This window comes from Rhinolophus hipposideros (assembly GCF_964194185.1).
Source record: "Rhinolophus hipposideros genome assembly, chromosome: 10".
Taxonomy (NCBI): Eukaryota; Metazoa; Chordata; class Mammalia; order Chiroptera; family Rhinolophidae; genus Rhinolophus; species Rhinolophus hipposideros.
The window spans coordinates 11,705,419-11,840,172 of NC_138056.1; the positions used below are offsets into that span (position 1 = coordinate 11,705,419).

The 134,754-nt window shown below is 35.2% G+C and overlaps 11 protein-coding genes across 11 annotated transcripts; 7 read left to right on the forward strand and 4 right to left on the reverse strand.

The window, feature by feature from the left end:
• Positions 1-389: 389 nt before the first annotated feature.
• Positions 390-17,461, forward strand: LOC308503348 (uncharacterized protein; the record flags this gene model as incomplete). Its single annotated transcript, XM_081062670.1, has 3 exons — positions 390-1,330; positions 1,501-1,555; positions 16,478-17,461. The coding sequence occupies 3 exons, from the start codon at positions 390-392 to the stop codon at positions 17,459-17,461; spliced, it is 1,980 nt and encodes a 659-aa protein (XP_080918796.1).
• A 9,038-nt stretch (positions 17,462-26,499) lies between these two features.
• On the reverse strand, positions 26,500-27,441 carry OR5AR1 (olfactory receptor family 5 subfamily AR member 1; the record flags this gene model as incomplete). Its single annotated transcript, XM_081064660.1, has 1 exon — positions 26,500-27,441. One exon carries the CDS (start codon positions 27,439-27,441, stop codon positions 26,500-26,502), a length of 942 nt encoding a protein of 313 aa, XP_080920786.1.
• Positions 27,442-41,088: 13,647 nt separating this feature from the next.
• On the forward strand, positions 41,089-42,042 carry LOC308504304 (olfactory receptor 5AP2; the record flags this gene model as incomplete). The annotated part of the gene is made up of 1 exon (XM_081064653.1): positions 41,089-42,042. One exon carries the CDS (start codon positions 41,089-41,091, stop codon positions 42,040-42,042), a length of 954 nt encoding a protein of 317 aa, XP_080920779.1.
• Positions 42,043-47,335: 5,293 nt separating this feature from the next.
• Positions 47,336-48,283, forward strand: LOC308504306 (olfactory receptor 5M10; the record flags this gene model as incomplete). The annotated part of the gene is made up of 1 exon (XM_081064655.1): positions 47,336-48,283. The coding sequence occupies one exon, from the start codon at positions 47,336-47,338 to the stop codon at positions 48,281-48,283; it is 948 nt and encodes a 315-aa protein (XP_080920781.1).
• An 8,292-nt stretch (positions 48,284-56,575) lies between these two features.
• On the forward strand, positions 56,576-57,514 carry LOC308504314 (olfactory receptor 5M5-like; the record flags this gene model as incomplete). Its single annotated transcript, XM_081064662.1, has 1 exon — positions 56,576-57,514. One exon carries the CDS (start codon positions 56,576-56,578, stop codon positions 57,512-57,514), a length of 939 nt encoding a protein of 312 aa, XP_080920788.1.
• A 6,873-nt stretch (positions 57,515-64,387) lies between these two features.
• LOC308504300 (olfactory receptor 5M11) lies at positions 64,388-65,356 on the forward strand (the record flags this gene model as incomplete). The annotated part of the gene is made up of 1 exon (XM_081064647.1): positions 64,388-65,356. One exon carries the CDS (start codon positions 64,388-64,390, stop codon positions 65,354-65,356), a length of 969 nt encoding a protein of 322 aa, XP_080920773.1.
• Positions 65,357-73,807: 8,451 nt separating this feature from the next.
• On the forward strand, positions 73,808-74,826 carry LOC308503350 (olfactory receptor 5M5-like; the record flags this gene model as incomplete). The annotated part of the gene is given in 2 exon segments (XM_081062673.1): positions 73,808-74,716; positions 74,719-74,826. Coding segments are annotated over 2 exon segments (1,017 nt in total).
• Positions 74,827-94,366: 19,540 nt separating this feature from the next.
• On the forward strand, positions 94,367-95,326 carry LOC308504301 (olfactory receptor 8U3; the record flags this gene model as incomplete). The annotated part of the gene is made up of 1 exon (XM_081064648.1): positions 94,367-95,326. One exon carries the CDS (start codon positions 94,367-94,369, stop codon positions 95,324-95,326), a length of 960 nt encoding a protein of 319 aa, XP_080920774.1.
• Positions 95,327-103,980: 8,654 nt separating this feature from the next.
• LOC308504310 (olfactory receptor 5AL1-like) lies at positions 103,981-104,922 on the reverse strand (the record flags this gene model as incomplete). The annotated part of the gene is made up of 1 exon (XM_081064659.1): positions 103,981-104,922. One exon carries the CDS (start codon positions 104,920-104,922, stop codon positions 103,981-103,983), a length of 942 nt encoding a protein of 313 aa, XP_080920785.1.
• Positions 104,923-110,642: 5,720 nt separating this feature from the next.
• On the reverse strand, positions 110,643-111,602 carry LOC308504302 (olfactory receptor 8U9; the record flags this gene model as incomplete). Its single annotated transcript, XM_081064649.1, has 1 exon — positions 110,643-111,602. The coding sequence occupies one exon, from the start codon at positions 111,600-111,602 to the stop codon at positions 110,643-110,645; it is 960 nt and encodes a 319-aa protein (XP_080920775.1).
• Positions 111,603-119,592: 7,990 nt separating this feature from the next.
• LOC308503351 (olfactory receptor 8U1-like) lies at positions 119,593-120,552 on the reverse strand (the record flags this gene model as incomplete). Its single annotated transcript, XM_081062674.1, has 1 exon — positions 119,593-120,552. The coding sequence occupies one exon, from the start codon at positions 120,550-120,552 to the stop codon at positions 119,593-119,595; it is 960 nt and encodes a 319-aa protein (XP_080918800.1).
• Positions 120,553-134,754: the final 14,202 nt, after the last annotated feature.

The following is a 134,754-nucleotide window of genomic DNA, read 5'->3' on the forward strand; positions in this document are numbered from 1 at the left end:
TATCTCATTGGTTTTTATAGTGTTCCCAGAAAAGGTTTTACTACGTGGGTTTTATTATTCCATCACCCAGTAAAATGATTCATGAAGACAAATTCTCATATATAACTTGAAGGAATTTTAGATAATATAGGTGGACTCCTTTTATGGGAGAGAGTAGCAAATCCAAAGAAATGAAGGGCGAATTGCCCAAGTTTAAGTGAGATTTTTTGCACAACTGTTTAGATATAGTATCTAGAAGTATTATTTTCCAGTTGAACACTTTTTCAATAATTATCTGTTAATGACCCAGTTAGATAATCTGTCATTGGCTTAAAATATTATTTGTCATTGTTAATTATAGGTTATTTTCATAATAAAAATTCTTTCCTATAACAGACTGCAACTGACCAATGGAAGGCAAGAATCAGACGACAGTGACTGAGTTTCTTTTCTTGGGCCTCACAGATCATGTCCATCAGCAGATTATCCTCTTTGTCATGCTTCTCTTCATCTATGTTGTCACACTGGGGGGTAACTTGGGGATGATCACCCTCATATGGATGGACTCCAGACTCCACACACCTATGTACTTTTTCCTTAGCCACTTGTCCTTTGTAGACATTTGTTCCTCTTCTTCCATTGCTCCCAAGATGCTGTGCGATATCTTTGCAGAGAAAAGAGGCATCTCTTTCACCGGTTGTGCTGCACAGATGTGGTTTTTTGGTCTTTTTGTGGCAACGGAATGTTTCCTTCTGGCTTCCATGGCATATGACCGGTATGTGGCCATCTGTAAGCCCTTGTTGTATACACTCATTATGTCCCAGCGGGTCTGTGTGCAGCTGGTGGTAGGGCCTTATGTCATAGCTCTTGTAAGCACCATGACTCATACAATTCTCACATTTGGCTTACCCTTCTGTGGCCCCAATATCATCAATCATTTCTTCTGTGATATTTCACCACTGCTTTCCCTAGCATGTGCAGACACTTGGACCAATAAGTTAGTGCTTTTCATTTTGGCTGGAGCTATAGGAGTACTCAGTGGCCTGATCATCACGACCTCTTATGTTTGTATCCTAGTGGCCATCTTGAAAATCCAGACTGCTGATGGGAGGCAGAAAGCTTTCTCCACTTGTTCTTCTCACCTGGCAGCCATCTGCATTCTGTATGGGACTCTTTTCTTTATCTATGTTCGGCCTGGCTCAGGTTCCTCCCTAGATATCAATAAAGTGATTTCCCTATTTTATACGGTGGTCATCCCCATGCTGAACCCCGTCATCTATAGCTTGAGGAACAAGGAGGTGAAAAATGCATTCAGGAGCAAGTTTGAGACAAAAAAAATTCTGAAACATAGGTAAAATAGCATTGTAATTGTGCCGCCCCAGTGATGCAATGATGCGATTCAATAATGAATGGTGAAAAGAACTAGAAGCTGAGAATTAGAAGCTCTCTTTCATTCCCGAGTCTGCCAGTTACCAGGTCACTTGTATCCTGGAAGTACTGTTTATATTGCTTTTTCTGCAGTCTTCTGCTTTGTGAAATGGTGCAGAATACGAAAGAAATTCCAGATATATTAGAGGTATAAATATCACTTATGCCAGAAGAAAATTCAGGAGAAGTTTAACATATTTTTATATGTGGGAAGACATTTTATTCCAGACCAGAAAAGCAAATGTTATAAGGGTAAGACGAACAGAGTTCATTGATAAAGTTTTCATAAACCTTGTTAAAAGTTGAACAATGGAAAATGAGAGAAAAATTGCAAAACAAGTGATTCACAAGGAGTTACTGTCCCAATAGGAAAGTGTTGAAATACACACATGCACACACACGGGCATATACACACACACATGAAGCAGCAGAGAAATGAAACTTTTTTCATCTATCAGATTAGCAAACATTAAAAAGATTACATGCAAGGCTGGTAAGGTTATCATTTGGATATGGACAGCAATTTTATACATAGCTATTGTAGCTAAGTGTGAATAGCTACATTTTCAGAAAGTAATTTGTAATCTGATGAATTTTCTTAAAATGCACATTACTCTTTGACCTCGCTATCTTACATTTGGAAATCTATGCCATAGAAATATAAACACCAGACACAAATGTTGCAGCATGTTTTGTAGAGGGAATAAAAGAAACAACCTGACTCGCTATCAGTAGGAGAAACATACTTGCTTTCTATGAAATGTTGTGCAGCTAATTATAAAAAGAATAAGTTAGATATTCATGCTTTGGTTTGGAGGAAGCTCTCTGATACAATCATCGATAGAAAAAGTCAAGTCAAAGTTTAATCTGTAGAACTGATCACACTTAGTAAAAAGAAAAGGAAAAAGGTGGGGGTAAAACCTACCTAAAGTGTAAACTATATTAGTACGTACATATGTACATGATCATAGAAAGAAATGTGGAAGGCTACAGGCCACACTGCTAACGTTGGATATAGCATAGGGGTTTGTTCATACTCTTCTAAGTTGTTGGACTTATTTTACAACAAATGTATTTAATTTGGTAATTAAAGTTCACGTTTGAAAAGCTGCAATCTGTGTCAAAACTAACAAATTAATGAATATATCAGTAAATGAATAAATTGAGCTGGATGGGCACAATGTCTTGTCTTAAGGCTACTCTATGTTCTAACATTCTCTGATTTCATGAGGCATTTCTACACATTGGTGAAGGAAATCTTTGTCAAAACCTAAGTAAAAAGGAGGTCTTCTCAGCAAATCTGTGCTGCATTTTTTCCTATCTCCCAGTCTGTAATTTTTATGCATGGTGGTAAGTTTTCTCTTAATTTAAAACTTTGAAATGATAGCAAAATGCTAAGCTAACAATGACACAATGCAAATAAATGACTTGAAAAGTATACTATATATTGTCATAAATATATCTGTATAAAACTATGTTTTATAGTTTTTTGTAGCACAACATTTCATACAAAGAATGTATGTTTCTCCTACTGATACAAATTCAGGTTGTTTACTCTCCCTACAAATGATGTTGCAATTTGTATCTCGTAATTACATTTCTATAGCATAGATTTCTAAATGTAAGATAGTTAGGTCAAAGATTATATACAATTAACATTGTTAATTGTCAGTCTTGTGAAATTTTCCAACACTATTTTACTTGGAATTATTAACACTTTGGCTTAAGTATGACAAAGGGAAATATATTATTTTTACTTTTATCTAGAAAGACTAATAGTTTCTTTCCCAGTCATATTTTGCCTTCAAATGACTCTTCATTATATAACGTGTCTCAAACCACAAGTCACCTTTTAAGATAGTCATTTCCTAGTATGAGACCTGAATACGTTCTATTTTTAAAATTATTTTGTAAATACTTATGATGCAAAATTTATTGAAAGGGGATTAGGAGGAGAACAGCTGGAAGCAAATGATAATTATAGATTTCCTGAATTGTTCCCCTTCTCCAAGTATATGGAAATATATTCAAACCAACTGTCTTCCTCTAGCTCTAGTTATCGCTATTCTAATGTCCTAATGTATTCTTCTTTAGGAGAATTCTTTTCCTACCATATTTATATGGATAACTCTACTTGTTTTTCATATACTGCTTAAGTGTCACTTCTACTCAGAGAATCACACTAATTCTCTAATCTAAGTTATAGCTCCTCTGTGTTTTTCCATTACAGCCTCTTACTCTTTTCCTTCAGTCTTTATAAGTGTAACATGGTGCATGTTAAGATAGATTTTTGTTTTGTTTTTATTAATAAGGAATGTTCCCAGCTGATTTTTTATATGAGACAGTGTTAGAAATTGTCCTGTTCTGTAATATTAATTGCTCTTTTTTTTTTCCGTCTCTAATAGTGAGAAATATTACTTCTCCTTGTGAACTCTCAGCAGTTTCAGAAACTTCAATAGAAAGATGGTGGAGATATTTCAAAAGAGGCCCTTTCTTAGTCCTTATCACATCATTAGTATGATTATATTAGTACATAAACGAACTTGGGACCTGGTTGTGAGGAACAAGCAAAATTTTCATGTACCTATAACATCTGAATTAGGCAATTTACCTAAAATTCTTAGCAACAACATCACTTCAACAGAATTCAAATCTGCCTATCCCAGAATTCTTTATATCAGCTTGTGGCTCCCAAGGGTTGTAGATTCCTCCAGCCTCTCAGGATTTTACAGCTTGGGAAATAACTAACAAGGCAATTAAACAAAATTGTATATTGACAAATTGGGTATTATTTCATGATGCAGAAAACATTTTTGAGACTACTATGTCCAGGTGAAAATGTAATCAGCCATAATTTGCATTCTCCTCTCTTGAGTTGTGTAGAACTAACCTAAGCATATGCATGCTCATGTATTATGTATACTACATTACTCATATGCATATTAAAGCGCATACGTCCAACGATACTAATATTTTTGTTCTATGTTGAATATGTTTCTTTTGTCCTTCCAAATCCATTCGCTACAGTTTTAACCTTCTCTTTGCCCCAGGATGATACCCAGCTGTATTTACTGCATCAGTGGGCTCCTTTGCTCTCTATCTACTTAATGGCTTTAACCAGAGGTTGTCACTGGCAGGGAAGAGAGTGGTCAGAGCGGTTTCCTTCAGGCTCCTTACCTGCAGAAATGCCACCGCTGGCTGCATCCCGGGACCAAGACCATAGATTCTGGCAGGTGACTCTCTTTCAAAGCTCTCCCTCCAAGACTCATAACCTCTCTCTCTTCTTGTACCTTCAAGGGTAAGGGAGGTAATAGGTCTCAGAAGTTATTCATCCTAGAATGTTTACACTATTCCTTGGGAATTCCCTATACCACACACATTGCTTTGTAATAATCCCTTTATTAAACCTTCCCCAAATTCACCAGTTTAAGGGGCCATGAGCTACCTGCCAGGTTCATTACATCATACTGGTCCTAGAAGTACTTCCGGGAGATAATCCTTCAAATAGAATTGGATTGTTTACATATTTGAAGATTAGATGTATAAACCCATCATGGTGGGAAATGAGGCACTGGTAATCTGTGGCACCCAGTGCCATCAAACGTACTTAAATGATCACAGATGGCATCATGGAATGAAGGACAGGAAGAGGGCAAAGCACTAAGAGATTAATTTTCTGCGGCACAGAGTCATATAAATAGAGATTGTAAATAGCATGTGATGAGTTAGCTTCTGCTGAAATTTAAACCTGTGAGTATCCAACTGAAAAAAAAAACAAAAAAAACCCCACGAAGCAGCCAGAAAGCCAGATTGCAGTGCAAAATGGTCAGAGATATGATGGGAGCAATTACCCATATATACCACACACTTTAGATGGTAACCAAGTATTGACAATATCAGGTCAATCTTATTTAATAAGACACAGAAGGGTTTTGTTTAAGACTGCCATTCCTCAGGGATAGATGTATTCAATCACAATTTTCTTTTATATCCTGCATTGAGTTTTGCTGAATCCAAATATATTTATAGCAGATATGTATCTATATATGTATATTTGATATTGATAAACACATAGGCACTGATATTCCTATAGGGTGCTGGGTATCTTCCATTTGATCCTCTAGATTAACTGCCAACCCTTTCCATCCTGCTCTCTACTCCAGGAGACCAACCTGTACGAGTTGTGTCAACTAATTTGGCCAATAGCAGAGGACCTGAATGGAGAAAAAAGCCTAAGTTCAAAATATCTCTTTCTGGAATCTATCCCTGCAGGGTCAGGGAAGGCCACATTTACCCCTAAACCGAGGCCAACGTTTCTGTCTGGGTCCCTTTGTCACACAATCTCCCTCCTTCTTTCTCTGGGTTCTGGAAATGTTCTCCCCCCTTTTCCCTTGAGGCCTAGATGTAGCACCGTGCTGTGTCAAAGGAGTAATCTACCCTCTATGGTTTTCCCGTACTTTGCTCACATCTTTTTAAATAGTCCCTTTATTAAATTCTTCTTAAATTGGCTGGTCTGAGTGGGCCATCTGTTTTCTGACAGCACTCTGACTGATATATTCATAACTATTAGGAGGAGCCCTAGAATCAAAGCTTTGACCTAGGTCTCTGAAATTAGTTTGCTCACATATTTAAAAATGTGCCAATATGTCACTTGCCAGGGAAATGGGACACTGATAAACCATGGTATGTAGTGGCATCGTGATAATTTAAATGATCACCAATAATATCTTAGCATGAAGTGCAGTAAGAGACCAAAGCATTGAAATATCAAAAACTTTGAAATAGCAATAACTTTGGTTATAAAAATCACGAGGTCTTTTGAATTGAAAACTCTGATTATCCTACTGTGAACACGAAAGGGAAGTTGGGAAGCCTCAACTATAGGTTTGAAGAAGTTTCACATCTCCTTTGATCCTTTAGAAAAGGTGTGGTTGAGGTCTGATCCAGGGCCTGATTGTAAGGACTACAGAAAAACAATACCAACTAAATGCCTAACATGGTCAGAGGTTTTATGGTAAGCTAAAAGAATTTATGGAGTGAAGACTTGGGACCATAAAAGAATAGAATAGGAATATTGGGCAAACCATCCTCGTTCGAAGGACTGTCCCTAGCTTCCCCCTCTTGAGGGAATCAGCTTTCCCCTGCACAAAAGTCTTCCAATGACTCCATTTAGGGAGTTGCCTTACGAGCTCCCATAATTCACCTCAGCACCCACCCTCTACAGTGAAAGCTAAGTATCACTAGCCCAGAGGAAGAAATCAAAGACTCGCTCTTAGAGGAAATACACACTAGAAAAGTTTTCAGATCTCACCAGTCTGTATTGGCAGGAATTTGGGAAGCACATATGGGATTGGGTTCTAAAAGTGGTAAACCACTTTTAGGAGAATGAAATGTAAGGATTAATCAAGCCAAATTTATCCACCCAGATGCACCCATGTAGAATTCAGGAACTTGTGTTTCCTTAAGAACCTTAGGAATTTTTACTATAACTAAACATTCAGTGTAATTGATTCTTCTGAACTGTTTGAATACTTATGGAAGACAAAACATTGCAAAACAATGATAACAAAATGTGTTAATATCAATACCATAGACTTAATTACTTTCCTTAGTATGTCTATATGTAGTGTTATAACTTCCTTAGATTATTTATATGCTTATTTGTCATCGTTTTGTGTTTTAGTAATATTATTTGGACCTTTCCTGGAGTTGAGGTAACTTTACAAGATAAAAATGAAAAAAAAAAATCTCAGTCTAGCAGTGATTTCTTATCTGGAAAATAGAACAGTTTTCTTAAAGTAAGTAAAACAGGAGCAAAACGTCAAATGGTTAATTTTTCTTTTTTATAGTTAAACTTTTAATGTTAATATGAGTTTTTATATCCACTATTTTAAATAAAAGTTTGTGTTTCTTTGCCAAACAGTCTCTCCCTCTGAAATTATTTTTTCAATTCTCAGCTTGCATTACATAACCCATTTTATATTAGTGTTATATATACATATTAATTTAATACATGAGACTTGTTCAAGAATAATTTAATATTGTAATAACTTTATTCTAATTAATAAGTGTACTCAATCTTCATCCATCATATCAGAAATTGAGTCTCTGATATTGAGTCTCATAATTAATTTTTCATTTGGGAACTGTGATCTAATTCAGAATATTAGAATTATTCTGTCTCAACTTGCTTATTCTGTATGATAACTGTTACTGACTACTACTAGTAGTAGTGGTCATCAGTGGTTATTATTCCTATCTGATCTTTGTAAACCTAATTTTACTAGAACTACTTGAAAATTATAGTTCTTTACACTTCTTATTTGCTGCTTTTACCAATAGACATGGCATATCTATATTTTTTAAAATTTTTGTATATTTTTATACACTCTATTTACTTAATCATATCACTACCTTTAAAATCGAATCAAAATGAAATAATCTATTGTATTTACCCCTCTTTTATTTTACATTTTATTTTTACTCTTGGCTTTCACTAGTTCAATGTATTACAATTAAAAATATATTATTTTGGTTGTTATCTTGATTTTTTTTTTGATACTCAGAATGTCACAACTTCACCAACATGAGACTCTTTAAGTTGGTTCCTTTTGTCCCTGCCCCCCATCATTTGTAGAGGCATCCACGTTTTCTAGACACAACAGACTATTTCAGGCACATATATTTTCTCACTCAAAAAACACTGACTGAGCTACCCTCTCAGAATTCCTGATTCTTTTAGACAGGCAATAGTACTAGGGATACAAATTTAGGTCCAAAATGTGCACACACAGAATATCACGGGACATAATGGGTTGTCTTATTTTTAGTATGGATAGAGGTGTGGTCTGAGGTGTGTCTCTACACTGTTTCATGAGCTGTAACTAATAGATTGACTGATCAGGGACTTAGAATAAAACAGCAAAATGAGTGACAAGGAAGTCGGGAGAGGTGTACGGATGGATCTCCTGGAAAGGACAATGAAGATATTCATGTTCCATTATACCTGTCCACTAGGGGGCACTGATTACAGAAAGGACATTCAGTGATTAGGTGGACAAACATGCGCATTGAGAATGTTGGTAAGCTCCTTTCCCTGGGAAGCTCTGTACTCGGACAGTGGGCACATTCCAAATTGGCGGCAGCAAGGGGGGAGGCTACGTATGAACGCAACAGAATTGGTTTCGCTTTTATTTTTGCATCTCCTTTTAGCCATCTTCAAGACAATTCTAATCACAGGCACCACCAACTTTTCTGACCTAACTGCTGCCACTGTTCTGTTTTTTGTTTCCTAAAGTCTGCTTCATGACAGCCAAGGCAATTTAAAATCATAAATCAGATCATAATATATTACTGCTTAAAATCCTCAGATATTATAATCAGAATAAAATCGAACCTCCTTACCATGATCTAAAACTGTATTACTTAAAGTATGGTTCAAAAGCTAGCAGATGAACATGTCTGGTATCTTAAAAAAAAAAAAAAAGAAACATATTGGTGACATTGGTTAATGAAGTCACACAGGTTTCAAGTGTACATTTCTATAACACGTCATCTGTATATTACGTTGTTTGTTCACTACCCAGAGCTTGTTACAAGGGAAGACTCTGGCCCTGCCTCAGAACTACTGAATTAGAATCTGCATTTTAACAAGAAACGTATGTGATTCATATGCATATTCAAGTTTGAAAAGCACTCATCTAGAAGATCCTGCAAACTTTGCCCCCTACCTACTTTTTTTTCAAGATTACATAGGTATATATGAGTTGATTTCTGTATATGTGTGTGATAAGGGTCCAATTTCACTCTTTTGCATGTGGATATCCAGTTGTCCCAGCAATATTTATTGAAGAGACTACCTTTCCCCATTGTTTTCTTGGCACAACGGGGAAAATGGCACAATCTTTGTTGAAGATCAGTTGACCATACATTCCTGGGGTTATTTCTGGGTTCTCTATTCTGTTCCATTGGTGTGTATGTCTATTTTTATACCAACATCATACTCTTTTGATTACTGTAGCTTTGCAATATAGTTTGAAATCAGCAAGTTTGATGTCTCCAACTTTGTTCTTGTTCAAGATTACTTTGACTGTTCATGGTTTTTTGTGGTTCTGTATACATTTTATAATTGTTTTTTTTCCTATGTCCGGGAAAAATACCATTGGAATTTTGATAGGGCTTACGTGGAGTTTGTAGCTTGCTTTGAGTAGTATGGGAATTTTAATAATATGTAATATGTCCTTGTGCTGACCATGTCCCTAGACAACATATATATAAATGTGAAAAACCTTTAAGTGCTTTTCATATGACTTATGAACTAGTCAAACCTAGGCAAGTGATCTGTCCTTTTCGGATTTGAGTCCAGTGGAGACTTCTCTGTCTGTAGTAGCTTCCATTACAATCCAGAGTCAGTGAACTCTGAGGAGACAACACCTGGGGGCATCTAATTCTGGAAAACTCCAGCTTTATCAACATAAAGTAGAACTGGACATTCCAAAAAGGTTTAGATAGATGTGATACTTTTTAGATTGTGTTCACACAACAATTCTTAAAATTTGGAATATAGTAGGGAAAAAAGTGGACGTAATAACAAAACTTCTTAAGAGGATGAATATTTGAGGCTTAGCTCAATCCACAAATGTATCTTTTTTTTTTCCCTAGTAAAAATATTGGAAAAATAAGGCTTCAAGGGCTCACCTGGGGAATTTAAAAATATCTTTTCCTGAGTTGATTTAATTGACTCAGGATAAGGCTTGGGCATTGATATTAAAAACAAACAAACAAACAAACAAACAAACAAACTGCAACAACCAACTATAGTGCATTTAAGATTTGAGAATCACCAGATGAAGTGATATTATGATGTGGGGGTATTAGGTGGCTTGTCTGGCTCTGTGTACATTAAAGGGCCTTAATTAATGTTAACCTTTTACTTTCCTCTCTTCCTCTTTTCCTACCTTTCTTCCTTCTTTTATTCTCCTTAGCTCCAAAACAAGGGAACAATGTAGAGGTCTAGATATTTTATGGCTGTTTTAAAGACGAATAAACTGAAGCTCATGAAAGTGAAATGGTATGTTTGAACTCCCAAGACTTTCCTGACCTTACTGTTTTCTTATGAACAGTTTATGTTTGGTTGCTAAGCAATAGTAGATGGTTTCAGAGTTTGCTATGATTAGAGAGAAGAGAACCTAGGGTTCAAACTTGCTATACGGATAATTGAGAGTATAGACGAGAGTCATAACGATCTCTAAAATCTAGTTGATTCTAGGAAATGACTCTATGTATGATCTCTCAAGTCTGCATTTTAGGTTTTGCTGTTCTTATGATGAATACACACCCGTTTTCATGATAACCTGTATTAGGCAATAGAGAAGGATGAAGGCACTCTGGACACGTGGGAGGCATGAAACGTTTAGCCATGATAAAGGTTCAGATGCAGGGTGGAGAAAAAACGGGAACAACCAACAAACACATCCACCAAGAATCCTTCAGAACAAATAATTAAATTGTAATTACTGATCTGGGACATTATCCCGCAAGAATCTAAAATTCAGCCTCAGGTTTTAAAATGAGAATACTCGGATGACTTAGGGATTCCACTGTGTATGCATTCGTGATCTTCATGTTTATTCTATAAAAGGGCTGAGTTGGATTATAACAGTATGTATCTTATTTGTAGTTACCATAGCTAAAGATTTATTTCATCTCCATGGAATTGTATTTTTTTTGTACATGGATATCATGTCTGTTTTGTTTTCTGTTAGTAATTGTTTGCATGAGTATGTGGTGAGGACAGGTATGAAGCACATTATTTCTATATATCACTTATGGCCTTAGGGTATGTTTTGTCTGCTATGTCTATGTTTGCAATTGACTATTGAGATATAAAAAAAATAGTAATAGTAAAATAAAACCATCAATTATTTAACTTAAGAACATTTTGGAATTAGGTAAACTCTAGTATAAATTATGGCTCTGCTAAATACTCTGACTTTGAGAAAGTTGTATAGCCTCTCTGATCATCAATTCTGTCATCTTTAAAATGGATATAAATGTTTTTTGGAGTTATTGTGAGGATGGAATTTATTATCAGCAAAGTACCTAAAAATGCTTGGCATGAAACGGAGAATTATAGTAGGTAGCAATTAATACCTCTTTTTTTTTTTTTTTGGTGATTGTTTTCTTTTCCATAGAAAAAGCTTTTTTTCTGGGGTGGGATAGGGGAGGTGGTTTATTTGTCTCTACTGAAGTTCAAAATTTGTTAACTTTTGTTATGACCTTTTCCATCATGACGTTCTGGATGATGTTGGGGGTGACCTTCTCTTAGAGCATGGCCTTTCAGGAGCCCCTCTTTTCATATTTTCTTCTTTCTCCTCCAGATCCCAAATATTTGTTCAAGAAGATTTGTAAAACTAATTCATATTAAGTGGTAAATTATCACCTGCAGTGCCATTTGTAAGCACTCTAAGCAGTGTTTTTTTATTTTTGTTTTTTAAATGATCATTCATTTTCTAGCATAATTTTCATAACTTGATGATAGACACATTAGAAAAATGTTTATGGGCTTCCTGGTAGGCCTTCTTAAAGTTATCTCTTAACTGGATGGGGAATAAAATTATGATGATATTTTTAATTTTCTTAGTCCTTAAACTTCTTAGTCCTTAAATTAATTTTATAACAATACATTTTGTTAATTGATGAAGCGATAACTAATAAGGAGACATCACAGATTTTGAAAATAGTAAACACACATAGGGTTTGTATGAGTTCGTGCAGTCTCTAAACGTCTCTGTAGTGATATGTCACATACTTTAATATGGTTGTGTTTAATAGTCCTTCTCTTAGAACCCAAGTAAAGTGAGTAAACCTGGAGTTTATGTAATATTGTTAGCTATAACTTATTATTAGCTTGGTGCAAAAGTAATTGTGATTTTTGCAATTGTTTTTAACCTTGTAAATTGTAATTACTTTTGCACCAACCTAATAAGTTCTTACTATGTGTCAGATATTGTGCTAAAACTTCTAGATGCACTTTCTAATGTAATCATCAAGATAATCCTATGAATTAAGTACTAATATAGTTCCCACTTAACATGGGAAAAACATGAGATTTAGTGAAGCTTAGAAACTTACCTACGTGACCCAGCAGAGAAACAGTGGGGTCAGAATTCATATGCAGGTTGTCATGTCCAGAGTTTATGCTTTTACCCCTACACTACAGTCTCTTGCAAAATTATCATTGGAAAATGAGGTACTCCCTACGACCAACAATATTACTGCTATCTGTTAGTTCTATCTACCAAACTTAATAAACAACTTAATCACACATTGGAAAAAATGATGTGTTCAGATATATAAGTGGTTTAAATTAAAGGGTTGACTTTTAAAAATCCAGAATTTATGAAGAAACATCAGCCTTTTTAGTTTGATGTAAAACATATTTTAAATTTCTTTCTGTGACTTGCAGAACAGAAAGATGAGTCATTTATCCATATAAGACATAAAATGTCTAATATGTTCTGTTTATATGATGCCCAAATAACCTGACCTTGAGGAAAGTGTAAGTACCTTCTTGGTACGCATTGTACCTTCTTGGCATCAAGCCACACCAACGGTTTTTCTATTATTTTTTTCTCCAAACTGAATTAGATGATTTTTTGAGCATTAGACCATGTTGTTCAGAAACAAAACAAAACAAAACAAACAAACAAAAAAACCTAATAGGGAGTAAATGAATGTTTGACTATATACTTTAAATAAAGTATAGCTACCATGAGAGTGAATTTATTCTTAATCTGAGCTCAAGACTTAAGAAAAGTAGAAATAGGAAGGATTTATTTGAGTTTCATGAACATTTAATAGTGTTTATTATGTGCTAGGGACAGGAGAAACATAAACAAATACGACAGGATACCTGGAAACCCAGTCAATTGGAGAGAAAGATTAATGCATTTTTTTGACTAATGCATTTTTATTCACACACACACACACACACACACACACACACACACACACACAAAAGTGTATTCTAAGGGTAGAAATCGTTCAGCAAAGGAGACTCTGATTACTCTGTTTGGGTGAACTAGGGAGAGTTTCAGAAATTGAATAGGAGTTTTCCAGGCAGACAAAGTGGAAGGCATTTGGCAAGAGTGGCTTTTGCCTTAGGTGGGAGAATGGCGAGTGTACAGTTAACTAGGAGATGGCTTGCTTGATTGAGATGTCAAGATAGAATCTACAGATAAGTACAAAGTGTCCAGGGCTTTGCAACCCCATATTTAACTTGTGAGTTTGCTTCATACTATAGATGTTATATTTACTTACAAAAGTCCCCGTAGTCCTCTTTTCCTTATGATGAAGATGTAACTGTGAGTTCTGACAGGAGCAGACGTTTTGTATCCTGAAAAACTGACAGTTGAATGTGTTCTAGCTGGTTTTCAGTAGTTGAAGCCATAACGGAACTAAAAATGTTCTTTGAGGCCACTGTGCATTAAGAGGGATTAGGGAACTATCATATTTTATTGAGTCTTCAAAATATAGACAACATGTAGACATTGAAGCAAAATATTTATGTTCCTTTAAGTGAACACAATTCTATGTATACATGCATGCTTATGGGACAAAGACATTATTTTTGGTGTGATTTCGTTACTATTGATATAGATATAAATATATTGTATACATGTGTGTTGTAGATACTTACATACAAGTGTATATTTAGTAATTCCTCGTGATTTGGGACAAATTGTTTACTGTCTGAAAGACTTAGTCTCACTGTCATCTGGGGGAGTGAGGAATGTCAATAATTCCTGTACTGTATACTTTACAAAGATCCTCTAATGAGGATTACCTGGGTCATCATAATAACAAACATGTATTAATACTATATATAAATATGTATGTCTAACTCTGTTTTTGGTGCCGTACATGCATTATCTCATTTACCACGTCCATCAACTCTATGAGGATGTCATTCGTGTCCCTCTCCAACCGATAAGGAAAGTTAGGCACAGGTTGGTGGCGTGAATTATCACGCCAGCAAAGCCTGTCAGCTGGTGAGTGGTGGAGCAAGGCATGTACACAATTGGCGCTCTCCAATGGCAGGTCCCGGCATTTCGCCACCAGTTGTTTGATTTCCTGATTGTGTGTAATCTTGTTGTCAACTGAGAAACTCACTGCAAATGTCATTTGTTATAATCACTCCTAAAAATCACCCAAACATTTCTTGTTTGCAGCAGAACTTTCTAAACGCTGTTTGGAGTGCCTGAGAGGGAACTCTGTAACCTCTCCTGCTCACTCCTTTCCTGCTAACCTGATGAAAACAGGACTGTGACTTAATTTCTCTCTTCTCTTTCCAGGCCTATGCCACCTTTTCCCCTGGACTTCATATTCTGCATAATTTAGTTTACCAGTTCACAGAATCATTTGATTTGAAAAGCCCTGATTTAAATCGAAATATAAGAAAGCCTTCTAAAATGTATCGCATACAAATCAATATTATTTGGAAAAGGATGTTTTGCATAAAGTGATCTTTTTCATGACCTGCAACTCCTTGGTTCTTTTTTTTATTTATTTTTTATTTTTTATTTTTTTTTTTTAACTCCTTGGTTCTTAAACGTCTTCTTGATAAGATTCTTCATTCTTTCAGGAATTCATCTGTTTCCTTCCTCACAACTTTCCACTGGACTATAAGCTCTGCGAGAGCATTGAAAATATCTGTTGTGTTTACCAGCGTATGACAAGCATCTGGTACATATTAGGTTATCAAAAAGATATCTTTGAGAGGAAGAAAGGAAGAAAAAAAACAGAAAAAGAAAGACAGAGGGAGAGAGGGAGAGAGAGACGGGGGCGGGGAGAGGGAGGGGAGGAGAGAGAGAGAGAGAGAGAGAGAGAGAGAGAGAGAGAGAGAGAGAGAGAGAGAGAGAAATGAACGAGTGAGTGGAAGAATGATAGGCAGCTTCTTCCTGTCATTGTAACTGCCTCCCTCCAGGACTTTTCATTATCCCGTATCTCTCTAGATCACTGCTTTTCATCTGCTCCAGACTGGAAGTCAGTTAACCAAACGTACTAACTCTGTGTATAAGCTAAAGAGGGTAAGGAGTGATAAATTAATAGACCTAATAACTTCAACTTGTCTGGATTTAACTTATTAATCAGATTTTTAAATATATAATATGTTAACATTATATAATTTAATACATAACATTAATTAATTTATTACTATAATTTTATTAATATTATTTCTCTGAAATGGTTATTATTAATGAAGTAAATTCCAGATCAATGTAGCATCAGTGTATGTGATTAGGGCTGTTAATATTAGGTGGTACGTATTTGTGGATCACTTTCTATAATGTGTGACCATTGTCTTAATTCTTTATACACATTATTTAATGTAATCCTCAAATCCTCACAGAATTGGTTCTATCATTGTTCTCCTTTTGTACATAATGAAACCACTCAAGACCCCAAGTATGGCAGTGGTGATGATGGGAGAAATGGTGATTAGTGTGCTCCATGACTGGTTTGTGTTGGTGGTGGGCAGTTTTTGTTCTTTAGGGAAGCAGGGTGTCTAAGCACCAGAGGTACATCAGTTGGCATAGTAACAACACAGGCTACTGTTCCTAGATTTACTTATACGTTAGTGGGTAGTACATGAAGCAATGCCCTTCACTGTTTTTTACTTGAGTGGTGCGTTATGCTGTTGTACTGTTAGACATGAACAAAGGCATGGTTGGGTCTTTTAGAAGAAGTAAGGCCAGAGCAAGGCTTTGAAGAATAGAGTTCGGAAAGACTACGAATAAGCAAAAAACAAAACAAAACAAAAAACATGTCCTTAGAGAAAAGAGAAGACTTTCTGCTTAACTGTATACAGTATTTGAATTTGAAATTCTTAATCTTATCAGGAGAATATTCCCTCTAAAAGCAGAAGAAAAGCTTTCCATTTGTAGTACAACTCAGATACTCAAGATACAATCTCAGAACAAGACTTCTTCTCGTTCTTACTTGTACCTTAAATTTTCACTGCTGTGACATATAGGGCATTTGATTGTGTCTTCAGGTGAGTGGATAGCTTGGTGGCCTGAAGTGGAGAGCTAGGTGGCCTGAAAAAATGGATGTGGTAAAAGCAAACTTCACTGTGACTGAATTTGTGTTCCTGGGGCTCTCATCGCAGCCAGAGATGCAGCTCATTCTTTTTATTATGTTCTTGTTCTTCTATTTATTAACAGTGGCTGGGAATATTATTATTATCACTGTTATCCAGATAGAACCTCGCCTTCAAACCCCCATGTACTTTTTTCTCACTAATTTATCCTTTCTGGATATCTGCTACATATCCACCAATGTCCCACAAATGCTGTCCAACCTGGTGGGAAAAAAGAAGACCATCCCATTCTCCAGCTGTGCCACTCAGATGTACTTCTCTCTCTCCTTTGGAATGATTGAATGTGTACTCCTTGGCGTCATGGCTTATGATAGATATGTAGCCATTTGTCATCCTCTTCATTATACTGTCATCATGAGCCGAAGCACCTGCGTCCAACTGGCAGCCATTTCTTGGTCCAGTAGCTTCCTGAATTCCATGGTTATCAATGTCCTCACCTTGAGTTTGCCCTACTGTGGGCCCAATGTCCTGAATCACTTCTTTTGTGAGGTACCTTCCATCCTGAGGTTGGCTTGCACGGACACCTCATTCACAGAGATGGTCGTTTTTATCTTCAGTATCATCATTGTCTTCATTCCTTTTCTTCTCATTGTTGTTTCCTATGCCCGAATCCTTCTATCACTTCTCAGGATACAGTCAGCCTCTGGGAGACACAAGGCCCTGTCCACCTGTGCCTCCCACCTGACAGTAGTGGCCTTATTCTATGGAACTGCCATCTTTATGTACATGAGACCCCAGTCCAAGTCCTCCCGGGCTGGGGGCAAGATAATTGCCGTGTTCTACACTGTGATCACACCCATGTTCAACCCCCTGATCTACAGCCTAAGAAACCAGGATGTGAAAGGAGCTTTAAGGAAAGCAATCGCAAAACAGAGGACAAAATGCTCTTAATGAGACACTAAGGTTAACTGTTCATGTAAGATATCTGACTCCTGAATATGAAGTAAGAGAGTCAAAAGCAGCTTGGGCAGTCAGCATCCTCCCTGCCATTCATAAAAGACATATAAATTCATCTGCAAACTCAAAAGGAAACATGTGTCCCCCAAGGACAAACCACAGCTTTAATGTGTCAGATCAACTCCCTTTGTTGTGTGACTACCATTTCCTCACTCCCTGAAAAACCTTGGTTCCCTAAAATCATAGACTATATGAAACTAATTGCTTGAAATTACGTCAGTAAGAGGAAACATTTTACACCTGCTGGGAGGATCTAAAGCGCTTTGATACAGAGAAGCATTCTTAATTTCCAACTCATATAAAGGGCTTTTGGATGCAACATTTAACATCTGTCTTAATTTTGTAGTCTCTAAGGAAACAGGACTCTGCGACTACTTTGTGATTAGACCTTTATTCAAATATTACTTCATTTAAGTTCCAACTGAACTTTACCCTTCCTTCCAATCCTGGTGTGTGGTATTCCTTTTTACAATGGGTAAATACATCTGATTTTATTTGACTACAGTTTTGTTCCTGGTGGTCTTAGGCTAATTGTGTGAACAGAGGACAATGATCAGAAGCAGAAGATTTGGTCAAATGTTAATTGATGGATTAATTCATTCATTACACATCATTGAATGACTATGTGACGTCATGTTAAATAAAATAAAAAGACTTCTTTTCCTCATATATATAAATATTTGTAATAGACATATATACACTTATACTGACAAATTATGATAAATGCATTAAAAGAAATACTCATCCAAGAGCAGTGACAGGCAGTAATAGGTAGGGTGGTCTCTGAGGAGGCTTCCTACAATGACCAGAAGGAGAGATAGAAGTGAGATTGAGAAGAGCTTTCTAGGTAGAGGGTGGTTGTGAACAAAGACTGGAGATATGAGAGATTGCTCTATTTGAGGGAATTACGGTATCTTTTGAGAAACAGAGCAGCAGGAGGCGTGGCTGGGGAGGGAGGCAGCAGTCAGAATGCCTGGCTGAGCTGGCTGTGGTAAGGAGTAGGGATTTATTCTTAGTAAAATGTGAGTATTGTCTAGAAGGGTGTGATAGGACACCACTTATGTTCACAAAAGGTTTTTCTGGATGCTGTGTGGCATACAGACAGACATGTATATCACAAGTTTGTGGAAATTATTATTTCCTGTTTTGAAGCTTTTCAAGCAGTGGTATCTTGCCAAAGAATTATTTTTTGAATTCAGAGAGTAACAAAATACAATTTAGCATTAATATACTCAATAAGCTTAAATATGGCCTGTGATTAACATGCTGTTAAATTAGAGATTAACTGTTTCTAAAACTGTTTCTCACTTATTTCACAATTTAGAGTAAAATAAAAAGGCTGTAATTCAGCTTTCAGAGATCACCAACAACTACAATGCAACCATTTCTTTTACCTAAATGCAAAGGTCATACATATCAGTAAATGAAGCATCCTTGATGGGATATGTGAAGTACATAGCACTGGTTTACAGTTGGTTTAAAAGTAAAATGTAAAATTACTAACAAAGTAGTTGAATTCATTACACAATAGGATTCTTCGTCTATTTGCCTTCATATATAAATGACTTGATACATCTTATATTTGCTTCAAACATGAGCAAGGATTAGAAACATGTGCTTCTAACCAACTTTCTCCTGAACAATTTATTTGAAGTGAAAGGTAGCATTTAAAATTTCCCCAAAGATTATAAATAAGAAATACAGGCTTAGTTTAGTTGTTTATAAATTAGAAACATAACATTAAATTCGTTTTGAAAATGAAATATGAACTGCATAAAGGTACATACAAATGAAAAGTTTATTTTTTTGGTTCACAAAAATTACTAATCATCTCTACTTCTCAAACTCTACATATGGATGAACTAGTTAAAAATGCTGAAAAAATTGCAAAAACATTCTCATAGGGGCCACACATAGCCCAAACATGGAAAACAAGTGGAAGTGAATATTTGGTTGTCTAACAATGCGTTATTCGGATCAATTGTTTCACCTAATCAATTCGTTTTGACTTGTTTGTTTTGATCAGTAACAGAATTGGGTGAAATAAGAAAAATAATGCCATCCAATAGCTCATGCACTATCCTAGTTCTCACCCTCTTCAAGCAAGTTTTCTTTCTTTCTTTCCTATCTGTACTTCTGTTGGTATAAAAGGAAAACATAACACTTACAGATGTTCAACTGATAATTCTCTATACTATATGTTACAATCATTGCCAGAACAAACAAAAATTAATTTTAAGACTAACACAAATAATGATGAACTCAACCATTATTGATCCTTCACAACAGCAAATGTCCAGTTGAATTATTTCCTCCTTGTGTTTACTTGGGATTATGGCAACACGAAGACAACATAACTAAGAAATATACTACTATTTTGTCTACTTTGAAATAAAATTAAAGCCTAGAGTAAACAAAATAGTTAGAGAATGGATTATTGTTATGAAATACATTTTCCAAGTGTTTGATCAGTATTATTGTGTATTAAAGGAGGCTAGATTTAGAACAAGAATAATAAAATTATAATTCTAAGGTTTTAATTAAATTATGTTAATATGAGGAAGTCATTTCTTTTCTTTGGATCTTATTTCCTTTATTTACAAAATGAGAGAGATATTGATCTATCTATATCTCCCTATTATCTTGCTATCATATCTAGCTATCTCTGTTTTCTCTAGAATGGATTTATTATAAAATTGATATAAACCTGCCAAAATTTCTTCTGAAATGGGTTTATATTTTTACTATTTGGTTTTGTTTGGTTAATTTTAAGGCCAATAATGCAATATTGAAAGGTTTGAATGTCATCACCATTGTTATAGATGATGTAATAACCACTACTGTCATAAATCATGTTACCAGCCTTCTTATTGGGTATCTTTCCCCTTAAGTGAAAAAATTAATTTAGTATCCCAGATAGTAAATATGAGGATTGTAAAATACTGAAAGGGAAGAAAGTTACAGTGAAACTAATTGTTATCACCCTTTTAGCATAATCTGAAAGGTAAACTGCTTCTTTGATCCCATCGCCTATTCTGCCCTTTTCCCTCACTTATGTCATAGTGGCTTCTCTAGCCTGTTTGACCTCCCAAAGACTCCCCTCACCCCAGTCATAGGCAAATGTGAATCTTTTGACAAGTGCTTTACCATAAGACCTTGTTTAAATCCTGACTAGTCAGTCGAATCAAATCACCAGACTGAATGTAGTCATGAACTCAGCCCTTTATAATGTTCACAAACCTCTTCCCAAATTATGATCATGGCCTGTAACTTTCTACAATGCTATACATTTCCCTGTTCTATCCAGCATTGGATTAGGAATCATGAGAAATTAGTTCCAATCCTAATTCTACTACTTACAAACTAAGAGAACATAGGTGTACCATTTAAACTTCTGTAACTCCAGTTTCATCATCTGAAAAAAATGGGGCTAACAATGCTGTCTTATGAATCTCCAGATCTCATACATATTTTCAGTAGGTTTTTGAGATACAAATTGGGACTAGGATTGGGTAGTTCTTCTCTAGGCCAGCAGGCTGTGGTCATTAATTTGTTCAATGAACATTTGTTGCTCAATGATTATGTCCCAGGACTTGAAGATAAAAATGAGCCTACCTTAAAGTCTCATAGTCTCCAGGGAAGCCTTCATGTTTAGGGGTATATGTTTGAACATCACAGCAGAATTGTGTGCCTGGCACTTCTCTAATGCAGAAGAAAGACACCATTACCAAGCCCTGAGTGCCCCAACACACTACTTAGCTTTTTCATATATATTAATACATGAACTAGGGCGTTTTTGAGAGTGAAATGTAGCACTATTAATACTTACTCCAGAACAGTAGGCAAAAACCAAAGTGCCTTGAGCAAGATGGACAACCGTCCATGGTAACATTATCTTGCTTATTCCTCACAGCAATTCCACGTTGTAGGTATTACTAGTAACATTTTACAGAAGCAAAAACCCTGGAAAGTGAGTCCAGGAAGGGTCTATAGAAGAAGAGATGATTGGTTTCCAAAGTAATACAGAAGTATTTTCTGAACGGTTGGTTTGTAGAGTTTGTAGCATATGTACTAGTATAAGCAAAAGAATACAAAGGGGGAAATTTCATAATATAATGGAGTACAATGTGATTTGAATTTCTGGGAGATAGGGTCTCGAAAGAAATGGTTGGGGATAAAACCTAACATGTGGACTTTCAGATGTCACCTGTGGATGCCATCCATAGTGTTGATTTTGTTATGGGATCATAGTTTGTGTCTTAAAACTAGGTCTGGTGAAGGGGCTTGTTCTCCCCCATTAACACTTGATCTAACAGAGTTAAACACACATACACCAACATGGCTGCTTCCAAACCCCTCATGTGCTTGCACATTTTTATGCTGCATGAAGCTCTTTGAAGCGGTTTGGCCAATAAACATTTCTTCCCACTCTTCTTTTCACAAACATTCCTTCCATAATCATTAGAGCTCACTATTTTAATGGGAAAACCCAGATACATCTTTATAGTGTCTATCTTTACGGCATTTACACATCTACTGGTTATGTGTATAACTAATACCCACACACCGAGCCATCAGTAAGTAATAAATTAAAGAATTTTGCTGGGCATAAGAGTGGTATTTTTTTTTTAAACCAGTCTGGTAGAACAGAGAGAGAAGGCTTTTCATTGAGTGGTATTTAAGCTGATCTTTGAAGGAAGAGAAGAGTTTGGATGTTCTGAGATGTGGAGTTGGGTCTGTCCAAGAAGCAGGGAGTGGAAAGGGTAGATAAGTGGGAAGGGCACAGAGAAGGAGACATGCAAGGGCCATTCAACAAATAGTTGTATGGGAGAATCTGTTGTGCAAAGAGAGCAAGGAGGGATGATACCAGAGAGGTGATTTAAGGAAGAGGACCTGGAATGCCAAGCACAGGACTTTGGCAATTTTATAGCTCCTGACTTATGGAGTGGGATAATTATGGAAGGGATAAGGAATCTTAGACATTAATTATTCTAGCTATCTTCTCTAAGGCAGAGATTGAAGGCAGAGACTTCAGCTTAAATTCTTCCCCTGGGAGAGAAGACCAGATGTGACTCTTAATGCAAGAGTTCTATCCAAGCCCATTAAGATAAGCACACCAGGTTAAATCTGCCCAAAGTAGCCAGAATCTACTCAGATTTACCAGCCTGAGGGCTATGGGCTGCACTGGTTTCCCCAAAGGTGGCTCTGCTGATGGATATGTGACAGGATGTCAGGGAGCAAAGAGAAATCTTCTCCAGAACCCACAAATGATTAACCCACTGTTTCCCAAGCACTGAACTCCTCTGTCCTTAAATTAATGTTAGATCTTGAGCTACATTTCAGCCTCACCAGCAAACCCTCCCACTGAGCACCCAGTCAAAATGGCCCATGGATGTGTCCCATGACTCCAGCCTCTTTGCTTCTGTTTGCAATGGCATTCTCTATCTCATTTGCTTCCCACTTTACTTTTTAAGCCATGCTTCAAAAACAATTCAAAGTGCCCCCTCTTTCATAAAGATGCCCTGATCTTCTAAGAGGAAATGCGGTCTTTCTAATGTGAGCTTCCAGAGCACTTTGTTTGCAATTCTCTATTTACATTTATTACTATTTTTTTCTGTGATACAGGGTATTTGCCTTGACCTTATCTTCCCGTGGGTATAAATTCCAGGAAGTCAGGAAATACACACACACACACACACACACACACACACACACACACAATTATCCACTGTATCCTTAACAGAGATGTTTTTACAAACTTACCTGAGGTTATCTAGCTTGAGCATGGAGGAAGCAGAATTGAATCTCAGCTTTACCTCACTCTTATGTCTCCCTTTTAATCATTTCTGTATCAATTTTTGCCTTTCACAGCTCCTGGTACAATGGTTACCAACTCTTCCTTGATTAGAAAAAATACCAGTTCACATGATTTCTGCAGTCTATTTCAGACAACATGATTAACACGTTTATCTTTGTCATGATTTTATTACTGCACCAAAATTTTAATGTATGAAAGATAACAAGACATTTATCGATCTCTTATTTAAGTAAACTAATAGGATAGACAAGATATAAATAATAGTCCCCATTTTATTGATAAAGAGACTGAAGTAGAGATATTAATGTACTTATCTGTAATAATTGGTGGGACTGGACTAAGACTAAGGTGATCAAAGTTTGATCCATTTTTCTCTTGCCATTATAAGTTGATATGTATGCTTCTATCACCAACTACGTGGGAAAAAATAATTTACTCACTTTATTTCATCACGTTGATAGCATAATTATGGATAGTTAAAATATAATGAAGGAAAAATAGAAGCAATTAATATTTATTAAGTATTTTTATGTGGCAGATTCTTTACAAAGATTACAGCATATCCTTTGAAAAATGCCAAAAGGTAAGCATTATTATTCCCATTTAGTAGATGAAGAAATTGAGGCTTACAGAGATCAAATAACTTGCCAAAGACCACATAGCTAGAAAACAGCATAGCCTGGGTGAGGGTTTCCTGCTAAATTGTCCAAATCTGAATGCTTGTCATTAGTCAGAATGGAAAGTATAACCCTTGAATCAGTTTGTAATCTTATTGCTTTGATAAGTTTGTTGATCTGTCTGAGCTCTATTTTGTATTATCTTTCAAATGAGGATAATGCCTAGCTCTAATAATTGTTTTAAGAACTTGATGAGATTTAAAGTGCTTTGTTTATTGACCAGATACAACAATCACTTAAGAGATAAAGCTAGTTTTCATCAAGGTCATTGATTAGTAATGTAAAAATGAGATTCAAAGATCTTCCTGATTCTAAATCAATGCCTCTTTGAATTATATATTTATTATAACATATGCTTGGTTTGTAGTTGTTAAAGAACAAAATTCAACTGGGTAAAGTTGAAGATTTAGTTGGCTCTATTAAGTAATTCATAAATCAGGCAACATCTCATCTAGCAAGTAGTTGGGTGTTCCCAGGGGCTGTACAAAATGGAAGGTTTTTACAGGAAGAAGTGTGGGATAAGGGAGCTAGTAACAAAAGAAAGGAGAAGATTATTTTTAGACCAGAACATCTTCCTTTGGGAGGGAAGGGAATCACAAAGGGTTTTCATCATGTAGATTGCCTCTTCTTTCTATGAGGAATGGAGAGGGCCCATATACCTGGGAGAGGTTAAAACAGCAACCAGGTCAGGTATTAAATCTAGGTTTTGTATCATGGGCTTTAGCACAAGTGATACCATTTTGGACCTGTGATTTTCTTTTTAACAAGGAATACCCTATTTTCTATTTTTCATGCAGCATATAGATTCACACATTGGATTATAAAATAAAGAACTGAAGGCTAAGTCTCTGGAGTGTTTCTGGACTGCCAACTCTACACCTGTCTATTAACCACTGTACTTTCTCCATAATGTAACACCAAGGATGTGTTTTTGAAAATTCATGATATGATTGGGTAATTTTTAAAAAAATTAAAAAAAATTTATTAGTTTCAGGTGTGCACGACAAGGTAATACTTAGACGTTTATCATTTATATCTGATTGGGTAATTTTGAACCATGGCAATTGCAAATCATATGTAATGGCACCCATTGAAAAGCTTGGTAAATACTGGATCTTCTACCCTTAGAACGCTTTGGTGTCTTTCATAATGAATGTGGCTGGTCTACATTTTAGGACAAGCATTGTGTTTCCCTGACCCTTGACTATATTGCATGGAGGAAAGATTGGGGTAGAAAGATTACTGACTGTAAGTACTCAAAGTTGATGGTGTAATGGAGTTTAAGTATTTCCGATAAAAACTTAGTCTTTTATCTTTACCTGCTGTTGATACCTCACATTCTTGTTTCTAAATTAAAATTTTGTAGCTTTGACAACATGCAAAAAGGAGTTATATCACCTGCTATTGTCAGTCATGGATACATCAGGGTTAATGAGAATTCTTTAATAAGGGCCCAGGGATGATGGTGGAGAGCAAGGAGATCCTCAGCACCCAAGGAAAAGTCGAAGGTCTAATTAAGATGAGAAGAGAAGGAGAAAAAAAAAGACAAAGGGAAAATTTTCGAAGGGAGCAGTACAACTAAATTTGTAGACATGATGATCTTGCTAATGTTAGCCTTAGTCCTATCTTTTATAGGGTCCCAAAGTCCTGTGGTTTCCCCGAGGGCTGAAAGGATGTCAATATGTGAAGCGGACAAAACTTAGATTCCCAACCCTTTAAAATCCTAGGTAGAAGAAATCAAAGGGATCTAATGATTATTTGCTAAAACCAACCATTTGCCAGAAGGGAAGACTGAGGATAGAAAAGAAAAGGGTCTTGATTATTGGTGGCAGCAGTTTCAGAGAGAAGATACAGTAACCGGAAGTGCAACAAATTCCCTGCTGGCAAACGTGTGCCTTATATTTGTATGCTCCAACACCTGGCATATACCTGGCACTTACAAGTTTTTGCTGAATATAAGTAAATGGATCCTGGGCTAAGTTAGGTCATTCCTCATGCCAGTCTCCTTCCCGATGTATTTAACTAAGTTTTCTCTGACTTCCTTTCAGCATAGAGAAATATTCAATTTTTAGACCTGTCATTCCTCATGACCCTGAAAAAATATGCTTTAGAATAATTGGCTATTTATTCAATAATTGGCTAACAAGTCCTGTCTCCGTTTATAATCAATATGGAACCCAATTTTAAATTAAAAAACTAATGAATCTTGCTCAGCATGTCTTTCAAAAATATTAATATATAATTTCTTCAGATCATAGAATTAAGGGTTGTAGAAAACTCTCCAGCAATTAAGATTCACTCATCAAATAGATGGTAACTTGAGTAGTGTTTATTGGAAAGTTATTTACCTTTTACATGTCTTTTTTTAAAATTTATTGGGGTGACAATTGTTAGTGAAATTACATAGATTTCAGGTGTACAATTCTGTATTATGTCATTTACTTGTGATAATAGCACAGTTTCATTTTGTTTGTTTGTTATTTTTGAGGGTTTTTTCCAATTAGTTTTTTGAAAGCAGCTTTCACATCTTTGTTCCGTAAACTGTAGATCAAAGGATTCAACATGGGGATGATAATAGTATAGAACACAGAGGCCCATTTGTCTTGGTCCAGGGAGTAGCTGGATGTTGGCCTCAGGTACATAAACATGACTGTGCCGTAGAAGAGTGTGACGCCAGTGAGGTGAGACGCACATGTAGAGAAAGCTTTAAGGCGGCCTTCAGCTGAGCGCATTCTGATGATTGCAACGAGAATGAAGGCGTAGGAGATGAAGATGATGAGGATGGTGCTGAATTCAATGAAGCCACAAAGACTGAAGAGCAAGATTTCACTGATGTGGGTGTCTGAGCAAGAGAGGGCCAACAGTGGTGGGATTTCGCAGAAGAAGTGGTTGATGATATTGGAACCACAATAATTCAGACTGAAGGTGAGGGAAGTGTGAGCAACTAAACTCACCAGACCAGCCAGGTAGGAGCCCAACATGAGAGTCAAGCAGACACTCTTGGACATGAGAGTGCTATAGTGGAGGGGTCGACAGATGGCCACGAAACGGTCATAGGCCATGGCAGCCAGGACATAGCACTCAGCATCCACAAAACCTACGAAGAAAGCAAACTGGGTGGCACAGCTGGAGAAGGAGATAACTTTGTGTTTTGTTAGGAAGTCAGCCAGCATCCTGGGAGCAATGGCGGAGGAGTAGCCCAGGTCGACAAAGGAGAGGTTGCAGAGGAAAAAATACATGGGTGTGTGAAGCTGAGTGTCTGCTATGATCAGGATAATCATCCCAACATTCCCCACTACGTTGACCAGGTAGACCAAGAGGAAGACCGCAAAAAAGATAATCTGCAGCTGAGGGTCCTGAGTGATGCCCATAAAGATAAACTCAGTCACCATTGAGTGGTTTTCTTTATGGTTATCCATCTTTTCAATTTTATGTATGCCTGGATTTGGTTTATTTTTGGGGGTGATCCTTAAAATCCTTCCCAGTAATTAGATTCTGTGACTCATAGGGTAACTCAAATGACTTTGGTGAAGATGATGGTTGTGTGTTCTCTTCAGGTGCCCAGTCAAAACACGAGAAACTGTTAGTGTCTTGGGGATGGCAAATTCTGTTTCGCCAAAGACCTTGGTGCTCTGAGGTCATTTAGCATGTGGTACCAATGCATGACCTGATCTATGCATGTATCCACCTTATTAATTAGTATAAGAGAAGTTTTGAGTGTCCCTTCTTTCTGAAACAAAGCAAATATGAACACATATGAATAAATATTAACTCTCATTGCAGATAGGCATACACACACACACACACACACACACACACAGTACCCATGGATCTCACAGTATAACACATCACATCACACACATATTTTACAGAAAGTGACATGCTTGGAGAAAAGGATGAACAATATTAGAAAAGACAGTGGATAATAATAATTTTTAAACAGCAGGAGTTACTGAGTGCTAACTATACTGAGTGCTTAATACACGTTACATAAGTTCATCCTTACAACAACTCTACAAAGTAGGTACCACTGTTACCTCCATCTTGTATCTGAAAAGAACAAGGCTAGATATTAAGTAACTTCAACAAAGTGAACAGTCAATAAGTAGCAGAGCTGGGTCTCTCTGACTCTCAAGCCCACTTCACTTTATTGTCCTCTTTTTATGTATGACTTGATGGAGTTTAATCTCTTTATTTTTTGTGCCTGCCTTTCTATTTCCTGTCTTGCATATCATGTATGGACACAGAATCAGTCCTTTGGTTTCCCTGATCTTTAGAAGCACCCAGGCATTTGGCATGGGGCATCATGAGGATGAAGACACAGCTGTCTTCGGATAATTCTATTGCATAGCTCAGGTCAAAGTGAAGATTCAAAGATTCCATACTTGGGTGGAATAGAGAAAACATTATCCAACTCTGGGTCACACAGGAACATGCATTTATTATACTACTTATTCTTTAATTGGATGAATATCTGGTCCATTGAAGAATTCTAAAAAGGAGGTGGGCAAAACCAAACCAAACCAAAACAAAACACGAAGTAATTTAGAAATAAGTAGTATCCTCTACCTAACCCTGAAGGCAGAAGTTAGAGTGTATCCACTTTAATTGGTTTACTGTTTAGGAAAGACAAGAAAGCAGATAGTATAATGTGTCTTTCATAGGGGTGTGGACATTCATAATAAGCTACCTTAAATCCTAGGGTGGATGAAGATAGTGCCCCCATCTTTCAATTTCTGCAAAGAATATAATTAACTACAACAAAGAAGGGGCTCTAATAATGAATAATGAATACCATATATCTGCCCAAGAGTTTATAGTTCATAAAGTACTTAAATCTACTCCTAATCAACTCATTCTTAATATGTTGTCAATGTGTGAATCATTTCATATATTAGGTCAGTTAGGAAACAGAATGAAAGGACAAACCTTGGAAAAATTATTTAAAAAATATATTTCTCATAAAGAACTTGTACCCATAATATATAAAGAAATTTAAAATTCAATAATTAAGAAAACAACCCAAGAAGAATGGGCCAAAAATTTCAACAGACACCTCAGCAGAGAAGATACATGAATAGCAAATAAATGTACAAAAAATACTAAAATTATTTGTATTAGGGCCACACAAAGTAAAACCACAAAGAGATTCTGCTACTCATCTATTAGAATGGTTAAAATTCTGAAAGACCGACGATACTAAGTGTTGAGAAGGAAGTGGAGGAACTAGAACTTTCATCACTGCTGGTGGGAATGTAAATGGTACAATCACTTTGGAAAACACTTTGGCAGTGTAAAATTAAAAATACACATATCCACCCCATGATACAAACATTCCAGAAAAACAACCCAAAGACCCATCCATTAATGAAAGGATAAACAAATTATAGTATGTCTATAAAATGAAATAGTACTCCACAATTAAAGGGAACAAACATATGCAACATTGATAGATGAATTTCAAAATAATTAGGCTAAGAGAAAATAGCCTGATAAAAAAAGAGTATACCATATATGATTCCATTTATAAAAAAATCTAGAAAATTCAAACTAATCAATAGTGACAGACAGAGGATCAATGGTTGCCTGTGAAGAGGAGTTTGAGGGGAAGGTTACCAAGGGGCATGAGGAAACTTCCAGGTGATGGATTAGTTTACTATCCTAATTTTGATGGTGGTTTCATGTGTGTATACATATATTAAAACATATGGAATTTTATACTTCAAATAGGTTCAATTTATTGTATGTCAGTTATACCTCAATAAAACCATTAAAAAAGAGCAAATACTTCCCTGTACTCCAGTTCAGCTCACTCTCACTACATGTGAATGCACACGTCATCTCATACATTAGTTAGCAAGGAAACAAAAACTTAGGCTGAGGGGACTTGCCGCCACACCATAAGATAGTTGCAGAATCAGCAATTGAATCTGGGACTGCCCATTTGTTACACAGTGCTGTATTTCTTCTTTCCCCCCACTGCTTCACATGGGAATTTGAAAATAACCCACCGTGAAAAAAAAGAAAAAGAAAAAGATCTACTATAGTCCTTCCATTTTTCACCTTCTTCTTCTACTTCAATAAGAGAAAACAATACCATGTTGAGACTAGAAAAACTAATTTAGTCCAATCTCATCATTTTATAAATCAGTAAACAGACCCAGACATCAAACTGGAAAATGCAGGGGTGATTCCAGGCTGCAGTAGTTAGAGGCATGTGAGACGCTTGGTAAGGACACGTGCTGGGAGGCAGACTGGCGCACAGCTGGGTCTGAGCTGGCCAGTTTCTTTACTCAAATGGAAAGTGTGATTAGAACATTATTCTTTCCTCCCTTATAGTCAAGGCTCTGGTTAAATGAGGAAGTATATGAGAAGGTGTTTCACCAATAACAAAGCACCCTGCCTCTTCTCTCTTATAATGGACAAATCCAAGCCTTGTCATTCACTACTACTGATTTCTAGCACAACTACTGATCTAGAAATCAGTTTTCACTTGTTAAATAAGATTGATACCTACCTTAATAGCTTTCTGCAAAAAATGGGTTATAATATGTGAGTATACATATACATATGTATATACATTGCGGAATTCAGTGACTGTCATGTGCTAAGTTCTTAATGCATTTGGCAATTGTGTGTAAGTGTAGATGATTTCATTCAATTGATGAGTGTGCACTCATAACTCCCAGAAAAACACGTTCAATGCTTATTCCATAGGGGTGATGTATCATAGACTGCCTTAACCTTTAGGGAAGGTGTGATTTAAATTTTACATCGCTTCTATTAAAATGATAAACAGAAATGAGACTACCGAGTTCAAATTCAGGGATCATTAAGAGAAAACCTTTATATATATATTTTTTAGTCACATGTGGCTAAAGTTCAACTGATCTGACACTTGAAAAACTGGCAGAATAGTGAGTAAATAAGCATATTTCACAGTTAATAATAAACTCAAATATTAGAAAGCCCAGCAAAAGTATTGTTTTATAGAAGCAAATACAAACCAAATATATTTTAGATTTCGATGTATCACATTTTTTGCATGTTTAAATGAAGACAATACTGGAATAAGAGTCTGAAATCCTGTTTGTAGTCCTGGTTTTTTCCACTAATAAATTTTTTTGAATTTGATGAATTGTTGTGTTAGATGCAGCTTTCCTAACTGTGAAGTGAATGGGGCGGAGAATGCAAATTCTCTGGAACTTTCCAAATCTAGCAATTTTTTTTGAATTCAGACTTATCATGAGATATCTAAAAACCAAACCCATAGTCTGTGTCTCCTTTTGAAATTTTAAAATGGCATGGACATGGTGCCAAGCAAACCCCGCTTGAAGGAGCACTGGGCGGTGTTATGCTCCATTCCCAACAGGTCACATCTCCTTCTCTTTCTGTCCCATATACTGACCTGTGACTTGACCTGTTTTCTACATGTTGGTGAGAGGTTGAATGTCTCCTGTTCTCTTTCTGCGTTATACTGCACAAATATTCTGAGCAGTATCCAAAGACGGTGAGTCACTCTGATAGTTGTCTCTGAGCTGCTTGCTCATCCCACCTTTGCTCCTGTGTGAGGGAGGTATTTAAGTCTCAGTCACAAATAGTGCCCAGGAGAAATATGATGAAATTCTTTTGGCATTCACAGGGGACTCAAAGATTTGAGGACCTGCTCTCCTCTAAGGAATTTCACTCTCTCTTCCTCAAGCCTTAATAATGAAAGGAAACACAGGGAATTTTTTTTAGATTTATTTAAGTATAGTTGGTAGGCAATCTTATATTGTTATATTAATTTCAGTTGTACAATACAGTGATTTGACATTTTTATACCTTATAATGTGATCACCCCATCAGTTCTAGTAACCCTCTGTCACCATGCTAACTTATCAGAGTATCAGTGACTATAGCATTCCCCTTTCCTTTTCACCTATCACCCTTCCCTTCGGTAGCCATCCCTTTGGTCTCTGTTTCTATGAGTCTGAGTCTATTTTTGTTTTTGTTTGTTTTGTTTTTAGATGTCACATATAAGTGAAACCGTACAATATTTGTCTTTCTCTGCCTGACTTGTTTCACTTAGCATTGTACCTTCTAGGTCCATCCATGTTGTCGCAAATGGCAACATTTCATTCTTACTTACTGCTGCTTAATATTACATTGTATATATGTACTATGTTTTTTTTAGTCCACTCATCTACCAGTGGACACGTAGGTTGCTTCCATATCTTGGTTATTGTAACTAATGCTACAATAAACATAGGAAATTCTTATCAGCCACTCTAGTTGTGTTGATTGAGTCAACCATGAGTGCTGCCTAGACCCCTTTACCAGTCCAAAGCTGCCTATATGGTGAGATTTTTTTTAAATTTATTAATGGGGTGACAATTGTTAATGAAATTACATAATTTCAGGTGTACAATTCTGTATTACATCGTCTATAAATCCCATTGTGTGTTCACCACCCAGAGTCAGTTCTCCTTCCATCACCATATATTTGATCCCCTTTACCCTCATCACCCACCCCCCACCCCCTTACCCTCTGGTAACCACTAAACTATTGTCTGTGTCTATGAGTTTTTGTTTCTCATTTGTTTGTCTTGTTTTTGATTTATATATCACATATCAGTGAAATCATAGGGTTCTCTGCTTTTTCTGTCTGACTTATTTCGCTTAGCATTATACTCTCAAGATCCATCCATGTTGTCACAAATGTTCCTATATCATCTTTTCTTAAAGCTGAATAGTATTCCATTGTGTATATATACCACAACTTCTTTATCCATTCATCTATCGAAGGACATTTTGGTTGTTTCCATGTCTTGGCCGCCGTAAACAAAGCTGCAATGAACATTGGAGCACACTTGTCTTTATATATAAATGATTTCAAATTCTTTGGGTAGATACCCAGGAGAGGGATTGCTGGGTCATATGGTAATTCTATTTGTAATTTTTTTGAGGAACCTCCACACTGCCTTCCATAGTGGCTGCACCAGTCTGCATTCCCAATATGGTGAGATTTTGATGGTACTTTAGAAAGGTCTATTTGCTGATGCCTGAAAGTCCTTTCAAAGAGGATGATACTTTCCAAGTTATGTGGAGTGGCTGTATTTAAATTGTGCATGTGATAGCTAGTTACCTGTGGGACACTCAGTGGCACTTACCCTTTATAAAGCACTCCCACAAGTATTTGGGGCAACATTAAATTTACAAATTAATTTAGCAGAATTTCCACTTTTATGTCAGCAAGTCTTGCTATCAAGGAGCATGCATGTGTTCACACTTATTCAAATCTACTTTTGTCTTTCTGAAGTTTTCCTCATTTTCTTCACAGAGGTTTGGCACGTTTCTCATTTGATTGTGCTTAGATCTATTGTTTGGATTTTATGTTTGGAGCATAAATGGCATTTTCTCTTTCACATAAATTTCTTAACTGGAGATGATTGTTTATATGAGGTTATTAGGTTAATTTTACATTTTGCTAGTTTACTAAATTTTCTCTTTCTCTTCACGGATTTGCCAGATGGTATAAAATCTATTGAAGGCTAGTGACTGGTATGTAAAGTGTCCTCTAGAACTGTGTATCTCTACCCTTTCAGGCTCAAATGACATCTTTTTATAGCAAATAGTTTATATTGCTCCTTCTGTGCTCCTGAAATGGTATTCATACATAATTTAATTTACTACACACATAATTTACGTAGGAGAAATAAAAAATGTATAATAAAATAATACATCTTTCAGTAACTAACTGGCCGGTATAACTACATAATAAAAAAGGCAGATGTTTGCATGTATATTTAAAATCTTCATAAATGTGACAGTTAAAAATGTAGGCTGCTAAAGATTTGTTGTATAGTCACCTCAAACAATTTTGCAACATCCTAGGTCATGACATGCATTTCTGAAATGATGTATAGCTCTGGGTAAACCCCAAGCCAGTTTTTTCTCCTTGAGTTACTTAATAGATGCATTTGTGGCAAATGTGTTACATATAAAATTCATGCAATAATACTCCACATGCATATGTAAAACGTGTTTACATGTGAAATAGAGGTAGAGTCAAGGCTCAGATAATTTGATAAAGTACATCAACTGACAGGAGATGTGGAAATTGCATGGGACATAGACAATTCTTTGTTGTTAGAGATTGTACTGCATCCTGCAGGCTTTTGACATCCTTGCCCCTTACCCACTGGATTCTATGCCATGTGTACCCCCCTCACTGTCACAACCATAAATTTTCATAATATCCCCAGGGGAAAAACACCACCTCCACTGAGAACTTCTCCTTAAAATTCTAGGCATCTGATACTAAATAATTCTTCTCAACTAAGAGGTGAAATAGTTTACTAAGTTAGACAGTTATCTACTCCACTCTTTCTCCCAGCAACCAACACCACTAAGACGACTGTATTCATCAGGGTCCTCCAGAGAAACAGAACCAACAGGAGATGATAGATAGATAGATAGATAGATAGATAGATAGATAGATAGATAGATAGATAGATAGATAGATGTAAGAGGAGTTAGATTATAGGAATTGCTTGGTTTTGAAGGCCAAGAAGTCCCAAGATCTGTCACCTGGAAGCTGAAGAACGAGGAAAACCAGTGGTGTAATTCAGTCCGAGTCCAAAGACCTGAGAATGGGGTAGAAATGGGGGGTAATGGTATAGGTCCTGGTTGGAATCCCGTGGAAAGAAATAAACAGGCACCTCATTTAAAATGGAGTCAGGAGGCTAGAAGAGAGGACTTTCATGTACATATCACTCAGTGCACACTACTGACACCAGCAAGAAAAGACCTGCCTCATATCTCTGACAGAAAGTGATACTGCTTTACGACCTCAGCAGGAGGAAGAAAATATTCTTCTTCACCCAGTAGCAGCTCAGCCAATGGGAGACTGCCATAACTCAGCCAATGAAGTCACTACACTTGAACTTCATTTTCTTCAATGGACTCTTCATTTACAACAGCTCTTCCCAAGTCCATAAAAGAGAATTTCTCTTCTGTGTTTCTCTGGACTCACATGTGGTTTGTCATTAGACCATATGTCCCACAATATAATTCTTTGTTGTCCCCAAATAAACCCATTTTGATGGAGAAATATCTGGCTGTTTATGTGTTTAGGATCAACAATTCACAAGCCTGAGATCCAATGTCCAAAGGCAGGAGAAGATGGATGTCTCAGCTCAAGGACAGAGAGAGTTGACCCTTCCTGTACTTTTGTGTTCTATTCAGGCCCTCAAGGTATTAGATGATGTCCAACCACATTGGTGAGGATGGATCTTCTTTACTCAGTTTACTGATCCAAATGCTAATCTCTTTCACAGACACCCTCACAGACTCACCCAGAATAATGTGTTCTTTAGCTATCTGAGCATCCCTTAGCCCAATCAAATTGATACACAAAATTAACCATTACTACCATACATGTTACTCCTGAGTTAGTCAATCTTGTTCAGAGGATGTCAATTAAGCCATTAGTCATTATTGTACTTTATGTTACCTATATGTAATACAGAAGGATATTTTTTCACAAATTCTGCTACTTTGGGGCTTCACAGTTAGCAACACACATTCGGGAGTAAGAAAATACTGGGTTTGAATCTCAGTTCAAATTTATATTCACTATTTGAGTAAATTACTTCTCAACGCCCCAGTTCACTTATCTGTGATGAAAGTGCTTGATAAAAATCAGAAAATGCATTTGTTTAGGAGGACACTTGACAAATAGTTCATGGTCAGTTAATATTAGTTGCTATTATTACCTGGCCCTAGTCTCTCCTAATTATGATATAGAAGAGTACTGGCTGAACAGGTTCTTATCATAATTCATATTAATAGATAAGTTCCTAAAAAGGGGTGATCACATTTTAGTCAGCCAGTGTTACTTCTATTAGTTGAGCAATAAATGCTTGTTGCTTGGTTATTGAACTTTAGAGTCCCAGGGTTCTCCATAAAAAGTTCATTGTAACCTGTTAATGTTTTATCCTTTATGCTACCAAGTGCACGTCCCTGTATCCAGTGTGAATTATCAGAATGATCCATGGAGATTACATTACAACCTAATTTCTAATGGTCCCCAGTGTCAATAGATATAGCATCCTCTGGTATGTCTTTGAATGACACACAAGCTAGGATTAGAAATGAATTCTTTTCTTATTCTGAAGCTCTTTGAGATGTCTTGTTTCATAGCCTTGGAATGACTAGAACCTATCACCTATCCTGACCATGATGAATTACTTCTTTGCTGCCTAGTGGTCTCATCCTACCACTCTTGTTGTCACCTAGGGTCCTTACATCCTCTGTCCCTTACCGTTTAAGGCCATATGATCTTTTTTCCAATATCCATCTATACTCCAATTACACAAACCTTAATCTCATTTAATTGATCAGTTTGTTCCTATGTAACAACAAACTCACATTTAATTGATGAAGAGTTAGTCCATTATTAAATAAATCGTCACTGTTTGCCAATGTTTCAGACTTTGTGTTGATAGAAGCCTATTGTATTTTCTCTCCAAGGTACCAATTAAAATAAAAGGGGGGGGAGGTTAAGGATTAACCCAAATAATGCAAATCTTGTCTGAATCGCTAGAAATAAAGCAACACATTTTTTAATTAAGTCTTTGTGTCCCCAAATGTTTAGTGCAAATTGCATTGATAACTGAGAGACATGTTAATTAGAGTGTCTTCTCAAAGTGGCATTGATAATATCAATGATGATCAGATATTGATCAATTTGTTTCAGATTCTGTGTCTCCTATATGAAAGACATATTTGGGCAAATAGGAAACCTGGTAAATCTCTAGGCTACATCAGCTGATAACTGTTTCTTACTCTGGACAGTAGGAAATAGTATTAAGGTGGGAGAAATTCTTCATTAAATATCTATCCATACACATTTGATGCTGCAACTCACTTTCATTCATTTATATTATCTATAGAATCACCTTTATGAGGTATGAAAAAGCTAAGGCACAAAGAGATTTAATACAATGGCCAAAATCACACAGTCAGGATTGTAAGCCAAGACAGCCTTTGTGCTTGCTACCCTTCTGTGCCTCCTCCAATCAGCTCCTCACCATGACCCAGGGAGCATAATTTATGTGTACATAATTTATAGAAGACAAGACTGGAGGTAGAGCTCTCCTGCTGTTTTGTGGAGTCTTTCAATGCTCCCAAGGGGACCAGACCACTATTAGACTACTAACTATTTGTAGAAAAACAGTTTAAGAGTGATTAGGAATATGGTGTGAAAATTCATTCTTCACTGGGCCCAAGTATTCCCAGGAGAGAAATATGAAAAGGAGAAAAAAGGAGAGAAATATGAAAGCAACATGTGATTTCCTTGGTTTCAGAGGGGAGAAACAAGTAGATTAAAATGAGGTGACATAAGGGATGCAGTCCCTAGAGACTAAAGAACAAGAAAGCCATACTATTTAAAGTAAGTCAGGCTGCTGACTCCACAGTCTGGTCTGGAGACTCTGCAGTTGGAAATAACTTCAAGCAATTTACAGCTGTTCTACAGTGATAAATTCTGTACTTTGAAATGAATTTTACCCTGATCTAACAAACTGGGATACTTATCTTTAAGGAAAAGTAAAAGAAAGAACGCGGTGTCTGTTGAATGTGGAGTAACTCTCTTATGAGAGGGAAGGTGCAAAGGTTTCACTTTTCCTATTTCTGTTACAGGTGGTGTCTAACATCCATTCCAACTGTGTCTCCTGCTTAACCTGAGAGAACCTGAGTGAGTACCTTCTCTAAGAAGGCTTTATTTTTTTCTCCTGCTTTTCTTTTTTTGGTGAATTTAGGCATTGACCAGGTACAAGCAAAGAGATCAAATAGAAGTCCAGCAATAAAGAAAGGTAAGTAAAAGATATAAATGTTCTGTTCATGTAACTTATTGACCTGAAGTAAAATTCACAATCCTGTTAATTTCTCCAATCACCCATAGACTCAAAGTTCTAAGAGTATTGAGTGGCTGAGAAAGTATGTTCAATAAATGATCTGCTGTTTTTAATATTGCAAAATTTGTAAGTCATTAGGCGTAGATAATATGATTTTAAGACCTTTGTGAATACCAGCAATTCTCAGGAAATGTCACTACTATTTTCACAAACCCTTAGAAATTGAAAATCTAGATCAAGAATCTCTGAACTACAAGGTCAACTGTAAAATCTCATTGGAGAAATGGGAATATTTGCCAGAGTAGAAGGGAGACCAGAGCATGTAATTCACAGCACCAGATGTAAAACAAATGGGATTTTGCTAATAATGTAAATTAATGGATGTAAGTTCTAAGAAGACAATTTTCAGCCACAGTGTATTTTCTCTTCATAAGATATATGGATTTTTCAATGTAGCTCAATGTATTCTAGAGTATTAAGAAAGCTCTGAGAACTACAATATCAACTGCTGTGTGTATTAGTGCTCACATCTATTATTATTATTATTATTATTATTATTATTATAAATAACCTTATATGTAAAGAGAATGAGAGAGTTGCATTAATCTGCATTAGGCTAACTCTGTGACATTGGACAAGAGTCACTAATCTTTTGTATCTCCCATTTCCTATGTGTGAAAAGAGAATTACAATACTACGTATCTTATAGGATTTAAATAAAATAATGCAAGAAAAATATATACACAGTACTTGTCGAGGCCAGGAAATTCTCTGTATAGTTTAGTACCTTTTAGTACTTGTTATTTATACTTATCATTGCCTTTCTTTATGTGTCTAACACACACACACATACACACAAATACAAATGTCTATAGCCTTTTATTGTTTGCACTATTTTTGTTAGAACAATGTGTTGGGGAGACTTTCTGGTTGAGGATGAGAGGAAAAGGTCTATTCCTTCTTTTTCATTCCTTCTGGAGATGCTGTTCTTTGAAGTTCATGCAGCAAGATTATTCCAAGGAAGAGGACTACTCCATACATCTGTCCAGTGAAATGCAGAGAGAGGCAATGTAGTGATGAGGAATACCAAATAATTTGGCTTCAAGAGGCCTATGTTCTAGCCCAGGATTCACCAGTGAGTAGCTGAGAAAGCCCTATCTATCACTGAGGTCACCTAACAAAAGACAATCTTGTTAATACTCTTGAGATAGTACCTGCTTATGTCCCTCACTGATTTGTGGTGAGGCTCAGATAAGATAATGGGTACAATGATACCTTTGAAAGTGTTATAATATGTACATAACTTATTGGTTGGATTATTGAGCCCCCATCCCAACAGAAACTAGGTGGAGCAGAACATGGATAGGCACTTCGTGTATGGCAGTGCCTGTGAGAATGGAACAAGTTCCCGCCCACTCTTTTCCCCAACTGTTCTCAGTAGCTCCTTTATCTCCAGAGATAGCCCAGGTATTGAGTTGCTTTGGGCTCATGTTTTAATTTTAGACAATATCAAATAACTTCCTGCTGCAAGTGATAAAGGATTTCACATTGAACTATGATTGACAGCAGCTAGACTAGTGAAGTTTTATCTGTTGTTCAATAAGATAAGGTCATGGATGGAGTAGGGGATTGAAGTGGAAGTGGAGAATTCCGCAGGCGCTGTTGCCCAAGCTTTTACTTTGAAGACCTAAGATGGACATTTATTTTGAGTTTTCTTTTTTTAACTAATTTTATTAAAGAATTAAACTTTTTCCTGTATTTGCCATAATTTCACCTTGCATGCAATGAATTTTATTTCCATTTGGATGACCTGGTATTAAATTATTCCCCTGATTCAGTATGGTGGCTGGAACATTCCTCATGCTGCTACTGGTGTTTTCTGGTTCTGTTGTGATTATGTGAATCTGAGTGTTAAGTAGGGGTTTTCACTGTGTGGCTTGTTCTATTATTTTCATCTGGGATGTCTACTCATTTTTACAAGGTAATTTACTAAATATTGGTGGGATTATTTAAAATTATCAATATGTAACTGACACTTTTTTTTTTTCTGTAATGCTGGTACTAAGAAATTAGGGTAGAGTTGGAACCATGCTACCTATCTAGGAATGTCCTCTGTTTCTTTCCTTGATCATCACTTTTTTTTTTTTAAGATTTTTTTATTGGGGAAGGGGAACAGGACTTTATTGGGGAACAGTGTGTACTTCCAGGACTTTTTTCCAAGTCAAATTGTTGTCCTTTCAGTCTTAGTTGTGGAGGGCGCAGCTCAGCTCCAGGTCTAGTTGCTGTTGCTAGTTGCAGAGGGCACAGTCCACCATCCCTTGCGGGACTCGAGGAAATGAACCAGCAACCTTGTGGTTGAGAGGACGCACTCCAACCAACTGAGCCATTCGGGAGCTCAGTGGCAGCTCAGCTCAAAGTGCCGTGTTCAATCTTAGTTTCAGGGGGCAGAGCCCATCATCCCTTGTGGGACTTGAGGAGTCGAACCAGCTACCTTGTAGTAAGAGCCCAGTGGCCCATGTGGGAATCGAACCGGCAGCTTTTGGAGTTTGGAGCATGGAGCTCCAACCGCCTGAGCCACCGGGCCGGCCCCGATCATCACTTTTTAAAGTTCCTCACATACCCAGGAGATTCAATTATTTTTTTCTTGATTGGCACTGTTGACTAATTTTACTAATTATTCAATTTTAATGTAAAATTTTACTAACTGTCAATATTTTTTATTTCTTGCATCAGTACTGTGGAGGAATAGTCAGTGCCTTAATTAATTTTGCCACCTTTCTGCAGAAACTGTGTCCAGAGGGCATATTAATATAGAAATTAAGTTATTTATCATAAATAATGAAGAGAGATACTTTTTAAAGACCAGTTCCTGTAATTATCCAATAAATGGTTAATGCCCAAAATAATTTTACTTAATGGATATTAAGTCACTCTTCTCAATTAGTTAGTAGGCAGCACATCTAGAACTCAGACACAGTCTTTTGATGTCTTTTGACTTCTCATCAAGTCGAACACACTTTGTACTACAAGTATGCATTCTTTTTCACTTTGCACTCTTCTGTTAGAATTTGTATGTATATATGTCAGCAAAAGGGTGTTTCTAGCTTTGCCATGTATTCATCTGACTGAATGCCATGTTCCATCTTCTCTCTTATTGCAGCTCAAATGATCAGATATGTGAGAGAGGTCCAAGGCAGGAATCAAACCCAAGTGACAGAATTTATCCTCTTGGGACTCTCAAACAATTCAGATCTACAAGTTGTCCTCTTTGGATTGTTTTTGTTAATCTATTTGGCAACCATGGTGGGTAATTTGGGGATGATTGTGTTAATTAAGATCAATTCCCATCTCCACACACCCATGTACTACTTTCTCAGCAGCCTCTCCTTTGTTGATGCTGCTTACTCTTCTTCTGTTACTCTTAAGATGCTGGTAAACCTTGTGGCTGAGAATAAGGCCATTTCTTTTAATGGATGTGCTGCTCAATTCTACTTCTTTGGCTCCTTCCTGGGGACTGAATGTTTCCTGTTGGCCATGATGGCATATGACCGCTATGCAGCCATTTGGAACCCTCTGCTATACCCAGTTCTCATGTCTGGGAGAACTTGTGTCTTGCTAGTAGCTACCTCATTCCTAGCAGGCTTTGGGAATGCAGCCATACACACAGGAATGACTTTCAGATTGTCCTTTTGTGGCTCTAATAGGATCAACCATTTCTACTGTGACACCCCACCCCTGCTCAAACTCTCGTGCTCTGACACTCACATCAATGGCATCGTGATCATGGCTTTCTCTAGTTTTGCTGTCATCAGCTGTGTTATGATTGTCCTCATTTCGTACCTGTGTATCCTCATTGCCATCCTGAGAATGCCCTCATTAGAGGGCAGGCACAAAGCCTTCTCTACTTGTGCCTCCCACCTCATGGCTGTCACCATATTCTTTGGAACAATTCTCTTTATGTACTTGCGCCCTACATCTAGCTACTCAATGGAGCAAGACAAGATTGTCTCTGTATTTTATGCAGTCGTGATCCCTATGCTAAATCCCCTCATCTACAGTTTGAAAAATAAGGATGTAAAAGAAGCCCTAAAGAAGATCTTCCAGAAACATATTCTGTAAAGCCATGTTACACATCATCTGTTATGTAGAAGAAAATATGTTTCCATATTAATTCTGTGATTGCTTAAGCTCTTTTTCTGTGTTAAAGTAGATTGTTGAAAATAAGGTATACTTCTTAATCTCCTGGTGTCTTAAATTTGTACTCATGGGCCTATATGATGAATCAACACAGTGGTGGGTGGGGGGTGGGCCGTATCTGGTAAAATATCAAAAGACTTGGAGTTGACTGACCAGTTTCAATATTTACCTTTTCTTAATTTCAGTTTTATTATATATAAACGTTATGAAAATTATGAAAACACTCAGGTATTTGTACCTCTATAATGATCTGTTTTAGATTTGAGTCACTGGGAGGGGGATGATTTGGGCCTGGCAATTCCTTTCAGCAGGGGCAATTCCAGGGGTGGAACTTAGCTGTGAAGTGTCAAGTGTCAATACACTTGGAAACGGAAAAATAAATACTGCAACCCTCAAAGGTAAATCTTCATAATTCCTGAAAATAGAGTGTCCTGTTTGATCTTTGAATGTGTCAGTAGCTTAAGTTTAAAGAACTAGGGCAAATTAGACATCCTTTCCCTAATGCCTTAGCAAATAACCACACATTAATTTACTGCTAGCTGCAATTTGGTTGGGAGAAATCTAAAGCTTTCAACTGGTTTGACTGATATTTTCATAACTGGGATATCTGTCCAGTAGGACTGGATTTTCTTGACAGAAAGTGGCCACTGACATGTCAACAGAAAACGTTTTAAACTGCTTGGGATTGGGTAAAATATACTTGGTGTGATCTTAGTATATCTCTTTGTCATCAAAAGACTGATTGTCATCCTACAGAAAAATAGCCACTTAAAAGAGACTAAGTAATAATTTTACTTTCAGTTATAGCTTTTATGGTTTTCGATAAGAAATCAAATCCAGATCTTATTTAATTCTCCCTTATTCTGCTTTTCAGGCATTGTATGTTAAAAATACATGTTAACAATATTGTTGCTTATCCAATGGTTTTGTTCATCTTACGGTTCTTTTTCAGGACACCTCTTCATATTTTAAGACACAGCACACATATTATCTCTTCTATGATTTTCCTGACCCTCCCTCTTTCTTCCCATTCTTGTGATTTTAGAGATATTGCATCCATAATCAAGCCTTTAGTCACAGAAACAAATAATAAAAATACAGTATAATGTTTCCTAACATAGACTGAAAGCTCCTTGAGAAAATAAGCTTCTTTATATCTACCTTCATATCTCCATGCCTTCATAGGAAACCATCAATAAAAGTTTTAAAATTAAGAAAGAATCGTTCCAATTGAAAACATAGGGTGATGGAAGGCAAAATGTTGCGTCTGGCATCTGAAACTGAAAGTTCCCAATAACCAGAATTTTTAAAAGTCAATGTTAGAAATAAAAAGTTCTCATATCTAGTCGGACCATCTGTTAGATAATATTTTATTCTTTTCAAAGCAAGCTGTCTTATCTTTTTTGAAACTAAACATTTTAGTAAACAGATGATATTTCAATGTCCTATATCGGTCATTTTACATATGTGTGATCTCAACATATCATAATAGAGGTTTCAGGATTTTTTCAAAAAAGGAACACAAAGTTGATTCACGCTAACCTAGTAGGACTGGAATTCTCAGTGCCACCAGGTCTCTCTTTCTCTGTCTCTCTGCCTCTCTATGTCTTCTCTCCTACTGTGGATTCACTTATTCTCTTTCACAGACTTTTCACATGATGGCCTCAGATTTACACATTTTTAAAATGATTGCATTACAGGCAAGGCTGCATCTCTTTAGAAAGGACAGCTATTACCTGAAATGGCTCAAATTTTCATCGTGTATATGTGTGTGGGGGTATGTATGTATGTATTTGTGTGTGCGTGTGCATGTCTGTATGTTGGTGGTAGGGCAGTGCCAGCTATCAGAGGAAATCTTGCTCTGGAATAGCTACTGCAATCCACTGTACATTTACTCAGTAAATGTACATAAATGTAAATAAAATTCATTTACAGACTCCACGTTCAGGAATTGATGCTTTATGCTGTTCACACCTCAACAAGAATGTTAAAACCAATGTTAACTTTATTAGTAGATGAGTTAAATGTTTACCCACATGATGAAATCTGTGGATTCCTTGTTTATGTAAAATCTAAATAAAAGTAACTTTAGGGTACAATTCTTAAGGAACAATTTTTCCAGTCGTATGTTATTTTCACAAAGAATTGAGAGATAGGGAGCAAGGACACATTTAAACATTATCTTGTGTTAACCTACAGAATAAAAGAACTATGATAACATTGTGTTCTTTGGGGATTTTTTTAGTAGCGAAAGTCATGAGGTATCCTTTTAGCAGACATTCATCAATTGGTCATTACAACTGAAGCAGAGTGATATTAACCAAGGAATTCATGTATTTAAGTATAATTTAAACAGAGTCTTCTGATGACTTTTTAGGAAAATAAAATTAGAATGCATGAAACTCTTTGAGTTGATATCACTCACCAGGTAATCGTATCCTTTGCTATATAAATAAATGAGTATCAACCTCTTATGTGTGGACTTCTGATCAAGTGATTGATCCCATATTGAAAAGTATGGATACTTTGCCCTTCCGGATCCAAAAGTGTTAATTCACTAGATTTTGTTTACCCATTCAGTTACTATTGAGCTACTTCTATTTCTTGTTGGAAGTCTTTTTTGTAAATCTTGTGATTATTACAATGTTATCATATATTAAAACATATCAGAAAAACTTAAATACATACATACATAACTACTTTAGGACAAATTTTCTTCTTGCTAAAAGCTGAAATTCTGTTTAAAGAAGGGTTAAATCTTGAACTATTTTAATGTAAAGCAAGGAATCCCCACATTAAGAGATCAGAAAATGAGGACTCTACAATCCAACCATGGGTCTATAATCCCACAAGGAACTTTCATTTTATGGGAATAATTAAGCAGCATATTTTGTTTTTTTACAGTTTATTATTTATGCAAGGAATCAGGATAGAAATTGAGATAGAGAAAAATTTCCATTTCGATTGGAAAAAAAATGCTTAACTCTTCTCAAAGGTAGTGAGTTGATAACATTCTACATTTTGATATTGATATACAGCTTTATTCTGTTGACTGATTTCTCACAGTGTGGCCCATCATCTGGAGATCTAACAAAATCAGAGACGCCTCCTTTGCCTTGGCCAAACTACACTTGAATTCCGTTGATTGTAATGACCTGGAACTCTCAGTGCATTGGAAGATACAGATTAAGGAAAGCATCTCCAGGGTCTTTTATTCTCTAACAAACGCAGCTCCAAACAATGTTCAAATATTCTTTATTCTATTTTCAACCCTCCTCCGAATCACCAGTTTTATGAATGATCCTAGCTCTTAGACTCATTTTGATCTCTAGCATCTTGATGACATTAACTCAATGGGGCAAAATGATTCCAGTATAAATCCATAATGTCCACTTTCCAAAGAGTCCTCACCCCTGACCAGTATATGTACTTCCTTCCAGTGGTTGTGTTACTCTTCTGCTCTCCATACTCTTTCTGCTCCTCAATTCTCGCATGGACTTCACTTGTATTCTTCTCACTCTTATGAGGTCACCCCATCTTAGTGCTTACAGAGAAACAGTAAAGCCTTCTGATGAGAATCCTCTCCTCTTTACTGTACTAAAAATACAAAACTTATCTACCCACACCTCCTTCCATAGTACTAAAGGTGAGGACCAGTTTTTCTATCTGGCTGAAGGTCTTCATGTGATCAGCGTAAGCAGGGTATACAGATGTTAAAGATTTTGGCCTCAAAGGAGAATCTAAGATTTCAAAGCCTCAAATTAAGTTTATGCCCTTGAGGAAAGAAATTACTATTTTAATTGGTTCTTTAGAATTATTTTAAAAATGCTATAGGGAATGTACCCAAGACATACATTATAAATTCTCCCACCTTGTTTTTGCAAAATATGCCAAGTCAACGTTGACAGGTAGGTCATTTTCTACGTTTGTTCATTTAAATATGTTTGTTCTTTGTGTAGGGAATATCACTATCCCACTAATGTGGAAAAAATTTATTTTCATAAATTATACTTGATTTTTCTATTTCTATATTATGTTTAATGGCATCTCTAAAAATCAATTATTATATGCAAGCTTTTTTAATGTTTATGTAAAATCTAAATAAAAGTAACTTTAGGGTACAATTCTTAAGGAACAATTTTTCCAGTCGTATGTTATTTTCACAAAGAATTGAGAGATAGGGAGCAAGGACACATTTAAACACTATCTGTGCTCCCCTAAACATATTTTCCTATGTGTGTTAGTTGCACAAAAAATGGGGACAAATCCCCCACATTCTTCTTCAGATATTTGCATTCTTTATTTACTATTCAAATTCTACCTTCTCAGAAAGACCTTCTCTGATTGGCCATCTAACAGTATCCCACCTTTATTTTTCTTCTAACTGACATTACTTGCTTCTAACTGACATTATGTTATATATTTTTGTCTATGTGTTTACTATTGCACCTTCTCCTATATATGCTTCATGAGGATTGGGAATTTGGTCATTGCTGTAACCCCAGAACCTAGAAAAGAAAAGAAAAATCAGTCTCTGTCATGTGCACGAATAAATGATTCGGTGATTTTCCAAAGCAGAGAGAACAATTCTTCATTCTGTACCATCTTAGTTACATATCAGCAGGTAAATTTACTAATTCAATGCCTTCTGAAGGAAACTAAGTCAAACTAGGGGTTTCAATCTAGGGGTTTCAAGTAAAAAGGTTGTACTGAATATTAATTTTCTATTTTGTATCTGACAAATAGGAGATCAGATGTAGAGGAACCACAGAAATCCAATTTTCTTTATTTGAGTGGTGCCAAACGACCTGCTGTTTGTTTTTTTTTTTCTTTTTATACCTGATATCAATGTCTGTGTTTTTGTTTTTGTGTTTTTTTTCCACAAAATTTGAAAAGATACCAAATATGGACTTCTCCAATAAGACAGGTATGAATGTGTGTGTGTGTGTGTGTGTGTGTGTGTGTGTGTGTGTGTGTGGAGAGAGACAGAGAGAGAGAGAGAGAGAGAGACAGAGAGAGAGAGAGAACACAGAGATATAGGATGAAAATATTTATGTAGAAATTTTGATCTGTTTGTTGAAAAGAGAAGAGTAATTTCCTTGACGGATAAATAGATCAAAGAATAAGTGATAAAATGGGTGAGATAAATGCAGAATCTGGATCAGACAAAACTACTCACTTTCCTTATCATTTTCAGTTTTCAAGGGATAAGAAAATGTCTTCCCGAAACCACACTATCGTAACAGAATTCATTCTCTTGGGACTCACCGATGAGCCAGTACTAGAGAAGATCCTGTTTGGGGTGTTTCTGGTTATCTACCTAATCACGCTGGCGGGGAATCTGTGCATGATCGTGCTGATCAGGACAAATTCCCACCTCCAAACTCCCATGTATTTCTTCCTTAGCCACCTCTCCTTTGTAGACATTTGCTATTCCTCCAATGTTACTCCAAATATGCTGTACAATTTCCTCTCAGACCAGAAGACCATCTCCTATTCTGGGTGCTTCTTGCAGTGTCTTCTCTTCATTGCCTTGGTGATCACTGAGTTTTATATCCTTGCTTCAATGGCACTGGATCGCTATGTAGCCATTTGCAGCCCTTTGCATTACAGTACCAGAATGTCTAAGGATATTTGTATCTCTCTAGTCGTGGTCCCTTATGCTTTTGGCTTCCTTAATGGACTCTCTCAGACACTGCTAACTTTTCATTTGTCCTTCTGTGGCTCCCTTGAAATCAATCATTTCTACTGTGCGGACCCTCCTCTTCTAATGTTAGCCTGCTCTGACACCTACATCAAAAAGATGGCAATGTTTGTAGTGGCTGGTTTTACTCTCTCAAGCTCTCTCTTCATTATTCTCCTGTCCTACCTTTTCATTGTTGCAGCCATCTTGAGGATTCGTTCTGCTGAAGGCAGGCAGAAAGCCTTTTCTACTTGTGGTTCTCACCTGACAACAGTCACTATATTTTATGGGACCCTCTTCTGCATGTACTTAAGGCCCCCATCTGAGAAGTCTGTAGAGCAGTCCAAAATAATCGCAGTCTTTTATACTTTTTTGAGCCCAATGCTGAACCCGTTGATCTACAGTCTCAGGAACACACATGTGATCCATGCCTTGCAACAACTGATGAAGGGAAATCTCTTCCCTAAAAATGAAGTTTAGGCATCCGTTAATTTGAAATTACTAAGTGTCTGTTATGAAATAGTGATTAGAGCCTAGACATGAGTAAGAGAGGGCTTTTAACTGTAATAGAGTGCTTTGTTCCAATTTCTTTTTGAACATCAGCACCATTTAGCCTGTGGGCTATTCTTTTAATTTACAACAAACTTCCCTTCTTGTTAAGCAAAGAGTTGTATTCCCATTCTTAGCTACCAGAATATACTGATATCCAGATTTATAATCCTATAATATCCTACTGATTTCCAGATTTATAATCCTATTTGAAAATGTTTTTTTTTTTAATTAATTAATTTATTTTCTTACCCACATTCTTTATTTATAAATCCAATAATTCTTGCTTATTTGAGTTTTGGATTCTTTATAACATAAAAATGAAGATAAAATTACCCTATAGAATTATTGTTATGATAAAAATGCCACAATATATATAAAATGCCCGATATCCAGGTGTCCATTAGCAAATTAACTTTTTATTTTATTTTATTTTATTTATTTATTTTTCTCACCCAGTCTGGGTTCGCTCTCTAACCTGTTTTTTTTTATTTTTTATTTTTTATTTTAATTTATTAGTTTCAGGTGTACAAGACAAGGTAATACTTAGACGTTCATCATTTATATCCCTCACACTGTGAACCTCCCTCCCCCCATCCACTATCCCTCCTACTATACTATAATTTTATGTATATAATGTGATGGCTTGGTGTGAAAATGTTTTTTAGAATCATTGTGAAAATACTGTATATTTTGTCTACGTGATTTTATGCTTCCTTTCAGTTTCCAGTCTGCAGAGTCACTGTGGCTTTTAGGAACCAAACTTAAAAACTCAGTCCTGGCAACTCTCTTGCTCTCAATGGTTGACCTCTTTGATGTCCCCTTAAAGTATTCTATTTATTTACTTCTATTTGTGATTTAATTTTTTCATTGTGTAAGTCTTTGTTTGAAAGCCACCTCAAAATTTATTGAGATAGATAGAACCTATATTAACATGCATAAAAATAACGTAAATGAGACTCAATTCTAGTTTAATGCTCACTTTTATATCACTTTTTTAATGTTCACAAGCCAACTAGTAGGATATTATTATCTTCATTTATAACATTTGAAGTTTTAGGCACATAGAGATTAAATGACCAACCCAAAGTCACTCAGACATTAAGTAGCACAAAGACAAATCCTTTGCTTACAAATTCTCTTTCCAACTCACACTGCAGTGTTTAAACCCCTCAACACACTGCAAATGCTAGGGGCCATATTGGGGACAGTGAACTGATGAAGTGACTGCTACATATGAAATTATGGTGATTGTGACGAGAGTGATATACCTAATAATCACCCGCATAGATATCCTCTGATATTTCGGGTAAACATGATATTTGTGTTCATTTTAAGTATAATTTTCTTACTGCTCCATGTAAAGCAGGCAATTTGCTATGGGCAAACTTATTTAGACTGTATTTTATGAATATATTTTTCAGATAATAAAAGCACACATGTTCGTTATAAATAACTAGGAAAAGCAGACAGGAAAGAAGAAATAATGTATATCAGTGATATATCATAAACGGTGAATAATTTCTGTTTGTGTTTTTAAATACTTCTGAATAATTTTATGCACATACATATTATTATAATTAATAAAACAAAATTGGAATCATTTGCCATACACAAGTAGAAACATTGATTTTCTATTTTTATTAAATTTATTGGGGTGACATTGATTAATAAAATTATATAGGTTTCACATATTCAATTCTATAATACATCATCCATATATTGAATTGTGTGTTTACCATCCAAAGTCAAGTCACCATATGTTTGACCCCCTTTACGCTTTCCTACCACCTCCCCTTCCCCTTTTTCCCTCTGGTAACCACTAAACTGTTGTCTGTGTCTATGAGTTTTTGTTTGTTTGTTTGTCTTGTTCACTTGTTTTCAATTTTATACCCCACATGTCAGTGAAATCATGGTTCTTGAATTTTTCTGTTTGACTTATTTCACTTAGCATGATAATCTCATGAACATTGATTTTCACTTGATAGTGTAATCTTTGCATTTTATATAGACTAAACATTTTGGTGAACACCATTTTTAATGTAGTGTAATTAATTCATATTGAACTTAATTAAAAATAATCCATACCGATTATAGAAAAACAAACTGAAAAATACTAAAAGATACAAGAGATGAAAACAAAATTTTCTAGTAATCTCCTACCAAAAAGGAGCTCCTCTCAACATATTTTGGCGTATGTTTTTCCACTTGGCTTATTTTGCAAAGCATTATTCCACCGTGCTGATGTAGCCTATTATTTTTGAGGTCAAAAGTATCTGCATGTACATCTCGCTCATTATTCCATTAGAATATATTCCTAGAAGTGTAATTGCTGAATTAAATATTTTGAACATTTTTAATGCTCTTACTAAATTTATCTATGGGTAAATATTTCTCAAGAAAGTTTCTCACAATTTACACTTATGAATAGTAATATTAGAGAATAATCATATAACTAACCCATTATTATTAGGAAATATTATTTAAGATTATTTGCTTCTTTGTTGTCTTAACTGAAATTGTTAGGAAAGAATTGTTTTGTTTTGAAATGTGTATTTGAAAAATAAAGAAAATATTCTTTTATGCCTGTCTTTTACGTTATTTCTGATGATTATTCACATAAGGAATATTCACATTTTTGTTTGGAAAAGTTTTATCGGTTGTTTTGTTTGTTTGTTTTGAGGTAAATCAGGAGAAAGACCACAAAATGATGGGCTGCAGCTCTCGTTGGCTGGTCAGTCTCAGCCAACGTGCCTTTGGGGAACTAGTTTCATCTTCATATTCTCTAATAAGAAGAATAATTTTTCAGTGATAAAAAAGAAAAATAAATTGTATGCAATCCGAGAATAGACAACATAACGGACACGAAAACCACCTATTTTTGAAAGGAGAGATTTAAAGCAGGTTGTTATTTCACTCAGAGATAGAAGGATTTCAATAGATGCCTTCAGGTTGCTGGTAGTGATGATTCAAGTGGACAATACATTTGAGAAACATATTTCAAGTCCATGTACCAACTGTGCTGACTGCTTTGCAACTCCCACCTTAATTCTGCTAGCACATAGGGAATTTGACTTAGCTCATTTGTGTTCCTACCGAGGGAATTGGAACCCAGGATGTCAAAGATGGCTGCTGCCGTAGTCTGAGCATGACGTAAATGCTTGATCAGGGAATGGGGAGAATATAGACTAGCTCTACCATTGTAAGTGAGAGCAAACCTTTTTAATTTGAGTTGCCTGTACTTCTAGAGAACCCGATGAACATTTATTCAGGTTCAGTTTCACCTCATTGCTTACTTACTGTCCAACAGCAAGGAAACTCTCCTGGTCCTTTGCTGTTTAGTCCATTCCATTTCCTTTCTTCCAAATCAAGAAGTAATAGTCCATTTTTTTACCCCATCTAATATCTCCTTTGATCTCACGAATGGCTCTTTATGTCACAATATCACAATTTATTTCACATTTCATATATACTTTATATTCATATTGTAATTGATCTAATACCCTTGACTTCACACTTTATATTTAACCATCAGGAATCTTATCTGCTCTACCTTCAGATATTACATATTGAATCTTAAAAAGACTTGTCTGCTACCAGCAAGGTCTAAGACAAATTCTTCCTCATATAAGCTGCCACAATGAATTTGACTGTTCTATATTTGAAATACTCTATCTTCCAACAGAAACTATCGATCTTTTATAAACATCATCATATCATGTTACTGACTTGGTAAGATATTCCAAGATGTTCCGTCATATCTGGGCTAGAATCCAAACTGGTTACCAGAGTCTACAAGATCTTATATGATGTCTTCATATGCCACTCTCCAAACTCTTGGACCACTTTTTCTTTAGTCCTTCTCCTGCCACAGTGACTTCTAGATGTTTCTTGAACATTCTGAGCACATTCTTATCTCAGGGCCTTTGCACATAGTGTTCTTCTGCCTAGAATGTTTTTTCCCCAGACCTTTAAGTGATTTACTCATTTCGTCACTTCATTTAGATCTCTCTTCCAATAACACCTCCTTTGAAAGGTATTTCCTGGCCACTTGTCAAAGTTAACTCCTTTCTAAATAGATCTTAAACCATGTACCATGATGATTTTTTTCTCATATCATCTTCATTTCTGAAATTATTTGTTTATGTGATGCTGTTTATGTGACATTTCTACCCCAGTCCAGTATTGGCCAGGCAGTGGCTACTGTCACCAGAAACCAGTGAGAGTGAGAACCAGGAAGAAAGTCCTTGTCCTCTGTCTTCCCCAACACACATCTCAGCATGAGTTTTCCTTTAAAGGGTATAGTCACTCTAGCCTCTTTATTGTGAAACTGAGAGAATAAGAAAGAAAGTGAACTATTATTGTCTTCGTCCCACCTCAGACATATTGCTGGTTTTTCTCATTGTCCAAATTCAGCTGGATACTGGTTACCAAAGGCGTTCTAGTGATGCAATTTGTAAGGGTTAGATTCTAGGTGCACAAAGCAAGGTAGAGAAGAAAACACAACAGGTCTGGGTGGGGTAGGTTGACAAAAAGAGACTCGCCAGCATCTCTGTAATATTTATCCACAATGTTCTTGTAGCTCACTAAGGCTATACCTTAAGGAGCTCACACTTTGAAGCTGAGTCTTGTTTTAGCCTAGACCTGGGTTGTTCCTATTAAAAAGATAAAGGACAAGGCTCACAAACAGTATATAATTAGTCCAATTTAATCAAAGTTAATTGATCTTCTAATGGTTTTCCAGACTCTAAAACTTTCTTGCTATACAGTGCACTATTGTATTTCACCTGTTATAAACAAGAAAACTTAATATTTTCCCAAGCCACAAAATATTAAGACATTCAGGCATAAGTTAAAATAAATAATAAATTCCATGATTTCATCATTCTTGGGATATTTGATTCCCTATATGATATGGGGCAGAGGCAAAAGTTATGTCCTCAGTGAGCCCAGGATTTTCAAAGACTAAAACTGTAGTGGTTGTTTATAATCTGAATGACTTTCTGCTAGAAATAATTGAACCATGGGGATTTGGTCCCTAAATGACAATTTCATTATAAACTCTCAGGTTCTTTACATCCACGCTATCATTGGGAAATCGCTATTCTTTCACAGGTCGGATTAGCTATTGTAAAATATATTTTGGAATCTAGAAATAGGTATTTATTCAATAAAATAAAGTGGACCAAAGAGAACATTCATATCCTCAATAATTATTGATCTCCTCTATGTGGACAAGCACTGTTCTAGGTGCCTGAGGCTATACCTACAGAATAGGTAAACTCCTTGTCTTAAGGAGCTCAGACTTTGATGCTGGGTCTTGATTTAGGCTAGATGTGGATTTTTCACCAAAAAGTAACTCAGCTCCAACTTAAGTGCTGGTTACATGTCAGACATATTTTTAAAGTTTTGCCAAATTATATGCATGAGGAAACTTAGGCACAGAATGATGTCAAGCATGGTGTACTCAATCTGGGTCAATTTCCCAACTGGAAGTTGCCATATCCTGATTTTAGAGTTCACAGAATGTTAAATAACTTGGCCAAACCCCAGAGACGGGAATTAGAAGAGATAGAAATGTAGCCAGGAAGTCTGACAGCAAACTCCGGGTAACCATTAAACACTTTGCTGACTTTGGTTCATGAAGAAAAATGGGGGGTGGGGGTGGGGTGATATGAAACAGTCTTTTTGGTTCCTTCTGAGTTAACAATGCTACTTTTTATAAGCATCATATCATGTAATGTTCTGTGCTCCCTTCATGGAGAATTGGCCACTTTTATGTTTATAATCTTTATAATTATAAAGATGCTTTCTCTAAATTTCTTTCTCCTCTTCAAATCAAACCATGACCACATGCTAAAAAGATATCATCCTCGTTAAAGGTAAACTCCTTGACTCTTTGAGTGATTGGTAGTGGCAGCAAGCATCTACATGAGAAAGTCTCTGAGTGAGGATGAAAGTCAAAAGTTTAAACCTCTGGGGTCCCCAGAGCCACTTTGTCCACTTGGAAATACTTCTGGGTTTCTCTTGCTTAAATCATTTAGGATATTGTGTTCTGTTTCTTTAATGGAAGGGTATTACCATGGAGTAGTCGGCTAAATTATGTGGAATGCTCATTGCTTGCCTGGCCTCATTTCCTTACGGTAAAAAAAGAAATGGAGATATTAATTATTTTAGCTTTTGACTAATGTTTTAATAATGGAGACTTATTAAATATATAGTCCCAGCATCAAGAGAGTATTTGTTTATTATGGCAATTACAATAATCTTAAATATGAACTTAAATAAAATCACAGAATTATTATGATTTTGCTGATTGAGGTGACTTGCCTTGCATTTTATCACTCTTGATGACAAGTCCAAAGTTCTCAAGTGCAGAATGGGATAATGCAACAGACAGAATGTTGGAGTGGTGCATGGAGAAAGGGCCTCAGAAGTGGCCTGGGTCCATTGTTGGCATTGTAGCTATTAACCAGAGTCAGTATAATGTTGAATATTAGGTAAGTTTTACTGAGGGATTATGTAGATTTTTCCATGATGGTCATCATGGTCACTTTTATCTTACATAAATTTTGGGGGATGGCATTTCATGATATCTTATGTACTCTTTCAGTTGTGTGGATAATATGGTGATTATTTCAGTGGGACATTTTAGATGTTTTTAATAACTTAAATTGAATTTATGGCATAGAGGTTGTTTTTTTTTTCAACTTTACTTTTTGAAAGAGTTAAAATGAGGTAGAATTGCAAAATCATTAAGACTCTTTGTGAGCCTTTTCTTTCATGATGATCTCCCCCCCAAGCTGGAAGCCTTTTAATACATTTTTTCCTCCTAATCACTTCCCCCCGTGAATATTTAATACAAGGGATATGTGTGCATATGTATACCTACACACACACACTCACACACACACACACACACACACACACACACACATGCATATCGGGGGTGTCAAAAATGTATACAAGTGGACAGTTTGGTCAACGTTGCTCAAGCAGTAGTTTGCCATAATCAGAAGTGTCTGGACGCTGATGGCAACCACTTTGAGCACCTTTTGTAATTGCAGAAGTCAAACGTGATTTGTATTTATCGTTCGTTATCAGTATATATTGAGTGTTAAATTTTAATAGTTTTTTCCTTTCTTAAAAGGTATATACATTTTTTTTGGCACCGTCTGTATATCTGCTTTTATACAAAAACACTGATTTGCTTTGGTGACCCATGAATGAATTTTTTGCCCCCAATAATTGGCAATAAAACACAGAGCAAAGGGTTTCTTGATCTTAGTCTTAAAAGTTAAGTAAGATTTGGTAATAAGAGGGCCACCTGAGGTGGATGAAAGAGGGGAAAATGCACATGCATTGCAGAGGGATTGAACAGCCTGAAAACGAACAGAGTTTAGAAGGGGCAGGTAGGCAGATCTTAGTTCTTTAAGGATGTCTGCCATCCATCAGTTCCACTTCCCTAAGTCCATTCAGCTGAGAAAAAACACATGAGTTTCAAGGATGACATATTAGCTACCACACCAAAAGGTGTATTAACAAAAATGGGTTTACAATTTCAAAGGAAAGCAATGTTTAAGAAATTGTAAATGATCAAATATGAAAAGACTTGCAGAAAAACAAAAAAAACTATGACTGCCTTTATACAGAGGAGTTCTATGTTAATTTAGATGTTTAAAAGACCAATTGTCCATCAGATACCCTAAAAAATCTTTACAACATTATTGATTACGTTCCTAAAATTATTTTTCAAAAACCCTGAGGCCATTTTGTGGTTACCGACTGTTTTCTAATCCCCTCACCTTCCCCTTATCCCCATTTGGGAGACCACCTCAGGGAAGATGTAGATGCTTGATCAATGTACTGTACATCTGAAGCTAAACAATAATGAATGCCAACTATAATTTTATATATATAATGTGATGGCTCGGTGCGATGTCGGAGGGATAGTGGAAGGGGAGATGGGGGAGGGAGGTTCACAGTGTGAGGGATATAAATGATGAACGTCTAAGTATTACCTTGTCTTGTGCACCTGAAACTAATAATAAAAAAAAAAGATCAATTGTGTGATACTAGTCTACTTCTCTATGCCACATGTATTTATAAATTTGAGAGAACAGGGGCAAGTATCAGATGACATGAGGGAGCAATGGATTGATGACAAAATACTTGAATCTCTTTTTCCCTTGTTTAGCCCTCTTTTGAAGCCAAGAAAACACAATGTTAAAGAAAAACTACACAGCAGTGACTGAGTTTATTCTGCTGGGACTGACTGATCGAGCGGAGTTGCAGACTGTCCTTTTTATGGTATTCCTAATCATCTACCTGAACATGGTAATGGGTAATGGGGGCATGATCTTGTTAATCAGAAGTGACTCAAGACTTCACACTCCAATGTACTTCTTTCTCAGTCACCTGTCCTTCGTAGATCTCTGTTATGCCACCAATATCACTCCTCAGATGCTGGTTAATTTCTTATCCAAGAGAAAAACCATTTCTGTCGCTGGGTGCTTTGTACAGTTCCACTTTTTCATTGCCCTGGCCATCACAGAGTATTATTTGCTCACAGCAATGGCTTTTGACCGCTACATGTCCATCTGTAAACCTTTGTTATATGGTATCAAAATGTCCAGAGGTGTCTGCATCTCTCTCGTTGCTATTTCTTATACTTATGGTTTTGCAAATGGTCTGGCACAGACCATCCTCATGCTTCGTCTCTCCTTCTGTGGACCCAATGAAATCAACCACTTTTACTGTGCAGACCCACCTCTCTTAGTCCTTGCCTGCTCAGATACTTATGTCAAAGAAACTGCCATGTTTGTGGTGGCTGGTTCCAACCTCACCTGCTCTCTCACCATGATTCTCATCTCCTACGTTTTCATTTTCATGGCCATTTTGCGTATTCGCTCTTCTGATGGGAGGCACAAGGCCTTCTCCACCTGTGGGTCCCATCTGACGGCGGTCACTATCTTTTATGGGACGCTGTTCTGTATGCATCTGAGGCCCCCTTCGGAGGCATCTGTAAGACAGGGGAAAATTATAGCTGTGTTTTATATCTTTGTGAGTCCCATGTTAAATCCTTTGATCTATAGTCTACGAAACAAAAATGTTAAAGAAGCAATAAGGAAAGTTATCAAAACGAAATTGTTTGATAAATAAAGTGTACATTTTGGTCACAGGTATATATTATATCCAATTGTATGACCAATTATGAGCATTTTTAATTAAGAGATCACTTTCTGCCACTTTTGGGCCTGTTTTGTGTTTTGTAATTCACATATTAGACTTGGAAAAATATGTCAAAATATTTGCTAGCATTTACCATGTCTGTGAATTAAAAAAAAAAAAAGGAAAAAACTGGACTGTAATTCAAAGACAACACCAGAATGCATTATTATTACTCTTTAAAATCAATAAAGAATAGATGGTCCATTTGCAACAACCTGGATGGATGGATCTTGAGATTATTATGCTAAGCGAAATAAATCAGAAAAAATTGAGAACCATATGATTTCACTGGTAGGTGGGATATAAAACTGAAAGCAACAAAGGAATAAGACAGACAAGTAAAGAAACAAAAACTCATAGACACAGACAATAGTTTAGTGGTTACCAGAGGGTAAGGGGGAGAGGGTGGTAGATGAGGGTAAATGGGATAAAAAATATGGTGATGGAAGGAGAACTGACTCTGGGTGGTGAACACACAATGTGATATATAGATGATATATTACAGAATTGTACTCTTCAAACCTATGTAACTTTACTAACCATTGTCACTCCAACAAACTTTAATGAAAAGAAAAATCAGAAGGATAAATGGTCCAGTCCATAATACTCAGAGAGGTACCAAGCTACAAAAGACAGAATCATCAAATGATGGTAAGGCAATGAGAATTTGCTAGATTTTTATAGTGCTTAATAATTTCCATACTACATTCCAGAAACTTCTCAACCAGGGCAGGGGAATTTTTTTCTTCTTTTTCCCCTCCATGCAATCATATAGTAATGAAGATTTATGTGTATCTCAGATTATTACTCTAAGAAATATCTTTAGAATGATAGTACTGGTCCAATAGAATCCTCACTCACCAGGTGTTTCATAGAATGTCAAATTTCTTTCAGAAGATTTTTTTGTTTTATTGATATACATCCCATCATAAAAGTGGTTTTGTGGTTTCCCCTGTTAATTTTTTATTATGTACTGTTTCCAACATACAGCCAAAGGTAGAAAGTAATAGAAAGATCATGGGTTTAAGCCAACTGATCATTATTAAATCCTCACACAATACCACCTTTGTTTCTGATATTTTGGATACTCAGATATTCTAAAATTGAGTCCTCCCAGCCTGATTCTGCTCTTCTCTTTATTTCTTGCATTGAACTATAATGTAATTTAATGTTTCTTTACCTTATGTAGAGTTTTAACATTTGTTAGGTGTTTATGTATCCACAGAATTATGTAATATTACTTTACTAGATTTAAAATGTGATAGAAATGAAATAAATCTATGTGTCCCTCTGCAATTTATTTTTTTCACTAAACTTTGTCAGGCTTGTTTATGCTGATTTTTGTAGCAGTAATTTTTACTGATATATTCTATGTTGATATATAAATATGTCATATTTATATATTATAAATATATAATTATATATTATACTATATTATATTATATGATATATTTTATATTATACGATATATTTTATACTATATTATATTATACGATATATTTATATATTATACTATTGATGCACAACTCTATTTTTCCAATTTTTGATATAAAAATCCCACAATAGATTTTCTTATGGAATTCTGAATATGTAGCAGTTCAAAGAGTCCTCTCATGTATGTACCTACGTACCTATGATGGTAATTTCTGGGTCATAAAATATGAACATCTTTAAATGTACGAGATGTAGCCAAATTGCTCGTACTCCTGACAATAAATGTTTGAAAGTGCTCTTATCCTACATTCTTGTCAGCACAATATATTGTCAGACTTTTAAAATGTTTTCCAATCTGATGGTGCAAAATGAATTCTCATTTCTTGTATAAGTTGTTGGATCGTCATTACAAGTGAAGTGTTTTTAAATGTTTGATGATAATTGGAGATGTCTCTTTTTTTTCCTCCAGTTGTTTGTTCATATTCTTTGTTCATTTTTCATCCGGGTAATTTGATCTTTATTGTCTACATTTGTAATAGCTCTTTATGTATTCTGTACTAGGAACTAATCTTTTAATTATACATTCAATGCAAATATCTTCAAACTGTTTGTAGCTTGTATTTTATTTTTGTGCACAATATGTTTGCTGGTACAGAAATATTTCATTTTAATGCAGTTTAAATTTATTAGTCTTCTCTTTATGGTTGTTCATTGCATGTTGTCCAAACAATTCTTCCCTTTAATTTGAGTGTATCTTACTATCAGGCCCACTTAAATCTTATGAGAATAAGGAAAGCACTGATTGGAGGGAAGCTAAGGAAATGTTTAAAAAATGGTGAGGGAACAAAGAACAAACTATGACTACAGGCTCAGGAATGGCAGCCACCCACAATTGAAAATGTAGTCAAGTCGGTATGTGAAGACAGGCATCAAAGCCCTACCCTGCCACTTACTAGGTACGTGGCCCTGGGTAAGTTATCCATCACTATTCTTTTAGTGGAATCTCTGTTTTTTTAGCTGAAAATTTAGGATGAAGCCCCTACTTCTTAGGGTTATGTTAAAAAGTCAATAAAGGGGTTCGACTATATGGTGATGGAATGAGAACAGACTCTGGGTGGTGAACACACAATGTGATATATAGATGATGCATTACAGAATTGTATACCTGAAACCTATGGAACTTTGCTAACACTTGTCCCAATAAACTTTAACTTAAAAAAAGTCAACCAAAGTAGCTCTGGGACAGTTGTTCACACATAGGAGACGCTCACCAAGATGTCTGCCAATGACCTGTGTTGCTAAATCTTGTTCATGGTAGATCTTGTCCAAGACATCGACGTTCATCAGAGCTCTGGATGTTAAGAGAGGATAGTTTTAGTATCAAAGAAATAGAAAACATAACAAGCAGACCATGATAAAATTTCAAGATGACATGCTTTTGTGTGCCTTCCACAAGGCTCTTAGGGCAAATAGTAAATTTGAAATTATGGAAAATATCACTGAGGCATATGATTCATTTTCTTTTTTTTTTTAATTTATTGGGGTGACAATTGTTAGTGAAAGCATATGATTCATTTTCTGATCACAGTGTTCCAATTAAACCTAAGACAGGTGATTCCCAATGCAACACTCATTGCCGCTACTTTTAAATCCTTCTGAGATTTGTCTGAAGAGCAGTTCCTACCTCCCACAATGGTGAATAAATATGGCCACTTTTTACAGCTTAGCGAGGCCTCTATGAAGCACTTAGTCAGAGGCTGAGAAAATAGGTGCTTATCAGAACCAGAGTAAGTGTTTGTGTTTTTATTCTCTTTATTTTTAGTCATGAAGAAATTGTATTAAAATCTCACACTGAGACCTACACATTTTGTACCGCAATTCCTTTGTAATCCTTTCTCTTTTCAGTAGCAGAGTTTGAACCTTAACTAATTTCCATGATGGTAGGTTTATTACAATTTCTGTTGATCTTCCTGGACAATATTTTGCAGACCTGTCACTGTTGCAAAGAACCAAGAAAGGCCAACATTCTGCACCACCCACAAATGTAAGGATATTTTCAGACATGGGACGGAGCCTACCCTAATTCAAGAGTTCTTAGAGACAGACAATCTATAAGCCCCTTACATATTGTTTTTGTTGTTGTTGTTAGATCCTTAATGTGTGCATTTATCAGGTTGAGGATCCATGGTTCCAATAGTTTCATTAGATCTTTTGTGGGATTAGTATTTAAAAAACAAGAAGCTTAAGGGCCATTCTTATAATGAATCCTTGTTGAAAGTTTTTCCTTAACTCTACTTTCTTTTATTCTGAAAAAAAAAAGTCTTTTGTCATTCATTTGTAGTTTCATGACTCACGAAATATATCTAGACAGCTAGCTGATGGGCTTCTCTTGAGGGCATTCTCACCAGAGCTGATCCTTGTTACGGATCCTTCTATTCATTTTCTTCTTCTATCTGTCTTCTTCTTCTTTATGCAGGAGTTAAAGTGCTCTCCTTCTCCTTCCTTTTCCCCACTGTCAGCTCTCTTAGGCTGGCTTTATTGGGAAGCAACTTGTGCGGTTGACATAGCCTAGTTTTCGGAAGTCCTTCAAGCTAGGTTCAATGCCCTGCTGTCATGGTGTTGAAATTTTTAATAATTTTTGAACAAGGATCATTTGCATTTTACTTTGTACTGGGCCCTGTATATTGCATAGCTAGTCCTAGGTCCAGGTTTTGCAATTCATAGTTTTCTCCTGTCCTTGAGCTACTCCCTTGCTGGCCTCCATCAGGTAGAGGCTCTCCCTGGTTGTGAACTGGGAACCCACAGATGCCTCTTTTAGAAGATGTTAACCTTTCCATCTGGACTGACACAAAAAGTCAGAGCAGCTGTGATTTTCTTTCTCTGTAAACATGTATTATTCATAGTCTTTTTTGCTTCTCTCCACTTACCAGTATTTCTGATGTACTTCGATTGGATAATTCTGGATCCCTTACAAGTCATTGAGCTTGTGATCAAAATTATTTCAGACCCACAGGCAGTCGTTAAGTGACATGAAACAAATGGCCCTTTGCAAATGACACTGTCAAGTCCAATTTCCAGCTGTGTCTTTATAAATCTGAAATTCCCAAATCTTTATAAATAACCTGAAATTCCCAAACCTTTCCAGTTTTCTCTGTTCAGGTAACCACCACCTATTCACTCTCTGGGATTTCCTGGGTACAGGAAAAGATGAAACTATCTTTTAAGCCACCCATCTGCTGTCATACAAATCAAAGTGCTGTTTTCAGAGTATTTTGTACTGGATGCTTCTTGAAGAGAAGCTGCAAACCGATGACTCCTATTCTCCAGTGAAGGCTCTTGATATTCTTGGTAGGAAAGTCATAGGTAGAGCTGAATCAGATGTCAATGAAGTGGAACATTTGTATTTTAGAGAACATCTCAGCTGGAATTTTCTGCTCCGCTGTGTGTATACTCTGTACAAACAGATATCACCAGCAATCCCAAAGGAAGACCACATAGGGTATCTTTGCATCTGCTCTTTATTTTTTCTGAACACCCTTCTTGAAATAACCTTGTTGCTTGTTCTCTTCTTCCTTCAGTTTGTTGCTAAAAATGTCACCTTTTCATGAGTTCTTTGTTGATGCTACTTTTTAAAAAATTTGATCACTCTGTCCCCAAAGTCCATTTTCTTTCTTTTTCTACCATGTGAAACACCATGTACTTACTTACGGTGCTATGTCTCTGTCCACCAGAACGTGAATGCCAGAGGGCAGGGCTTTTTGATGGCTTTGTTCATTTTGCATTTATAGTGTCTACTCATACGATATGATGAGTATCCATTAATATTTCTTTCGTGTATATCTGTAATGACTAGACAGAGGAAGGGTGAATATTATTATTCCCACTTACAAATGGAGAATGAAGTGACTCATGGTTAAGTACCATGGTTAAGGACCATTATATGTTAGCTTGACCTAGCATGGTTAAGGACCATTATATGTTATTAATAACTGTTATTAGTGTATTCAGCAAACATAGTATTTACTATTCTGGGTAAAGAACATAGAGATATAAGAAGACTTTGTCACTGTCTTTCTAACAGTTATACCACTAAAGTATGTTTTAGTGATTCATTTTGAAATGAGACAAGAATGGGGCAGGTTTTTAAAAATAAGTGTGAGAGAAAAGACAAAAAATAAAAGCATCTTGAGAGAAAGGAAGAGGGGACTCAGTGCTAGTTGGGATGTGAAGGAGAGTTAAAAAACCACAGGGATTTTAGTTTGTCTATATAGATACATGTTGTGATTAATAATTTAAATACTAACTATGCAAAACATTTATAAACACATTATGTCATTGCTATAGATTACACTCAAAATTGGTTTAATGATTCTTGTTCATTTATTTGGCATATGTTTATGGTACTACTGTGACGTGCCTGTTTAAAGTGTGATTCTGGGAACGCCAGCATTAGAATATTGTGGATAATTGTTAAATATGAAGATAACAGTATCTCATATTAGGCTTTCTGAAAAAAAGCTTTCTGTGATTTGCTTGATTAAAAAGGTTCTCAAAAAAAATAAGGTTCTCAAATAATTGCTTTGTGAACTCAAGTTCAAAAAGCACTTAACTCTCCTAAGTATATGACATCAAGAAAATCTCCATGAGGACACGGAGATGAGTAAAACACTGCATGCAAATCATTCTTTCATGCTTACACTATTTTTTTTCTTTTTGTTTTAAAACCCAGTATATAACCATGTGCTTAGAAGTCGTAGTACAATAATGGACTGGATTTTGTCCCTGCCCCTGACTAATATATGAGTATAGAGATGTGATGTATTAGGGAATAAGTTAGAGGTGTACAGGGAGTACTGCAAGCATAAAATAGGAAGGGATGAATTCAACCTCAAGTATGATAGGACTGAATTGATAAACTCTTCACAAAAGATGGGCTTTTAAATTGGGCCATACAGGATGAGTAAGAGTTTGAGTAGCAAAAAATAGTGCAGGGAGAGATATGGGATATGTATGGATATGGATATATATATATATATATATATATATATATATACATATACATATACATATATACATATATATACATAGATATAAGTCGTATATATGAATATAAGTATGGGTATAAGGATAGTTATCTATAAGTATATCTATAGGTATAAGTGTAGGTAAGAAGTAGAAATCTAATAATTCAATATAAAGGCAACTGAGATAATGGCTTAGTAGAAATACAAAGTTGATTTATAATAGTTTGCTTTTGAACGACATAAGGATTTCAGAAGAAAAAATCATTTCAATAATCAGTAGCATGACCTTCACCTTTATGTCTGCCCTATTTCCATTGTTTCAAGTGCAGGCACAGACTCTCAGAAAATGCCCAGGACGAATGACAGTGTAGTAACAGAATTCATTCTCCTGGGGCTCACAGAGCGCCCTGAACTCCAGCCTCTCCTCTTTGTGCTGTTCCTGGTTGTGTACCTTGTCACCCTCTTGGGTAACATGGGCATGATTGTGTTGATCAGACTGGACTCTCGCCTTCACAAGCCCATGTACTTCTTCCTTACCAACTTAGCCTTCGTGGACTTGTGCTATACCTCAAATGCAACCCCGCAGATGTTGACTAATTTCCTATCAGAGAAGAAGACCATCACCTTTGCTGGCTGCTTTACACAGTGTTACATATTCATTGCGCTTCTCCTCACTGAGTTTTACATGCTGGCAGCCATGGCCTATGACCGCTACGTGGCCATATGCAACCCTCTGCGTTACAGTGTGAAAATGTCCAGGCGCACCTGCATCTGCTTGGCCACGTTTCCTTATGTCTATGGCTTCTCAGATGGGCTGTTCCAGGCTATCCTGACCTTCCGCTTGACCTTCTGTAGGTCCAATGTCATCAACCACTTCTATTGTGCTGACCCGCCACTCATTAGGCTTTCCTGCTCCGACACTTACCTGAAAGAGCATGCCATGCTCATATCAGCTAGTTTCAATCTCTCCAGCTCTCTCACCATCATCCTGGTGTCCTATGCCTTCATTATTGCTGCCATCCTCCAGATCAAATCCACAGAGGGAAGGCACAAGGCATTCTCCACCTGTGGTTCCCACATGTTGGCTGTTACCCTATTTTATGGGACACTCTTCTGCATGTATGTAAGACCTCCAACCGATAAGACTGTCGAGGAATCCAAAATGATAGCTATCTTCTACACCTTTGCAAATCCGGTGCTTAATCCATTGATCTACAGTCTGCGGAACAAAGATGTAAAGCGAGCATTGAACACTGTCCTCCGACGAAATGTGGTCACTAAGATGGCAATGCCTCCACTTGCCAATAAACCATAACACTAAACCTTTGGCTCAGATGTCTGCATTTGTGATGTGCTTTGGTATTCTTCATGGATATGCCTCCGGTAGCTCAGCTCCAAAGCTCAGGTGTGGGGAAAAATGAGTGGCACCTGTTGGTCTAGGCGCTTGTCCCTCAACGTGTGGTCCTTGGACCAGCAGCCACAGCATTACCTTGGACATTGCTGGAGTGTGGCATCACATCCTGCACCTCACATCTACTGTATCAAACCTGTGTTTGAAGCAAATTCTACGTTGTTTGTAAACACATGAAAGTTGGGAAGCAGTGCTCTAAGTGAAAATTCCCTCTTGGTATGCCCTGGGTCACTGGTGTGCTTTTATTGTGTATAGCAGTAGGCAGGATAAGCATGTTATCAGCCCAGTGCCTTGAATTTGTTCTATTCTTATTACCATCTTTCTTCTGGGGTAGGAGTCTTTAAGACACACGCCCTTCTGTACTCCTTCCCTCCTTACCAACTAAAACAAGAAATTGTGGTCATCATAGTGGTTTCCTGTTTCTTATGAATGTGCCTGTATCATGTACTGCTGAAGGTTTTTCTGAAGGTATGGGGATGGAAAGAGAGAGGAATAGAATGAGCATTCTGAGCATTCTTTCTCAGACCTGAGTTTGTGGATCTAGTTTGTGGCCTCTGAGCCATAGTACCCTATTTCCTCCTCCTGACCTGCAACGCTGGATCCATAAACTCAGGTCTAGGAAAAGAATAAATGTTTTCTGCATCACTGGGACTTCAATAATTTAGAACTCACTGGGGTTATTGTTCATCTTCTTTTCTAGTTTTTTTAAATGAAAGTTTGGAGTATTTATTTCAGTCTCACTTTTTTTGTCATCTGTATTTATATCTTTCACCTAAACGTTGCTTTAGCTGAAAGCTACTCATATTTTTATAATTCAGTTTGCAATATTTTCTTATTTTCTCAGTGACTTCTCTAATCTGAGGGTTGTTTAGCAGAGAGTGGTTAATTACTATACATTTGGGACTTTAAAAGATATTTCATTGTTATATATTTCTAATTTAGTTCTCTTGTGAATGAGCACTCAGCTTATGATTTTATTCTTGAAAATTTATTGACTAGTGTATTTTCTAACTTGATTGTGATATAATTGACATATAACAATTTTTAAGCTTAAGATGTACAATGTGATGCTTTATAAAAATATATATTAGAAAATGATTAAAATAATAAGATTATTTCATCTGTCATCTCACATAATTACAATTTTTTTGTTGTAGTAGATAATTGGATACTTGGTAAATGGGAAGAAAATGTAGACTTACTATTTTCACCTTTACTCTATTTGTTTCCACCTGTGGGTAAATAGATAATATGTTGGCAAATGACATGCTTACCAGGTTTTCCATGCTATATTACTGTCCAACTCCTGGACCTAACACCTTGAATGAACTCCTCTACAACTTATTATATCTTGTCCTAATGATTTTACTCATGGGATTTTGTAACTTAACCACTTTATTCAATAATGAAAGTTTTTTAGCAAACACTCTGTAGTACTTTTGTGGAAGGGAATGTACAAAACACAATTCAGACTGGGAAAATGTCACAGAAACCTCAAAGTCCACAAATTGTTTTATATCTTTATTAATTTTCAACTGATCTGATTAGAATCAATAGTGAACCATAATGCAGAATTTCTATGGGAATAAACTCCTGATCACCCAAATCAATCAGCTCAAAACGATTATGAACTGATGCAATTATATTGTGCAAATTTCGAAGCTCTAATAAGTATGAATCTACATAAATATCTATTTCCCTAGAGTTTTCTCTTGTAGCAACATTGTAATTATTTTTTCAGGGTGTATTGAAAAATACGTTAGGGATAAAAGTTTCAAATTATAAGTTGGCTATAAATCATTACCCACAACTCATCCCTTGGACCACTAGTGTCTCTGAGAAAACCTTTCCCCGGTCAGGTAGAAATGAAAATTCTGACTTCTATGTTTGTAATTTTCTTCTTGTTTTAGTTTTGGATCTTCATGAGTAGGATTCCGGTGACAACGGAATCAGCTTTGAATATCAGCATAATGTCTTTGCAAGTATTTCTTGTGTAGATTGGTCACTAGAGAATATAAACTTTTATTGGAATTATGTGTTTACATTATTTATTTTACTTTACAAATAGCGTTCTCCCCATTCATGCAATGATTTAACACACATTAAATAACCGTATTGGAGTAAACACTTGACAATCTTAAACATTCTTTTAGACTAATATTTATTGAAAGAATAGTCCCCTCACCAAAAGAAAAATCTTGGCAAATAATTCAGAAGAGGGACAAATTCAAGCATGATAATACCCATTCTAGCAAAAATGAAACTCTCATAGAGCTTATAAATCTCTTTAAATTATTGGAGATGGAAAGTTTGGGGGCAAATTTAATATTAACTAAGAGATACATGACTGGTAATGAGTATAGGGTTTGTAATTCCATAAATGATGGATCAGAATGTTATAAATGATGGAAATTTTAGAAATTATTTAGTCAAATTCTGATACCGAAGAAATGAAACCTCTGAAGTCTATAGAAAGAGGGCCACTATATCAATGTTAAAAAAAGACCAAAGCCAAAACCAAAAACCAAAACAAAACAAAACAAAATTGTTTTTTTTTCAGTTTATTGGGGTGACAATTGTTAGTAAAATTATATAGATTTCAGGTGTACAATTCTGTATTACATCACCTATAAATCCCATTGTGTGTTCACCACCCAGAGTCAGTTCTTCTTCCATCACCATATATTTGATCTTCCTTAAAAAAAAATTGTTTTCTAAATGAAGACTCAAAGAAGTCTTTACTGATATGTTATTGGCTAGTACAAAGCCATAATGTGTAACATGCTCTGTAATTTAGGTTCATGCGTTGTAATCAGGTAATGTACCCTGCCCTATATTGGCGAGACAGTGGAATGGAAAACCAAAAGAGGGGAAAGGTACCGGAGTTCATGATGGCAGCGTAGACCTGAAGATGCTCCTTCCTGGGAAATTATATTCCCCTGAAATGTACGGCCTCACCAACTACACGACTCATCTAACTTTTCCTTCGTTTCCTACCTTAAAATATCATTTCGCTCAGCTATTCTTGCAAATTTCTCCATGTCTTGATGACGCATTGAGGCAGTTTCTAGACTGAATTACTAAAAACTAAATTTCAATAACTCTTATTTCTATTTTCTGTGTTCCTTTCTGTGGCTTCAACAGGCCCTAGTGTTTCCACTCAAGTTCATCTTACAGGACTCCAAAAACAGTGACCGTACGTACAGGGAGTAGTTAGTAAATGTGACAGTACTTCACTGTGATCCTGCTACCTGGGACATTTGCGCTGTCACTGGAGCCTGAAGAGGGCATGCTTTGTCCCCAAGTGAACCATTTCACCAAGTAGTATTACAGGTACCAGTAACACTTGTAAAGGTGAGCTTCACACTTTTATTGATTGATTGCTTTTTTCCCCCCATGGGAGACTAAGAAATTCTTAGAGCTCCAGATTTTCACCAAATGTTTATTGTGTTTACTCATTTACCATAAATGGCACCTGTGTTTTTTTGTTCAACAATTTCTATTCAACTACAAGTAATGTTTTTTCTTGCATATTTACATCATAAAAAATAAACATATACGTGATATCTTTGTGAAGCAAATTCATCAGCATAAACAAATCTGTATGGTTTCTGTTACCTAGTTTATTTGTGACCATTCCAAACCAGAGGAAAGCAATTTGACATTATTGAGCTTGTAAAATCTAATGTGAAGTTTTTGTTCAGTTATATTTTTTGAAATAAGGAACATAGACTTTAAAAAACTCATTGCTACCTACAAGGACTCCTAATGATCCAGAAATTTCAAATTGGACACCATTGCCATAAGGAAACCCGTGTTTGAAAGATGTCTGGTTTTCTGCCTCACTAAAATTTAATTATTTTTTGTGTGATTTTTCTCATTCAGAGAACAAATTATTCATGGCTATTATACACTGGTTCAACAATATCTCCAGTAATTCAATAGGAATTACTTGGAATTCTGTATTGGAATAGGAGTTAGGAAATTATAAGAGTCATGGAGGATAAAGTTTGTTGCTGCTTGCATATATCACATAAAAGTACAATCTTTCTAACCACAGGGTACACTGGGTATAGTAAAAATTAAGTAGGAACTTATATAAGGCAGTTTCCACAGCCAATAAACATGAGCCTTGGACACATCCTAGCAGTGCATGCTGTATACAAATTTGCTTATAGAAACAGAAATAATCTTCAGTTTCTATTCAGATACTTTCAGTAGAAAAAAGGCTCTAATGCAGCAAGTTTGAATTTATCACAGAGACTTACCAAAAATATTTTAAATTTGCCAACGGTGTTTTTCATATGCACACCTCAGAGCTCAGTTTTTTTTTTTTTTTTTTGAGATATTGAGAATCATGTTTTCCAGCTACTTTTTGGTCTTTATAATATGAATCAGACAAGAAACTCAATTAGAGTGGTCTTGGAACAGAGTCATGGATGGTACCACAAGGGCTTTAAAAAGGGAGGGGAGGAGAAACTAGGGATGTATAATTTTAAAAAGAGCTTAACAAGTAGGAATTTCAACACAGACAAAATTAAAGTGTGTGCAAGTTATATGACAGTATTTAAAATATTTGGAACTTGTTTCCTCTTATATTCACATATATGTTAATTTATCATGTGCCTTATCCCAAATAGTAAGCAACCATTATTATTTGTTTGAAATGATATGATGAGCTAACAGGTGCTAGTATTATGATCTATCTGCACAGATGATGTGTTTGCAGGTAGAGAAGATTTGAGCCCGCCTGTGATTGATGTACGGAGCATTGATAGTCTATTGATAGTCACATGGTAGTCTATTTCCTTCAGAGCTCTTAGATTTTTTTCTGCTTGTTTCTATTCTCTTCCCATTTATGGAGTTCCTTTTTCATGCTCAGTATTTTCTCCAAGCAACTGCTTTTAAGAACATGAATCAATGACCAATTCAAACATACTTTAGTACCCTACCAATGGCATTAGTGAATGAAGGTGGTTTTCCAAGTAGCACAGAACATAGCTTACTTCCTTATATATTGTTTAGCATTTGAAGTGCAAGGATTCGAGCAATCTCTGGTGCTCATTGTGGCATGAGGTATTCTTAGCCTAAAGAGAACATTTGTGATGCTCTGGGTTCTTTGAACAAATAATCTTAAGAAAGGCTGCATATTCGTGCCCACCTTCTGTAGCTTGAAATCCATATGGATGTATAAAAGGTGCTGAGATTCTCTGCAACAGAGAAACCCATCTCCTTTTCCCCCCAAACTCAGCATTTTTCAAACTTATTTTTATCCTAGACTTGTTTTGTTGCCTGATATCCACTTGTTCCACTGAGCACAGTTTTGGAAATAGTAATCTACAGACTCAGGTATTTGATGTTTCTTTGTGCCCTATTTTCCCCATTCCTAATTGTACTTGCTCTATCAGTTGGAGGATTTTCCTGAAGGTAAAATAAAATAGAATAGCATAATTGTTTTGTAAAACTGAAGTGCCTGTGTAAATGAGAGGAAATATATCTTTCTAGCCTTATTATCAAAATATAGTCTTTTCTTCCCAAACTGTAGAGTGTGATAGCTGAACCTATTTACAGGAAAGGGTAGGAAATAGGCAGATTAAATTCCAATCTTTATATATATATATATATATATATATATTTAATATATATTTAAATTTTATTTATTTATTTATTTATTTATTTATTTATTTATTTATTTATTTATTTATTTATTTATTGTTATTACGGAATATTGGAGAACACTGTGCCTCTCCAGGGCCCATCAGCTCCAAGTCGTTGTCCTTCAATCCAGCTGTGGAGGTCGCAGCCCAGCTCCAAGTCCAGTTGCCATCCTCTGTCTTTAGTTGCAGGGGGCACAGCCTACCATCCCATGTGGGAATCGAACCGGCAACCTTATTTTGAGAGATCTAACCAACTGAGCGATCTGGCCACCCCTCTGGAAGTTCAGTGGCAGCTCATTGTCTTCAATCTAGTTGTGGTGGGCCCAGCTCACTGGCCCTTGTGGAAATTGAACCAGCAACCCTGTTGCTCAGAACTCGCACTCTAACCAATTGAGCCATCTGGCCGCCCCCTGTTTGTTATATTTTTTATTGTCTTTATTAGTTTTTGAATGTAATATGATGACCAACCTGGTGCTACTATTTAGGGCATAGTTGTACAGATTTCAAGATTAGATGGATATCTTTATGTCATTACAATGGAAGACTTATATTACTAAGGCAAATATTTTCCGAATGCAGTCATCCTTTTGGTGAGGGAGGAAAAAGCACTTTTGCTATTTACATAAATCCTGATTGTCTAATTATTATATTTTCCTCCCAGAGACCAAAGTTGTAGATTTAAGCCCTGCAAATTCTATTTCAAATTAACAGGGAATGTTGTTTCTAATTCATCACAATAACTTGATTTTAACACACATACAACATACACACTCCAAAAAAAAATATGTCAAAGACAAATTCAAAAATATGCTACCTTGTAGCTTTCAGAAATGTTCACACTTCTTGCCCTGTGATGGGGACTTTGAGTTTCTTTGGCAGCTTGCTGCTTCCTAAACATTTTAGAAATAGAATAGAAATAGAAACACAATAGAAAATTCATCCCTGCATCGGTGTAGACTATGTTTAATTTCTCTTGAAAGCCTCCTATTACTGCATATACTTTTCACACTATCTGAAAATCCTCCCCACACTTGTCCTCCTACCCTCTTTCCCCCAAAATAAGACCTAGCTGCACAACCAGCTCTAATGAGTCTTTTGGAGTAAAAATTAATATAAGACCTGGTACTATATTAGGTTATATTATATTATATTATATTATATTATATCAACGTTGTTAACTTTTGAGGGTACTTGGATCAATGTTCAGGAACAGTATAGATATTAGAAATATAGTTGGTGATATTGTCATTGCATGGAATTGTCATTTGCATTTCAGTGGTTCAAGCCTACAGACTTCTTTCAGTATGCTCTGGTTAAAGATAGGTTTAAAAATTGAATTATTTGCCAATGCTGTATTTGATAGGCTTCACATAAAAATAATGAATTCTGATACCTCTTTAAAATTGGTCTTAAGATCTTGGAACACAGGGCCACATTACCACAAAATTCAACCGGCCTGCTGACTCTGTACCCTGGGAACCATTCTCTGCTCATTTCAGTTCACCCTTACTCAGACTGCTCCGCTCATGCTTATTTTCTAAATGCCATAGGCATTTTAATTTTGATTCCTTATCCTATTTAGTCTATCACTTATGAAATAACACATGACGACATAATGAATACATAATGAAAAGAATATTCTCCAGGTGCCTGGCACAAAGATTTCTCATTTTATTCTTCCATTATAATCAATATTATCTGAACTGATAATATTATCTGAATGAACTGATAATATTATCTGAACTGATAATATTATCTTTCATTATAATTAGTAACATCTGACCTTTGTGCTAAGAATAATTCTCTCTTAATTAGTGTTTGTTTTATAACTTCTGAACATTATAGTCTGTAATAAAGAAGATTGAGGTATTTACACAGCCCTCTAGAAAGTTTCGTCAAATTTGTTTTCCACCAGGAGCACAATTTGCCAAATTTTGTTATATGCTATAAACCTCTTAAATGCTGTCTTGGTTAAATTAAAAAAAATGGATAAGCCAGTAAAACTATGATCTAAGTTTTGGCCACTTCTCTTTTCCCCTTTCCACGTCTTTGTTGTTTTTATTCATCCAAAGTCTTCTGAAAATTCTTTCATTGGTAATTCGTATAGGCTTTATTTCCAAATTTGTGGTCCTTATCTTTGGTCTGTTTGCATAGGAATACCACAATCTCCTACATTTCATCGTTACAGCAGTAAAACAGGTCCCAGAGCATTTTCTTCAAACCTCTATAATTTGGGGCTCTAATATCGCAGGTAAGGAGTGCAGCTCTCAAAGGTTGAACTTCTAAATATGCACACATGTTAGTGACTGCAAAAATATTTTCAAATACACCGTCACCATTTTGTTCACAGCATTCCTGGGCTCAATTATAAAGCCCCTGATTTTATAGTGAATTGCAAGTGGCAGTGGGGGCTCCATCCATTTTCAGACAGACTTTGGGTCATAATTCCCCCATTCCAAAGCAAGTTGGTGTCACAGGAGTCGTTCTCTTTGGGAATCATCTGCACATTATACACCTAGCTAGTAGGGGCCATGATCTTCTTAAAAGTCCCAGCTCCTATAGTCTTGGTCTCTGTTTAATAATAGCTATGTGTGAGATGAGAGTGGAAAGAGAGAGAAGGAGAATGAGAGCATGAGAGAGAAGAAACATATGATGGACTTCTCATTCACATCTTTATTTTAATTCATCTAAGAGAACAATGCTGGCACCTAAGAAAATGGTCAGAGGAAATTCCACCTTGGTGACTGAATTTATTCTCTTGGGATTAACAGATCGTCCAGAGCTTCAGCCCGTTTTCTTTGTGCTGTTCCTGGTGATCTACCTGATCACTGTCGGAGGGAACCTCGGCATGTTGGTATTGATCAGGATGGATTCACGCCTCCATACCCCCATGTACTTCTTTCTTGCTAGTTTATCCTGCTTGGATTTGTGCTATTCCACTAATGTGACTCCCAAGATGTTGGTGAACTTCTTATCAGAAAGGAAAACCATTTCCTATGCTGCGTGTTTAGTCCAGTGTTATTTTTTTATTGCCATGGTGATTACTGAATATTACGTGCTTGCTGCAATGGCTTATGATAGGTATGTGGCCATCTGTAACCCTTTGCTTTACAGCAGCAAGATGTCTAAAGGGCTCTGTATTCGTCTGATTGCTGGTCCTTATGCCTATGGGTTCCTTAGTGGCCTGATGGAAACCATGTGGACCTACCGCTTGACCTTCTGTGGCTCCAACATCATTAATCACTTCTACTGTGCCGACCCGCCACTCATCCGACTCTCCTGCTCTGACACTTTCATTAAGGAGACATCCATGTTTGTGGTAGCAGGATTTAACCTCTCCAACTCCCTCCTCATAATCCTCATCTCCTACCTCTTCATTCTCATTGCCATCCTGAGGATGCGTTCTGCTGAAGGCAGACACAAAGCTTTTTCCACCTGTGGGTCCCATCTGGTGGCAGTGATTGTGTTTTATGGGACCCTGTTCTGCATGTATGTTAGACCTCCCACGGACAGTTCAGTGGAGCAGTCCAAAATCCTTGCTGTTTTCTACACTTTTGTAAGCCCTATGTTGAACCCCATCATTTATAGTTTGAGGAACAAGGATGTGAAAATAGCTTTTCGGAAATTGATCAGAAGAAATGTATGTTCAGAGCAAAATCACAGTGTACCTTTCTTTATAAATTAAATAAAAGATATGTATATGAGAACTGGATCTGACTTTAACTGCCTTAACAGTAAAATCAATTTTAAATCAATGATGAAAAGCTATAATCTAATGGCAAAACATAAAAGACATAGGTATATGAGATTTATAGTTCTACATGTAACAATGAATGCATTGTGAGTGTAAAGGGATGGAATTATATGTGTAGGTGTGGGACATACTTCCTCTTCCTTTATACACTTCTACATTTATAACTTTATATATTACTTTTACATTATGAAAATTATACTTTCTTATAGTAAAACATTCAGTCTTTAGAAGAATATAAAGTAAAAGAGAAAAATATTTCCTTTACTTGCCCCCACGCTCATCTTCTATTCTTCTCACTCCTCAAAGTTACCACTATGAACAGTGTCTTATGTTTTCTGAAAATTTCTGTATCTCTCCAAACCAACACAAAATTGTGCATACACATGTCGAATGTTATGAGCTAATCTTTAGTACTTCATAATCCTGTAGCATTTATGATGCGTGGGCTTTGGTCCCATGGTAGAGAGGAATGTCAGCTCAGTGGTGATGAGACTTGCTGTAACCTCCAGGAGAGACAGCTTATGATAACATCCCCCTGTCATTAATGTATTCCTCCCCACTTGTGAGAGTCACTTTCACAAAAACACTTTCTTCCTCCTGCCATACAAGAAACAAGAGCCACCAAACATATCCGATGGACATGCGTCCTATTTGGGAGACCACCTCAGGGATACTGTGGATACCTGATCATGGCATTGTACACCAGAAGCTAAACATTAATGAATGCCAACTATAATTTTATATATATAATGTGATGGTTCAGTGTGAGGTCGGAGGGATAGTGGATGGGGGAGGGGGGTTCACAGTGTGAGGGATATAAATGATGAACGTCTAAGTATTACCTTGTCTTGTACACCTGAAACTAATAAATAAATAAATAAATAAATTAAAAAAAAAAAGAACCACCAAACAATTATTTGTCTTAGATATTAACTTCCAAAGCAGGCAAAGAATGACTCTTACAAAGATATAATCTTACCTTACTTGTGACTTTTGTAGAGTTTATTAGTGGCATTCTAGCCTCCTGGGGTCTGCGGTTTTCATGCCTTCCCTTATCTTTGCATATTAATTTCTTTTTCAGAATGAGACAGATACGTTCTATTTGTACCATAGTTCAAATTCACCCACAATTGTCCTTTGTCACAGTTATTATATATCTAACTATAGGATTAAATATGTTGACTTGTTTGTAAATATTTTAATGCTAAAGGAGGCAAATGATAAGAAGGTATTTTAAAGATGTTAATATTTCAGGTGATTTTGCAGCTATGTACCATTAGAAAGTTGATGAATGTTTACTGAATCTCTACAATAAGCCAAGTACTACTCCAAGTACAAAGGCACCTTCACCTTGAAGGAGCTTGAGGATTGTATAGTTTTGTAGAGTTTATAAAACTGTAAAGAGAAAAATCAACACAATTTTTTAAGTGCTATAATATAAGAAAACGGAAGTGTTGATCAAAAGAGGAAAGAAGCAATTTACTTTGAGTAAATTGAAGTTAGTCTTATGGTTGTATAAGACAAGAACTTGTTCATCCTTTATACTCCTGCTCCAACACACTGATAGCTTCTAGTACAATGTTAGGTCAGACCAGGCAGGGTCTGAACAAAATAAGTGTCAGAACCAATTGTAATTGTATCTGTGAATGTTGCTTTCAGTGAAAAAGGAAAAGCCATGTAATTAGTCACTTCCCCAATTGACACATTTGACTCAGTTGTATTTCAAAGCTTCTTTTCTACCTTAGAGCCTATTTTTGCTCAAATTTCCTGCAGGGTAATATTTTAGTATTCATTAATTCTATATTATCCCATACAATTATTTCAACCTTTTTTATGACTAGTTGTTATTTAAATAACTTTATGTTGAAAGTCAGACTGTCTACAAATTCTGTTAAAACACATATAAAAAAATAATTATTTTTGTAACTTTTAATATTCCATTGATAGTATGTTGACTTCTACTTAAATATATACCTAGATTTGTTACTATTTAAGACACACACATATTCAATTATGTAAAACCAGCCCCTTTATTATTTTAAATTTTTTTGATCTCAGGGTCCATATTTCTATCTTTACAGCCTAGTTTGGCACCCAGTAAAGATTCAGTAATCATGAATCTCAGTTTTGAATCTCAGTTTTGAAAATGAAAAAGTTGTCTCTGTTTTTAGATATACACAGAAAAAAATGCCTTTGACTAGACCAACAAATGACTGAGGAAATATATTAGTTGTAAGCCAACAGAAATGTTCAGAAATACAAGAAACCCATAATGTCATTGAAATTTATGACAAATAGTAGCAATATGAAGCCTACAGTGATGCCGACATACACATAAGTTTAAGATGAGAGGAATTACATAAAGTGCTTTTATGAATTGACTGGCTGGCTGGCATTACACCATCAGCCTGTGAAAACAGTTTAATTTTTAGTTCATAATGCACTATGCTGGACATAGAATAAATATGTGCTGATTAAATCCTTTTTGTATCAGTGAGTTATTTTAGTAGATCCTGAATTTTTATGTAAAAGTTATGAAATTCCTTCATTAGTGATAAAGCCTCTGATGAGGGCTTTTAGGAACAGGCTCCTAAATCCTTGGGTTTCTCCTTTGAAAGTTAATCCTGCTGGCTTTTATATTTATTTTTAAAAATTGAGCAATGTGATGATAAATGAATCTATGAGAAAATAGAGAATATTTACTCTATTTCCATAAAGAACAATAATGATAATATTTCATATTTTTCTTTCCACTTATCTAAAAGTTCATGGCTCTAATTGGTGGACTTATTTTTTTTAGAGAAAATGAATGCATGTGTATTTCAGGAAGGAATGCTTTGCTAACATGTTTAGATTTAATTTGGTATAGATGACAAACCATTAACACTTCTTAGCTTGAGTAGTGACCCAAAGGAAATATGACTTCAGTCATCATTCAGCATGTGCCTGAGAGAGAAGAATTCTGTGAAGAGCAATGATTTTGTTTTAACTAAAAGTAGACATTGACTACACTACGTCACCATTATCAATCCAGAAAATGAAAGTCTCTATCTCAGGCCATTTTTATTCCCATCCAACATTTCTAGCTCTTTGCTTCCATCTAGGAATTAACTTTAGGAGAAACATATGAATTAATCATTAATTTACCTATTGTTATTTTTTTTGCCACCTTTCTTACGGATTTATGCAGCACCCCATTTCATTACAGATTTATTGTTGTGCTGCTCAATTTCCTGTTATCAAAGCCCAAAAGTACATGGTGATAAATCTCTCTTTATTTCCCCAAATTGTCAAACAGAAGCTGAGTTCCACTAAGACCTCGGAAAAAATGATAAGTTGTGTTTCCCGACTCCAGACAAGATACTTCAATGTGTACATGATTTTTTTTATATTATTGACATTAAGAGATTTAAAGTGTAGAATATTTGAATTGGAAGTGACCTAGGATAGACATATGCATATATTTTAAAAATGAAGAAGCTGAAAGATGGTAATTTATCTAAAACGAATGGACTAGCCTGTATAAACCGAATTACTCAGTGAAACTAAACCCATTGTGCTTAGTTTTCTCTCTATAGCTAAATGAATTGTAATGGATGTATTAGAAATTGCTCCCATGATCCTGGAAGGCATAGGGATTTTTGACTCATTGTAGCATATATTTAATCCATTTATGAATGATATAACATTTAATCCGTCTCATGAAGTGAGATGAATTAACTGTAAGGAAAGCCATGAATGTTAGTGGCTAAAGACAGAGATTTATCATCTATCTGTTTTCTCGTCTCAGTCGAGTCACTGTAGCTCTTTGAATTCAGGAAAATCGATTATCATGTCTAAGGCACAATCCCTTCAACTGTAAAATGGGTTTAATATTAACATAAGATATTTTTATCAGTTTCTAATAAGATTATGCATGAAAAACATATTCAGTATGCCTAGTTTAATGAAAGTTAGTTACCCTATTAATCAACTATATTAAAAACCTTTAACCACATAAAATTCAACAACTATACAAAGTACATCATGGCCTAGGGAAGTAAAGAAAATCTTGTGCCTGCTTTAGGTCTCTCCAGTTGCTTACATTTGCCCTTGGACTTTTCTAAACACAAAACAAAACAATATAAAACAAGAAAAAAAAGGGCTAAAAAGACCCTCTTATGTTTCAAATGAATGTATGATCACTGCAGTGATACCATGTGGTGGAATATACTCGGGCTGCATGGGTAGTCAAGTAATATGAATGAGTTACTTTCTTTAGAATGCAGCTCTTTTTGCTGAGTAATGGAGGTAGTAGAAAGAATGGTGCCCAGCACTGCCTGGCAAGGTCACTCCCAAGAGAGATGAAGACAATGCAGAAGAGATGCTGAAACCATTCCCAACTTCATCGTGAAAAGTCCCTGAGCTATCTTCAAAGGACTTGTAACTGGCAGAATTGATTGCTTAATCTCAATTTTTAAAAAAAGCCATAGGGAAAAGGAATCAACCTTATTAACACAAGCAACACTTCCCCTCACTTATTTGTTTTGAAGGTTCATTGGTTTTCCTACTTCTTTATAGGTAGGGCTGTCTATTGTGTGTGTTAGGAGCTAGCCATAGTGTTAATATTTATACTTGGAATCCAATTTCCCATTTGATAAAAATAAATGCATGTTAGAAATTCTTAAATGACTCCATAGAACCACCTCAGGGATACTGTGGATGCCTGATCATGGCATTGTACATCAGAAGCTAAACATTAATGAATGCCAAATATAATTTTATATATATAATGTGATGGCTCCGTGTGAGGTCGGAGGGATAGTGGATGGGGAGAGGGGGGTTCACAGTGTGAGGGATATAAATGATGAACGTCTAAGTATTACCTTGTCTTGTACACCTGAAACTAATAAAAAATAAATAAAAGTTTACACATTTGTACTTGTAATTCATTTTGTTCATCAGTTATTTTCATTTCTTTGCCTTTTGTGCACATGATAGCATTATGCTTCTCCCCTTTGGGGTTTAAGGGGAAATGTTGGCTATTTCTGGACAATGAGTTAGATTAGAATTCATATGGGTTGTTTCTCAGCTGAGCATTTAGTTGTTGGTGAGAGAACCCATTAGTGTTTTTTTTCAGTTTTTTTTTTTGTTTTTTTTCTTACCATGGTGACCAGCAAGATTTAAGATTCATCATGTAAGCATCAGTTCATGATCGAGGAGACATGGAATAGAGCCTTCTTCCAACTCACAAAAGAAATGTAAAATGGATAAAAAATGCCCTTTGGTTTTATAAGCTAGTACAATATGTTGAATTGCTTTTTCCATGGTAAGAGGTAGACTCTTCTGACTGACAAAATATTAACTATACAGAATTCAAACATGTGGATGCATATAATATAGAAATTAAAAACCACAACCATAAAAAAATCATATTTGACATTTTATGTTCTAGTTTTTTCTCTGTTTCTACATATATGCATGTGTTTAGTTAAAATTACTTATAATAATTATTTAAAATTATTAATGTAGAGCATGTATATTGTTTTAAATGTCAACTAATATTACAAAACATATAAATTCCTGTGTCACTTCTTTCCCACCCCATCTCCCCATAGATAACACCTTTTTGGGTATCTTCTTTGGCACTTAACTCATTTTAAATTATATGCTTATATGTGTAGTTATTGATTTTTCAATCATGGACATGATTGGTCGGCATCTTTTTATTAAAGATAAAATATGAAAATTCTCCCAACAATCCCTGCATCTCTACCCAAGAACCACCACTTTTTCCTCCCCATCTTCATAATATGGTCACATTTGAATTTTTCCTTAAATTGATTTTTTTAAAAAAATTACTATGAATATAGTATTAGTACTATAGGAATAATACTATGAGTAACACAACGAGCATTACTAATAGGAATTACTAACACTATGAAGAATATTATGAATGTAATTTTCTTGCACAATTATTTGATTTCCATAGAGTTAATAATTTCCTTTTTCTTTTTGTAGCTACTTTTCCCAAAACTTTCACAGAACTATAAAGCACATTGTATAGAGACAAACCAATCAATGCTTTATAATTTACGTACTTTCTCCCTAGGGACCCTCTGTGCTCCTGTTGGAGTCTGTACTGGTTGCTGTCTCCATCTGCTGCACAGGTGTTATTTGGTTTAAAGTGTTCATTCATTCAACTTATGTTGATTACTGGACAACATATAATACAAAATGGAGATTCAGCAAGAAACAAGACAGAAGATGTCCTTTGTTGCATTTTAGGAGATGGGGAGTTAGATAGCAAGGCACCTAAACAGATAAAATATTTCAGGTTTTGGTAAGTCCTGTGGAGAAAGTATACAAGGTAATAAAGTACAAGGTAATATGGAAGACTGGGCAGCGTCAGAAGTGAGGCTCGTACTAATGTGTCAATTTCCATGGATGGGAAAGGACTCTTGGAGAAGGAGACATTCATACTGAAGCCTGCATAATCAGAAAAAGCCAAATTAAACAAAACCTTGGGGAACTGTGACCAAAAGAATCAATATTTCCAGGATGTAACCTGGCACGTTGGAATAGACCATGTGGCTAGAACTTAGTAAGTGCGAGGAACGATAGGAAATGTTGATGCCAGAAGAGTGGCTCCATTAGTATTGGAAGGCACTGCAGAATCCCATAGTTGACAAGGCAAACAGACCGCAATAATTTGCTTTCAACTCCATGTTTCAGTTGCTATCACCTGCTATGTTTTCTGAAAGAGTAAGAATTTGTCATTTCTTCCTCCTTCTGCCTCTGTCTTTGTCTATGGCCAATTGCAGATTTTTCTCTGTGATACTCCCTTATCCCATCCTAACATGTAATTGTGGAAAAACAATAGCTTATTACTTTGGTTTAGTGAAATCATATTCAAGCTCTTTATCATAAATGGCCTGCTACAAACTCATTGAAGGGAATTCTTTCTGACTAGGAATTTGAGATGGTGATTTTCTTGGCACCAGACAGGAATGATCATACACTAAATGTCCACTTTCATTAAATAGAGACATAAACGTCAATGTCGAATCACAGTGAAAAGATTTGAGGGAACTAGTTCTGAGCAATCTTTGCGACAGTGCATCTTCCTTGATACCCATTCATAATTACACGTTACATCTGGGAAACAACTTAGAGACAGAAGGGTCTCTACTGCTGCTCAGGCTGGGAAAATGTTTGGTGGGAATCATCATAAAGCAGGCATTTACCGAGGCGGAGAAAGTTTCAGTCCTGGCAAAGAATACAGTCTCTTCATGCTCTTTATACCACTGAACTCAGCAAGAAAACATGGCTGTGAACTTAGGGTGAAAATTTGTAAGTTCCTTTAGATATGGTGAATAACAACTTTATGTGCTCCTTTTTTATAACCAACCATCTCAAGATTCATGCCACCTGTTAAAATATTCCCTTCAATTTCTTATCTACTGAAAAAAATCTCTTCACATTGAAACAGAATGAAGGGTGGGATAAGGGTTGGTTATGGAGTTATTCAGACCTGAGTCTAAGTTTTAGTTTTATTATTTATTTTGTAGTTGGGTAAGCTTAGAGTAGTTACCTCTCAGGATCAGTTTATTCAACTGCAAAACAGTCAGCGACACCTATCTAGTGTGATTATTGTGACTATCAAATTATTCGTAAATTACCTTGTACCTAATGTGTTTTCCAAAAACAAAACAAACATACATGCGTATACATACATACGTACACATTTGTATGTATATATACAAACACACACATACATACATATACATAAAATCTGATATGTACACAATTTTCTCTCACATCCATTTACTTTCTCCTTGGTGGAGCCAAAGCCCACTTTGTGAGAGGTGTGTTTGGATAAAATTGTTGAACTGACTTGTCTTCCTGAAGTGGCATCTTAGCTATTAGTACTGCAGCTCACTATTCTTGGTGAAGAATAGAAGAGGAAATGAGAAAGTAATTATCTGGCCAGCATTTGCCCTCTTCCAGACATAGGAACATTTTGACTCTGGCCCCACTTTCGGTCTTTCATGATAAACCTCACTTTAGATGTTTTAGAGGTGATTAATGGAAGTTTTAGTATTGAGCTACTTTTCTTTGCCCATCATAGACTAGAATCAGGCATATTTTCCTTCCTTGTACATCCATAATAAAAGGAAAAAATAAAACCCCATACACCTTCATCAACTTCAAAATTTGAAAAGACCAGCTTCCTTTTTTGTGTATTATTTTCACCTGTGAATGTTTCTTTGCTACACTTGATTTTTAAACCATCAATTTTTTCTCCCAAAAGGCAACTCTCTCTCACACAAATATTTTTCTTCTACAAGAATTGGCTTCTGAAGTTTTATCAACAGATTAAAAAAAAGTGCTTTCTTTTTCTGAAGGAAGCCCAAACTCAGGAAACAATTGAAGGAGATCTTTTATTTTGGGAAAGCTAAGAATGTTACTTCATTCTTGTGTATAGATGTCAGCTTCACCCACTTGGAGTAGAAAAGAACAGGGTCATCTACTTTCTTTTTAATGGGGAAAACTGTGGATGGATCAGTGGAGGAAAGCTATGGAAAAGACCAATAGTACCTGTTAACCTACCTGAATGTTTCCGTATGAGTGTCCTTTGTGGTGTGGATGTGTGACTGTGTGATATAGCCTTTTATGTAGTGGAGTCTCTATTCCTTAGAGAGTTAATGTCTAATGTTCCCCAGAAATGCCTCTCCCAGGGTCACTGACTGTCCAAGGCACAACTGTGATGAGAAAGTTCTACTTAGAAAAAGATCAACCTAAGAAAAAAACAAAGCTAAAGTCGGGTCATATTTGAACTAGAATGATCTCACCATGAAACCACTAGTCCTTGATGATGTATGTCCAATCCAATTCACATAAACAAAGCAAAGAAAAGCAAAAACAAATGACAAACAATTTCAATATTACAAGCACTTTTAATGTATTCTAATCATTAATTTACATTTGTCCCTTCTTGTCCTTGTAATCTCAATCAGAGGGATTCTGATTTAATCACTCATTTTACTATTTTCACCATTCTTTCAAATAGGTTCACTGTTTCCATTGACTGGGAATTTGTACTTCCTAATCCCTTCCCCTTCCTCACCCATTCCCCAACACCTCTCCCATCTAATTAGGTTATCTCATTCCTTGGCACAAAATCCAGCAGTTTGCCATTTCACCCAAAGTAAAACCCAAAATTCTTACAAGGGCCCACAAGATCTCGAATAATCTGGCCACTGGTTTCTGACCTGAGTGATCTTAATCCCTATCTCCCCTTTCCATCCTTCTCTCCACACTGACTTTGAGTACTGCAGGCATGTCAGTGTTAGGTATTTGTATTTGTTCCCTGTACCCGGAATATTTTTTCTTAGATATCTCACTCTTTCACCCCTGGACCCTTTCATGGTGGTGAAGTGTGAGAGAGAACACAGGAGCCAGATTGTCTAGGTCAAAATTCTGGCTCTTCCATTACGTGCCATGGCAGTACTTGGTCACATAACATCGTGTGTCTTGTTTGTACCATCTTTAAAACAAAAACAGTAGTAACTGTCTCAAGTGCTGCTTTGAGGATTAAATGAGTTAAAGTGTATAAAGACCTAGAATCCTGTCTGGACTATCATAAATGCTATAAATCACTAATTGTTACTACGTCCCTTCCCTGACTTACTTTTTCCCCTCAATATCATTTATCACTACATAATATTTTCTTTGCCTAGTTTGTTTGTCATCTCTGTTTTTTATTATGTGGGCAGGGGTTTTCGTCTCTTTTTAACTGCTTTATCTGGAGTTCTTGACACAAACTGGGGACTTAATAAATCATTGTCGAACAAAAAATAAATCTTGCAGAAAGTTTTTGCAATTGAACTCCTTAAAATGTCCACTTGTCTGCACTAACATTCATAATTATATATATTTCACTTTGCCAAGTTCATTCTTTAAAAGTGATGTTTTCTTTTATGTATGTTTATTTAATCATTAGTAAAATGTATATTAATCGTTAGTAAAATCTAATGATTAAATATATACATAAATTTATGTATGTATATATATGATATATAATACTGGGAGTGCCAAAAAATGTACACATTTTAAGAGATGTTATCTATGTATTACTTTTTGAAGTTGAATTGAATTATGGTAGCAATGTGTAGTATGACGTTCACTCAGAAGATGGCATTAATCAAATGAATGCTAACATCCTTCATTGTATTACAATTTTAATACAGATTTTTCCTTTCTTAAAATGTGTATACAATGTTTTGGCACTCTCTGTATATGTAGAATGCATATGCAATTTATATACATAAACATATGTATATATACGCATAAAATAAAATCTGTGTTATATTTTACCAATGATTAAAAAATATACATGAGAGAAAACCCCATTTTTAAATAGTGAACTTGAACTGTTGGGAGTCAAATTCCAGAAAACTTTCTGAGAGATTCTTTTACTGTTCCACAATGACTTATTGAGTTCCTGGTTTGTATGAGGAACCATAGATAAAGCGCGAAAAAGAGACTTCTATTTAGTTATTTTTGCTTTTATTTTTAATTACTAACTCAGTTTGCCTAGGACTTTTTCTTTCTTTACCCAATTTTTGGTTCTTAATTCCTGTGATTATGCATGAATAATCCTCTGCATAAACCTTCATTTGTATTCCTCTCATTTTTATTTAAACACAAACTCACACATGCAATTATTTTCTTGATACTTTTAAATTTCATTTATTCCTTTAGGCAAGTTTATTGTATTTGTTTTTCCTGGAGTGACTTAATTATCTTTTAGTATAATGTTTCTATTGTGATTAGATTTTCGTTTCCTGTCCTGTTTGTAGAAAATGATCAAACACTAGTCATAAACATTTTATCATAGTTCAGTTCATAATCCATATTCCAGAAATAGGCAGAAACCAATACTTTGCAACTCGCAGACCATCACCTCCAACTAAACTGTGCACACATGGAATATGCTATCTTATATTGCTAGGATGTATGCTTTACATTTGATATTTTTATCCTAAATCTATTTGAGTAGGGCTTTACCTAGCTGACTCTTCTGGATTTCTTTATTCAGGGAAGAGTTAAACATCCATTAAAATCCTTAGATATCCTAAAATGCCTTAGAGTTCTAGCAGGGCCTTCAGGTCATTTCATATGTCAAAAACTTTAATTGTGAAAAAAGTAACAGTTTGAAACTGAATTTGAAAGAGAAATGAATCAGTGATTATATTCCCAAATTAGTTGGTACTGGTTTATATGCAGTACCTTGCCAGAGAACTTAGAAGTCCCCAAGTGCCTACTGCCTGCCCAGACTACATAAAATGAAAGCAAGTAGGTTAGCATTTCTGCCTGTAGTCGGGCTGCAGAAGTTCAGAATATCTAGGAAAATTAAGAAAAATGTCATTTTCTGTAGCAACCAATCTTCATCTGTTGATTTAAACTAATAATTGCTGATCATTAAGTCAAGAGAAACTGAAGTCAGAGTTTGCATCAGTGTTGATACTGAAACTGTCTCTCTGGGTCTTATTACGAAACTCTTCATTGTAAATGAAATTCCCTATTGGAATTGTTAGATAGGATTTGCTTGCTAATCAGTTTCAAGGGGCCTTGTTACAATGACATTTCTCAGTTTTTTTTTTGGTGGGGACATATTAACTGAAACCCGTCTCAACAAACATAGAGTTTTAATTTAAGATTAATGAAGAGGCGATTTAGTTTGAGTATATAGAGATAATTATCTGATTCCTCAGGGATGACTATTTCCTCCACCTTGAAGCACCTTCCTTTGGGAGACAAGATTGTTTAGTGGGAAGAGAAGAGGTTTTGAAGCCAGATCTAGGTTTGTGGTCAGGCTCTTCTACTGTCTATCTATGTACTCTTGGGAAAGTCATAATCTCTGAGCCTCAATTAAGAAATGAAAATACTACTTACAGCACAGGGCAATTTTGAAGAGAAAATTTATATTGGATATTAAATTACTTTGCAAATTGATGATGCTTATAATGATAAGTAGAGTGATAATAAACACAATAATATCGACCGTGACTAAAATTTATTGGGTGTGTATTATAGCCAGGTAAGGTACTGAAAGGGTACACATACATTTCGTCATTACTTTTTACAAAACTCTATGGTGTAGGAAAAAATGTTCTCATACTTTATGTAAGAGAGCCTCAGAGAGTTTAAATGACTTGTCCCGAGTCATACGTGATAACTGTGTGAGCTAGAATAGAAATTCAAGGTGAATATATATGTATTCATTTCAAAACTAGAAATGATGAATGATGTTGGAATTGGAGGGTGGCAGTAGAGGTAGAAAGAAAAGCAAGGGAAAAGGCAATACCTAAAAGGTAAAGTTGATATAAAATTTGGAAAGTAAGGAATTTCAAAAGTTCAAGGACAAATATTATTTGACCTGCATAGATAGTAGGGTGGATAGTAGTACCATCCACTAAGATAAAGCCCACAGGATGAAAATCAGATTTGCAGGCAAGATATTGAGAACTTGGTCTTTGGCACATAGAATTTGAGATGCTGTGAGACATCCTATTTAAACTCAAAACCGGACAGTTAGATAGAAAACTTTAAAAGTGAAAGGAGCTGTTTAAGACAAATAAATTTGAGATTCAGTGATAACTGAAGTTATGGGCATTAAAATAAAACGGGTCTAGAAGAGAGGATAAAGTAGAAAAAATAACAGCAGAAAAGTAGAAGCTAAAAGTGAAATCAGCGAGTTAGGAGAAAAACAAAGAAAATGTGATCTCTACCAAAATCCCAGTGGCATTTTTACAATCCTAAAATTCATATGGAACCACAAAAGACCCCGAATGGTCAAAGAAATCTTCAGAAAAAAGAACAAAACTGGAAGCATCACATCTCTTAATTTCAAAATATATTGCAAAACTTCATGGTATTGGCATAAAACAAACATATAGACCAATAGAACTGAATAAAGCACTCAGACATAAACCCACAAATATACAGTCAACTGATCTTTGACAAAAGTGCCTAAATAAACAATGGGGAAAGGATAGTCTTTTCAACAAATGGCATTGGGAAAACTGGATATCAACATCCAAAAGAATAAAATTAGACCCTTATCTTACACCACCCACAGAAGTCAATTCAAAATAAATTTAAGACTTAAATGCAAGACGAAAACTCCTTAAATGCAACTCTAAAACTCCTAGAAAAAAATATAGTGGAAAATCATGGTATTGGGCTTGGCAATGCTTTCTTGGATATGACACTGAAAGCACAAGTGACAAAACCAAAATTAGACACCTAGGACTACATAAAACTAAAAGCTTCTGCACACAAAAGAAGCAATCAACAAAGTGAAAAGAAACTTGCAGATTGGGAGAAAATATTTAAAAACCATATATATGATAAGTAGTTATTATCCAAAATAAATGAGACTCCTATAAACTCATCAACAAAATAACCCAAGTAATCCAATTAGAAAATGGGCTAAGGACTTGAGTAGATATTTCTCCAAAGAAGATTACAAATGGCCAATAGGTATATGAAAATGCGGCTGACATCACTAATCGTGGGGGAAAAGCAAACCAAAACCACAAAGAGATATCACCTCATACCAGTTAGGAAGACCATTTATCCTAACATCCATATATATATATGGATATGGATATTGCTCAAGATATATATATATATATATATATATATATATATATATATATATATATATATATATAAACTGTTGATGAGGATGTGAAGAAATTAGAATCCTTGTACCTGATTGGTGGAAGTATAAAATGATACAGCTACTATGGAAAACAGTATGGAGGTTCCTCAAACAAATAAAAATAGAACTATCATATCATAGATCTATCCACTTCTGAATATATATCCAAAATAATTGAAATCAGGATCTAGAAGAGATATCTGCATTCCCATGTTCATTGCATCATTATTCACAACAGCTACTATGTGGAAACAACTTAAATGTCTACTGATGGGTGATAGATAAAGAAAATGGGATATATACCTACAATGGAACATCGTTGAGCTTTTTTAAAAAAGAAGGCAATTATGCCATATGTGACAACATGGATGAATCTGGAGGACTTATGTTAAATGAAATAAGTCAGTTACAGAAGGATAAGTACTGCATTATTACACTTAGATAAAATATATAAAATAGGCAAGCTCATAGAAACAGAGTAGAATGGTGTTTGCCAGGGCCTGGGAGAGGGGGAAGTGAGACTTGTTGGATGGATAGAAAGGGTCAGTTGTATAAGATGCAAAAATTCTAGAGGCCTGCTCTATAACATTGTTTATAGTCAGTAATACTATATCATGTACTTAAAAATTTGTTAAGAGGGTAGATCTCATGTAAGTGTTCTTACCACCATTAAAAACAACAACAAAAACAAAGAACGTGTGGTAATCACAAGTGACAAGAAATGAGACAGTACAACTTTTTCAAATTTCAGAGGAAATCCAACTAAAAAATGTTAAATGTTCATTGTATTTATCAATGGCATGCTAGTCAGATAAGCTATAAACAACTGGCTTTAATAATGGAGGGAAAAGCTGGATTAGAAAGGGCAAAAGACTGTGGAAAACTGGAAGTGGTAGATAACTTTTTCAAGAATTTTAGCTACTGCTATGAGTTTTGTTTTACACACACACATATATCTAATATATGATGTATATGAGATTTAAAAATGGTTTTGTAGTTTGAAATTCGATAAGAAACTGGATTTTACCATTAATAAAAACACATTTCCCTTCTTGTATAGATTCACCAAGAAAGAGTCTGAAACTGTGGTAGGTTTTTGGAGTATCATGGGTTTATTTATGATTCTTATTTATCTTACTTTTTAAAGCAAGTATCTTTTGAACACTTACTAGTACTACTTACCGTAGTTTTTTGAGTCCTTTGTATATATTAATTCATTCAATACTGACAAACACATAAAAGGTGTTCCGTTTTACTTGATTTTACTATTAAAGAAATTGAGGCTTAAAAAGAATATAGATATTGCCCAAGAACTCACAAGTAAATTACTCAGGACTTAAGTAATGGTCTTACACTTTCACAAAACCTGAGTTCTTATTCAAATGAACCAAGGTTTACCATCTTTTTATGTTGTTTCCAGTAGTATAACCTACCTTTGCCTTCATGGAAATTGTCTGGTTGGTATGCTTGAAGTATGGTAACAAATACAAACACAAATAAAAGGTTTTGTATTTATACAAATACAAATAAAAGGTTTTGCTTTTGTTGTTTGTTTGTTTTTTCTAAATCCCCAGTGTACTTTGCCAGCTCATCATACTTTGAGAAAAACAAGTAAGAAAATATCACACCTTTAAGATATCTCTAGAGGTTCAAGTTTAGACCCAAAGGAGGCTAGCAACTAATAAATTACCCAAATACCTATAGAATGAGCTCACTGGGAGACAGGATCATTGCTAAGCAGGTGAGCCATAAGGAGTTTGTGTGCGGAGTGTATCTCCAATCCTCTACCCTAACCCAGCTTCCCATTAGAAACCTCTCTCCTTGGTGAGCTGTGGTATTAAATGAAGTCAGTCTGCTTTTAGAGATAATAACTATAACATCTTAACTGCATTTCTTACTTTCATATTCTCTGCTTTTTAGTACTTTCTAAAAGAGATCTATTTGTACTTAAAATACTACTTCATCAATCTCCAATTCTCTCTCTCTAAATGACCTCATATTGAGTTAATCATATGATCTCCTAGAATTACCCTCCCCCCTGCAGTGGTACCCCCTGAAGAGAGTTGTTACTATATGTCAGTGAAGGAGAAATATAAGGACAGGTGAGATTTCCTGTCTAAAATTCTCTTAATGAGGGTAGGTCATCAAGAATGGCTCTACACTTAAGTGTCAAAACCAGTATTTTTACAAGTCCATCCTTGGCCTTTGGAAACATCAAACATAAGGTAAAAAAAAAAATCTTAAATAAAGAATGGATACTCACTATAATTTTTGAATCCTGAAATAAAATATAAATCTATTGATATTTCATTTGTATAATACTGCTTCTCAGAAAAGGTGTTTGGCTTCAAAACTCTCAGGTGATCAGACTCAAACCTTTCATTCCAACCTTTTATTCATATCATGTCATATCATTCATTTGTATTTGTTCTGGGATACACAGAGTGAGCATCTGATGGCTGAAGAAGTCGCCTGTAGGCTCACCTGTAGTACACTGTTGGTATACAGTGTTTTGGTATGCAAGTTCTGTTGAAGAAACCAAGCTTGGTGCAGCCCTAGAATGAAGGGTGCTTGGCTTAGAAAAGCCACGTAGACCCTGAAAAAGCAGAAGGAAGGTCTTGGATAACACTAGACAGTGAGCAAATTAGGAAATATCTTAATTAATAGATCAGAGGATAGGAGCGGAGGAGGTTTCCCAATGACCATTTTCTTTTTCCTTTTGATTGAACACCTTTTGTATGCAAAGCATTTCTGTGCAAAGGTAGTATACTTTTACCACTGGAACTAGTTCTTTGGTTATTTTACCTTACTTCTTACTTTAGCTCACTTCTCTAAAACACAAATGCATACACATACACATACATACACTAATTGGAATTTTATTCTTGTAACTATATAGCTCTATACATTTTATATACTGTAATAGTAAAATATTTCTGTTTGAGTTATAATTACAGTTATTCTTAGTATAAAATAACCTATGTATTTCCAATTTTGATGAATAATCATTAAATATAAATCTAACTTTCATTTGAAATTTGTCTTCTAAATGCAATGGGAGTGTCTCGAGGAAAAGAATTATCTAAATGTTCAAATCATTTAGACCCCTGAATATTTTTACACCTTGGAGCAAGAAATCATGTAAGATTCCAGATAAGTGGGAAATATTTTCATGTATAAAGTGGGAGAAGGATGGATTTTGAAAAGGAGAGGAAAAATAATATCCAAAAGCACAAGTGCCTTTTCAGGCAAATCATTTTCAGGTTAAAAAAAGTAAATATAAGAAATGAAAATTAATTTTCTTAAAATATTCTTATTCTCGTAACTCTTGGTGAGTCCTTTTACATGAACAAAAATAGGCACATGTCAATTTGAATTCCACTGGCGTGGTGAAATCATGTACTCCAACTGACCCACCATAGGTTAGGCAAACAAAACCAAAAGAGAAATAAATGATTTTGAAAGTGTGGTTGAGCTCTGATTTCCATTCTAACCATTGAATTTGTTCTTTAGACTACTGATTCTCAAACGTGACTGTCCATTGAAACCACCAAGGGAGCTTTTAAAATACTGATGCCTGAGGGCTACCTAGACATTCTGACTAAATTGATAAGGGGGTGCCTGGGCATTGGGATGTTAAAAACCCCAGAGGGGAGGCCAGTGTACAGTAAAATTTGAGGCAAAACTTGCTTTAGGAAAGATGAAATGAGGCAAGAAACGATGGTGTTTATTAAAGCAATCTTCAGGTAAAAATTGTCAATGATTTTAAGGATTTCTTCTCAAAATTGACAGAGGTGTGGAAATGACTGAATAAATGCTGGGACTTTGGGATGGTGACTGCTTCAATACAACCTACAGAAAGTAATTGAAGGCTATCAAAAAATTACTTTTAAAAAATTGGAGGAATTTATAAAATAATACAGAGAGTTGTGAGGTAGATGCAAAATCGTAAACGTTATATTTTATGAGTTCTTGAAAAGATTTTTATAAGTAATTTTGTTTCCAGGTGATTTTTAATTTTATTGAATTTGGAATCAAATTCCACCTTGATATGCAACTCGACTGTAAACTTTGTTTTTCTACTATTAATTTGGTGCTTAAATATGCCACTTCATAGTAAATATCCACTATAATTAATGTTCTCACTTATGCATTTATTCTCTAGTATGGCTCCCTGTGATTTGGTTTGATATGTATTTTGGAACTACTAGAAATCCTGAAGTTATATAAAATAAATAACTAAAGAAACTCTAATGCACAGATAGTAAACAGTTATTTACAAGGAAGCACAGAACTACGTAATAACTTTTTAAAAGCTCTGGCTCCTGCATTTTACCTTGGCAAAGTGCATGCAAAGCTTAGAAATCTTTAATAAACTGCAGCTTCCATGTTTGTCTTCTCTATGCTTTAAACATTTAGCTTGATATTACAGAAAAATGGGTGCATCTGCTAGCATTGTTGTTCTAGCCAAGCGATTAAAGCTGAAGGAGCAAGTGGCTACATTTCGGGTAGCAGAGCTTGATGGTTAGGAATATGGGCTCTGTAGTCAAACAAACCTGGTGACCTCCATACTATACCATCTACTCTCTGCCACCATAACTATAAGTCTGGCTATTTTCAATTGTTAATTATGGACGATGGGATAGAACTTCCCTCATAGTGTTAACAAGAGATTATCATAAGTTAATTCATGTTTTTTACTAAGTAGAATATCTGATAAGCACAGCACACAATTGCAACAGATAAGTAATAGTTGTAGTAATAAATAAAATTTGAAATATGAAGGAGTTAGACATAAAGATCTCTCAAGCCCCTTTCTTTGTTAATATTTTGTGGTTCCACTTTGAGGAAAATGAAGGCAGGAGCAAAAATAAAATTCAAATAGGTTAATATTGAGCTTAATGAGACTAATCTTCTTTTTTGGTCCGGCAGAAATACAAATAATTACAATTATTTTAAAGTATGCATCAGGAACTTCACCTACCTATTTATGTTTCCATAAAATTTTGCTTACAACTGTATATTTCCTTAGGATATGTTGCTAAAAGTGAAACCTATCAGAGTAAGTGCTCTGGACATTTTAAGCCCTTGAAATAGATTGACAGATATTTATGGGGAAAGATGTTTATCTCCATGTAATTTAGAATAACTAGCTATCTGATAAACTACTCGATTAACTCTTTGGGCAACAAACTTCAAAATGTGGTGAATTTTGAATTGAACAAAAATCATCTTTTTAATTCCTATGCAAACAAAATTGTATGTTTTCATATATTTCTGATCAATTATTTTAGCTTACATAGCTTAAAGTACTTAATGTATAGTGGGGAGGATTATAGGAAAATGGATAAGTCATAATATATTATTTTGATATGTTTTAAAGCTGTGGAAACAGGCACAGAATTGAAACATAGGGCAATATTAATACAGGTTCATTTATGAATTACATACTTTTGTGCTGCCATATATATATGCATAAAAAGGATAGTAGTGCAAAAATACTGAAATATTAGTGTTAGTAGTCTCAAGAGATTTTTTCAGATCACATTTAACTTTTAACCAACATCTTCCCTTATATTCTAAAATTACAAAGCAAAATATTTGTTAAGCAGACTATTTTGAGAGTAAGAGACTCCACTCCCTGGGGCGAGACTGGCATGTCGTTAGAGAGCTAAGATGACATGATTCAAGGTGAGAAGACACCCACAATCACCTTTCCTCAGCCCTGGCAGGAGCCTTGAAAATTGTCATTTTTATTCTTCAACTTGCAACAAAATCCACCAGAATAAATGGCTGAAGTTAATATCACTTATGTCACTGAATTTATTCTCAAGGGAATTACAGACCGGCCAGAGCTTCAAGCCCCATGTTTTGTGGTGTTTTTAGTCATCTACCTGGTCACAGTGCTGGGTAACGTTGGATTGATAACTTTAATCAGGATTGATGTTCAGCTCCACACACCTATGTATTATTTCCTGAGTCACTTGGCCTTTGTTGACCTTTGTTACTCTTCTGCTATCACGCCAAAGATGATGGTGAATTTTGTTGTGGAATACAATACTATTCCTTTCCATGCTTGTGCAATACAACTGGGCTGTTTTCTCACCTTCATGATCACCGAGTGTTTCCTTTTAGCTTCCATGGCCTATGATCGCTATGTCGCCATCTGTAGACCCCTGCACTATTCCACACTGATGTCAAAAAGAGTCTGCACTCAACTGGTGGCAGTTCCATATATATACAGCTTTCTGGTTGCCTTATTCCACACCATTATCACCTTCCGTCTAACTTACTGTGGCCCCAATGTCATCAATCATTTCTACTGTGATGACCTTCCCCTCTTGGCTCTGTCCTGCTCAGATACACACATGAAGGAAATCCTGATCTTTGCCTTTGCTGGTTTTGATATGATCTGTTCCTCTTCTATTGTCCTCACCTCTTACTTCTTTATCATTGCCGCCATCCTAAAGATCCGCTCTACCCAGGGACGACGCAAGGTCATTTCCACCTGTGGCTCTCACATGGTGGCTGTTACTGTTTTCTATGGCACACTCATCTTTATGTACCTGCAGCCCAAATCAAACCACTCCCTGGACACAGACAAAATGGCATCTGTATTTTACACAGTGGTGATCCCCATGTTAAACCCCCTCATCTATAGTCTAAGGAACAAAGAAGTGAAAGATGCCTCAAAAAAAGCCTTGGATAAAGGTTGTGAAACCTTAAAGACATTAAAATTAAGAAAATAATAATAATAAATGCTTTAGTAAATACAAACAGGGAAAGAAATCAAGCTTTCTCCTGCTGATATTTCTTGCAATTCTTTCCCAATCAACTGAAAATGTGACTGTTACTTTGATAGACCTTGACATTTTCTACAAGGATCTGGGCTAATCCTGGAAAATCAGTATGAAGCTAAAAGTCCTGGTCAAGCCATTACAGCCTGTAGAGACCACTGACATTATGTTTAAATACAAACACAAATACACTCACAAATACACACATGTGTGTCCCAAGGAAAGGCAGCGCCGCGTTTGTGTTAGAACTTGAGACTCTGGAACCAAGACTGCCTGCATCTGAATACTATTGCTTTCCTATATGAGCTGTGCAACCTTGGACAATTGACCTGAAGTCTGTGTGACTCTCTTTCCAATTCTGGAAAATAATAGAGCTCAACTGATTGGTTCATTTTGAAGACTAAACAAGTTAATTTTTTTTGAAATGCTTAAAACAATATCCAGTGACAGTAAGTGTTAAGTAAATGTTTGTTATATATAATTAAATATTAATTCATTGAGTTCTCAAGAGCTTATTAGTCTTTAAGTAAAAAGGGTAAAGCCTAGTTAGGTTGCTACTACCTGCCAGGCACTTAATCAGGTAGTCCTGCTTAATATAATCAAACAGACCTAGAGATGTGTGAGGTTTCACCTTTGGGCCTCAATTATATATAAATTGTTTAAGGTCACCTAACTAGGAATGTGAAAATTCTAACTGCAAATTCAAGTCTATCTGAAATTTGTTTTCCTAACGCTATGGGTGTTAAGAATAAAGGGTATTGTAATATAGATTACCTAGACTTAAATAATCATTATAAGATTTTAAAATATAATTTGAAGAACATGGTTTATAAGAAATTGTGTTCTTAAATGAATAAATTCAATGTGTTCACATATTTGTTCAAACAGAAATAACTTTATGTTATAATGTCATTTATCTGTGCCTGCTATTTATTCAATCACCTTATAGTTTCATGACATGAAATCAGTGATTTGATATACTTTTATTTTGCCATTTCATAAAAAGTAATTGACTTAGCAATGTAACATTATTTTATCACTTTACCATTTTAGAAGGAAATTGTGATAGTGTCAGTCATTGTAGAATACAGTTTGAGATTTGCAATACAAGGCGATTATTTTCTTGTCTACACTTAATTTGTAAGTAATTCAGACATGCTGTCTTAAGTTACTTTTAGAATCTTGTGAGTTGAACGAATTCTCAGGTTTTTAAAGTAGGTTTGACACATGGTGTTTCCATTCACCACACTTTGTCTTGTGAGTGTATATTTATATGGACAGACACACACACATATTCTCACATATCACATGCAAGACACATAGAAGCTTTATAGACAGTCTCTCTTTTTCCAGGTAAAGACATTCAGGCTCTAGAATCTTGATGCTTCACCTGAGGAAAACTGCTCTCCTGTGGTTTCACAGTACCTTTCTGCTTCATAAAAATGATTTACAGTTACTTACTTCATAAAATTATTTAAACTAATTGAATTGAAGTTTCATGTCTTTACACAATTTTAATTCCTTACTGTTAGTGATCACTTCTTCAGGTAAATCTAACTTTCCTCAGAGAATGAACCAGGAAACTCAAGTGTCCTCGATAGACATGTTTTTCAACTTCTTCCTGGGCAGGTGCCCACAGCTCTGTGCAGCCTCTAAAACTGTGCTCCAGCCATTGCCCTGGTGGCTGGAATGTTCTCTGGAAACACCAGTCCCCTAGTCAAAATATCAAAATCAGCATTCTTCCTTTTGTCTCCAGGTATATTTAAACAAAATGGTTTTCATCCCAACTTCTGTGGTCTCCAGGATGTTTTTGTATCTGGATATAGAATCAAGAAGCTGATTTTTTAAAAAGTAGGAAATAATCCACCTTTGGTGGTGTCCAAGATTAGTGGTGAACATGACTAATTTCAGAAACTTGGCCCCAAATTTGAGGTTTGTTACTCCTAGTTTTGTGACCTATAAAGGTCTACTTACTTGTAAAATAAGGAAAATGCTCATCTCACACACTGGTGTCTGAGCATTTAGGTAGAAATATGTGTAAGGACCAAAGCGCCATTCTTGGCACCTAATATAAGGTTTGTAAATACCTGTTTTATTACCATTATTGTCAATGACCTGGACAATCCTGAAGACATTTTCCTGTAAGTTAAGTTTTTTTTTTTTTTGTACCTCCAACTGATTGATTAGTGGTCTACTTTGAATAAAAAGCAATTGTTTTTCCATATTGATATTAAGAGCTCTCAACTTTGTATTAGATTTTCTTTAATTTAGCTGCTCAATTCTTGTCAGCTTGTTGAGTGAAGATTTAATTGGAAGACAATGCAATATATATACATGATATATTATAGAAATGTACACTTGAAACCTATATAATTTTACTAACCAATGTCACCCCAATAAATTTAATACATAAAAAAAGAACAACACCCTTTCTGTATAACTTGTTTTTAAATGTTTTATTTAAATAAAAGGCCATCACCCAATTCGAAAATTTCTGCACTAATACTAACAATAATAATAAGAATAAAAATAGCTGATATGTATTGAGTGTTTTCCATTGCTTGGCTTAATTCTGTGTTTAGCATTTATTTAGGCTTTTAATCCTCTTATTAATAGTAAGAATAAGTCATGTACCTTCTAGTTTAATATGTGAAAACCAGGATTTACAAAGTAGATGAATTAAATTTTCCAGATTATCTATGTAGATTATGTATCCAGATGCTGATCTATTTCAGTACTACCCAAATTTCTCAATATGACATGGAATTCCAACAAAGCCCCTATTACCCCATCCTCTGTTTCTTTAATTATGAAGGAGAAGTCATGGTCAAACAAGATTCGGGTCTCTCTCTCCCTCCCTCTCTCTCTCTCCCCCTCTCCAATTCAACTACTCAAAATTTACAAAATGCTTAGACTCTGTGATTTATTATGACTCTTTCCAACATTCAAAACTTTCTTGCCCTATTTTCTTCCAGATAGACCCCAAACTGGGTATTTTGAGTTCTTCTCTTCACCATTGTTCCTGAACTATCACAAACACCATCTAGGCAAAGTGAGTTATTGCAAGCTTTTCACATTCAAAATCAAATAGTCTCTTACTTGGCTTGCATTTTTCCCAATCAGTATTTTTGTCTCTCTGTATGTAGCTATTTCAAATCTTTTGGATGCGTACATACTCTCAGAGAGCACCCTGTTACTCTCAGTGGTTGCAAACAATTCTAACATCAGAGGGAGACTTAAAGTAATAAAAAGAAACATTTCTCAATTTTTGAGACGAGTTGCTCAAAACTACCTGTTTCCACACCCTCTTTCAACCTTTTTAGGGATATGATGGGGGTGAGGGGATGGTGCGCTCCTTCTAACATCCAAAAACTCATTTGTATTCATATCTTCTTCCTTTGCTAATTTAGTCACTCTTTCCCATCAATTTAAAAACAAGATACATGCAAAAAAGCCTCACCAGTGACCTCTGACTTCTATTCCTTTACCTTCACCCATTAACTTTTGTTTTTCTTTTCGTCCCTTTAGTATCAAACAGTCTAGAAAAGTCTTTCACTTCATTTTTTTACGTTTATATCTCAACTTCCTGTATTGTTATTTGTTCTCAGCGTAATTGCAATACAATCATTCATTCCAAGTTCACGAACACTCTCTTTATTCCCAAAGACAATAACTAGTTCTTTTATGACATCTCTGTAGCACTAGACACCATTAACATCTTACATCATGAAAACCATGTTTTGTTTGTTTCTAAGTCACCAGAATCTCTGGGTTTCCCTTCTTTCTGTCTACTTTTACTTACCTTAGTGGCTCTGCTTTCCTTGTTTATGCTTCAAATAAACCATTACTTCACAGTTCTTTCCTAAGCCAACTGTTGTCATTTTTTGCACATTCTTATAGGAGCTCTCATCTAATGCTTTGGGAATAATTGTCATTCATATGCTGGTGATGCAGAAGTCTAAATTTCTAGACCAGATTTCTCCTCTAAACTCTAGGTACATATATTTGAAAGATTCCCAGACAAGTTCATTTAGATATTCCCAAGATACTAAATTTAATACATTTAAAAGAGAATTCAGCAATTGAAAAACCAAGCTATCTCACTTATATGCCTTGGAGCATGTATTTTCTAACTCGGTGAATGGTGCCATCTTCCAACCAGTTATCCAGGTAGGAATCCAAGAAAACGTTTGTCATGTATCCTTCTAACTTCTACCAATAAACAACTAATTATTGAACACTGCTAATTATTCAACCAATTTTGTGTGTGTGTGTGAGTCTGTCTACTTTCTAACACATTTTGTACTCTTTTATTTATTTAGACCTCTATCACAATTTTATGGATTATTGCCCTCTAATACTTATCTAAGCCACCAGTCTCACAACTATTTCTTTGCATGTAGGACTTTGAGTGTATTTTTAACATATAAACTTGGCTTGCTTCCCATTGACTTTAGAATAACTCAACTGTTGATAAACAAACCCTTCTTTGCACACTAGTCTCACCTCTTCTGACATTCTTCATGTAATCCATGTTCCAGCCATGTTGCATATTATCAGTTTCTCAGATGTTACCACAGATTTTATACATAGTTGGGCTAGAATATTTTATACATAGTTGGGCTAGAATATTCCTACCTTCATCTTCACTCCTCTAGTTGTCTACTATATTTCTATTTATACTTCAGATCTCAGGTGAAATTTCACTTCCTTCTGGAGATGTTTCATTACCTCACAAGTCTTACGTCCCACAATTCACTCACCGGTTAATTTGTTTGTAACCTACTCAATTTCAAAATCTTGATAAGCAAAAATCTCTCCAATTTTTTTCCTACAAGATCTAGTAGGATTCAGTAATTAGTAGATTCTCCAAATAGACTAATAGAATAATGGAACAAATAATTACAAAGTTTGTGTTCCTCCAAACCCTTTTTACTACTCAATTACTGTGATTTACGCCCCCGGCTACCCCACACTGCCTTTGAATAATTCACAAGAAAACCAAAAAGAATCCAATAGATCTCAAAGCAAACTCTGAGGCTGTCAACAATACTTAGCATTACTTAAGTACTGTGAGTATGTTTTGTACTATTTGTTGGTTCCTCTAGAACGTTTTCCTTGTATTACATCATTTAAAACATTTTCTGAACAAAAAATGTAATGACGTCTCACAAGCATGAGCAATTATGTGTTTCTCACTTGCATGTGTTTTCTTGGGGGACTCAATTTGCTTAAACAGGTAAGGAGCAATCGCTTGGAATTTCAGATCACTCTACTGAATATAATTATAATAAAGAATGAATAACTAACAGCAAAGATTATTTTAACATGTGGGAAAACTCACAAAATATTTAACTATTTTTATTTACGTTTTATGCTTAGGTGTGGACATATTAAAATTTGAATTTTAGTAAGAGGTGACAGTATGAATCAGATCAATGTGAATTAATTTGCTATTATACTTTGCAAGGCTTCAAGTAATGATGTAGATTGAACTAAAGATCCAATCCTACATCTGAAATTCAGTAATCTTTTGAGTTGTAAGTAAATAATAATGAAGTCACGAAGTTCTTATCAGCCTGGAGGACTTAGTTCAAAGTCAGTAAATTGTTGTTGGAAAGTTCTGTTCAAAGAGGAGAATGATTTAAAATGAACTTCATTTTCTTTCCTGAAGTCTGCTGGGAAAGCATTTAAAGGCACCTCAAATTACAGGGATATTAATGTTTCTTCTCTTTATACCCTTTAACAAATTTTATTTATCCCCATTCCACACACACATATGTATAGAATGATAAATAGATATACAGATAGAAAAATCATATACAATTCCTTGTTTCTGAAAAAAAATCAAGTCTTATTGAATGTGGATATTTTACCCCAGAAACACCATTCTTCTGATTTTTTTTATAATGCTATTCTGCATAACAGAATTAAAAACAGCAAAAAAAAAAACCTTAAATGTAAATTGTACAGAAGTCACCATATTTATTTTACATTTTTATTTCTAACTAATCTATAATGATTATACTAAGTGTGGTTTTATTCTGAGACTTGAAAGAAATTCAAGCTTGAGAGACATCTATTATCACATACATAGCTATGGGCTTCTGAGAATACATTCATCAATTGTTTTAGAAAGATATTTTAATTTTTTTTCCCTTCTGTTAAAAATCACAAAATTTATTTTCAGGACTGCTTCTTAGAGTTCATTTTGTTGTTTAAAAAATTTGCAATTTATTCTATGATTACTATTGTTTCAATTATCCATTGTTATGTAAAGACCACCCCAGACCTTAGTGGCCTAAAGGAACAGTGATTTATTATCTCTCATGATTTTGTGGGCTAACTAGACAATCCTTCTCCACCTGGTGGCAGCTAGGGTGGTAAGATGGCTATATAGTTTAAGATGACCTCAACCACATGGCTGACACTTAGTGAGGCCGTGAGCTGGAGAGCTTTGTTTCTTATCCATGTGACATTTCCTTGTATCTAGCTTGGGCTTCTAGGAAGTATCAACTTTCCTACAACTTTAAATACCTTATTCATTAGAATAGTAAACCAAATAATATTGTTTCAAAAGAAGAAATACATTTTATAGCAATGAAAGAATGACATGACCGTGGCATATAATGAATGGTCATGACATACAGCTCATCACCAACAATCAGCTGCCTTGATAGGAAATTTTAATGGCATATTGACAGCTCAGCTAAGTCACCAGCTCAGAAAATGAACTTGTGGCATTAGAGCACTAGCTTCCATGATATACTGTAGGTTACAAGGCAATGGTAGTATAGATTAGTGCGTCCAATACCATGAAATCGTGGACCTGGAAACAAAGAAGTTGTAGTAGGGTTGGCCCTTATTATTATTAATGCCCTATTAGCCAATTTCGGAAATTGTGCCTCCTATCCTATAATATCGGGCTCTTCTGGATTATAGGCTTGGGGTTCCGGTGAGAAAATATTTCCACCAAAGTCTCAATTAGTGTTTTAATAAACTGGAATCTGTGAGTATTTTATGCCAGTGGACAAGTAGGCAAGGAAGGAGTCAGTATGCTGCCTCAGGTAATCAACTCTGGTTGACATAAGAAGTTAGGGATGCCAAAGCACAATGAAGCAAGGAAAAGTGTGTCTGGAACATAAGAATTCACAGGGCATCTTGACAGCTTTCATGTCCAGTGATGATGTCACTGTCAATAGGCCACTGCAAAAACTAAATTATCAAGGACAGAGTAGTTAGATTCTCAGTAACCATGTAGAATAAAATTTACATCACTCCACCCAGAAATAGTCACTACAGCTAAAGTGCTGGCTGAATCTGAAGAAAATCTAGAAGAGGTAGTGCTTGAGTGAGCACGTTAAACTGTTCAGCCAAGACAGTTTGAAAGTTTCTTACAAAACTAAACATACTCTTACCATATGATCCAGCAATTGTGTTCCAAAGAGTTGAATACATATCCACACAAAAATCTGCACATGGATGTTTATAGAAGTTTTATTGTTAATTGTCAACAGTTGGAAGCAACTAAGATGTCTTTCAGTAGGTAAATGAATAAATAACTGTGGTATATCCAGCCAATGGAATATTATTCAGCACAAAAAGGAAATGAGGCATCAAGCCATGAAAAGACATGGAGGAAACTTAAATGCATGTTACAAAGTGAAAGAAAAGCTACATACTGTATGAATCCAACCCTATGACATTCTAGAGAAGGAGAAACCATGAAGACAATGAAAAAAATCAGTGGTTGCCAGGAGTGGAGGACAGCAAGGGAGAGATAAATAGATCTCAGAAGTTTCTTAGGGCATTAAAAGTACTCTGTATAATATTAAAATGATGGATATAAATCATTATACATTTGTACAATCCCATAACATGTACACCAAGAGTTTACTCGAAGGTAAACTATGTATGGCCTTTGGTGATTTTGATGTGTCAAAGTAGGTTCATTCATTGTAACAAATATACCATGTTCTGGTAAATGATATTGATAATGGGGAGGCTATGCATGTGTGGCAGTTGGGGGTATACGGGAAATCTCTGTACCTCCCTCTCAATTTTGTTGTAAATCAAAACAGCTCTAAAAAATAGTCTTTAAAAAATGTTAAATAGGGACATTGCAAAGTAAAGAGTAAAGTCAATTACATGGTATTTTCAAATCAAAACCCTTCAATCAAGTACCTTGTTATTTTTTCCCCCAGTTCAAGTATGGAAGAAAATCTTACCTAATATTTGTAATATTATTTGCATAGTTCATGTCTCTCAAGACAACCTAAAATTCTCAATATCAGTGCAATATGATAGTGTTATGATTTTTAAGGTGCTTCATTCTTCATCTCCATTGCTGAAACATCTCATGGTCAAAGAGAATCGATGATATTTATTGTTTTTAGAATTCAATAATTAACCGCCTTGGTAAACAAACATTTATGAAATATCTACTATGTGTAATCAAAACCAGTAAAGTACCTATTTTCAAGGAAATAGAGATCAGGAAACTGAGCCCTAGAGGACAAAGGCTCTTAGTTACTGGTGCTGTACAAGCCTTGATTTAAAATTTCCTAACGCCATTTTCAGCATTTCTTTCGTAACAACATAATTCCTTATCGATTGCTAGAATATACCTTTTCAATTATTTTTTTCAAAGCATTTTTAACCTCCTGATTTCTCAAGCTGTAGATCAATGGGTTTAGCATGGGAATCACCACTGCATAGAATACTGAGGCAAATTTGTCTTTATCTAGTGAGTGACTTGACTTGGGTTGTAGGTACATAAAACTGAGTGTCCCATAATACAGACTAATAGAAAACAGGTGAGAAGCACAGGTAGAGAAGGCTTTCTGTCTTCCTACAGCAGAATGGATCCTAAAGATGGCAAAGACAATGAACCCATAGGATATGAGAACAACAATGAGAGAACAGAGAACATTGAACCCAGCAATGACTAACAACATCAGCTCTTTGACATGGGTATCAGAACAGGCCAGAGCAATCAAGGGAACATCATCACAGTAGAACTGGTTGACCACATTCGAGTCACAGAAAGACATGTGGAATGTTGCGATGGCCTGGATGAGTCCCACGCTGAATCCATAAATGTAAGAGCTAGTGACCATTTGAACGCAGAGTCTCCGAGGCATGAGAACTACATAGAGTAAAGGGTTGCAGATGGCCACATACCGGTCATAGGCCATGACAGAGAGCATTAATAATTCCCAAACTGAAAACGTGATAAAGCAACATACTTGAGTGGCACATGCATAAAATGACATACTTTTAATTTTACATAAAGAGTACACAAGGGTATTTGGTGTGACGGTAGAGGTGCCATAAAAATCAACAAAAGCTAGATGACAGAGGAAAAAATACATGGGTGTGTGAAGCTGAGGACTGATCTGGATTAGCACGATCAAACCAAGATTACCCACGGCGGTAACTAAATAAATCAGGAGGAATACACAGAAGAGAATGGTTTGAAGCTCTGGATTATCTGTGAGGCCCAAGAGGATGAACTCCGTGAATGCCGAGTGATTGCCTTTTGCCATGAAATAAACAATTCCACGATAAACTCTTCCACGGCACCTGCTCTAAATAATCTTGAGTCTATAAAATATAATCAATTAAATGTGACACGATAGCCTGGATTACCAGATGGTATGTTAAATTAAGTCAAAGCAAACTCCTGATAAGCACTCTGAATTTTGTGTGGATTTTTCTTATGCTTTCAGTGTTAAAGGATTTGGTCCAGGCAGAAATTCCAAAAAGAATATACGCTAGGGAACTATAAAAGAAAAAAGAGAGCACTTCAATTAAAATGTTATAATTAATATAATAGCAAAGTCTGTGTTGTAATTTTCTTTAAATATAGAGGGGGAAAAGGAGCATTAAGAATGTAAGTGATTTTGACAGCACGTGTAAAAATGATTTCTTAAGTTGCAAGTTTATCTCATAAAAAATTATCATGTCATCCTCTCATAAGATCATTAAAAATTGCCAAAATCAGGTGTGGAAGATGTAAAGTAAAAGTCAGAATCAAAATATTAACACTACTTATCTTTAGACATATTATTTGGTATAATTTTAAATTTTTATTATTTTTGCTTATCTCCCTATTTTCCCCCCCAACATACATATAATATTGATATTAAGGAAAAATAGGATTGTGAATTTTCTGGTTTTTGTCATTTGGCAAAATACACACCAGTGAATAATTTTCTAGATTGTAAAACAGCTGTAAATGATGATGAGACATCATGTTAGTTTCTGTCATCAGGTGTCTAAATGGTCCAAAGTGCATAACATTTGGATGGTGTTTAGTAGAACTAAATTCCATAAACATTTCCATAAAGTAAACCTGGATTCTGATGCTTGAAAGCTAGTGGAATTGAAATCATCCCTCCTTTCCTAAACAGAGCAGAGTGTAACTTGATTTTTCTTTATCACTACATTGTCTTGGGTAGCTTCATGTGCACCTTATAGATGGTCAAGACAGGTTAAGCATAATAAAATATAAAAAAGCATCTCCCTACCTTCAATTTTGATTGACATCTCCTTGGAAACTTGACCATGGTTAATCCTTTATTTTTGCTCTTCCCTTTACCACTTTTCAAACAAACATAGAACAGGCATCTACCTCCAATTTTTTAAACCTATTTATAACTTAACCAAAAATAATCCACCTTCCTTTTCTATTAAACCAAAAAATTTCTCACCAAGTTTACTGTCAACTTTCCTATTCCTCAATCCAACAAAGCCTCTTTTCCTTTGGCAGCTCTGTAGTATTGACCTCTATTGAATACAGCTTTGGTTTCCAGCACAAAGCAGTCTGAGTTGATTTGTCCATTTTGATTCTCTACCTTGGAGGCTCTGCTTTTATTACCTATGCTTTACACATGTCCTTCAGGCTCTCTGCAAAGCCCCCACAGTTTTATTTGTACCCCTTCTCATTCAGTGATCTTATCCAATCCTTCATCCTCAGTAGGTATCTATATGCTGATTAATACAAAAATATACCTTTTTATTCCAGATTTATTTTCTCTGATCCAGCTCCATCAAAACGCCTCCCAGAAATGACCACTTAGATATTCAAGGTGTTCATCAAAAGTATCACATACAGAAAGAAAAACCTTGGTCCTGCACATAGGACCTAAGACTCAAGACCCACAGTATATATTTTCCATTTCAATGAAGAGTGTCATGATTCATTCAGTTTCCAAGTTGGGGACCAATTATGTTTTACTATGCTTTCCTGTTCCTCATGCCAATATTCAATTTGTCCCCAATTTCTAACAATTTTTTACCTTACATGCTTTTCAAATCTGTTCACTTTTATTATTTCCTTGATCCAATCACAATGACTTTTTTTGTTTGTTTTTTTTTTGTAACCGACACATACCTAACTTTTATTCTTACCTCCAGTCTTTCTACTTCTCTCTGTTCCTTGCATTTACAAACTTCTTTTTTATTTAAATGTATTGGGTGACAATGGTTAGTAAAATTACATAGGTTTACAGATGCAAGCTTGATTCTTCTATTCTCCTGACAAATCCTTCAGTGTCTTCCCATTGTCCTTAAGATAAATTCCAATTTCTTTGACATGGCTGACAGTAACTCTTGAAAATCTAGTTTCTCCATCTCAGACAGAGCACACTGATCTCTGGTAGTATTTTTCACATACTCTTCATGTTGGAGATATTCCAAACTTACATAATTATTCAACTGTGAGCTAAAAAGTTGACACATTCTCTATTGACACATGCCCACAACTCTTTCTTCTGCCATCATTCCCTTTGCCTGACTTTCCTTCTACTTAGTTTTCTATACTCTGTTAAATCACTTCCACTTGGAGCCTTTCATGACTTTTCAGGCCAGATTAAGTGCCCATCCTATATACTTTTTTGCATTTCCCTGATTCCTTTATCATAACACTAGCCAAAGTATGTAGCAACAAACTGTTAACGTATCTATAACACATCTTAAACTTGAAACTTTATTTTTAAACAATACATTTCTATTCTATGCCCAATTTAATCACCTATCTCTAATAGTATCTAGTACAAAGAAGATGGTCAATAACTATATGTTAAATTATTAAGTGAATGAAAATTATATATATACATATATACACACATATACATATTAGACATTTCAACTCAGCTGAGGATTAAAACAATCATGACTCTAAATATTATTCTTAGTGTGTTAGCCAATACAATAAATAAAGGAGTAAAAATATCATTATTTAAAAAGTATATGATATTGTATCTGAACTGGTAAGTTTAGTGGAAAGATATTATTAGATTTGTTATGATTGTGGTAACGTCTTCTGTTACAAAGCTATAATGAAAATGATACAATAATAAAAATGTAACTTCAGAGAAATATAAAAATATAGTTTTAAAAATTTCATTTCAAGTGATGAATTATTTTAAATTAAAAAATTATAACCTAGGGTTTAATTTAATATGAAACTTAGCAAAATATTGGCCTTATGTGTTCATGCTGTTTGTGTTTAAGTCGACTAAATTCAGTTTTACATTATTTCTTAGTGAAATAACATTTAAGAAAGAAAAATATTCTTACAAGTTAATTCAAGTATGTAATGCATGATAGGTAACCCTAAATAAATCTAGTAAATAAATTTGCAAGAACTGTTAGGACATTTCTTAAAATAAAATGTAATGGTCATTTATTTATCCTTACTAGTAGTAAGCCATACTATCAACCATAGCATGTAAAACAAAGTGGAAATCAGTGGCATAACAGTGGGTATTTTATCAACTGACTTTCGAAACAGGGGGTGCAGATTTATATTCTCTGCTGGTTTTCTGATTTCCATGATGTAAATATTCCCACCATATCTGAGTTCAAGCTACCAACCAGAAGTTACTAAACATGATGTTGAAAAGAGACATGCAGGTCTAGCTTCTGTAAGCTGGTATGAACTGCACTGGTGGTAGTTATATGAAAGCAGGTGGGTATTATCAGCAAAATAGGGTAAAATAATATTTAACAAATGGCACACATTTATATTATTATACCATATGCTAGAGAGGCACTTAAAATCAATAAGGAGTCTCTCTACAAAATATATTTATATACTTATTAATTACAAAGAGAAAAATTTCATCTTGTTAAATATGAATGAAATGGCTAACAATAAGGTATCATTCAGAATAATCAAATTAAAAGAATGATAATACACACTGTTGGTAAAAGTGTGAGAAAATAGATACAGCCTTAAATACCTAATAGAGGTGTAATTTGTCTTCATCTTTCTGGAAAGCAGTGGAATAGTAAGCGTCAAAATTGTTTAACATAGTCCTGCCACTTGATACAATGATTTTAATGGTAGGCACTTAGCATTACCCTCTGTGATAGAACAGCTGCGGCACAGTGAGATGAACCAGCACAACGAGACAGGAGGTTGTGAATTCCCTTGATTTAATGATAAGCTTTCAGAATATTGAATACAGACTTAAAATCTGCTACAAGAGCTTTGTGAGAAAACAGGGAGCCACTGAAATCTTCAAGTGGTAGGTAAATGTATTTAAAGACAAGATGAGAAAAGAAACGTGAGAACTGTGGATCAGACTAGCCCTGTGTCTCTATGATCCATCAAAATATATAGTAAAATCAAAGTGGACCCTGGCCTAAGAATTGCTATAAGAAATATTTTTCTTTGAATATAATCTTCTCTCTCTGAGCATTAACAGCATCTTTCTAGTCTTTTGTCATTAAGCATTCAAAATAGCCCTTAAACTTAAAAGAAATATTAAATGATATGAATGAGTCACAAACTCAAAGGCCTTTCCTGTGTAATCGAAAAGTATAAAATTATCATTGTATTTATTTGAAATATATGCATGCATATCTATATCTATAAATCTCTCTACATCACAGTTATCAGTTGTATATGGAATCCTCATTTATAAATTGCTCCCTCAAGTTCATTAGTAGAGTTGGGACAAGAACTCAGGTCTTTAGGCTCATGGAAGGAAAGGAGATGATATGCAACTCCTACTATTTACTATTAACCCTTTTTCATGTTATTTTATCTTGTAAACGACTCCAAACTAAGTAACACTATCATTTAATTTATAAACTTGTGAGAGCCCATACATAGTACACACATATGTTCTCTACGCTAGGCTACATTTCTTGCTGGATTCATTGTGTTGTAAGCTACAGTGTAATCAACAGTGACCAACTTACCCAAGGTTTGCCCAGTATAACTGCATATGGTCCTTATTATTGGAAAAATGGTCTATATGTTTCAATTTTTTTGAGTATATTTGTGCCCCCTGGGATTCTATCCCTCAATTACATTATTGTTGTTTTTTAAGATAACTGGAAAAAATCTAATGATGTCTCACAGGCATTAAAAAAAAAGCAATTCTCTTAGAGAGTTAGTCTTTTGAGACTGAACCAGACTTCCAGGTCAGTAGAAAGTCATGTTAAATCAGTGATATAATAAAGCTGGGATGTAGTACTATTCTCTTTAATAAAGACAAGTTGTTAAATACATAAATATAAAACAGTTTATATTGTCTTAATTTTTTCAAGAAATTAGTAAATCAGGAAAAAAAACATTTAGACTGTGCATCTTTGCTTTTCACATAGGATATTGTTAAGGCAGTCAGATAGAATGCTTATTGTCATTAAGCATTCAAATAGCCCTTAAACTTAAAAGAAATATTAAATGATATGAATGAGTCACAAACTCAAAAGCCTTTTTTGTGTAATCGAAAAGTATAAAATTATCATTGTATTTATTTGAAATATATTCATGCATATCTATATCTATAAATCTCTCTACATCACAGTTATCAGTTGTATATGGAATCCTCATTTATAAATTGCTCCCTCAAGTTCATTAGTAGAGTTGGGACAAGAATCTTGAACAGGGGATTTTTGGGAAGTGGAGAGTCTGAACTTTAGTCCACGTTCTGCCTGTAACTAGTAATATATCTGCATAATGGCTTTTTATGCAATTCTTCATTTGAGAAATGGGAAAATTGGTATACATCCTTATGGACCAAAGACTAATTATTTTTAATACATTTTCCATTTTAAAAAATGAAAAAAAATTGGTGTAAATTCTTATGGTTACTTTTATAGCTGAAATCTCATTCTAAATGAACATCTTTAGAAAATTTCATTATACAGTGAACAAATATGTATATAATAGGATGACAGAGTCTGATAGTTTTTTAGAGGAAAAAAATCAGACGATGAAGGAAAGTCTACTTTATTAGTAGTCACATCACTTTCTTAATTTCATGAACACCAAAGCCTCATTCCTGTTGATGATGACTTTCTTCAGGGCTTCTTTTACTTCCTTGTTCCTAAGGCTGTAGATTAAAGGGTTCAACATGGGAATGAACACTGTATAGAATACGGAAGCCATCTTGTCTGTGTCCAGGGAATGGTTTGAGCTTGGCTGTAAGTACATAAAGATCAAGGTCCCATAGAATATGGTGACCGCCAGCATGTGGGAGCCACATGTGGAGAAAGCTTTGCGTCTCCCTTCAGCTGAGTGCATCCTCAGGATGGCAGAAATAATAAACATGTAGGAGACAAAGACGATCAGAACAGAGGAAATGAACATGATACCAGCACAGGCAAAGATCCATAGCTGTTTGGAGTGAGTGTCTGAGCAAGTTAGCCTGAGGAGAGGCATGTCATCACAATAGAAATGATTGATGACATTAGAGTGGCAATAGGAGAGGCGAAAGGTGAGGATGGTATGAAATAGTGCCACGAGGAAGCTATAGCTATACGGGACAGCCACAAGCTGAATGCAAATTGCTGGGGACATTGAGACCATGTAGAGGAGAGGGTTACAAATGGCCACGTATCGGTCATAGGCCATGGAAGCCAGAAGTAAACATTCGGCTGTCATGAAGGCCAGGAAACAGCCTAACTGAGCAGCACATGCATTGAAGGAGATAACATTTTGTTTGAACAAGAAATTCCCTAGCATTTTGGGTGTGATGACAGAAGCATAACAGAAATCAACAAAAGCCAGGTTGCTAAGGAAGAAGTACATTGGAGTGTTGAGTCTTGCATCTGTTCTAATGACTAGGATCAAACCCAGGTTGCCCACTACTGTGAAGAGGTAAACAGATAAGAAAACCACAAAGAGGGGCATCTTCAACTCCTGACGATCTGTGAGGCCCAGGAGAATAAATTCTGTCACCTGGGTGCAATTGATCTGGGCCATACGCCTTCAGTGTATCTGCATAAGAAAAGGAAAATTAAATCCAGCTTAATTTAAGCAATCTTAAACCTTCATAATATTTATTTATACCTTAACATTTCAAAAAGCAATTTTATTGTTAACATGAAAGTGCTAATATTAAAATGATAAGTAGTATACTTGGAGTCTGGGATGGGAGAAAGAGCAAAAGTAGATATTTTGGAAGAAAGACTTATTTTTTTCACCCAAATCAATTGCATTGATAAAGCTAAGAGCCATATGATAGGATTCAGTCCAGATTGGCTCTCTGTCTAAATCTCTTGTGCGTTATATTATTTAAAATGTAATATTATTTTTTCAAAACTTGACAGCTATCATTTTTATTTAAAAACCTTAGCATCACTAACACAGAGAAAAATGAATCTTTGCAGTGATGTCACTGACAAACCTGTCATCATGCCTGTGTGATACAAATGCCACGTTGCTGCAGTGCTGACAGATACAGAATGTCCTCTTTGTCTATTCTACACTGATTCTTTCCCACAGAGAGGTCACCACAGGTTGCTACACAATCCTCATAACTGCGTTCATAATGAAAATGCTGAAAGTGGGTAACTTGATGAAAGATTTAGTAACATGTTTTAGAGGTGTTTATTTACTTCATGTCTTATCATGTCCATTTCACAGGTGAGGGAGAGACATCTCAAGAAAGTTAAGCCCCTGAAGTAAACCCACACAGCTAAAACAGCTGGTATTTAAATCTGTGTTCTGATGCAGGAGCCCACCAACTATTATTGTCTCAAGATAGCCAATGTATTCTGTCCTTGCACACCTACATTTCTCCAAGTATTTCTTGTTGTAGAATTTCACACTTATCTTTATGTGTGAAGCATCAACCTACGTGATCAAATGCAGTGGATACCTGCAATTTTTAAAAACATTTTGCTTAATAAAATAAACGTGATGTCTGCTTTCTAATAGATTTACATCAATGTCATGCTCCTACCACGTCACCATTTATTTTAAAACATATAGGTTTGGATCATTTTAGGCTAATTTATATTTCTCGACTATTATTTTAAATGAAGTATCTTCATATGTTTTACTTATCCTTTTGGACTGTTGTTCATAATTGGAATATGAACATCAATAGAAGGTTTAGTTTAGGACAGGGTAACATACATAGAAATAAAGATTCTGTTACTGAATTTATAATGTCATAGTTCTCTCTCTTTCCACATGAAAAATTGACAGCAATTTTGAGGAAACTAATAAATTGCTTTGCACACAGTGAATATGACTTGAGACAAATATTATATTGAGAAAATAACTCATATTTTCTGTCTTTTCAATGACTAATGGCTTTTATATGCTACAACTCTTACTCAGGTAATCTCAGAAAGTTTTCGTGCAACATACTGAATGGGAGAAAATACTTGCAAATCATATGTATGATAAGGGTTAACATCCAAAATGTATAAAGAACTCATACAACTCAATAGGAAAAAATCCAATTAATAAACAAGCAGAAGATCTAAATACTAGACATTTTTCTAAAGTAGATATATAGATGACCAACAGGCACATGAAAAGATGCTCAACATCACTAATCATCAGAGAAATGCAAATCAACACCATAATGAGGTATCACCTCATACCTGTTAGAATGGCTATTATCAAAAAAATAAGAAATAGCAAGGGTTGGCGAAGATGTGGAGAAAAGGGAACCCTTGTGCACTATTGATGGAAAAGTAAATTGGTACAAACACTGTGGAAAACAATATGGAGGTTCTTCAAAAAAGTAAAACTAGAACTACCATCTGATCTAGGAATACCACTTCTGGGTATTTATTTGAAGAAAATGAAAACACTGATATTGATCATTGCTGCCGATTACCATTACATGAGATGGTTAGGTCATTAAAACTTTTTAAAGTCTAATTAGTGGTTCCATAAATATATAAAATCCGTTTTGAAACAAATCAGCAACTATTTGATGGGAAATTTAGTTTCCAAGTCCCAAAATACCAGGTAAGGCTGATTCACTGTGTGGCAGCTGTAAAAACTTCAGTATGCCATCTCATCTTAACTTGGTGCATACATATGCAAATATATTTGAAAGCATATTATATATTGCTTTCAAATATATTATATATTTGACCTTTCACCATCAAACCTATGATATTTTATATTCAAATTGTACTCACATCTCTTCTCTTTTGCCACAACCAGCACATAGTAATCTAATGAGAATAATTGTTTTTATGGTCCTCAGTTTCTACATAACTTTACATGCTTCCCTACTTTTGTATATGCTTTTTCCTATGCTCATCTCTACCAGTATATGGTGAGTGTAGAGTTGGAGGGATTACTCCTAATTATCCTTCAAGGTCTACCCCAAATCCCACCTTTCCTGTAAAGACCTCCCTGATTTTTAATTCCATGCTCCGATACTTAAGTTTTCATCTTTGAGTTTGAGAAAAATTTTATACATAACCCATTTACAGAACATATCATATTTATGGCAGCCATCTGTTTCCGTATTTCTTAATAGAATGTAGATTCCATGGGTAAAATTCATATCTTTTTCATTCATGTCCTACTATAGCCCTTTCTAAATGCTTTGTAATGGGGAATTAAAGATTAATTTTTGTCATAATATCTCAATATTCATTCCCCTTGCTCATAATTAATGCCCTTTACTTATGTTCAATGCATTAAGGAACATATTGATGACTTGATTTTAATGTGTTCACTTCTCATCATGGGTAAAATGGTTAGCTTTTACAAAAATGGGAAGGAGAGTTTTTACATAGATTACAGTTTAGTGAATTAAGTGCCTAACTTATCCAAACAGTATAATAGACTCTATCTTGGTGATCTCAAAATTTTTTTTCACTTCCAACTAATAAGAAATCTATCTTACATAATATCACATACATACATACAGAAATAAAATTAGAAAATACTCTTTACCCTATTTTCAGAATATACTACCTAAACTGTTTTGTATTAAAACCATTCTATTCTCTTCTACTTTATTTTTAAAATGCCTGTTGATCCCAATTTTAAAATATTGGAATCTACCTGGGTAGAGGGCACTCCTATTTCTTCTCCAAGTGGGTTTGGGCAGCAACCAACTGCAGGGTTTTGTCAGTGACTCTATCCCAGGGGATCTTACTTCGCAGTGTGATGCAAGTAAGATCATAAGAAAAATTACCGTCCGCACCCCATAGGGCTCCCAAGGCAGGCTGGGGATCAATTAACGTTATCTCTGGTTTCTGAGAACCACATATCTATCTGCCTTTACTGTGACATTATTGCCCTAAATTCCCTCATTCCTCAACATTATTTATTTGTTGTTTTAATTGTCCCTTTATATTGTTGTCCTTAGTGACAGGATTTAAATTTACCTCTTAAAGCAAAATAAGAATTACCTTGCGAACTTTCTTACAACGTATCTCTCAAACAAGTGAATATCTAACTCTCCCTAGAACCTATTTCTGAACATTTTAAGACATAACCCTCTCTTTGGCTTAATCTTTGAAATGCTGAAGTATTTTTCCTCTTCTAGGTTGTCCTTTTCTGTTATTACTTAATTTCCTTGGTCACTTGGTTTAAAGAGCACTCTTCAGATATTTTCTTAGCCATAGCAAGAAAGTGCAAGAAAAACCTGGTTTTAGTACTTACTAGAAAACAATGATCTGCTACGGACTGCATTATATCCCCCCAAATTCTTATGTTAAACTTGTAACCAGTAATATGATGGTATTTGGAGATGGAGCCTTTGGGATGTAATTAGTATTTTGAGGAGGTCATCATGATGAAGCCCTCATGATGGAATTATTGTCCATATAAGAAGACACACTAAAGATATCTCTCTCTCTCTCTGTCTGTCTACCCCTGCCTCATACACACACCCTAACCAAGGAGAGGTCATGGTAGCACACAGTGAGATAGCAGTAATACACAAGCCAGGAAGAGAGTTCCCAGCAGAAACCAAACTGGCTGGAACCTTGATCTTGGATTTTCCAGCCTCAAGAACTATGAGAAAATTAATTTCTGTTGTTTAAGCCATCCAGTTTATGGAATTTTGTTATGGCAGCTCAAGCTGAAATGGGCAGCATATCTGAGGAAACAGAATAATCCTCCACACTGCAAAAAGGGGGAAAGGAAAGAAATTATGAAATTACTTTTTTTCTGATATAGTGTATTTTCTGTTGTCCTCTCAGTAATTAAGGGAGGCCAGCAATTACTCATCTAGAAGTTTCAAATACACAAGAGATGAAAAACACAACTGAGCTATACACAGTGAGCTTAAAAGTTATATGTGAGAGAGCCAGTAAGGCATTTGGTGCAAACCCTGGGATTCAAAGCAAATATAAAATTACATCCCAAGGGACTCTGGATTTGAAGAGGTATAAGCAAATGATTGTGAATGTGGTTTATGGAAAAATAGGGATGGGCTTGTCTGTTTGGTATACTGTCTTTGAATATAAACTTACCACATAGTTTTCTATAAAATAAATTTCCAACTATAACGGCTTCAATATGTTGGGGCGGGGACTGTTAGTATCTAACATTGTGCCTGACGCATTAACACATCTGGAACAAATCCATAGAGATCACAGCTTGACATGATTATATTGTGTCAATTAGTATTAATCAGAAAATATGCCTAAGCATGAACTGTGTTCGAAATATCAAATAATTATTTTATGAATATGCAGTACTTGATTTTTTTTGTAAACGGGCAAACAACACAGATGACAAAATGCCTTATTATTGTTTATGTCTTGTTATAAAATGTTATGGCTTGGTAACTGGCACTGAGATGTTGAAAGAATAACTAAGAAAAATCTATATAAGTTCATGAATATAAATAAATTAGATTGAAAACAAATGACATTGAAGTCTAACAAACCAGTTTGTTAGACTCGTGTTTATATAATGTTATTTCAACATAAGTTTTATACATGTTATCAAAGGCTGTTCCCAGTGAACATTTCATCTTCCCATGTCTTAATCTTTACATAAAACAGTTCAGCACAGTTGATCAAAGTTTGGGGTGGGGGAGTATTTGACTAAGAGACACCCAGGACAAATTTAGCGTGCAGGAATGGTTCTGCATCTTACTGAGGTGGTGTTTCCTTGACCTCATGCATTTGTCGTAAATTCGTAGGACTGTGTATTATCAAGAGTCAGTTTTATACGTAAGCTAGTAAAAAACGAACCAGATTGTCAGCAAATGCCAGGAAGTACTATGGCAAATGTGTTTACCTGTATTATAAATCCCATCATCTTGCTAAAGGGGCAACTAACTTTGGAAAATAATGAATGTCCAAAAGTAATTCAGATCATGGTTCCATCAGGAGTCAGGTCCATACCTCCTGACATCCATATTTGTTCATTTATCTTCCTTCTCCCAGAAGAAAAGGGACCCAGAATTTTGTGGCTAAAGGTGAACTAGGCCTGACTATATATATTAAAGAATTTTTCAGTCTTTTATTTTTTCAAAGTATTGTTTTAAAACTTCTAAGACATTTTGTGATAGGAAGTAGTGCTGGAAGACTCAAGTAAGACTCAGCAGGCTGAGAAAGGTTGGTGAACGTCAAAAAAATTTAATTTTTCAAAATACATTTATTTCTAAAAAAGGCATTATTTTCTGGAAAATTATACACATAATATCGTCTATAGAAATTATAATACTATCTTGAGTTGGGTTTCCCAAAAAGGAGACGCTGAGTCATGATTTGTATAAATGTGATTTATTAGGAATTATCCCAAGAACAGTTTTTGGGTTGAGTGGGAAGTGGGACTTGGAAAACAAATCGGCCAAGCAAGGATGTAGTATCAAAGTGCCATGCTAGGGCTCTGGTTAGAGTCCCTGGGAAGTTTTGGAGACACGCAGGTCAAACTTTGGAATTGCTCCAATGAGCGGACAAAGAAGTCGAATATTCATACCCTTGTGCATACATCAGTCATTGGCTAAGAGCTGTCCCCTGTGGAATATAAATTCCCAGCAATTTTCGGCTCACATGGCATGCAGCAACAGCTTGAGAAGCCCGAGGCAGTTCTCCAACACAGATATAGGCACTGCCTCTGGAGAACAAAAACACGCCACGGGCAGTATACAAATATGGGAAACAGTTTGATCTTATCAAAGTTTGGTGGTGGACAAGGAGAATCAAGATAACTTGGGAACTTGTTGGAAATACAAATTTTTTGGCTCCACACTAGACCGACTGAATCAGAAACTCTGGGGGGTTGACCCAGTAATCTTTATTTTAACAAGCCTTCTAGTTGATACTAACGCATACTCAAGTTTGAGAACAAACCATAGATGGTTTGTGGAAGTATTGATAGTATCTACTTCAAATATTATCTTACTTAAGTACTGATTTTAAAGCAAAATTATACTGATGTTTAAATCCTAAGTAACAACTGCCTTAGTTACATCTTTTAAATGGAAGATCCCTTTATGCGCCAATCATCTTGATGGAGTAAGTATATAAGTTTGGAAACAGAAGGTTGAGGGAGCTTAGCTGCCCTACATACATTGAAAAGTATTTTGAGCTGCCTGGTTCAATCTTGAATAGTTGTATTAAAGTTAGGGAAAAAAAATAGTCTTTAGGACAAGAAATCCTGCCAGAAACAAAGAGGGACATTGAATAATGATAACGGGGGAGTGGGGGAATCAGTAAATTTATCAATTATAAATTTGTGCACAGTTGGTCAGGCAACCCACAATCCATGAAATAAAAATGACAGATAAGTAAAGTAGAAACATAATTCAACTGAGGATTTAATAGTACTTTTAATAATTGATGGAACAAAGAAAGAGAAAACCAGCAAGTGCATAGATGACTTGAACAACCCTGTCCATTAGCTTCACCTGAAATCTATACAATTGTTTAGCTCAAGCTTTGTCAACCTTGGCATTGTTACCATTTTGGATTGGATAATTTTTTTGTGTGAGGGACTTTTCTGTGCATTGTAGGTTACGTAGCAGCCTTCGGGGCCTCAACCCTCTAGATAGCAATAGTATTCCTTTGTACTACCTTGTCATGGTGAAAATAAATATTTCCAGACATTGCCAGATGTCCCCTGGGCAAAAATCACTCCCAGTTGATACCACCTATTTACAGTGGTATCTTGGCACTTAATTTGCAATATATTATTAAAGCATTCAGAATCCTAAACTGGATGGTCAGGGTGCCTTCACTTTTGTCTATTCTTGGCCAGTTATGTAACTATATCTATCAGATGAGATAATGGGTTTTTTAAATATATTTTCTTCATTAGAGAAATCACACAATGTAAATTCTCACGGTACTTTCTACACATTAATTGTAATTCTAAGCCAAATTTGCTAACAAAGAATTCAGACAATGATTTCATTTTACAGTGAACAAATCTTTTGTTTGTTTGTTTGTTTGCAAGAAATGTAATATTCTGTATTTTTTTATGATTCAGTATAATTTTCATTTCAAGGCCCATTCAGAGGGAAAAACTTAATCTCAGCCTACTTAAATTTCCTGCCCTACTCCCTGGGGTTGTGCATAACTTTTACTATCTTGCATAGTGACAAGGATTTCATAGGTAACACCTAGTCCTCATATTCCTTCAATCCTTTTTGTAATCCACTGAAACATTCATGATTTCACCTGATTGTCTGTCACTGGCATTCCAGTGCCTCTACTTTACCCTATGTTAAATTTCAAATAGTTCCTTTTCTTTTAGCAGCATTCCTTGCTGCATTCACTTTTCTGCTTTCACACTATATCAGATCATGAAAGTATCTAAGTGGATGCCACTGACATCTAGTTCAATGCCACTCTTAAGTGCATACAATCATTCAACTGTATCCATGCCATACCAGTGCAAGGGAGAACCAAATAAGTTCATTTCTAGACACATCTGCAGTGAATAAAACTTCACTGACAACCAACTAAGGTCAAGACACTCTACTAGTTTTATTAAAGGAAAGAAAGTCCATTTTTGTTTTTTCAAATCATGTTTTAAATTTCGGGAACCCAAAAGCCTGGATTCTATTGATGATGACTTTCTTCAGGGCTTCTTTCACGTCTTTATTCCTGAGACTGTAGATTAAGGGATTTAACATGGGAATGAACACTGTATAGAATACGGAAGCCATCTTGTCTGTGTCAAGGGAATGGTTTGAACTTGGCTGTAAGTACATAAAGATCAGGGTCCCATAGAATATGGTGACCGCCAGCATATGGGAGCCACATGTGGAGAAAGCTTTGCGTCTTCCTTCAGCTGAGTGCATCCTCAGGATGGCAGAAACAATAAATATGTAGGAGACAAAGACGATTAGAACAGAAGAAATGAACGTGATACCGGCACAGGCAAAGATCCATAGCTGTTTGGAGTGAGTGTCTGAGCAAGTTAGCCTGAGGAGAGGCATGTCATCACAATAGAAATGATTGATGACATTAGAGTGGCAATAGGAGAGGCGAAAGGTGAGGATGGTATGAAACAGTGCCATGAGGAAGCTATAGCTATAGGGGACAGCCACAAGCTGAATGCAGATTGCTGGGGACATTGAGACCATGTAGAGGAGAGGGTTACAAATGGCCACGTATCGGTCATAGGCCATGGAAGCCAGTAGTAAACACTCTGATATCATGAAAGTGAGGAAACAACCTAATTGAACAGCACATGCACTGAAGGAGATAACATTTTGTTTGAACAAGAAATTCCCAAGCATTTTGGGTGTGATGACAGAAGCATAACAGAAATCGACAAAAGCCAGGTTGCTAAGGAAGAAGTACATTGGAGTGTTGAGTCTTGCATCTGTCCTAATGACTAGGATCAAACCCAGGTTGCCCACTACTGTGAAGAGGTAAACAGATAAGAAAACCACAAAGAGGGGCATCTTCAACTCCTGACGATCTGTGAGGCCCAGGAGAATAAATTCTGTCACCTGGGTGCAATTGATCTGAGCCATATCTTTTCAGGGCATCTGCAGTAGGAGGTAGAGATAAGAGTGAAATTCAAGTTGCCATTGTTATATATGGTGTTTTTAAATTTTAATATCTTGTAAAGAAGTTTTGTTGCTAGGAGAGACTGTTAGCATACTGGGATTCTAGCAGTAGGATGGAGAACAGAAGGAGGTACATTTGGCCCATGCATATTCCTCCTTTCCCTAATCCATTGGATGTATGAGGATGGGAGCTGTGGAACAGTCCACATTGCCTAGTTTCTATTCAAAGGTCTTATTAATTAAGCATTTAAAACTATAACCTGCTTTGTTAAAATTTGAAACTATTGTTTTATTGAAAAAAAAACATTGGTAACATAAACATTAACATTAGTAACCTAAAATAAAGCATCTTCTTCAGTGACATCACTTTGATAGATCTGTCATTGTACCTGTGCAGACACACCTCCACATTGTACCCATACGGACAGAACTGTAGTTTGGTATTTTCTATTTTACTTTAATAAATTATAACATAAAGGCCACTACAGTTTGCAAAGTAATCTTCATAGTTATATTAATACTGTAAGTCCTGAAAATGGGCAAGTATAGAGGGTTCAATGAAACATTTATATACATCATTTTATCTCACTAAACCTGTAAGTAAAAACCACATTATTATGTCCACTTTACAAATGAGAAAGAGGAGATTGAAACAGAAAAACCCAAAACAAAATCAGACAGCTGGTGTGAGTGTAGTGAGTTGGGTTTCAAATGCATGTGTTTCTGACTCAGGAGTCCACATTTCATCATTACACTGTCAATATAGTACGTCATATTTTTCATGTTGTTAGAGTTTATATTATTTCTAGATTTTACTGCCTATAATATCACACAGACATCTTTATCTATGAAGCATGAACTTATATGGTCAAAGAGAATAAATTCTCACTACTTTATAATATATAATAATTTACAATAAAATTGATATTTTCTTTTCAAAAGATTTGGAAATTTGTGTCTCTTAAAAGTCAATTCATAAGAGTCTTTCAAGTTTTTTACTTTTTATTAAAGAAACATAGATTTTAGTATTTTGATTGTTAATTTTGCTTTCCTACTTTAGGTTTAAAATATTTCTATTTAATTTTTGTATTGATTTTGACTGATTTTCATAATTCAATTATTGAATATCAAAATAAAATTTATTTTAGGAAAGTAAAACTTACAGAACTAGTTCTTACTATAATGTCAAATGTCATATTTCTTACTCCTTTTAACTTCTCTCTCTCTTTATACCTGGAAAATGAAAACAAAGATTTCTTGGATAATCTCACACAAAGTGCTTAAGTCACTCTGGAAATTGCAGTAGGAAGAAATATACAGATAAAATAAAAACCTGTGTTTCTTCAAATTTACTAATTGCTCTTTTGTGCTTAAAATTATTATTCAAATTATCAAAAATTCATTGTAGTTATTTCCGGTTTGTTTCAATCAACTTGTTTATTGAGAAACACTATATGGTAAGTAATAACTTTCCAGTAATACTTATTCACCTTAATCTTATCTAAAATGAATTGTATGTTCCCTACTGATACTTTAAAAAAAAAAAAAAAGATGGAGTTTTAATGTCTAATTTGTAACATGGAAACTTAGGGAAATAAAGACCTAGTAATTCATCAATTCCAAATATCTAATTTGCACATTAAAAATAAAAGTCAACTTTGAGCAAAAAAAAAAAAAAAGAAAGAAAAGAAAAGGGAGATAAAATAGATTATTACTGTTTATTGGGCTACTCAGACTAAGACCCTTTTCTAGGTCACTAGCTTGCAAGCTCAAACTTTTGACCACAAACTACAGAACTAAATACTTGTTACATGACAGTGTGGAGCTAATAAATAGATCCAGAATAATACTTCCATTACTTGGCATGCTCTTATCTTGGATGTTATTTTGCATTCTATTATAATCTGTGCTATTTTATTTAATCTGAATAATACTGGTGAAGATTCTAAAAACTAAATTCATGACCTACTAGTGTTACAAGTACAATTTCAAAAACTACGCTTTAATCCACCACACACTATCACCATTTTCATCAACACAAGTAGATAAGCAACTTACCCATGAACAGCTCCAAGGGACACTTCCCACTCTGATCAACAACCAAGACTGCGTAGATTCGATCCTTAACATTTGTCTTGATTATGTCTAACTGTTAATGTCTTTAAGAGTCTATTTCATTCCCTCATTCCCTCATTCAATAACATATCTTGAGAACTATTAATTTCCAGATACTACTTAGAGTCTGAAGATAGAACTGAGAAAGAGCAGAGCAATAGACTAGACTGAAAAGACAAAAAACAAAACAAAACAAAACACCCCGCCAAATTTCCTTTATTTTTCTTGTCTCTTTCCTTTCAATTGCTTTTCCCTGCTTCCAAAACACAAAACTCTGATGTTTATATATATGTACCATTTTACTTTGCATTAAAAAGAAAGTGTAAATTATATTTGAAAGCACATGTGACTTTTCATAATCTTGTCCCTGACTATTTTTATAATTACAATACCATTCAACTCTCTCAACCACAATGGACATCCAATGGTCCAGTTAATATTATTGGTCTCCATTTGTCAATAACGACACGCCTTTCCATGCTTTTCTACTTTTGTCATTGCCACTCCTACTGTCATTCGCTATAAGAAAAATGCATAGTTGAAGGGAAAACGCTGTTATTTCCTTTAAAGCCTGTTGAACTATTGCTTCTTCTTTGAAGAGCTACTTTCCATGTTAACATATTTCATGTTTGCGTTCTAGAATCACTTTAAATATACCACATTGATATTTCCTTTTACATTTATAACACCCATTTGTTTCCATACCCCTTCCCCTGATAAACATTAGAAAATTTATGGATGAGAGCCATGCATTTTTTTTTTAATTTCTCAATGCAGTCTCTTCCAAATGTTAGGTAATGAGGAATGAAAGATTAACTTTAGGTAGAGGAGGCTGAATGGGGTATGGTGATGGGAGAACTGACTCTGGGTGGTGAATACACAATGTGATGTATAGATGATGTATTACTGAATTGTACACTTGAAACCTATGTAACTTTACTAACCATTGTCACCCCAATAAATTTTAATTTAAAAAAGATCAATTTTAGATCAATTAATTTAACATTAATATTATAATTATTACATTTGAATATTTATTCCCCTTATTCTTAAATTATATTCTTTGCTTTGGAAAATATCTCTAGGGACATAATGGTAAGCTTTGTTTAATGCAGTCCTAACTAAATCCTAACTAAAATCTCTAGGACTGTAAATGTAGAAAGCACAGTTTCGACATAGGTTGCAATCTCGTCAATCATGTGCCTGCTTTTTCCAAACCTCCTCAGAGATTTTAAACTGGAATTTTATTTTGTTTAATCTACTGTGTGCATGTGTGTGTGTGCGTGTGTGTGTATATAATTTTGCAATGTTGTGTGCATTTAAAAATCTTGATTGACTGCCTGTTATGTATTAAATATCTTTCTGGGTTTTGATGGGACAACAAATAAAGGTCATAGTTCAGTCATCAAGAAGCTTGGAGTGTAAAAAGAGGAAGAGAGCAATCAAGCAGATTGGCAGTAGTAAAGTATAATAGAGAGGATACTATGTCACTTGAAGACTTTAGGGAGGGAAGATTATGGGAAGATTTTCCTGGGTAAGCGTTTTCAAAATCCGCATGGAAAGATTGAAGGAAAAGAAGATTTCAAGCCGAGAGCATGCAATTATGTGCGTGTATAATTTCTACAAATTATTACATGAATACATGGTGCTCATTCAACCTTACCTTCCAGACCTGGTTCTGATTCAGTCAACTGCCTGAGCTTGGGGAAATTACTTGAGCGTCTTGAAACTCAACTTATTCATCGGTCCCTAAAAAAAGTGACTAGACTAGGTTATGTCTTCACTTCTTTCTAGCCCTGCAGGTGTTCTTGTCCACTTCAATCCTGGATGATCTGGATACTTTCATCAAAACTAACATAAAAATTAGAGAAAACACTGTGTATCTTTATTTTATAAAATATGCTTCAAATTCTCTTATTCTCATCTACTGTATTATACTCTAATTTTTAAAATTTTTATCTCGAGCTACTATAACAACATTATCACACATCACTCAGTCAAATCCATCATTTTAAAATATAGTCTCTAACCTACCTGGCTCTTATTTCTCCTCCTAATGGGTCTGGATACCAGATGACTGCATCGTTTTGTCATTGTCTCTGTCCCGAAGGATCTTATCTCAAAGCATGATGCAAGTAAGATTATCAGAAAAATGACAATGCATGCTCAGTTGGTCTGCCAAGGCAGGCTGGGGATTCATGGATGTGAGTCCCAGGTTTTGAAGAGCTGCATATCTATAGCTCCATCGTTAGTTTAATATCATTGCTCTGAGGTCCTCCTAATCCTTAAAATATTATGATTATTTTTAAAAAATTATTTTTTTTGTTGTAGATTATAAGTGTTAGTCTTCAAATTTGGCTTTTAAAGGCAGGTAGGAATTACCTTTAAAAAATTCTTACAAATAGCTCTCTGTGAAATGCGTATCCAGTACCTCTAAGGACCTCCCACTCCATACTTGTATGCCAAGACGTTTGGTAAAATTTCTGGGCCTTTGCTGGTATCCTGGTCACTCAGAACTAGGTGATGAATAAGAAATAGGTTGTCAGATTAGTGTGCAGGGAAAGAAGGGTGGATTTGTGTTTTTATATGCTGACTATGACTTTAAATTTGACCTTAATTTTCAATTAAATAAATCTTTAATTATAACACTGGGTTACAAACTAAGGAAGAGAGGGATAGAATCCTAAATTCTTTTTTATGTGTATGAAGAGCACATTTTGATTAAAAGAGAAAATATAGCCAATGCTTAGAAATCACGACCTAATTACATTGTACAAATAATGATCAAGATAGGAATGATATATGTTTGAACTCTATGTTCTAGACATTAAATAACTCTTCTATGAATACATCCTCTCTCTCTCTCTCTCTCTCTCTCTCGTTCTCTCTCTTTCCAACTGGGAAACACATCTGGTCCAATTGGCTAAACGTCCCATCTCTGCTTGTGCCTTGTAATTAAATGCCATGATTTGTGCTTCGGTATTGAGATTCTTGATCATTATGTACAGCACAATACTTAAAACAAAAAACCAAAAACATACAAATAAAAAAGCATTAGGAGCATTAGTCACGTCTCTGGACAAGCCATTTAACTCTATCTACATGTAATTAAAAGGAAACTCTTACGATGAATTAGAAATATTTAGAGTCCAGAAATTACATGTGATTCCCCAATTCTTTTTTGCTTTTTATAAATGATATAAAATATAACATCAGGTTAAACGATAAAATAAAGCATATCTGATACTGGACATTTTGTACAGACCTGTGAAAAACCCAAGCTACATTTCATAAGGGAGTTCAGAAAATTGATACAGTGAACCCTGTATATTTCACCTGATGGTCTTGTTTAATGTCAGTTTACAGATTTCTAGTCAGAGTTGGAACACCACTGTAAGCATCCATTCATAACCCATGGCTTAGTTCATCCTTCAACATCCATGTCCTCACTCTCATGTTTCACCACAAAAAAAAATTTATAAGACATGTTGTCTATGAAAAGACATATAATGGTCATGGTCCATGACTAGAGAACAGAGCTTTGCTACTCAGAGAAACAAATGTAATATAGTAACTTAAGGATTTGCATCTTGTTACATTAGGTTAGATCAACATATCAGTGTTTTAATATTGATTAACAATTGAGTGTTTACTAAAAGATACTACCTAATTTCATCCTTACCTATTTTTTATGAGTTCTCATATCTAATTTCAAGAAAATAAAAAGATGCCAAAACACACTGTGGCTTCCTCGCTTCCTAAAGCTTCTGCTCTAGCTGTGCATTCTAAAACTAGGGACATTCATTAATAATTTTTTAATAAATCAAAGGAAGCAAGAGACAATACAAAGTATCGACGATAGGGTTTGTCACAATGTAAATTTACCTGATAAAACCTTTCTCTTGGATGCCTCATATTTCTTCTCCCTCGTTTGGGGAGTTGGAAAAAAACCCTTTGGGCAACTTCATCAGTAAGGGAATTAGTAGTAACAGTTTATCAGTCAAGAGTTTCTTTTACTAGTTCCGTCTCTTCTCCCTGATATCTGCCCAATGGGTGAAGACATCCCAGTGAATGAAGGAATTAAGAGAGGGTTTTATTGAATCGATGCTCATCTTATATGATGGAAGAATCAATATTGCTGTCCAGTGTGTTAAGTTTCTGGTAGAACTATTTCAACATAGTGATAATACTCAGTGGAACTGCCATGGGGGAACTGTCAAAGACTTTAAAAGACTTGCCTCACCTCACTCAGCTGGTTTAGTAGTGGGACAAGACTCTAGAATTATGGTTCCTTGTTTCATCATTTCAAAGGTCCATTTTCCACTGTTGACTCATCTTCAGATCTCTGTCTGAATCATTACACTTCAGCCACACTGGCATTCTGGCAGTTTTTAAAACATGGTCGTTATGTTCTAGTCTCAAGGTTTGTGTACCTATCTTAGGTAATTCCTTGATATGTACACATACTCTCTTCTCATCATCTAGGATGTACTTTTTTTCTATTCTGTGTTCTACTCAGTTGTGTTCTATGCTGTTTCATTGCAGGAATCCTGGTCAGGATTCACTAAATTGTGAATTGTGCTAACAGTGCATGAACACATTTTAAGAAACTCCGCTTTAGACTTGTGTCATCTTCATAAACACAAACACAAATGTTACCTCCTACAACCATCTTATAGCAATACTTCTCCCATCCTCCAACTCATTTACTTCACTTTTTTCTGATGCAAAGTATAGAAATCTCCTTGCTCTTAGGACAAATATCAAATGTTTTTATTCTATGTTTCTATTAAGAGAAAACATAAAACTCTCTTTATTTCCCTTCTCCTTTTAATAGCTAGATAAGACATTTTCTGTGAAAATTTTGTTAAATTGATTTATATCCACAAGGAATATATCATGTTTTGGGTAAATCTACCAGTTAGTTTTCTATTAAATAAACTTCCAACTATCGTAACACTGGGCTACAATATAATGGGAAGAGAGACAGAATATTACATTTATTTTTACATAATGCATGGCACACTAAAAACTTCATTGAAATATATAATGTACCAAATACTTAAAAATGACAACCTAATTATATTCTGAGTTGTGATCAGGATAGTAATTTTATAGACAGACACTGTATGTTTGAGATATTAAATAATTATTCTATTAATATACAATGCTTTTTAAAATTTCATTAATTAAATTTACAAATGAATGTACCACAATTGGCCAAATGTCTCATCTCTGCTTGTGCCTTGTAAAGAGCCAGGACTTGTGCTCTGATATTGAAATGGTGAATTAGTAACGATAGCACTTACCACAGGAGCGTGGATAGTGTCCCTTTAATTAAGTGATATATAAATATATATATTAAATATATGTAATGTATTTATATATGTTAAATATATATTAAAAGTTAAGTGATCTATAAATATTAAATATATTTAATCATTATATAAATATATATTAATGTATCACATATTAAGTATAGTTGTAATTTATGAAATACATGTATTCCAGAAATTCAATTTGATTCCTCAATAATTTTTGATCTAAAATAAAATATCAATGCAGTTACATAAAACATCACTCTTAGAGGGCATTCTATAGATAGTCATGAAAAAAATAGCATCACAGTTTTTTATACAGGAGTTCAGAAGCTTTATACCATGAAACCTCCATAAATTTCATCTGACAGATTTGTTTAGTATTAAATTCATGGGCAAATGCAGAATTGTAACAACCACATGCAACTCACAGCTTAGATAGCAATGCTACACCAGTTTCTTCCCTTGTCACAAGCAAGATTTATAGTACCTAGTGCCATGAATAAACAGAAGATTTCTCAGGAGATCTTTAAGTAAATTACAAACTTCTTATCCTTTCTGCTAAGAGAGTGCTATCGGGACTTTGCAATTTATCTTAAATTCTCTCCTGAGGAGTCATGAAGTAATTTTTGAGAAAAAGTAATATAATATTTAGAGATTGCTTTTCATGCTCAGGAAATGATTCAAAGTGGAGCTTGAAAAATCCCATCCCCAGGGATGTTTTCAAAATATGGGATCTCAGTGGCTTTTCTTGGAAAGGTCAAAGTTATAGATACCGTGGCACTGCAATACTGATTAGTATAATTAACAGACTAACAGATCAGCCGCAGATTTAATACAGAGATCAAGTACAAAAATCATCAGCCATTAAAGAAATGCAAATCAAAACCGCTAAGCCTCCACTAGAATGATTATAGTCAAAATGACTGTCAATACCACGTGTTAGTGAAGGTGTGAAGAAGCTGGAACTCTCATATTGGAAATAAAAACTTTGGAAAAATTTTTAGTAGTTTTATGAAAAGTTTCATATAAACTTGCCCATTACCCCAGTAATTCTGCTCCTGGGTATCAACCAAAGAGAAATAAAAACATACCTATAAACATGAGACTGTTACACAAATGCTCATAGCAGCATTATTTGTATTAGGCAAAAAATAGAACTATCCAGGTGACTATCATCTGGTAAATGGACAAGTATATCCATACAGTCAAACACTATTCAGTAATGACAAGGAAAACACTTCTAATACATGCTACAACATGGATTAAACATGAAATCTTTTTTAAATAAAAGGAGCCAGACATAAAAGACTGCATATGATTCCATTTATATGAAAATTCCTAAAATGACAAGTACGCTGGGCAGATCGTAGATCACTGGTTGCCCGGAGCTATGGGTGGGAGTGAAAATTAAACAGAAATGGACATAAAGGAACTTTTCTGAGCTAACACAAATATTTACAAATAGATCATGGTTACATTTGCAAAACTCAATTTATTTACAATTGGACTGTAAACATACAACTTTAGAAATGGATCTGGGTAATAGTATGGTTGCATAACTCTATAAACTAAAAAAAAAACTAAAATCAATTTACAATCCATTTACTAATAGTAGGTGAATTTTATGGTGTATACTTTATACTACAATAAAGCTGCTAAAAACATTATGAAGTAACATTATAGGGATTTTTTTATATTATGGATAGGTCCCAATTTATCCACCCTTTATAAAATCTGTAACATCGTTAGTTACCATGCATAAACTTAAATATTTAAATTTATTTGAATGTTGTGTAATGCAGGTATGAACTAAACATGATTTGATGATATGCAGTTTTGTGTAGTAGGGAGTGTGGGCTTTTCAATCAAATTTCTGGTTTGAGTCCCAGCTCTGTAATTTATTTGCTGGAAGACTTTGGCAATTTATTTACTCTTCTGAAGGTTCAGTTGCCGTATCTGAAAATTGGCTTAAAATAAAGATGGTATTTTGAATTGGGTTAAAAAAAATGTATTGCTGTGATTATCCAACCTATAAATTGCTTAGTACACTGCCAGAAATAATGTACTTCATAAAAATTAAAACAGCCACAAATTAAATCTTTTCTATTTTTATTACTTATTTTAATTAAGTATTTTTACAAATATTAATTCACAAATCAGATGTGAATTGTTTGTCTCAAAACTGTGGTCATAATAGATGATATAAAACTTTTAATTTTTAGCTTTTCTTATTATTTTCCTATTTTAGGATTTGTGATGACATTTGACCCCAGTCTAGAAATTGTTTCAACTTTGCTTTTTCAAGGATCATAATCATATTCTTGTTGTTTGCTCAAGGTCTTTGTGGTTGGTCTCTATCAATATAAAAAGGTCACAATAAATAGTGTCAGTTCCTATTGAACATCAGAAGTTACTATGTTTTAGGGTAGTTTTTTAAGTCTGATATGTTGGTTTCTGATTTTTTCCCCCACTTCTCTCTATACTTAATATGCTCAAACCACAGTTCAGAAATACCACACAGTCTTGTATTGTATTGCTTGTCACTGTAATATGATGCTTTTGCATTATCTTTCTAATTACATGTGGTCCTAAAGAGATGTTTAGGCTATGCATATATAGAATATATCCTATGAAACCTATGGATGCATGCAGCAGAGGGCACACTATCATAATATCTTCATGCTTTCCACCTTGTTTCCACTTCATTCTCTTCTGTTCTTCCATCTCACCCACTTCATATTGGCACCTGGCCTTTTTATCCTTGATGCCACTTTTTGCCTCTCATATCATACTGTCTGGCATGAAACAATATCACTTTTGATTACCATTGTAAGGAGATACTCTCATTTCCTTTAATAAATAGCAATTTTTCCAAGATTACCCTTTTCTATGTATAATCGTAATTGTGGTGTCTGCACATTTATGGATATAGAAAATTCACAGCCCATCATCTAATTACTTTAGGCATTTTTGTTTGTTTGTTTGTTTTTAATGTGACATCTTTTTAAAAGTGAGCAATAAATGGAAGTAATTGCTGAAACCCAAGTATCCTGATCCAGAGGAGAAAAGAGGTCTAATACATACAAGATTGGGGAGTATTTACTCAATGGTTTTATGCTGAAACTTTTGAAGATTAAGAATGATATTCAGAAATTTTCTTCTAAATAAAGCTGTACTCACAACATTGTTAGTTTGTACAACATAAAATTAAAAAAAAATAGGCTTGATGCGCTTTATTATTAAACACTGAGTTTTTATTTATTTATTTTTTTAACATTCTGCCTCTACTTAAGGGTCCAAATGAAATAAAATATTTTCTGGGGTATTCTTCATGTATCAGGTACATGGCTTGTCTAGAGGTCCAAACACTTTTAGTAAATTAATTTAAAGGAAGGATTATTGTTCTTTTACGTTAAATGCCCAGCATGGTTACATGAAGTATATAAATAGTACTCTGTTAATGTATTATCACATTAGTTAACTCAATTCTGACTTGATAAATCTGAGATATAGTCTGGTCACCTATTTATATTCAAAGTTGTACAATAGATTTTGGGTCCATTGGATGATCAAAAACTATAAAACACAGAACAAAAAAATAATTGAAACAATTAAATTTTTCCTCTAATGATGTAAGAAACTTTTACAAATATAGTCCATTGAATGTGTAATAATATCACAATGCAGTACACTTAATACACATGCTAAAAACTGATACTTAGAGTAGAGAGAAAGGAAAATTTTTATAGAATTTTCTAAGTTTATCAAATAGTACCCAGAATGAGAACATATTAAATGACATGCTTATTGAATTAAAAGCATATTAAGACACTTTGTGTCTTTCATAAAAAAGGTGTATAAATTATATCAATTGGAATAAAAACAATTTCAATCTCATATTGGTTAGCATTCAGAATATAAATTCATCAGTAGTGTATTTCTTTTAGTCATACGATAGTTAAGAAGAGTGAGGGAGTTTTATTTTAAATATACTTGTCAGTTTAATCCAGCAAACCAGGCTGTAGATAGGTCTTGTGCCATCTGCATTTACAATTCTTCAATATGCAGTGATCCATTATAGTCAAATAAACTCAGGAAAAGGGGCCAAAGAGTAAGAATGGTGAGCTTACTGCTCTTGTCCCTATTTTGTTGCTCAGTTTTAACTTATTTAACAGTGTTAACGTATTTCTTTTCTGGTTCCTGGAAATATTTCTTTCAAAGTAGCTACTGGCATATTCCTTAGCAAAGTTAATCAATAACGCTCTGTTTCTGCATTAATCTCAAAACACCAAGAGCTTCAGTTTATTGTTTTAATGCAATGCTGCCCAACCCGTGGCCCCTTTTAAGTCCCACGATCACTTGGGAAACAATAAGTCAGCCACCTCACCTTTGCTTTCTCTGACATAACCATCTCTTCATTTGCTAACAGAGTGCTAAACTTACATTGATTTAAGAGAATGGCATAAACTTTGTATGCTGTCATTAGAAATTAAAAAATAAAATGTCTCTTCACCAAGTAAGATTCTGATGGTGAATTCAAATAAGAAAGTTACAGGGAACATGATTTATTAAAACCCTTTCTATATGGATAATACTCAAGAATGCTATCAATATTTTTTAACTTTACTTGTGGATTGTGGAAAGGAATGAAAATAATAGAATTTGGGAAAGAAAAATACACATGACCAAAAAAGTTTTGCAGTATAATATACAATGTTGCTTTAGAAAATAAATTTATTCAGAGCAATAAGTATACATAGGGACAGGATCTGAAGTTACCATGGTAAACAAAATTGATATAATTAGAGAATCTAATTTTGAATTTCTCCTATTTTGTTCAATTTGTTTTATTTCTTTTTTATTTTAAAAATTAAAAATATTCAAGCTTTATTAAGGTTACAATTTATAAATAAAAATTAAATATATTTCAGGTATACAACAATGTTTTGATACATATGTATATATTATGAAATGATTATAATAATCAGGCTAATTAACACATCCATTACCTCACATTGTTTTTTCTTCTCTTTCTTTCTTTCTTTCTTTCTTTCTTTCTTTCTTTCTTTCTTTCTTTCTTTCTTTCTTTCTTTCTTCCTTCCTTCCTTCCTTCCTTCCTTCCTTCCTTCCTTCCTTCCTTCCTTCCTTCTTTCTTTCTTCTTTTTTTGTGATGAGAAAATTTAAGATCCACTTTTAATAAAATAAACTCCAGTACATTAAAAAAGGGAAGAAATGAAAAAAAATACATAGGGCTTGGATAAAGAGATTTAATTCCCCACAATTTTTACTTGGAAAATGAGAGTAGATTGAAACAAGCATGATTGGGGTTGTGTATATATCATAAAAATCTAAAAAATGCCTACTCAAACAACAAAGAGAATACTAAGGTGTAAGGAATCTATATATTTTCTAAGTAGGTACACAAAGTAGGTGCAACACTGTGTTAGCACAGAGTCCATGCAAAATATTCTGTGTACACAAGCTTATGAAGACAAAATAGACATCAACGGAAATACAAGTAACTCTGGGTTGTATCGATTATCTTTACTCTTTGTTATCAATGCTATAGATTTTTCAAAACATTGTGTCAGTTCAGTAGATGAACAGTTAACTCATTTATCTTGAGTTTGCCAATCCAAAGTAAGCTTGTTTATCAGGAGGCTATCATAAACCAAAGTTAACTATAATGTGAAGATCTGTGAAGAGGAACCCAGAATTAGCCAACATTTTTTTCACAGTTCATAGTAAAAAAAATCTTCCCGAATGCCCACTGTGTCCTTGAGATAGAAAATATTAACTCAATCCGATTTGAATATTTTATTCTGTGGTGGCATGCTTTATTTCTTATTTAGCCTAGATTCTTAAAACAATTTGCTCATGCTGTGTTATAATTGATCACACATTTACTTACTTTCTTGCCTCCTACCTTGCCTGTGCATTCTTCATAGTTCAATCTTATTTATCTTTAAACAGTGACTGCTATAAAATAAATATTGCTAATTTTCTGATTAATTTTACATACTTAAGACTTTTCCTTTTTATCTCTGCAAGTCTAAGTTCAACCAAAAATGTGCTAGATTTGCCTTATTTCTAAATCATATAATTTCCAATATGACCTAGAAAATAACTTGCAACTTAAATTATTTGGCTACAATGTTTGTTTATCTAATTGAAGCAAAGAAGAGTACAGGTGTTACCGTAACCCAGGTTGGCTGCTTTGTCACTTGTGAGTCAATAATGGAGAGACAAGACTGGTGGAAAGAAAAGGAGTTTTATTCAAGATGCCAACATTCTGGGAGGATGGTGGATTCCTGTCTCAAAGGCCATCTTCTCCATTCCCACCACAGCCAAAAGGTTTTATAGACATGTAAGAAGAGGCAGAACAAAGGAAACAGGGAATTGGTCTGGCAATTCCTGGGCAATGAGGTTTGAAGAAGGGGAACAAACAAACAAACAAACAAAAAACACTTTCCAGAGCCTGGTTTGTTTCAAAGTCAAAGTCATCTCAGTCTCTGTTGTAGGAGTGGATCTCAGCGCAGGGTTGTAATCAGTGTCCTGAAGGTTAGGCAGATTTGTGAGGTATGCCTATAGCCTTGAGAAAACAGCCGTTAAAGCCAGTAGTTCTGCAAATTAGCAAGGTTTACATTCAGCCTTGGAAAAACAGGGTCATTAAAGCCAGTAGGAGGGGAGGGAAGCAAAGCAAAGAAAAAAAGTTTTAAAAGTTCTAAGC